The sequence below is a fragment of the Tachypleus tridentatus genome, chromosome 7, assembly GCF_004210375.1.
Source record: "Tachypleus tridentatus isolate NWPU-2018 chromosome 7, ASM421037v1, whole genome shotgun sequence".
NCBI classification, from domain to species: domain Eukaryota; kingdom Metazoa; phylum Arthropoda; class Merostomata; order Xiphosura; family Limulidae; genus Tachypleus; species Tachypleus tridentatus.
In genome coordinates, this window is record NC_134831.1 from 109,384,162 (window position 1) to 109,526,667 (window position 142,506).

Below are 142,506 nucleotides of genomic sequence, written 5' to 3' on the forward strand. Positions count from 1 at the left end.
GTAATGTTATTACAGGTTGATAATGAGTAATGTTATTACATGTTTGATAATGAGTAATGTTATTACAGGTTGATAATGAGTAATGTTATTACATGTTGATAATGAGTAATGTTATTACATACATGTTGATAATGAGTAATGTTATTACATGTTGATAATGAGTAATGTTATTACATGTTGATAATGAGTAATGTTATTACTTACATGTTGATAATGAGTAATGTTATTACATGTTGATAATGAGTAATGTTATTACATGTTGATAATGAGTAATGTTATTACATGTTGATAATGAGTAATGTTATTACATGTTGATAATGAGTAATGTTATTACAGGTTGATAATGAGTAATGTTATTACATGTTGATAATGAGTAATGTTACTACATGTTGATAATGAGTAATGTTATTACATGTTGATAATGAGTAATGTTATTACATGTTGATAATGAGTAATGTTATTACAGGTTGATAATGAGTAATGTTATTACATGTTGATAATGAGTAATGTTATTACATGTTGATAATGAGTAATGTTATTACAGGTTGATAATGAGTAATGTTATTACATGTTGATAATGAGTAATGTTATTACATGTTTGATAATGAGTAATGTTATTACATGTTGATAATGAGTAATGTTATTACATGTTGATAATGAGTAATGTTATTACATGTTGATAATGAGTAATGTTATTACATGTTGATAATGAGTAATGTTATTACATGTTGATAATGAGTAATGTTATTACATGTTGATAATGAGTAATGTTATTACAGGTTGATAATGAGTAATGTTATTACATGTTGATAATGAGTAATGTTATTACATGTTGATAATTAGTAATGTTATTACAGATGTTGATAATGAGTAATGTTATTACATGTGATAATGAGTAATGTTATTACAGGTTGATAATGAGTAATGTTATTTCTGTTTGATAATGAGTAATGTTATTACAGGTTGATAATGAGTAATGTTATTACATGTTGATAATGAGTAATGTTATTACATACATGTTGATAATGAGTAATGTTACTTCATGTTGATAATGAGTAATGTTATTACTTAGATGTTGATAATGAGTAATGTTATTACATGTTGATAATGAGTAATGTTATTACATGTTGATAATGAGTAATGTTATTACATGTTGATAATGAGTAATGTTATTACATGTTGATAATGAGTAATGTTATTACAGGTTGATAATGAGTAATGTTATTACAGGTTGATAATGAGTAATGTTATTACATGTTGATAATGAGTAATGTTATTACATGTTGATAATGAGTAATGTTATTACATGTTGATAATGAGTAATGTTATTACAGGTTGATAATGAGTAATGTTATTACTTACCTGTTGATAAAGAGTAATGTTACTACATGTTGATAATGAGTAATGTTATTACATGTTGATAATGAGTAATGTTATTACATGTTGATAATGAGTAATGTTATTACATGTTGATAATGAGTAATGTTATTACATGTTGATAATGAGTAATGTTATTACATGTTGATAATGAGTAATGTTATTACAGTTGTTGATAATGAGTAATGTTATTACAGGTTGATAATGAGTAATGTTATTACTTACATGTTGATAATGAGTAATGTTATTACATGTTGATAATGAGTAATGTTATTACTTACATGTTGATAATGAGTAATGTTATTACATGTTGATAATGAGTAATGTTATTACATGTTGATAATGAGTAATGTTATTACATGTTGATAATGAGTAATGTTATTACTTACATGTTGATAATGAGTAATGTTATTACAGGTTGATAATGAGTAATGTTATTACATGTTGATAATGAGTAATGTTATTACATGTTGATAATGAGTAATGTTATTACATGTTGATAATGAGTAATGTTATTACATGTTGATAATGTAATAATATTATTACATGTTGATAATGAGTAATGTTATTACATGTTGATAATGAGTAATGTTATTACAGGTTGATAATGAGTAATGTTATTACATGTTGATAATGAGTAATGTTATTACATGTTGATAATGAGTAATGTTACTACATGTTGATAATGAGTAATGTTATTACATGTTGATAATGAGTAATGTTATTACATGTTGATAATGAGTAATGTTATTACATGTTGATAATGAGTAATGTTATTACATGTTGATAATGAGTAATGTTATTACATGTTGATAATAGTAATGTTATTACATGTTGATAATGAGTAATGTTATTACATGTTGATAATGAGTAATGTTATTACATGTTGATAATGAGTAATGTTATTACATGTTGATAATGAGTAATATTACATGTTGATAATGAGTAATTTATTACATGTTGATAATGAGTAATGTTATTACATGTTGATAATGAGTAATGTTATTACAGGTTGATAATGAGTAATGTTATTACATGTTGATAATGAGTAATGTTATTATTACATGTTGATAATGAGTAATGTTATTACAGGTTGATAATGAGTAATATTATTACATGTTGATAATGAGTAATGTTATTACATGTTGATAATGAGTAATGTTATTACAGGTTGATAATGAGTAATGTTATTATTACATGTTGATAATGAGTAATGTTATACATACATGTTGATAATGAGTAATGTTATTACATGTTGATAATGAGTAATGTTATTACAGGTTGATAATGAGTAATGTTATTACATGTTGATAATGAGTAATGTTATTACATGTTGATAATGAGTAATGTTATTACATGTTGATAATGAGTAATGTTATTACAAGTTGATAATGAGTAATGTTATTACATGTTGATAATGAGTAATGTTATTACATGTTGATAATAAGTAATGTTATTACAGGTTGATAATGAGTAATGTTATTACATGTTGATAATGAGTAATGTCATTACAGGTTGATAATGAGTAATGTTATTACATGTTGATAATGAGTAATGTTATTACATGTTGATAATGAGTAATGTTATTACATGTTGATAATGAGTAATGTTATTACATGTTGATAATGAGTAATGTTATTACATGTTGATAATGAGTAATGTTATTACAGGTTGATAATGAGTAATGTTATTACAGTTTGATAATGAGTAATGTTATTACATGTTGATAATGAGTAATGTTATTACAGTTTGATAATGAGTAATGTTATTACATGTTGATAATGAGTAATGTTATTACATGTTGATAATAAGTAATGTTATTACAGGTTGATAAATAGTAATGTTATTACATGTTGATAATGAGTAATGTTATTACAGGTTGATAATGAGTAATGTTATTACATGTTGATAATGAGTAATGTTATTACATGTTGATAATGAGTAATGTTATTACAGGTTGATAATGAGTAATGTTATTACAGGTTGATAATGAGTAATGTTATTACATGTTGATAATGAGTAATGTTATTACATGTTGATAATGAGTAATGTTATTACATGTTGATAATGAGTAATGTTATTACAGGTTGATAATGAGTAATGTTATTACTTACATGTTGATAATGAGTAATGTTATTACATGTTGATAATGAGTAATGTTATTACAGGTTGATAATGAGTAATGTTATTACATGTTGATAATGAGTAATGTTATTACATGTTGATAATGAGTAATGTTATTACATGTTGATAATGAGTAATGTTATTACATGTTGATAATGAGTAATGTTATTACATGTTGATAATGAGTAATGTTATTACATGTTGATAATGAGTAATGTTATTACATGTTGATAATGAGTAATGTTATTACATGTTGATAATGAGTAATGTTATTACATGTTGATAATGAGTAATGTTATTACATGTTGATAATGAGTAATGTTATTACATGTTGATAATGAGTAATGTTATTACATGTTGATAATGAGTAATGTTATTACATGTTGATAATGAGTAATGTTATTACATGTTGATAATGAGTAATGTTATTACATGTTGATAATGAGTAATGTTATTACATGTTGATAATGAGTAATGTTATTACTTACATGTTGATAATGAGTAATGTTATTACATGTTGATAATGAGTAATGTTATTACATGTTGATAATGAGTAATGTTATTACAGGTTGATAATGAGTAATGTTATTACTTACATGTTGATAATGAGTAATGTTATTACATGTTGATAATGAGTAATGTTATTACATGTTGATAATGAGTAATGTTATTACAGGTTGATAATGAGTAATGTTATTACATGTTGATAATGAGTAATGTTATTGCGGTTTGATAATGAGTAATGTTATTACATGTTTATAATGAGTAATGTTATTACATATTGATAATGAGTAATGTTATTACAGGTTGATAATGAGTAATGTTATTACATGTTGATAATGAGTAATGTTATTACATGTTTGATAATGAGTAATGTTATTACATGTTTATAATGAGTAATGTTATTACATATTGATAATGAGTAATGTTATTACAGGTTGATAATGAGTAATGTTATTACATGTTGATAATGAGTAATGTTATTACAGTTTGATAATGAGTAATGTTATTACAAGTTGATAATGAGTAATGTTATTACAGGTTGATAATGAGTAATGTTATTACATGTTGATAATGAGTAATGTTATTACATGTTGATAATGAGTAATGTTATTACATGTTGATAATGAGTAATGTTATTACATGTTGATAATAAGTAATGTTATTACAGGTTGATAATGAGTAATGTTATTTCAGTTTGATAATGAGTAATGTTATTACAGGTTGATAATGAGTAATGTTATTACAGGTTGATAATGAGTAATGTTATTACATGTTGATAATGAGTAATGTTATTACATACATGTTGATAATGAGTAATGTTACTTCATGTTGATAATGAGTAATGTTTATTACATGTTGATAATGAGTAATGTTATTACTTACATGTTGATAATGAGTAATGTTATTACATGTTGATAATGAGTAATGTTATTACATGTTGATAATGAGTAATGTTATTACATGTTGATAATGAGTAATGTTATTACATGTTGATAATGAGTAATGTTATTACATGTTGATAATGAGTAATGTTATTACAGGTTGATAATGAGTAATGTTATTACATGTTGATAATGAGTAATGTTATTACAGGTTGATAATGAGTAATGTTATTACATGTTGATAATGAGTAATGTTATTACATGTTGATAATGAGTAATGTTATTACATGTTGATAATGAGTAATGTTATTACATGTTGATAATGAGTAATGTTATTACAGGTTGATAATGAGTAATGTTATTATGTTTACATGTTGATAATGAGTAATGTTATTACATGTTGATAATGAGTAATGTTATTACAGGTTGATAATGAGTAATGTTATTACATGTTGATAATGAGTAATGTTATTACAGGTTGATAATGAGTAATGTTATTACATGTTGATAATGAGTAATGTTATTACATGTTGATAATGAGTAATGTTATTACATGTTGATAATGAGTAATGTTATTACATGTTGATAATGAGTAATGTTATTATTACATGTTGATAATGAGTAATGTTATTACAGGTTGATAATGAGTAATGTTATTACATGTTGATAATGAGTAATGTTATTAGATGTTGATAATGAGTGATGTTATTACATGTTGATAATGAGTAATGTTATTACATGTTGATAATGAGTAATGTTATTACTTACATGTTGATAATGAGTAATGTTATTACAGGTTGATAATGAGTAATGTTATTACAGGTTGATAATGAGTAATGTTATTACATGTTGATAATGAGTAATGTTAATACATGTTGATAATGAGTAATGTTATTACATGTTGATAATGAGTAATATTATTACTTACAGGTTGATAATGAGTAATATTATTACATGTTGATAATGAGTAATGTTATTACATGTTGATAATGAGTAATGTTATTATTACATGTTGATAATGAGTTATGTTATTACATACATGTTGATAATGAGTAATGTTATTACATGTTGATAATGAGTAATGTTATTGCAGTTTGATAATGAGTAATGTTACTACATGTTGATAATGAGTAATGTTATTACATGTTGATAATGAGTAATGTTATTACATGTTGATAATGAGTAATGTTATTACATGTTGATAATGAGTAATGTTATTACATGTTGATAATGAGTAATGTTATTACATGTTGATAATGAGTAATGTTATTACATGTTGATAATGAGTAATGTTATTACTTACATGTTGATAATGAGTAATGTTATTACATGTTGATAATGAGTAATGTTATTACATGTTGATAATGAGTAATGTTATTACATGTTGATAATGAGTAATGTTATTATTACATGTTGATAATGAGTAATGTTATTACAGGTTGATAATGAGTAATGTTATTACATGTTGATAATGAGTAATGTTATTACATGTTGATAATGAGTAATGTTATTACAGGTTGATAATGAGTAATGTTATTACATGTTGATAATGAGTAATGTTATTTATTACATGTTGATAATGAGTAATGTTATTACATGTTGATAATGAGTAATGTTATTACAGGTTGATAATGAGTAATGTTATTACATGTTGATAATGAGTAATGTTATTACAGTTTGATAATGAGTAATGTTATTACATGTTGATAATGAGTAATGTTATTACATGTTGATAATGAGTAATGTTATTACATGTTGATAATGAGTAATGTTATTACATGTTGATAATGAGTAATGTTATTACAGGTTGATAATGAGTAATGTTATTACATGTTGATAATGAGTAATGTTATTACATGTTGATAATGAGTAATGTTATTACAGGTTGATAATGAGTAATGTTATTACATGTTTGATAATGAGTAATGTTATTACATGTTGATAATGAGTAATGTTATTACATGTTGATAATGAGTAATGTTATTACATGTTGATAATGAGTAATGTTATTACATGTTGATAATGAGTAATGTTATTACATGTTGATAATGAGTAATGTTATTACATGTTGATAATGAGTAATGTTATTACATGTTGATAATGAGTAATGTTATTACAGGTTGATAATGAGTAATGTTATTACATGTTGATAATGAGTAATGTTATTACATGTTGATAATGAGTAATGTTATTACAGGTTGATAATGAGTAATGTTATTACATGTTGATAATGAGTAATGTTATTACAGGTTGATAATGAGTAATGTTATTACATGTTGATAATGAGTAATGTTATTGCAGTTTGATAATGAGTAATGTTATTACAGGTTGATAATGAGTAATGTTATTACAGGTTGATAATGAGTAATGTTATTAGATGTTGATAATGAGTGATGTTGCTACATGTTGATAATGAGTAATGTTATTACATGTTGATAATGAGTAATGTTAATACATGTTGATAATGAGTAATGTTATTACATGTTGATAATGAGTAATGTTAATACATGTTGATAATGAGTAATGTTATTACAGGTTGATAATGAGTAATATTATTACATGTTGATAATGAGTAATGTTATTACATGTTGATAATGAGTAATGTTATTACAGGTTGATAATGAGTAATGTTATTACATGTTGATAATGAGTAATGTTATTACATGTTGATAATGAGTAATGTTATTGCAGTTTGATAATGAGTAATGTTATTACATGTTGATAATGAGTAATGTTATTACATGTTGATAATGAGTAATGTTATTACATGTTGATAATGAGTAATGTTATTACATGTTGATAATGAGTAATGTTATTACATGTTGATAATGAGTAATGTTATTACTTACATGTTGATAATGAGTAATGTTACAACATGTTGATAATGAGTAATGTTATTACAGGTTGATAATGAGTAATGTTATTACATGTTGATAATGAGTAATGTTATTATGTTGATAATGAGTAATGTTATTACATGTTGATAATGAGTAATGTTATTACAGGTTGATAATGAGTAATGTTATTACATGTTGATAATGAGTAATGTAATGTTGATAATGAGTAATGTTATTACGGTTTTGATAATGAGTAATGTTATTACAGGTTGATAATGAGTAATGTTATTACATGTTGATAATGAGTAATGTTATTACAGTTTGATAATGAGTAATGTTACTACAAGTTGATAATGAGTAATGTTATTACAGGTTGATAATGAGTAATGTTATTACATGTTGATAATGAGTAATGTTATTAGATGTTGTTTTTAGTAATGTTATTACAGATCGATAATGAGTAATGTTATTACATGTTGATAATAAGTAATGTTATTACAGGTTGATAATGAGTAATGTTATTTCAGTTTGATAATGAGTAATGTTATTACAGTTTGATAATGAGTAATGTTATTACATTTTGATAATGAGTAATGTTATTAGATGTTGTTTTTAGTAATGTTATTACAGATCGATAATGAGTAATGTTATTACATGTTGATAATAAGTAATGTTATTACAGGTTGATAATGAGTAATGTTATTTCAGTTTGATAATGAGTAATGTTATTACAGGTTGATAATGAGTAATGTTATTAGATGTTGATAATGAGTGATGTTGCTACATGTTGATAATGAGTAATGTTATTACATGTTGATAATGAGTAATGTTATTACATACATGTTGATAATGAGTAATGTTATTACTTACCTGTTGATAAAGAGTAATGTTATTACATGTTGATAATGAGTAATGTTATTACAGGTTGATAATGAGTAATGTTATTACAGGTTGATAATGAGTAATGTTATTACATGTTGATAATGAGTAATGTTATTGCAGTTTGATAATGAGTAATGTTATTACAGGTTGATAATGAGTAATGTTATTACATGTTGATAATGAGTAATGTTATTACAGGTTGATAATGAGTAATGTTATTACTTACATGTTGATAATGAGTAATGTTATTACATGTTGATAATGAGTAATGTTATTACAGGTTGATAATGAGTAATGTTATTACATGTTGATAATGAGTAATGTTATTACATGTTGATAATGAGTAATGTTATTACATGTTGATAATGAGTAATGTTATTACATGTTGATAATGAGTGATGTTGCTACATGTTGATAATGAGTAATGTTATTACATGTTGATAATGAGTAATGTTATTACATGTTGATAATGAGTAATGTTATTATTACATGTTGATAATGAGTAATGTTATTATTACAGGTTGATAATGAGTAATGTTATTACATGTTGATAATGAGTAATGTTATTACATGTTGATAATGAGTAATGTTATTACATGTTGATAATGAGTAATGTTATTACATGTTGATAATGAGTAATGTTATTATGTTACATGTTGATAATGAGATAATGTAATATTATTACAGGTTGATAATGAGTAATGTTATTTTTACAGGTTGATAATGAGTAATGTTATTACTTACATGTTGATAATGAGTAATGTTAATACATGTTGATAATGAGTAATGTTATTACATGTTGATAATGAGTAATATTATTACTTACAGGTTGATAATGAGTAATGTTACTACATGTTGATAATGAGTAATATTATTACATGTTGATAATGAGTAATGTTATTACAGGTTGATAATGACTAATGTTATTACTTACATGTTGATAATGAGTTATGTTATTACATACATGTTGATAATGAGTAATGTTATTACATGTTGATAATGAGTAATGTTATTGCAGTTTGATAATGAGTAATGTTACTACATGTTGATAATGAGTAATGTTATTGCAATTTGATAATGAGTAATGTTACTACATGTTGATAATGAGTAATGTTATTACATGTTGATAATGAGTAATGTTATTACTTACATGTTGATAATGAGTAATGTTATTACATGTTGATAATGAGTAATGTTATTACATGTTGATAATGAGTAATGTTATTACAGGTTGATAATGAGTAATGTTATTACATGTTGATAATGAGTAATGTTATTACATATTGATAATGAGCAATGTTATTACAGGTTGATAATGAGTAATGTTATTACATGTTGATAATGAGTAATGTTACTACAAGTTGATAATGAGTAATGTTATTAAAGGTTGATCACGAGTAATGTTATTTCAGGTTGATAATGAGAAATGTTATTACATGTTGATAATGAGTAATGTTATTACAGTTTCATAATGAGTAATGTTACTACAAGTTGATAATGAGTAATGTTATTACAGGTTGATAATGAGTAATGTTATTACATGTTGATAATGAGTAATGTTATTACAGGTTGATAATGAGTAATGTTATTACATGTTGATAATGAGTAATGTTATTACAGGTTGATAATGAGTAATGTTATTACATGTTGATAATGAGTAATGTTATTACATGTTGATAATGAGTAATGTTATTACAGGTTGATAATGAGTAATGTTATTACAGGTTGATAATGAGTAATGTTATTACTTACATGTTGATAATGAGTAATGTTATTACATGTTGATAATGAGTAATGTTATTACATGTTGATAATGAGTAATGTTATTTACAGGTTGATAATGAGTAATGTTACTACATGTTGATAATGAGTAATGTTATTACATGTTGATAATGAGTAATGTTATTACAGGTTGATAATGAGTAATGTTATTACTTACATGTTGATAATGAGTAATGTTATTACTTACATGTTGATAATGAGTAATGTTATTACATGTTGATAATGAGTAATGTTATTACAGTTTGATAATGAGTAATGTTATTACATGTTGATAATGAGTAATGTTATTGCGGTTTGATAATGAGTAATGTTATTACATGTTGATAATGAGTAATGTTATTACATGTTGATAATGAGTAATGTTATTACTTACATGTTGATAATGAGTAATGTTATTACATGTTGATAATGAGTAATGTTATTACATGTTGATAATGAGTAATGTTACTACATGTTGATAATGAGTAATGTTATTAAAGGTTGATCACGAGTAATGTTATTTCAGGTTGATAATGAGTAATGTTATTACATGTTGATAATGAGTAATGTTATTACAGTTTCATAATGAGTAATGTTACTACAAGTTGATAATGAGTAATGTTATTACAGGTTGATAATGAGTAATGTTATTACATGTTGATAATGAGTAATTTTATTAGATGTTGTTTTTAGTAATGTTATTACAGATCGATAATGAGTAATGTTATTACATGTTGATAATAAGTAATGTTATTACAGGTTGATAATGAGTAATGTTATTTCAGTTTGATAATGAGTAATGTTATTACAGTTTGATAATGAGTAATGTCATTACAGTTTGATAATGAGTAATGTTATTAGATGTTGTTTTTAGTAATGTTATTACAGATCGATAATGAGTAATGTTATTACATGTTGATGATAAGTAATGTTATTACAGGTTGATAATGAGTAATGTTATTTCAGTTTGATAATGAGTAATGTTATTACAGGTTGATAATGAGTAATGTTATTAGATGTTGATAATGAGTGATGTTGCTACATGTTGATAATGAGTAATGTTATTACAGTTTGATAATGAGTAATGTTATTACATGTTGATAATGAGTAATGTTATTACGTACATGTTGATAATGAGTAATGTTATTACTTACCTGTTGATAAAGAGTAATGTTACTACATGTTGATAATGAGTAATGTTATTACAGGTTGATAATGAGTAATGTTATTACAGGTTGATAATGAGTAATGTTATTACATGTTGATAATGAGTAATGTTATTACAGGTTGATAATGAGTAATGTTATTACAGGTTGATAATGAGTAATGTTATTAGATGTTGATAATGAGTAATGTTATTACAGGTTGATAATGAGTAATGTTATTACTTACATGTTGATAATGAGTAATGTTATTACAGGTTGATAATGAGTAATGTTATTACAGGTTGATAATGAGTAATGTTATTACAGTTTGATAATGAGTAATGGTATTACAGATTGATAATGAGTAATGTTATTACATGTTGATAATGAGTAATGTTATTACAGGTTGATAATGAGTAATGTTATTAGATGTTGATAATGAGTAATGTTATTACAGGTTGATAATGAGTAATGTTATTACTTACATGTTGATAATGAGTAATGTTATTACAGGTTGATAATGAGTAATGTTATTACTTACATGTTGATAATGAGTAATGTTATTACTTACCTGTTGATAAAGAGTAATGTTACTACATGTTGATAATGAGTAATGTTATTACATGTTGATAATGAGTAATGTTATTACAGTTTGATAATGAGTAATGTTATTACAGGTTGATAATGAGTAATGTTATTAGATGTTGATAATGAGTAATGTTATTACAGGTTGATAATGAGTAATGTTATTACTTACATGTTGATAATGAGTAATGTTATTACAGGTTGATAATGAGTAATGTTATTACTTACATGTTGATAATGAGTAATGTTATTACTTACCTGTTGATAAAGAGTAATGTTACTACATGTTGATAATGAGTAATGTTATTACAGGTTGATAATGAGTAATGTTATTACATGTTGATAATGAGTAATGTTATTGCAGTTTGATAATGAGTAATGTTATTACAGGTTGATAATGAGTAATGTTATTAGATGTTGATAATGAGTAATGTTATTACAGGTTGATAATGAGTAATGTTATTACTTACATGTTGATAATGAGTAATGTTATTACTTACATGTTGATAATGAGTAATGTTAATACATGTTGATAATGAGTAATGTTATTACATGTTGATAATGAGTAATATTATTACTTACAGGTTGATAATGAGTAATGTTACTACATGTTGATAATGAGCAATATTATTACATGTTGATAATGAGTAATGTTATTACAGGTTGATAATGAGTAATGTTATTACTTACATGTTGATAATGAGTAATGTTATTACTTACATGTTGATAATGAGTAATGTTATTACATGTTGATAATGAGTAATGTTACAACATGTTGATAATGAGTAATGTTATTACAGGTGGAAAATGAGTAATATTATTACTTACATGTTGATAATGAGTAATGTTATTACATGTTGATAATGAGTAATGTTATTACAGGTTGATAATGAGTAATGTTATTACATGTTGATAATGAGTAATGTTATTGCGGTTTGATAATGAGTAATGTTATTACATGTTTATAATGAGTAATGTTATTACATATTGATAATGAGCAATGTTATTACAGGTTGATAATGAGTAATGTTATTACATGTTGATAATGAGTAATGTTATTAAAGGTTGATAACGAGTAATGTTATTACAGGTTGATAATGAGTAATGTTATTACATGTTGATAATGAGTAAATCATAATGAGTAATGTTACTACAAATTGATAATGAGTAATGTTATTACATGTTGATAATGAGTAATGTTATTACTGGTTGATAATGAGTAATGTTATTTCAGTTTGATAATGAGTAATGTTATTACAGTTTGATAATGAGTAATGTTATTAGATGTTGTTTTTAGTAATGTTATTACAGATCGATAATGAGTAATGTTATTACATGTTGATAATGAGTAATGTTATTACAGGTTGATAATGAGTAATGTTATTTCAGTTTGATAATGAGTAATGTTATTACAGTTTGATAATGAGTAATGTTATTACAGTTTGATAATGAGTAATGTCATTACAGTTTGATAATGAGTAATGTTATTAGATGTTGTTTTTAGTAATGTTATTACAGATCGATAATGAGTAATGTTATTACATGTTGATAATAAGTAATGTTATTACAGGTTGATAATGAGTAATGTTATTTCAGTTTGATAATGAGTAATGTTATTACAGTTTGATAATGAGTAATGTTATTACAGTTTGATAATGAGTAATGTTATTACATGTTGATAATGAGTAATGTTATTACATGTTGATCATGAGTAATGTTATTACAGGTTGATAATGAGTAATGTTATTTCAGGTTGATAATGATAATGTTATTATTGGCTGATAAGGGACCAGTGATATTATAAATTGATTCTGAACAGAAGTAACACGGCTAGTTCATTGAGAGAAATTAACTGACATATTGAAATTTACTTAATAGAGACAGAGGGTTATTTGTAGCTCCACATTAGTTTGCTACATCCTGTTGAAGTTGGGAATATTAAGGATAATAGCAAGGAGACAGAATGCATTTGGGTTTCTATTAGTGGATATCAAGAGAAGAAACTTTAGTACGGATTTGTTAGAGGTCTCCAGATGAAACTGACGAAATTAAAAGAACTAAAATATATGGTCTAAGAACCTCAAATTACGCCTAGTTGAAACACTAAAGTACATAGACACCCGCAGTTTTAGTCCTATGTGTAGCAGTAGAGCAGGGGTTCCCAACCGGTGGGTCGCGACCTTTCAGGGAGTCGCGAAGCCTTGGCAGGGGGGTCGCAAAGCCTTGTTAGAAGTATCTTGGGATAACATTAATTTTATTTCATCAATTACATTTTCATGTTCTTAGTTTTTTTTTTTGTTTCGGTGCAAAGCAAAACGTGTGCTACGTTAGTTCAATGTCATTAGGTGATATTATGGGTGTATGTATGAGTGAATGTGTATGTGTCTGCAACTGTATGTATGTGTGTACTAGTGAGTAGCGAGTATGTGAGTACACGCGCATGTACATATGCTTGTGTGTCTGTTTAGCTGTGGTTAAGTGTGTGTGTGCTCGCTGTCGACACGTGAGTCACATGTCCGTTGCTAATTGGTGGATGACGCGATTGGCCAGGCTCCCTTCCCTCCCAATACTTACCCATCATTACTCTACCTTCACCCCCCACAAGTAGTCAGTGTAAGATCTACAGTTGCCAAAGCGTTCATTATTCAACATTTTTATTTTATTTTAACAAGGAGATAAGTAAGCAGTAGAGGTGAGTTGTGTCCATGGCTAAACGACGCAGATACTCAGAATGCTACCTCAACATTGGCTTCACCACTGTGCTCGCCAACCACGGCATCGAGAAATCACAGTGTGTTTTGAAACATCCAGAACACGCAAAGAAGGGTTTGGATTTCTTCAAACGGCATGAACGGTGTCTTAAAAGCCAAAGTGTCGATAGAAGTGGGTCGTTTCAGCAGCAGAGTGCAGCCGTAGTGGAAGCTTCATATGAGATTGCATTCGAAATTGCTAAACAAAAAAAGCCTCACACGATTGGAGAAACACTTCTTAAACCCTGCATGATGAAAGCAGTAAATCGTATTCTTGGAGAAGCCAGTGCAAAGAAGATGCAGCAAGTATCCCTGTCAAATAATACTATACAGAGGCGCATTTCTAAAATGTCTATGGATGTGAAGGAACAGGTTTTGACTGAAATCAAGGGTTCCCCTTTGTTCTCCTTTCAGCTCGACGAGCCAACAGATGTAAGTTCATGTTCTCAGTTGCTTGTCTTCGTGAGATACATTAATTCAGGTGACATCAAAGACGAATTCTTATTCTGCAGTGCACTTGAAACGACAACAAAAGCTGATGATGTCATGGAAAAAGTTTCAACTTTTTTTCAAGACGAAGATCTTCAATGGGAAAACGTGTACGGATGGGGCACCGGCTATGCTGGGATCGAAATCATGATTCCAGTCGAGAGTGAAGAAGCTAGCACCTCAAGCAACGGGCATCCACTGCATGATTCACCGATATGCTCTCGCCAGTAAGACTCTCCCTGCCTCTCTGCAGGAAGTGCTTGAATCTGTAATCAAAATTGTAAATTATGTGAAGACTCAAGCACCCAACACTCGCCTATTCAAAGAACTATGCAAAGACATGAATGTTGACCACGAAGTCCTTCTCTTCTACACAGCAGTACGTTGGTTGTCGAAAGGAAACGTTATTAATCGTGTCTTTGAAATGAAAGATGAAATAAAGCTGTTCCTGGAGACTCAAGAAAGGAAAGATCTTGTAGCTCACTTCGAAGATGAAGCATGGAATAAAAGGGTTGCGTACCTAGCCGACATTTTTGACCAGCTGAACAAGCTCAATTTGAAGCTTCAAGGAAGGGAAACACATGTTCTTCTTTTTCAAGGTAGTCTTCGAGCCTTTGTTTCCAAACTGCAGAACTGGCGTCGGAAAACCAATCTTGGAAACATCGCTATGTTTGAAAAACTTTGTGGAGTGACGGATGAGTCTCAAATCCAACTGGATCAGTTCCTCAAGGATGAGATTACCGAACATCTTCAGTCTCTAGAAAAGGAAGTCGAGCGTTACTTCCCTGAGCTATCACATGAACATGAGGCCCTGGTAAGGAACCCATTTTGTACTGAACTTGATGTATCCAGCATCCCAGATGATATCCAAGATGAATTTATGGATCTAAGGAACGACTCTTCAGCTCGTGATCTCTTCAAGGTGAAATCCGTGACTCAGTTCTGATGCGCTATGTATCAGTCATACTCCAAAGTCAGCATGATAGCTTTACGTGTCCTTGTTCCATTTGCTTCTATCTACTTGTGTAAGGCAGGATTTTCCACTCTTGTCAATATAAAAACAAAGAATAGGAACAGATTGGATGTTGGAGATGACATGAGACTGGCTCTAACAAACGCTCGGCCACGAATTTCAAAGCTTGCTGCTGAAATTAAACATCAAGCATCTCACTAGCTGGGTTGGATAGCTGTTCAAACCTATGTTAATATTATTTTAAGAAATATATGTTCTTTCTATGAATTCAGGTTGGACCAATGTGATTTAATTTGCTAATAAATAATTACAGTTAGTAATATGATCATGTGCTAAAGGAAGTCTTACTATTATTTCTATGATCATGTACTCTCAGGATAGCTGGTGCTCGATCAGTCTCATCCGGTAAAGCGTGCGGGCCTGGCCGTACCTTCCCGTAAAACGTATCTTTGAAAGTTCCAACTCATAGTTTACCGCAATCTAGCCCAACTCAGACCAATGATGACGACCAAGATACTGACCTAGATTCTACCCCCAATTTAAGATTTCCGCTTAAACTACCCCGTAGCCACCCAGGGTATTATTCTCGAGAATTGCTCTGGGAAACCTTCCTTAGAGATCCCCCCGTTTATTTGACAGACCTATGATGACGACCAAGATACTGACCTAGAATCTATCCTCAAATTAGGTTTTCCGCTTAAAATACCCCGTAGCCACCCAGGGTATATATCTCGAGATTTGCTCTGGAAAACCTTCGTTAGAGATTCCCCTGTTATTTAAGGCACGATTAGGGTAGACTATTCGGCGCCCTGACCGTGAAAGTGGGTTTTCTCGGGGCACTCCCGTTTCCCCCCACAGCAAAATTTTTGGGTATACCTATACCCAGGCCCTGAAAAGAGGTACGTCGTCCTATCCCGAACTTCTCCTGTATCTTTCTACACCCCTCCACTTTTTGTACCGCTCCTCCCTTTCTCCCTTTCTCCCATGACTTCGTTTGTCTCCTGACTTCGTTTGTCTTCTGAACTACCATATCTAACAGGCTCTAGAAATTACCCAATAATCCAGGTTCCTCATCGAGAGGTCTTGAACCCTCAATCATGCGTGGGGTTGAAGAGAAACAAAAGTTTCTGAGCGCCCCTGGTTTGCCTTAGGGCCTCCCTAAGGTCTTTAAAACCAAAACTACTGTCAAGTCTAAAATAAAAATTTAAATAAAATAAACATAATTTTTAAACATTTTTTAGATGTTTCTTTCCCTCTCCTTCACAGAAAATAAAAGAAAAATTAAGCTGGTGATAGTAAGCCCTAAGTAGGGGGTCACATGGGTTTCAAACTTTTAGGTAAGGGGTCGCGAGTGCCAAAAGGTTGGGAACCCCTGCACTAAAGTATACAAATAATCTCATTTAAACCTACGTGAAAAACTAATGTACACAGTCATCCGCACTATTAGGCCTATTGAAGCTTTAGAAAACGACCTTCGTAACTGATAAAATCCATATTTTATATATATATATGACGTAATAAAGAATAAATTAATAAAACATCATAATAACAGTTGAAAACTAAAATATTCTTATACTTACCTACAAAATAGGAAAACTCGTTGAAATATGCATTTGTAAAGTCATTGTTCAGTAGATTCAAAAGTTCGTAAAGAAAGCGAAACGAGACGTCATCGATTTGTTTGTTAAAAACTTTTTATTTGTCATAGTGTTTATGTTTATTTCTCGGGTTTAATGTTCTCTCGGTCACTGCTCATTGTTTTATAAAAAATAATGAAAGTTTCCCAGTGTATTAATTTTTATGTTGATTTTTACTTAACAATGACTTTAAATCTTATTAATATTTGTCAGTTTTTAGGGTTATCTGAATACGATGTTATAAGATTAAAGGTTGCTGTTTTTTTGTTTTTTTTTAATTTCGCGCAAAGCTACATAAGGGCTATCTGCGCTAGCTGTTCCTATTTTAGCAGTGTATGACTAGAGGGAAGGCAGCTAATCATCACTACCCACCGCCAACTCTTACCAACGAATAGTTGGATTGACTGTCACATTATAACGCCCCCACGGCTAAAAGGGCGAGCATATTTGGTGCGAACTCGCGACCCTCAGATTACGAGTCGAACGCCTTATACCATCGGGCCATGGTGGGTCTAAGATTAAACGTACAATGACGTTTCGAAATTTCATTACACCTTGAAGAATAAAACAAGATTTAATAAGTACATTTTAATAACCACATGCTTTATAGAAACGATTACCCAGGCTACCACAGAGGGCACTAGATGAATATTAAGTACATTTTAATAACCACATGCTTTATAGAAACGATTACCCAGGCTACCACAGAGGGCACTAGATGAATATTAAGTACATTTTAATAACCACATGCTTTATAGAAACGATTACCCAGGCTACCACAGAGGGCACTAGATGAATATTAAGTACATTTTAATAACCACATGCTTTATAGAAACGATTACCCAGGCTACCACAGAGGGCACTAGATGAATATTAAGTACATTTTAATAACCACATGCTTTATAGAAACGATTACCCAGGCTACCACAGAGGGCACTAGATGAATATTAAGTACATTTTAATAACCACATGCTTTATAGAAACGATTACCCAGGCTACCACAGAGGGCACTAGATGAATATTAAGTACATTTTAATAACCACATGCTTTATAGAAACGATTACCCAGGCTACCACAGAGGGCACTAGATGAATATTAAGTACATTTTAATAACCACATGCTTTATAGAAACGATTACCCAGGCTACCACAGAGGGCACTAGATGAATATTAAGTACATTTTAATAACCACATGCTTTATAGAAACGATTACCCAGGCTACCACAGAGGGCACTAGATGAATATTAAGTACATTTTAATAACCACATGCTTTATAGAAACGATTACCCAGGCTACCACAGAGGGCACCAGATGAATATTTTACCACTAAAAAACTCTTATGTCTCTTAACCGGATTCCTCTGTGTGGAAGACAACCTCGAAAATTGATAGTTTTTGAGTTGTTGGTTTCCGCCCTCAAGACCACGTTCTGTACCTTGTGGTAGTAACAAGGGGTGGCCTTACTTTAACTGGTGATCATATCTAAACAATGCCTATTTCTCCACGAGATCGTACACGTGAACTACTAACCCACGTTGTTCTACACGTGCTACTTGCCTTACATGTCCAACCTGTCAAGAAGTTCTTACTCATGGTTATGCCGAATTAATATACCTTTCTCCTCGTGATCTTACACGTGAGTCTCTTGCCACGTTATTGTACACGCGCACAGTAACAACACTGCCCAACTGAACACGAGGGTTTAAACGTGGTATTTTCTAATTAGTTTCCTTCTGCCCATTTGAAAAAGACTGCAATCTCAGCTGTCAGTCAGGGGCAGATGTAAAAATATTTTAACTTGTTTTTAGTTCATTAACTGGAACTTGATGCCTGGGCCTGGCATGGCCAGGTGGTTAAGGCACTCAACTCCTAATCCGAGGGTTGCAAGTTCGAATCTTCCTTACACCAAATATGCTTGCCCTTTTAACCGTGGTGGCGTTATAACGTTACGGTCAATCCCACTAAGTTGGTAAAAGAGTAGCTCAAGAGTTAGCGGTGGGTGGTGATGACTAGCTGCCTTCTCTCTAATCTTACGCTGCTAAATTAGGGACGGCTAGTGCAGATAGCCCTCGAGTAGCTTTGCGCGAAATTCAAATCAAACTTGTTACCAAAATGCGCTTTTCCATTTCGTGTCTAAAAATCCAAGTGTCCAAATTAATACATAAAATGTGTTGATAGTTGTCAAGTTAATTTTAATAAAACTTCATTCACTTGGGTTGGGGATCAAGACAATACACTTTACTACGGTCATATATTTCATTTTTGCGAATTCTAATTATTGTATTACTTCCTTGTTTCGACAGATGCCGCTACATTCGCTTTCTAATTTTTAACTTACCTTACAATATTTATCGTGAAATCGGTGGTCAGGGTTGATAATGTGTAAGTCACGAAAAGCTGTCATTTTCTTAGCTTAACTGTATCACACACATCTCGGCTAAATGAACAGGTGAAAAAATCTTAATCTACAGATGTAGATTTCCCTAATTTTGAAATGCTACTTAAAGGAAAGGCAGACACGAGGATTGTCGGCTGTATTTATTTGACTTTAAATCGAACACTGAGATAACCACGATAATAACGCAGTTGCAGCTAGAAGTATAAAGTCAGAAATGGACCCATCTGGTCCAGTTAGTGAATTCAAAAGTCCTCAGTCTAAGTTTATTGATTAGTACAGTGTAAATTTGAAAGAGCACTTGGTCTTTTTAAATAAATTGTAAAACTCAAACTTTGTTTTGGCCAGGCGTGATTTACTTGCTAGTGCACCTTAATAGTTCATTATAAAATTCATGGTTTGAGAATCGTGGAAAGAGCTCGCTCCGCTATGAGAATGTCGATCAATTTCCATTGTTCAGTTGGATGGCGGTGGGTCCTGTTGACTAGCTGTCCTTTCTGAACAGCTGTAGACATACAGCCCCCTAACCTCCAAAACGTTTCGATGAAACCTATAACTTTTTTAGACCAATAAAAAACTGAGTTGAACAATATTATTATTATTCTATTGGATACTTTGAGAACGATCTCAATTATGACATGAAACTCACGAGTTACAGTATACCTTAGATATATTTACATCTTATTAAAACACCTTGCACTGTAAAAAACAAATGAAAGTAAAAACATCTATAACGTAGATATAATTATATCTGAACAAAACACGTTACGTTACTATTACGATGTAATAGAGGATAAAATAAATATAAGATGTAGTAGAGAATAAAATAAAATACAAGATGTAATAGAGGATAAAATAAAATACAAGATGTAATAGAGGATAAAATAAATATAAGATGTAATAGAGAATAAAATAAATACAAGATGTAATAGAGGATAAAATAAATACAAGATGTAATAGAGGATAAAATAAATATAAGATGTAATAGAGAATAAAATAAATACAAGATGTAATAGAGGATAAAATAAATACAAGATGTAATAGAGGATAAAATAAATATAAGATGTAATAGAGAATAAAATAAAATACAAGATGTAATAGAGGATAAAATAAATACAAGATGTAATAGAGGATAAAATAAAATACAAGATGTAATAGAGAATAAAATAAATACAAGATGTAATAGAGGATAAAATAAATAAAAGATGTAATACAGGATAAAATAAATACAAGATGTAATAGAGGATAAAATAAATATAAGATGTAATAGAGAATAAAATAAAATACAAGATGTAATAGAGGATAAAATAAAATACAAGATGTAATAGAGGATAAAATAAATATAAGATGTAATAGAGAATAAAATAAATACAAGATGTAATAGAGGATAAAATAAATACAAGATGTAATAGAGGATAAAATAAATATAAGATGTAATAGAGAATAAAAAATAAAATACAAGATGTAATAGAGGATAAAATAAATACAAGATGTAATAGAGGATAAAATAAAATACAAGATGTAATAGAGGATAAAATAAATACAAGATGTAATAGAGGATAAAATAAATACAAGATGTAATAGAGGATAAAATAAATACAAGATGTAATAGAGGATAAAATAAATATAAGATGTAATAGAGAATAAAATAAAATACAAGATGTAATAGAGGATAAAATAAAATACAAGATGTAATAGAGGATAAAATAAATATAAGATGTAATAGAGAATAAAATAAATACAAGATGTAATAGAGGATAAAATAAATACAAGATGTAATAGAGGATAAAATAAATATAAGATGTAATAGAGAATAAAATAAAATACAAGATGTAATAGAGGATAAAATAAATACAAGATGTAATAGAGGATAAAATAAAATACAAGATGTAATAGAGAATAAAATAAATACAAGATGTAATAGAGGATAAAATAAATGTAAGATGTAATAGAGAATAAAATAAAAAAATACAAGATGTAATAGAGGATAAAATAAATACAAGATGTAATAGAGGATAAAATAAAATACAAGATGTAATAGAGGATAAAATAAATACAAGATGTAATAGAGGATAAAATAAATATAAGATGTAATAGAGAATAAAATAAAATACAAGATGTAATAGAGGATAAAATAAATACAAGATGTAATAGAGGATAAAATAAAATACAAGATGTAATAGAGGATAAAATAAATATAAGATGTAATAGAGAATAAAATAAAATACAAGATGTAATAGAGGATAAAATAAATACAAGATGTAATAGAGGATAAAATAAAACACAAGATGTAATAGAGGATAAAATAAAATACAAGATGTAATAGAGGATAAAATAAATACAAGATGTAATAGAGGATAAAATAAAATACAAGATGTAATAGAGGATAAAATAAATATAAGATGTAATAGAGGATAAAATAAATACAAGATGTAATAGAGGATAAAATAAATACAAGATGTAATAGAGAATAAAATATTACAAGATGTAATAGAGGATAAAATAAATATAAGATGTAATAGAGAATAAAATAAAATACAAGATGTAATAGAGGATAAAATAAATACAAGATGTAATAGAGGATAAAATAAATATAAGATGTAATAGAGAATAAAATAAAATACAAGATGTAATAGAGGATAAAATAAATACAAGATGTAATAGAGGATAAAATAAATACAAGATGTAATAGAGGATAAAATAAAATACAAGATGTAATAGAGAATAAAATAAATATAAGATGTAATAGAGGATAAAATAAATGTAAGATGTAATAGAGGATAAAATAAAATACAAGATGTAATAGAGGATAAAATAAATACAAGATATAATAGAGGATAAAATAAATATAAGATGTAATAGAGGATAAAATAAAATACAAGATGTAATAGAGGATAAAATAAATACAAGATGTAATAGAGGATAAAATAAATACAAGATGTAATAGAGGATAAAATAAAATACAAGATGTAATAGAGGATAAAATAAATATAAGATGTAATAGAGAATAAAATAAAATACAAGATGTAATAGAGGATAAAATAAATACAAGATGTAATAGAGGATAAAATAAATAAAAGATGTAATAGAGGATAAAATAAATATAAGATGTAATAGAGGATAAAATAAAATACAAGATGTAATAGAGGATAAAATAAATACAAGATGTAATAGAGGATAAAAATAAATACAAGATGTAATAGAGGATAAAATAAAATACAAGATGTAATAGAGGATAAAAAAAATACAAAAGATGTAATAGAGGATAAAATAAATACAAGATGTAATAGAGGATAAAATAAAATACAAGATGTAATAGAGGATAAAATACAAGATGTAATAGAGGATAAAATAAATACAAGATGTAATAGAGGATAAAATAAATACAAGATGTAATAGAGGATAAAATAAAATACAAGATGTAATAGAGGATAAAATAAAATACAAGATGTAATAGAGGATAAAATAAATACAAGATGTAATAGAGGATAAAATAAAATACAAGATGTAATAGAGGATAAAATAAAATACAAGATGTAATAGAGGATAAAATAAATACAAGATGTAATAGAGGATAAAATAAATACAAGATGTAATAGAGGATAAAATAAAATACAAGATGTAATAGAGGATAAAATAAATACAAGATGTAATAGAGGATAAAATAAATACAAGATGTAATAGAGGATAAAATAAATATACAAGATGTAATAGAGGATAAAATAAATATAAGATGTAATAGAGAATAAAAAAAATACAAGATGTAATAGAGGATAAAATAAATACAAGATGTAATAGAGGATAAAATAAAATACAAGATGTAATAGAGGATAAAAAAAAATACAAGATGTAATAGAGGGTAAAATAAATACAAGATGTAATAGAGAATAAAATAAAATACAAGATGTAATAGAGGATAAAATAAATACAAGATGTAATAGAGGATAAAATAAATATAAGATGTAATAGAGAATAAAATAAAATACAAGATGTAATAGAGGGTAAAATAAATACAAGATGTAATAGAGGATAAAATAAATAAAAGATGTAATAGAGGATAAAATAAATATAAGATGTAATAGAGGATAAAATAAAATACAAGATGTAATAGAGGATAAAATAAATACAAGATGTAATAGAGGATAAAATAAATACAAGATGTAATAGAGGATAAAATAAAATACAAGATGTAATAGAGGATAAAATAAATAAAAGATGTAAGAGGATAAAATAAATGTAAGATGTAATAGAGGATAAAATAAAATACAAGATGTAATAGAGGATAAAATAAATACAAGATGTAATAGAGGATAAAATAAATATAAGATGTAATAGAGGATAAAATAAATACAAGATGTAATAGAGAATAAAATAAAATACAAGATGTAATAGAGGATAAAATAAATACAAGATGTAATAGAGGATAAAATAAATACAAGATGTAATAGAGGATAAAATAAATACAAGATGTAATAGAGGATAAAATAAATACAAGATGTAATAGAGGATAAAATAAATATAAGATGTAATAGAGGATAAAATAAAATACAAGATGTAATAGAGGATAAAATAAATACAAGATGTAATAGAGGATAAAATAAATACAAGATGTAATAGAGGATAAAATAAAACACAAGATGTAATAGAGGATAAAATAAAATACAAGATGTAATAGAGGATAAAATAAATATAAGATGTAATAGAGAATAAAATAAAATACAAGATGTAATAGAGGATAAAATAAATACAAGATGTAATAGAGGATAAAATAAATAAAAGAATAATAGAGGATAAAATAAATACAAGATGTAATAGAGGATAAAATAAAATACAAGATGTAATAGAGGATAAAATAAATACAAGATGTAATAGAGGATAAAATAAATACAAGATGTAATAGAGGATAAAATAAAATACAAGATGTAATAGAGGAAAAAATAAATAAAAGATGTAATAGAGGATAAAATAAATATAAGATTAATAGAGGATAAAATAAAATACAAGATGTAATAGAGGATAAAATAAATACAAGATGTAATAGAGGATAAAAAAAAATACAAGATGTAATAGAGGATAAAATAAAATACAAGATGTAATAGAGGATAAAATAAATACAAGATGTAATAGAGGATAAAATAAATACAAGATGTAATAGAGGATAAAATAAAATACAAGATGTAATAGAGGATAAAATAAAAATAATGTAATAGAGGATAAAATAAATACAAGATGTAATAGAGGATAAAATAAATACAAGATGTAATAGAGGATAAAAAAATAAATACAAGATGTAATAGAGGATAAAATAAAATACAAGATGTAATAGAGGATAAAATAAATACAAGATGTAATAGAGGATAAAATAAATACAAGATGTAATAGAGGATAAAATAAATACAAGATGTAATAGAGGATAAAATAAATACAAGATGTAATAGAGGATAAAATAAATACAAGATGTAATAGAGGATAAAATAAATACAAGATGTAATAGAGGATAAAATAAAATACAAAGATGATAAAATAATAGAGGATAAAATAAATACAAGATGTAATAGAGGATAAAATAAATACAAGATGTAATAGAGGATAAAATAAATACAAGATGTAATAGAGGATAAAATAAATACAAGATGTAATAGAGGATAAAATAAAACAAGATGTAATAGAGGATAAAATAAATACAAGATGTAATAGAGGATAAAAATAAATACAAGATGTAATAGAGATAAAATAAATAAAATAAATATAAAGATGTAATAGAGGATAAAATAAATACAAGATGTAATAGAGGATAAAATAAAATACAAGATGTAATAGAGGATAAAATAAATACAAGATGTAATAGAGGATAAAATAAATACAAGATGTAATAGAGGATAAAAATAAAATAAATACAAGATGTAATAGAGGATAAAATAAATACAAGATGTAATAGAGGATAAAATAAATACAAGATGTAATAGAGGATAAAATAAATACAAGATGTAATAGAGGATAAAATAAAATACAAGATGTAATAGAGGATAAAATAAATACAAGATGTAATAGAGGATAAAATAAAATACAAGATGTAATAGAGGATAAAATAAATACAAGATGTAATAGAGGATAAAATAAATACAAGATGTAATAGAGGATAAAATAAATACAAGATGTAATAGAGGATAAAATAAAATACAAAGATGTAATAGAGGATAAAATAAAAAAATACAAGATGTAATAGAGGATAAAATAAAAATAAGAAGATGTAATAGAGGATAAAATAAATACAAGATGTAATAGAGGATAAAATAAATACAAGATGTAATAGAGGATAAAATAAAATACAAGATGTAATAGAGGATAAAATAAATACAAGATGTAATAGAGGATAAAATAAAATACAAGATGTAATAGAGGATAAAATAAATACAAGATGTAATAGAGGATAAAATAAATACAAGATGTAATAGAGGATAAAATAAATACAAGATGTAATAGAGGATAAAATAAAATACAAGATGTAATAGAGGATAAAATAAATACAAGATGTAATAGAGGATAAAATAAATACAAGATGTAATAGAGGATAAAAAAATAAAGATGTAATAGAGATGTAAATACAAGATGTAATAGAGGATAAAATAAATACAAGATGTAATAGAGGATAAAATAAATACAAATTGTAATAGAGGATAAAATAAATACAAGATGTAATAGAGGATAAAATAAATACAAGATGTAATAGAGGATAAAATAAAATACAAGATGTAATAGAGGATAAAATAAATATAAGATGTAATAGAGAATAAAATAAATATAAGATGTAATAGAGAATAAAATAAAATACAAATGTAATAGAGGATAAAATAAATACAAGATGTAATAGAGAATAAAATAAATACAAGATGTAATAGAGGATAAAATAAATACAAGATGTAATAGAGGATAAAATAAAATACAAGATGTAATAGAGGATAAAATAAATACAAGATGTAATAGAGGATAAAATAAATATAAGATGTAATAGAGAATAAAATAAAATACAAGATGTAATAGAGGATAAAATAAATACAAGATGTAATAGAGGATAAAATAAATACAAGATGTTATAGAGGATAAAATAAAATACAAGATGTAATAGAGGATAAAATAAAATACAAGATGTAATAGAGGATAAAATAAAATACAAGATGTAATAGAGGATAAAATAAATACAAGATATAATAGAGGATAAAATAAATATAAGATGTAATAGAGGATAAAATAAAATACAAGATGTAATAGAGGATAAAATAAATACAAGATGTAATAGAGGATAAAATAAAATACAAGATGTAATAGAGGATAAAATAAATATAAGATGTAATAGAGGATAAAATAAAATACAAGATGTAATAGAGGATAAAATAAATATAAGATGTAATAGAGGATAAAATAAATAAAAGATGTAATAGAGGATAAAATAAATATAAGATGTAATAGAGGATAAAAATAAAATGTAACAAGATGTAATAGAGGATAAAATAAATACAAGATGTAATAGAGGATAAAATAAATACAAGATGTAATAGAGGATAAAATAAAATACAAGATGTAATAGAGGAATAAAATAAATATAAGATGTAATAGAGGATAAAATAAATACAAGATGTAATAGAGGATAAAATAAAATACAAGATGTAATAGAGGATAAAATAAATACAAGATGTAATAGAGGATAAAATAAAATACAAGATGTAATAGAGGATAAAATAAAAATATAAGATGTAATAGAGGATAAAATAAAATACAAGATGTAATAGAGGATAAAATAAATACAAGATGTAATAGAGGATAAAATAAATAAAAGATGTAATAGAGGATAAAATAAATACAAGATGTAATAGAGGATAAAATAAAATACAAGATGTAATAGAGGATAAAATAAATACAAGATGTAATAGAGGATAAAATAAATACAAGATGTAATAGAGGATAAAATAAAATACAAGATGTAATAGAGAATAAAATAAATATAAGATGTAATAGAGGATAAAATAAATACAAGATGTAATAGAGGATAAAATAAAATACAAGATGTAATAGAGAATAAAATAAATATAAGATGTAATAGAGGATAAAATAAAATACAAGATGTAATAGAGGATAAAATAAATACAAGATGTAATAGAGGATAAAATAAATACAAGATGTAATAGAGGATAAAATAAAATACAAGATGTAATAGAGGATAAAATAAATATAAGATGTAATAGAGGATAAAATAAAATACAAGATGTAATAGAGGATAAAATAAATATAAGATGTAATAGAGGATAAAATAAAATACAAGATGTAATAGAGGATAAAATAAATATAAGATGTAATAGAGGATAAAATAAATGTAAGATGTAATAGAGGATAAAATAAAATACAAGATGTAATAGAGGATAAAATAAATATAAGATGTAATAGAGGATAAAATAAATAAAAGATGTAATAGAGGATAAAATAAATATAAGATGTAATAGAGGATAAAATAAAATACAAGATGTAATAGAGGATAAAATAAATACAAGATGTAATAGAGGATAAAATAAATACAAGATGTAATAGAGGATAAAATAAAAAAATACAAGATGTAATAGAGAATAAAATAAAAATACAAGATGTAATAGAGGATAAAATAAAAATACAAGATGTAATAGAGGATAAAATAAATACAAGATGTAATAGAGAATAAAATAAATACAAGATGTAATAGAGGATAAAATAAAATACAAGATGTAATAGAGGATAAAATAAATACAAGATGTAATAGAGGATAAAATAAAATACAAGATGTAATAGAGGATAAAATAAATATAAGATGTAATAGAGGATAAAATAAAATACAAGATGTAATAGAGGATAAAATAAATATAAGATGTAATAGAGAATAAAATAAAATACAAGATGTAATAGAGGATAAAATAAATACAAGATGTAATAGAGGATAAAATAAATACAAGATGTAATAGAGGATAAAATAAATACAAGATGATGTAATAGATGTAATAGAAATAAAATAAATACAAGATGTAATAGAGGATAAAATAAATACAAGATGTAATAGAGGATAAAATAAAATACAAGATGTAATAGAGGATAAAATAAATATAAGATGTAATAGAGGATAAAATAAAATACAAGATGTAATAGAGGATAAAATAAATACAAGATGTAATAGAGGATAAAATAATAAATACAAGATGTAATAGAGGATAAAATAAAATACAAGATGTAATAGAGGATAAAATAAATACAAGATGTAATAGAGGATAAAATAAAATAAATACAAGATGTAATAGAGGATAGAATAAAATAAATACAAGATGTAATAGAGATAAAATAAATATAAGATGTAATAATAAAAAAAATACAAGATGTAATAGAGGATAAAATAAATACAAGATGTAATAGAGGATAAAATAAAATACAAGATGTAATAGAGGGATAAAAAATAAAAAAATACAAAGATGTAATAGTAATAGAGGATAAAATAAAATACAAGATGTAATAGAGGATAAAATAAATATAAGATGTAATAGAGGATAAAATAAAAAAAACACAAGATGTAATAGAGGATAAAAAATAAATACAAGATGTAATAGAGGATAAAATAAAATATAAGATGATAAATAGAGGATAAAATAAAATACAAGATGTAATAGAGGATAAAATAAATACAAGATGTAATAGAGGATAAAATAAATACAAGATGTAATAGAGGATAAAATAAATACAAGATGTAATAGAGGATAAAATAAATACAAGATGTAATAGAGGATAAAATAAATACAAGATGTAATAGAGGATAAAATAAATACAAGATGTAATAGAGGATAAAATAAAATACAAGATGTAATAGAGGATAAAATAAATACAAGATGTAATAGAGGATAAAATACAAAATATAAGATGTAATAGAGGATAAAATAAAATACAAGATGTAATAGAGGATAAAATAAATACAAGATGTAATAGAGGATAAAATAAATACAAGATGTAATAGAGGATAAAATAAAATACAAGATGTAATAGAGAATAAAATAAATACAAGATGTAATAGAGAATAAAATAAAATACAAGATGTAATAGAGGATAAAATAAATACAAGATGTAATAGAGGATAAAATAAAATACAAAGATGTAATAGAGGATAAAATAAATATACAAGATGTAATAGAGGATAAAATAAATACAAGATGTAATAGAGGATAAAATAAAATACAAGATGTAATAGAGGATAAAATAAATACAAGATGTAATAGAGGATAAAATAAAATACAAGATGTAATAGAGGATAAAATAAAATACAAGATGTAATAGAGGATAAAATAAATACAAAGATGTAATAGAGGATAAAATAAATACAAAGATGTAATAGAGGATAAAATAAAATATAAGATGTAATAGAGGATAAAATAAAATACAAGATGTAATAGAGGATAAAATAAATACAAGATGTAATAGAGGATAAAATAAATACAAGATGTAATAGAGGATAAAATAAAATACAAGATGTAATAGAGGATAAAATAAATATAAGATGTAATAGAGGATAAAATAAAATACAAGATGTAATAGAGGATAAAATAAATACAAGATGTAATAGAGGATAAAATAAAATACAAGATGTAATAGAGGATAAAATAAATATAAGATGTAATAGAGAATAAAATAAAATACAAGATGTAATAGAGGATAAAATAAATACAAGATGTAATAGAGGATAAAATAAATATACAAGATGTAATAGAGGATAAAATAAATAAAAGATGTAATAGAGGATAAAATAAAATACAAGATGTAATAGAGGATAAAATAAATACAAGATGTAATAGAGGATAAAATAAATACAAGATGTAATAGAGGATAAAATAAAATACAAGATGTAATAGAGAATAAAATAAATATAAGATGTAATAGAGGATAAAATAAAATACAAGATGTAATAGAGGATAAAATAAATACAAGATGTAATAGAGGATAAAATAAATACAAGATGTAATAGAGGATAAAATAAAATACAAGATGTAATAGAGGATAAAATAAATATAAGATGTAATAGAGAATAAAATAAAATACAAGATGTAATAGAGGATAAAATAAATATAAGATGTAATAGAGGATAAAATAAATAAAAGATGTAATAGAGGATAAAATAAATATAAGATGTAATAGAGGATAAAATAAAATACAAAATGTAATAGAGGATAAAATAAATACAAGATGTAATAGAGGATAAAATAAATACAAGATGTAATAGAGGATAAAATAAAATACAAGATGTAATAGAGAATAAAATAAATATAAGATGTAATAGAGGATAAAATAAAATACAAGATGTAATAGAGAATAAAATAAATATAAGATGTAATAGAGGATAAAATAAATACAAGATGTAATAGAGGATAAAATAAAATACAAGATGTAATAGAGGATAAAATAAATATAAGATGTAATAGAGAATAAAATAAATATAAGATGTAATAGAGAATAAAATAAAATACAAATGTAATAGAGGATAAAATAAATACAAGATGTAATAGAGAATAAAATATTACAAGATGTAATAGAGGATAAAATAAATATAAGATGTAATAGAGAATAAAATAAAATACAAGATGTAATAGAGGATAAAATAAATACAAGATGTAATAGAGGATAAAATAAATACAAGATGTAATAGAGGATAAAATAAATACAAGATGTAATAGAGGATAAAATAAATACAAGATGTAATAGAGGATAAAATAAAATACAAGATGTAATAGAGGATAAAATAAAATACAAGATGTAATAGAGGATAAAATAAATACAAGATGTAATAGAGGATAAAATAAAATACAAGATGTAATAGAGGATAAAATAAATACAAGATGTAATAGAGGATAAAATAAATATAAGATGTAATAGAGGATAAAATAAAATACAAGATGTAATAGAGGATAAAATAAATACAAAGATGTATAGATGATAGAGGATAAAATAAAATACAAGATGTAATAGAGGATAAAATAAATATAAGATGTAATAGAGAATATAAAATAAAAATACAAGATGTAATAGAGGATAAAATAAAATATAAGATGTAATAGAGGATAAAATAAATAAAAGATGTAATAGAGGATAAAATAAATATAAGATGTAATAGAGGATAAAATAAAATACAAGATGTAATAGAGGATAAAATAAATACAAGATGTAATAGAGGATAAAATAAATACAAGATGTAATAGAGGATAAAATAAAATACAAGATGTAATAGAGGATAAAATAAATATAAGATGTAATAGAGGATAAAATAAATACAAGATGTAATAGAGGATAAAATAAAATACAAGATGTAATAGAGAATAAAATAAATACAAGATGTAATAGAGGATAAAATAAAATACAAGATGTAATAGTGGATAAAATAAATACAAGATGTAATAGAGGATAAAATAAATACAAGATGTAATAGAGGATAAAATAAAATACAAGATGTAATAGAGAATAAAATAAATATAAGATGTAATAGAGGATAAAATAAAATACAAGATGTAATAGAGGATAAAATAAATACAAGATGTAATAGAGGATAAAATAAATACAAGATGTAATAGAGGATAAAATAAATATAAGATGTAATAGAGGATAAAATAAATATAAGATGTAATAGAGGATAAAATAAATACAAGATGTAATAGAGGATAAAATAAATACAAGATATAATAGAGGATAAAATAAATATAAGATGTAATAGAGGATAAAATAAATACAAGATGTAATAGAGGATAAAATAAAATACAAGATGTAATAGAAATAAAATAAATATAAGATGTAATAGAGGATAAAATAAAATACAAGATGTAATAGAGGATAAAATAAATACAAGATGTAATAGAGGATAAAATAAATACAAGATGTAATAGAGGATAAAATAAAATACAAGATGTAATAGAGAATAAAATAAATATAAGATGTAATAGAGAATAAAATAAAATACAAGATGTAATAGAGGATAAAATAAATACAAGATGTAATAGAGGATAAAATAAAATACAAGATGTAATAGAGGATAAAATAAATACAAGATGTAATAGAGGATAAAATAAATACAAGATGTAATAGAGGATAAAATAAAATACAAGATGTAATAGAGGATAAAAATATAAAATACAAGATGTAATAGAGATAAAATAAACATAAGATAAAATAAATATAAGATGTAATAGAGGATAAAATAAAATACAAGATGTAATAGAGGATAAAATAAATACAAGATGTAATAGAGGATAAAATAAATAGAAGATGTAATAGAGGATAAAATAAAATATAAGATGTAATAGAGGATAAAATAAAATACAAGATGTAATAGAGGATAAAATAAATACAAGATGTAATAGAGGATAAAATAAATACAAGATGTAATAGAGGATAAAATAAAATACAAGATGTAATAGAGAATAAAATAAATATAAGATGTAATAGAGGATAAAATAAAATACAAGATGTAATAGAGGATAAAATAAATACAAGATGTAATAGAGGATAAAATAAAATACAAGATGTAATAGAGAATAAAAGAAATATAAGATGTAATAGAGAATAAAATAAAATACAAGATGTAATAGAGGATAAAATAAATAAAAGATGTAATAGAGGATAAAATAAATATAAGATGTAATAGAGGATAAAATAAATAAAAGATGTAATAGAGGATAAAATAAAATACAAGATGTAATAGAGGATAAAATAAATACAATATGTAATAGAGGATAAAATAAATACAAGATGTAATAGAGGATAAAATAAAATACAAGATGTAATAGAGAATAAAATAAATATAAGATGTAATAGAGGATAAAATAAAATACAAAGATGTAATAGAGGATAAAATAAATATAAGATGTAATAGAGGATTAAAATAAATACAAGATGTAATAGAGAATAAAATAAAATACAAGATGTAATAGAGGATAAAATAAATATAAGATGTAATAGAGGATAAAATAAAATACAAGATGTAATAGAGGATAAAATAAATACAAGATGTAATAGAGGATAAAATAAATATAAGATGTAATAGAGGATAAAATAAATACAAGATGTAATAGAGGATAAAATAAATACAAGATATAATAGAGGATAAAATAAATATAAGATGTAATAGAGGATAAAAAAATACAAGATGTAATAGAGGATAAAATAAAATACAAGATGTAATAGAGGATAAAATAAATACAAGATGTAATAGAGGATAAAATAAATATACAAGATGTAATAGAGGATAAAATAAAATACAAGATGTAATAGAGGATAAAATAAAATACAAGATGTAATAGAGGATAAAATAAATACAAGATGTAATAGAGGATAAAATAAAATACAAGATGTAATAGAGGATAAAATAAAATACAAGATGTAATAGAGGATAAAATAAATATAAGATGTAATAGAGGATAAAATAAAATACAAGATGTAATAGAGGATAAAATAAATACAAGATGTAATAGAGGATAAAATAAATACAAGATGTAATAGAGATATAAAATAAATATAAGATGTAATAGAGAATAAAATAAAATACAAGATGTAATAGAGGATAAAATAAATAAAAGATGTAAGAGGATAAAATAAATGTAAGATGTAATAGAGGATAAAATAAATACAAGATGTAATAGAGGATAAAATAAATACAAGATGTAATAGAGGATAAAATAAAATACAAGATGTAATAGGATAAAATAAATACAAGATGTAATAGAAAAAATAAAATACAAGATGTAATAGAGGATAAAATAAAATACAAGATGTAATAGAGGATAAAATAAATATAAGATGTAATAGAGGATAAAATAAAATACAAGATGTAATAGAGGATAAAATAAATACAAGATGTAATAGAGGATAAAATAAAATACAAGATGTAATAGAGGATAAAATAAAATACATAAGATGTAATAGAGGATAAAATAAATACAAGATGTAATAGAGGATAAAATAAAATACAAGATGTAATAGAGGATAAAATAAATACAAGATGTAATAGAGGATAAAATAAATACAAGATGTAATAGAGGATAAAATAAATACAAGATGTAATAGAAATAAAATAAAATACAAGATGTAATAGAGGATAAAATAAATACAAGATGTAATAGAGGATAAAATAAATACAAGATGTAATAGAGGATAAAATAAATATAAGATGTAATAGAGGATAAAATAAATACAAGATGTAATAGAGGATAAAATAAAATACAAGATGTAATAGAGAATAAAATAAATACAAGATGTAATAGAGGATAAAATAAATAAAGATGTAATAGAGGATAAAATAAATACAAGATGTAATAGAGGATAAAATAAATATAAGATGTAATAGAGATAGAATAAAAAATACAAAAATACAAGATGTAATAGAGGATAAAATAAATACAAGATGTAATAGAGGATAAAAATAAATAAATAAGATGTAATAGAGGATAAAATAAATACAAGATGTAATAGAGGATAAAATAAATACAAGATGTAATAGAGGATAAAATAAATATAAGATGTAATAGAGGATAAAATAAAATACAAGATGTAATGATGTAATAATAAAATAAATACAAGATGTAATAGAGGATAAAATAAAATACAAGATGTAATAGAGAATAAAATAAATACAAGATGTAATAGAGGATAAAATAAAATACAAGATGTAATAGAGGATAAAATAAAATACAAGATGTAATAGAGGATAAAATAAATACAAGATGTAATAGAGGATAAAATAAAATACAAGATGTAATAGAGGATAAAATAAATACAAGATGTAATAGAGGATAAAATAAATATAAGATGTAATAGAGATAAAATAAAATACAAGATGTAATAGAGGATAAAATAAATACAAGATGTAATAGAGGATAAAATAAAATACAAGATGTAATAGAGGATAAAATAAAATACAAGATGTAATAGAGGATAAAATAAAATAAGATGTAATAGAGGATAAAATAAATACAAGATGTAATAGAGGATAAAATAAAATACAAGATGTAATAGAGGATAAAATAAATACAAGATGTAATAGAGGATAAAAATAAAATACAAGATGTAATAGAGGATAAAATAAATACAAGATGTAATAGAGGATAAAATAAATACAAGATGTAATAGAGGATAAAATAAATACAGATGTAATAGAGGATAAAATAAAATACAAGATGTAATAGAGAAAATAAAATACAAGATGTAATAGAGGATAAAATAAATACAAGATGTAATAGAGGATAAAATAAAATACAAGATGTAATAGAGGATAAAATAAATACAAGATGTAATAGAGGATAAAATAAAATACAAGATGTAATAGAGATAAAATAAATATAAGATGTAATAGAGGATAAAATAAAAATACAAGATGTAATAGAGGATAAAATAAATACAAGATGTAATAGAGGATAAAATAAAATACAAGATGTAATAGAGGATAAAATAAAAATACAAGATGTAATAGAGAATAAAATAAAATACAAGATGTAATAGAGGATAAAATAAATACAAGATGTAATAGAGGATAAAATAAATACAAGATGTAATAGAGGATAAAATAAAATACAAGATGTAATAGAGGATAAAATAAATAAAAGATGTAATAGAGGATAAAATAAAATACAAGATGTAATAGAGGATAAAATAAATACAAGATGTAATAGAGGATAAAATAAATACAAGATGTAATAGAGGATAAAATAAATACAAGATGTAATAGAGGATAAAATAAATACAAGATGTAATAGAGGATAAAATAAATACAAGATGTAATAGAGGATAAAATAAAATACAAGATGTAATAGAGGATAAAATAAATATAAGATGTAATAGAGGATAAAATAAATACAAGATGTAATAGAGGATAAAATAAATACAAGATGTAATAGAGGATAAAATAAAATACAAGATGTAATAGAGGATAAAATAATAGAGGAAATACAAGATGTAATAGAGGATAAAATAAAATAAATACAAGATGTAATAGAGGATAAAATAAATACAAGATGTAATAGAGGATAAAATAAATACAAGATGTAATAGAGGATAAAATAAAATACAAGATGTAATAGAGGATAAAATAAATACAAGATGTAATAGAGGATAAAATAAATACAAGATGTAATAGAGGATAAAATAAAATACAAGATGTAATAGAGGATAAAATAAATACAAGATGTAATAGAGGATAAAATAAATACAAGATGTAATAGAGGATAAAATAAAATACAAGATGTAATAGAGGATAAAAAAAAATACAAGATGTAATAGAGGATAAAATAAATACAAGATGTAATAGAGGATAAAATAAATGTAAAGATGTAATAGAGGATAGAGAATAAAATAAAATACAAGATGTAATAGAGGATAAAATAAATACAAGATGTAATAGAGGATAAAATAAATACAAGATGTAATAGAGGATAAAAAAATAAAATACAAGATGTAATAGAGGATAAAATAAATACAAGATGTAATAGAGGATAAAATAAAATACAAGATGTAATAGAGGAAAAAAAAAAAATACAAGATGTAATAGAGGATAAAATAAATACAAGATGTAATAGAGGATAAAATAAATACAAGATGTAATAGAGGATAAAATAAAAAAATACAAGATGTAATAGAGGATAAAATAAAATACAAGATGTAATAGAGGATAAAATAAATACAAGATGTAATAGAGGATAAAATAAATACAAGATGTAATAGAGGATAAAATAAAATACAAGATGTAATAGAGGATAAAATAAATACAAGATGTAATAGAGGATAAAATAAATACAAGATGTAATAGAGGATAAAATAAATACAAGATGTAATAGAGGATAAAATAAATACAAGATGTAATAGAGGATAAAAAAATAAATACAAGATGTAATAGAGGATAAAATAAATACAAGATGTAATAGAGGATAAAATAAATACAAGATGTAATAGAGGATAAAATAAATACAAGATGTAATAGAGGATAAAATAAAATACAAGATGTAATAGAGGATAAAATAAATACAAGATGTAATAGAGGATAAAATAAATACAAGATGTAATAGAGGATAAAATAAATACAAGATGTAATAGAGGATAAAATAAATACAAGATGTAATAGAGGATAAAATAAAATACAAGATGTAATAGAGGATAAAATAAATATAATAAGATGTAATAGAGGATAAAATAAATACAAGATGTAATAGAGGATAAAATAAATACAAGATGTAATAGAGGATAAAATAAATACAAGATGTAATAGAGGATAAAATAAATACAAAGATGTAATAGAGGATAAAATAAATACAAGATGTAATAGAGGATAAAATAAATACAAGATGTAATAGAGGATAAAATAAAATACAAGATGTAATAGAGGATAAAATAAATACAAGATGTAATAGAGGATAAAATAAAATACAAGATGTAATAGAGGATAAAATAAATACAAGATGTAATAGAGGATAAAATAAATACAAGATGTAATAGAGGATAAAATAAAATACAAGATGTAATAGAGGATAAAATAAATACAAGATGTAATAGAGGATAAAATAAATACAAGATGTAATAGAGGATAAAATAAATACAAGATGTAATAGAGGATAAAATAAATACAAGATGTAATAGAGGATAAAATAAATACAAGATGTAATAGAGGATAAAATAAATACAAGATGTAATAGAGGATAAAATAAATACAAGATGTAATAGAGGATAAAATAAATACAAGATGTAATAGAGGATAAAATAAAATACAAGAAATAGAGGATAAAATAAATACAAGATGTAATAGAGGATAAAATAAAATACAAGATGTAATAGAGGATAAAATAAATACAAGATGTAATAGAGGATAAAATAAATACAAGATGTAATAGAATAAAACAAAATACAAGATGTAATAGAGGATAAAATAAATACAAGATGTAATAGAGGATAAAATAAAATACAAGATGTAATAGAGGATAAAATAAATACAAGATGTAATAGAGGATAAAATAAAATACAAGATGTAATAGAGGATAAAATAAATACAAGATGTAATAGAGGATAAAATAAATACAAGATGTAATAGAGGATAAAATACAAAATATAAGATGTAATAGAGGATAAAATAAAAAATACAAGATGTAATAGAGGATAAAATAAATACAAGATGTAATAGAGGATAAAATAAAATACAAGATGTAATAGAGGATAAAATAAATACAAGATGTAATAGAGGATAAAAAAATAAATACAAGATGTAATAGAGGATAAAATAAATACAAGATGTAATAGAGGATAAAATAAATACAAGATGTAATAGAGGATAAAATAAATACAAGATGTAATAGAGGATAAAAATAAATACAAGATGTAATAGAGGATAAAAAAATAAAATAATAAGATGTAATAGAGGATAAAATAAATACAAGATGTAATAGAGGATAAAATAAAATACAAGATGTAATAGAGGATAAAATAAATACAAGATGTAATAGAGGATAAAATAAAATACAAGATGTAATAGAGGATAAAATAAAATACAAGATGTAATAGAGGATAAAATAAATACAAGATGTAATAGAGGATAAAATAAATACAAGATGTAATAGAGGATAAAATAAATACAAGATGTAATAGAGGATAAAAAAATACAAAAATACAAGATGTAATAGAGGATAAAATAAATACAAGATGTAATAGAGGATAAAATAAATACAAGATGTAATAGAGGATAAAATAAAATACAAGATGTAATAGAGGATAAAATAAATACAAGATGTAATAGAGGATAAAAAAATAAATACAAAGATGTAATAGAGATGTAATAAAAAATAAATACAAGATGTAATAGAGGATAAAATAAATACAAGATGTAATAGAGGATAAAATAAATACAAGATGTAATAGAGGATAAAATAAATACAAGATGTAATAGAGGATAAAATAAAATACAAGATGTAATAGAGGATAAAATAAATACAAGATGTAATAGAGGATAAAATAAATACAAGATGTAATAGAGGATAAAATAAAATACAAGATGTAATAGAGGATAAAATAAATACAAGATGTAATAGAGGATAAAATAAATACAAGATGTTATAGAGGATAAAATAAAATACAAGATGTAATAGAGGATAAAATAAAATACAAGATGTAATAGAGGATAAAATAAAATACAAGATGTAATAGAGGATAAAATAAATACACAAGATGTAATAGAGGATAAAATAAATACAAGATGTAATAGAGGATAAAAATAAAATAAATACAAGATGTAATAGAGGATAAAATAAAATACAAGATGTAATAGAGGATAAAATAAATATAAATGTAATAAGATGTAATAGAGGATAAAATAAAATACAAGATGTAATAGAGGATAAAATAAAATACAAGATGTAATAGAGGATAAAATAAATACAAGATGTAATAGAGGATAAAATAAATACAAGATGTAATAGAGGATAAAATAAAAGATGTAATAAGATGTAATAGAGGATAAAATAAATACAAGATGTAATAGAGGATAAAATAAAACAAGATGTAAATAAAATAAATACAAGATGTAATAGAGGATAAAATAAAATACAAGATGTAATAGAGGATAAAATAAATACAAGATGTAATAGAGGATAAAATAAAATACAAGATGTAATAGAGGATAAATAAAATAAATACAAGATGTAATAGAGGATAAAATAAATACAAGATGTAATAGAGGATAAAATAAATACAAGATGTAATAGAGGATAAAATAAATACACAAGATGTAATAGAGGATAAAATAAATACAAGATGTAATAGAGGATAAAATAAATACAAGATGTAATAGAGGATAAAATAAATATAAGATGTAATAGAGGATAAAATAAAAATACAAGATGTAATAGAGGATAAAATAAATACAAGATGTAATAGAGGATAAAATAAAATACAAGATGTAATAGAGGATAAAATAAATACAAGATGTAATAGAGGATAAAAAATAAATACAAGATGTAATAGAGGATAAAATAAATACAAGATGTAATAGAGGATAAAATAAATACAAAGATGTAATAGAGTAATAAAAAAAAATACAAGATGTAATAGAGGATAAAATAAAATACAAGATAATAAATAAAATAAATACAAGATGTAATAGAGGATAAAATAAATACAAGATGTAATAGAGGATAAAATAAATACAAGATGTAATAGAGGATAAAATAAAATACAAGATGTAATAGAGGATAAAATAAAATAAATACAAGATGTAATAGAGGATAAAATAAATACAAGATGTAATAGAGGATAAAATAAAATACAAGATGTAATAGAGGATAAAATAAATACAAGATGTAATAGAGGATAAAATAAATACAAGATGTAATAGAGGATAAAATAAATACAAGATGTAATAGAGGATAAAATAAAATACAAGATGTAATAGAGGATAAAATAAATACAAATGATGTAAATACAAGATGATAGAAATAAAATAAAATATAAGATGTAATAGAGGATAAAATAAAATACAAGATGTAATAGAGGATAAAAAAAAAATACAAGATGTAATAGAGGATAAAATAAATACAAGATGTAATAGAGGATAAAATAAATACAAGATGTAATAGAGGATAAAATAAAAATAAATACAAGATGTAATAGAGGATAAAATAAATACAAGATGTAATAGAGGATAAAATAAATACAAGATGTAATAGAGGATAAAATAAAATACAAGATGTAATAGAGGATAAAAAAAATACAAGATGTAATAGAGGATAAAATAAATACAAGATGTAATAGAGGATAAAATAAATACAAGATGTAATAGAGGATAAAATAAAATACAAGATGTAATAGAGGATAAAATAAAATACAAGATGTAATAGAGGATAAAATAAAATACAAGATGTAATAGAGGATAAAATAAAATACAAGATGTAATAGAATAAAATAAAGATGTAATAGAGGATAAAATAAAATACAAGATGTAATAGAGGATAAAATAAAGGATAAAATAAATACAAGATGTAATAGAGGATAAAATAAAATACAAGATGTAATAGAGGATAAAATAAAATACAAGATGTAATAGAGGATAAAACAAGATGTAATAGGATAAAAAAAATACAAGATGTAATAGAGGATAAAATAAATACAAGATGTAATAGAGGATAAAATAAAATACAAGATGTAATAGAGGATAAAATAAATACAAGATGTAATAGAGGATAAAATAAATACAAGATGTAATAGAGGATAAAATAAATACAAGATGTAATAGAGGATAAAATAAATACAAGATGTAATAGAGGATAAAATAAAATACAAGATGTAATAGAGGATAAAATAAATACAAGATGTAATAGAGGATAAAATAAAAATACAAGATGTAATAGAGGATAAAATAAATACAAGATGTAATAGAGGATAAAATAAATACAAGATGTAATAGAGGATAAAATAAATACAAGATAATAGAGGATAATAAGATGTAATAGAGGATAAAATAAATACAAGATGTAATAGAGGATAAAATAAAATACAAGATGTAATAGAGGATAAAATAAATACAAGATGTAATAGAGGATAAAATAAATACAAGATGTAATAGAGGATAAAATAAATACAAGATGTAATAGAGGATATAAGATGTAAAGAAAAAATAAATACAAGATGTAATAGAGGATAAAATAAATACAAGATGTAATAGAGGATAAAAAAAAATACAAGATGTAATAGAGGATAAAATAAATATAAGATGTAATAGAGGATAAAATAAATACAAGATGTAATAGAGGATAAAATAAATACAAGATGTAATAGAGGATAAAATAAATACAAGATGTAATAGAGGATAAAATAAAATACAAGATGTAATAGAGATAAAATAAATACAAGATGTAATAGAGGATAAAATAAAATACAAGATGTAATAGAGGATAAAATAAATACAAGATGTAATAGAGGATAAAATAAATACAAGATGTAATAGAGGATAAAATAAAATACAAGATGTAATAGAGGATAAAAAAAAATACAAGATGTAATAGAGGATAAAATAAATACAAGATGTAATAGAGGATAAAATAAATACACAAGATGTAATAGAGGATAAAATAAATACAAGATGTAATAGAGGATAAAATAAAATACAAGATGTAATAGAGGATAAAATAAATACAAGATGTAATAGAGGATAAAATAAATACAAGATGTAATAGAGGATAAAATAAATACAAGATGTAATAGAGGATAAAATAAATATAAGATGTAATAGAGGATAAAATAAATACAAGATGTAATAGAGGATAAAATAAATACAAGATGTAATAGAGGATAAAATAAATACAAGATGTAATAGAGGATAAAATAAATACAAGATGTAATAGAGGATAAAATAGAAATACAAGATGTAATAGAGGATAAAATAAATACAAGATGTAATAGAGGATAAAATAAATACAAGATGTAATAGAGGATAAAATAAATATAAGATGTAATAGAGGATAAAATAAATACAAGATGTAATAGAGGATAAAATAAAAATACAAGATGTAATAGAGGATAAAATAAATATAAGATGTAATAGAGGATAAAATAAATACAAAAAGAGGATAAAAAAATACAAGATGTAATAGAGGATAAAATAAATACAAGATGTAATAGAGGATAAAATAAATAAAAGATGTAATAGAGGATAAAATAAATACAAGATGTAATAGAGGATAAAATAAAATACAAGATGTAATAGAGGATAAAATAAATACAAGATGTAATAGAGGATAAAATAAATACAAGATGTAATAGAGGATAAAATAAATACAAGATGTAATAGAGGATAAAATAAATACAAGATGTAATAGAGGATAAAATAAAATACAAAATGTAATAGTAATAGAGGATAAAATAAATACAAGATGTAATAGAGGATAAAATAAATACAAGATGTAATAGAGGATAAAATAAATACAAGATGTAATAGAGGATAAAATAAATACAAGATGTAATAGAGGATAAAATAAATATAAGATGTAATAGAGAATAAAATAAATACAAGATGTAATAGAGGATAAAATAAATACAAGATGTAATAGAGGATAAAATAAATACAAGATGTAATAGAGGATAAAATAAAATACAAGATGTAATAGAGGATAAAATAAATACAAGATGTAATAGAGGATAAAATAAAAATACAAGATGTAATAGAGGATAAAATAAATACAAGATGTAATAGAGGATAAAATAAAAATACAAGATGTAATAGAGGATAAAATAAATACAAGATGTAATAGAGGATAAAATAAATACAAGATGTAATAGAGGATAAAAAAATACAAAAAATACAAGATGTAATAGAGGATAAAATAAAATACAAGATGTAATAGAGGATAAAATAAAATACAAGATGTAATAGAGGATAAAATAAATACAAGATGTAATAGAGGATAAAATAAAATATAAGATGTAATAGAGGATAAAATAAAATACAAGATGTAATAGAGGATAAAATAAAATACAAGATGTAATAGAGGATAAAATAAAATACAAGATGTAATAGAGGATAAAATAAATATAAGATGTAATAGAGGATAAAATAAAATACAAGATGTAATAGAGGATAAAATAAATACAAGATGTAATAGAGGATAAAATAAATACAAGATGTAATAGAGGATAAAATAAATATAAGATGTAATAGAGGATAAAATAAAATACAAGATGTAATAGAGGATAAAATAAATACAAGATGTAATAGAGGATAAAATAAATACAAGATGTAATAGAGGATAAAAAAAAATACAAGATGTAATAGAGGATAAAATAAATATAAGATGTAATAGAGGATAAAATAAATACAAGATGTAATAGAGGATAAAATAAAATACAAGATGTAATAGAGAATAAAATAAATATAAGATGTAATAGAGGATAAAATAAAATACAAGATGTAATAGAGGATAAAATAAATACAAGATGTAATAGAGGATAAAATAAATACAAGATGTAATAGAGGATAAAATAAATACAAGATGTAATAGAGGATAAAATAAATATAAGATGTAATAGAGGATAAAATAAAATACAAGATGTAATAGAGGATACAAGATGTAAAAATAAATATAAGATGTAATAGAGAATAAAATAAAATACAAGATGTAATAGAGGATAAAATAAATATAAGATGTAATAGAGGATAAAATAAATGTAAGATGTAATAGAGGATAAAATAAATACAAGATGTAATAGAGGATAAAATAAATACAAGATATAATAGAGGATAAAATAAATATAAGATGTAATAGAGGATAAAATAAAATACAAGATGTAATAGAGGATAAAATAAAAAATACAAGATGTAATAGAGGATAAAATAAATATAAGATGTAATAGAGGATAAAATAAAATACAAGATGTAATAGAGGATAAAATAAATACAAGATGTAATAGAGGATAAAATAAAATACAAGATGTAATAGAGGATAAAATAAAATACAAGATGTAATAGAGAATAAAATAAATATAAGATGTAATAGAGAATAAAATAAAATACAAGATTAATAGAGGATAAAATAAATACAAGATGTAATAGAGGATAAAATAAAATACAAGATGTAATAGAGGATAAAATAAATATAAAGATGTAATAGAGGATAAAATAAAATGTAAGATGTAATAGAGGATAAAATAAAATACAAGATGTAATAGAGGATAAAATAAATACAAGATGTAATAGAGGATAAAATAAATATAAGATGTAATAGAGGATAAAATAAAATACAAGATGTAATAGAGGATAAAAAAATAAATACAAGATGTAATAGAGGATAAAATAAATACAAGATGTAATAGAGGATAAAATAAAATACAAGATGTAATAGAGGATAAAATAAAATACAAGATGTAATAGAGGATAAAATAAATACAAGATGTAATAGAGGATAAAATAAATACAAGATGTAATAGAGGATAAAATAAATACAAGATGTAATAGAGGATAAAATAAATACAAGATGTAATAGAGGATAAAATAAAATACAAGATGTAATAGAGAATAAAATAAATATAAGATGTAATAGAGAATAAAATAAAATACAAGATGTAATAGAGGATAAAATAAATAAAAGATGTAATAGAGGATAAAATAAATATAAGATGTAATAGAGGATAAAATAAATAAAAGATGTAATAGAGGATAAAATAAAATACAAGATGTAATAGAGGATAAAATAAATACAAGATGTAATAGAGGATAAAATAAATACAAGATGTAATAGAGGATAAAATAAAATACAAGATGTAATAGAGAATAAAATAAATATAAGATGTAATAGAGGATAAAATAAAATACAAGATGTAATAGAGGATAAAATAAATATAAGATGTAATAGAGGATTAAAATAAATACAAGATGTAATAGAGAATAAAATAAAATACAAGATGTAATAGAGGATAAAATAAATATATGATGTAATAGAGGATAAAATAATATACAAGATGTAATAGAGGATAAAATAAATACAAGATGTAATAGAGGATAAAATAAATATAAGATGTAATAGAGGATAAAATAAATACAAGATGTAATAGAGAATAAAATAAAATACAAGATGTAATAGAGGATAAAATAAATACAAGATGTAATAGAGTATAAAATAAATACAAGATGTAATAGAGGATAAAATAAAATACAAGATGTTATAGAGGATAAAATAAATACAAGATGTAATAGAGGATAAAATAAATACAAGATGTAATAGAGGATAAAATAAATACAATATGTAATAGAGGATAAAATACGTTTGAAATATTAAGACAACAATAACAATAACAGAAACTGAGTTTCGATGCCCGCGGTGGACATAGCGTTGTTATCTGTCCATTTAAGAACAAGTAAAGTAAATCACGCTAATAAAAATAATATAAAAATTTAGAAAGGAAAATAAAGAAGAAACAGAAATAATTACAAGTAATAGAAGAGAGCAGCTAAAGGTATTTATTTAACTTTCTAGTTGAGAAGTTAGGCACTGTCTGTAGGTTAGGGTCAGATTTATCAGTGTCTGTGACTTGTTGGCAATAAATTTCAACAAAAACAAACAGCTCACTGTCAACTTGTTTTAAAATAATATAGTAAAGAAAATCAAACATGTATACTGATGGTTATTATAATGTTAGCCATAGTGGCGTATTTGGGAAGGGGCTACAGGGGCTTAGCCCCAGTACACATTGTCTAATTGGAGCTCATTGATAATTTTATTCTATTAAAAATTCCATAGGATGTAGGGCCCACACAACCCTAAATCCGCCAATGGTTGGTTATCAGAATTGTATCCAAAGCTTTAAATCATTATATTTTTTGTTAAAATCCATACAGGCTGATTCACATACGTCAGAAGATACTTTGACAACATGAATTCTGTTACCGCAAAACAAACTTTGACAATTTCACTTCACATGGCCAGGTGGTTAGGGCTCTCGAGTCGTAATTTGAGGGTCGTGGATTCGAATCCCTGTTACAACATATGTGCTCGCCCTTCCAGCTATGGAGGCGTTATAATGTATATGGTCAATCCCACTATTCGTTTGTAAAAGAGGTGCCCAAAAGCTGTCGGTGGTTTATGATGGCTAGCTGCCTTACCTCTAGTCTTACTCTGCTAAATTAGGGAAGGCTAGCGGAGATAACCCTCGTGTAGCTTTGCGCGAAATTCAAAAACAAACAAACAAATAATTTCACTTCAGAGATCACCATTGTGAACACTTTACAGCTAATCACAAACACCCAGTCTAGATCTAACAAATTTATGTTTTACTAACTGACTTACATTTCTAACTGACTCAAACACGTATTTATAACACTCTCTACAAGTATTGAAAAATATTTATTAAATGAGATGTCATGACGACATAATACTCGAGAATAACCTAAAATGTACTTTATTAAATGAGATGTCATGACGACATAATACTCGAGAATAACCTAAAATGTACTATGATACTATAACACAAAAACCTTCAATTTACAAAAGTTGAACTATCTAATGTATGACTCGTAAAGTTACGTGTAAGCGTGCTTCCAATAAATTATCACTTACAAAAATAACAAATTTAACAATAGCGCTAAACGTAAACTGTCTATATGATAACACTTACATTAAACTTAAATAGTGGTGTATATTTTGACTCGAAGTCTATCTGTAGCGATTCGAGATCCTGTGTCGAACCTAGAAACGTTATTCGTTTTTGAAATATTATCCAGAGTATTGGCGGTGTGTTGTCTCAGGGTCAGTATTAGATATCCTTACTAGTTGTACAATAAATAGAAGAGAAAATAAATTATTATTAGAAACATCTGTAACTTTAAAGCTATTGGTACCTTATTTATACGTTGTCGTTTTATATGTTTGATACCTGACAGGTCAAGCCATATACACAATTCAGCATCTTACTAGAACTAGTTTAGAAGGCAATATCTGAAATTACTTAGATTTTAACCTTGATGGTTATAAATAAGTCTCGAAGCAAAATAAGACTTCTTTACAAGACCAACAAGACAGTGAGATTCAGTTAAGCCTAAAATAAAGACGCAGGTCTCTCGAAACCTGGCCTGGCATGGCCTAGCGCGTAAGGCGTGCGACTCGTAATCCGAGGGTCGCGGGTTTGAGCCCGCGTCGCGCCAAACATGCTCGCCCTCCCAGCCGTGGGGACGTTATAATGTGACGGTCAATCCCACTATTCGTTGGTAAAAGAGTAGCCCAAGAGTTGACGGTGGGTGGTGATGACTAGCTGCCTTCCCTCTAGTCTTACACTGCTAAATTAGGGACGGCTAGCACAGATAGTCCTCGAGTAGCTTTGTGCGAAATTCCAAAACAAACAAACTCTCGAAACCATTCTTAGAATACTGTTTTTTAAGTTAAGTATAGAAACAATAAGATGTTTCATTACATCATTTCTAGGATATGGTTTAAGGTTAAGCCTGAAAATAACATGTTTCATGACGTTGTTTCTAGGATATGGTTTAAGGTTAAGCCTAAAAATAACATGTTTCTGACGTTGTTTCTAGGATATGGTTTTAGGTTAAGCTTAAAAATAACAGATGTTTCATTACGTCATTCTTAAGATGTTTTAAAGTTAAGAGTGAAAAAGATGTTTCATGACGTCATTATGAAGATATTAGTTTTTAGCTTAACATAGAAGAACAAATAAACTAATTGTAAAGCCATTATTAGAATATTGGTTTTAAGGAAAACTGTTGAATGAGACCATTTACTGAATATTAATTTCAAGCTGACCATAAAAAAGAAACACATATTTCATTAATTTATTGTGCTAATATTAGCTTTTGATAGTTTAAAAAAAAAAAAAGTTTGTTTGTTTTAATTTCGCGCAAAGCTACTCGACGGTTATCTGCGCTAGCCGTCCCTAATTTAGAAGTATAAGACTAGAGGGAAGGCAGCTAGTCATCACCACCCACCGCCAACATTTGGACTACTTTTTTACCAACGGTTGATGAGATTGACTGTCACATTATAACGCCCCCACGGCGAAAAGGTCGAGCAAGTTTGGTGCGACGGGGATTCGAACCCGCGACCCTCGGATTACGAGTCGAACGCCTTAACCCACCTGGCCATGCTGGGCCGTTTACTGTAATAAAAGTCACTACTGTACTTGGGTCGGAAGCATCATCGAGACTTGAAGACATATCTCTGGAGACTGGTGGTAAATCCCACTTTGTACTATCTATTTCTAGTGATACGGTATATCTCTTAGATAAACCGTATTTTTATTTTGTACAAACGTTGAAGTCCAACATGGACGTAGTTGTAGGTGTCACAAATGTAAAGAACAATGATGGTAAGTGTTAGAAACATTAATAACATTAAGCATTAAGTTTAATTATGCAATACAAGCAAAATTGCACAACATTTCAGATACGCAGTGGTGAAGAGTTAGTGAATCATACAGGAACACAGTTTCTGATTGACAACTTGATCGGACGAAATTCAAAGTTTACCTTGGTGACAACAAAAATCAGAGATTTGGTAGTTGAACATATATAACCCTGCTTAATTAAGTACACTTCAGAGAGTGGCCGATGAAAGGTGAAGTCGCAGAAGACCAAGATAGTGTCTTACCTTCCTGAGGCAGAGGTAACTTTAGTCAGATGTAAGAATATACAAGTAACTTAAGTCACATGTAACAATATACAGGTAACTTAAGTCAGATGTAAGAATATTCAGATAACTTAAGTCAGATGTAACAATATACATGTAACTTAAGTCAGATGTAAGAATATACTGGTGACTTAATTCACACATCAGAATATACAGGAAACTTAAGCTAGAGATAAGAATATACAGGTAACTTAGGTCAGATGTATGAATACTCGGGTATCTTAAGTCAGAGATAAGAACTACTAATAACTTAAATCACGTGTAAGAATATAGTGGTAACTTAATTCACATGAAAGACAATAATGGTAACTTAACTTATATGTAAGACAATAATATATATTGGTAACTTAACTCATATCTAACACAATACTGGTAAGTTAAGTGAAATGTAAGAATATTCAGATAACTTAAATCAGATGTAACAATATACAGGTAACTTAATTCAGATGTAACAATATGCAGGTAACTTAAGACTGATGTCACAATATACAGTTAACTTAAGTCAGGAGTAACATATAGGTAACTTATATCAGTTGCAATAACATACAGGAGACTTAAGTCAGACCTAACAATATACAGGTAAATTAAGTCTTCAGGTAACAATATACAGGTAACTTAAGCCAGATGTAACAATATACAAGTAACTTAAGTAAGATGTAACAATATACAGGTAACTTAAGTCAGATGTAACAATATACAAGTAACTTAAGTAAGATGTAACAATATACAGGTAACAATATAAGGTAATTTATGTCAGATGTAACAATATACAGGTATTTTAAATCTGAAGGATACAATATACAGGTAACTTAAGCCTTAAGGTAACAATATACTTGTAACTTAAGTCTTAAGATAACAATATAAGGTAACTTATGTCAAATGTAACAGTATACTGGTATCTTAAGTCATATATACAAATTCAGGTAACTTAAGTCATATGTAACAATGAACAGGTATTTTAAGTCTTAAGGTAACAATATACAAGTAAATTAAGTCTTACGATAACAATATACAGGTAATTTAAGTCTTAAGGTAACAATATACAGGTGATATGAGTCTTAAATTAACAATATACAGGTACGTTATGTAAGATTTAACAATATGCAAGTATCTTAAGTCTTAAGGTAAGAATATACAGGTAATTTATGTTAGATGTAACAATATAAAGGTAACTTAAGTCAGGGGTAACATTTACAGGTAACTTATATCAGATGCAATAATATACAGGTGATTTATGTCAGACCTAACAATATACAGGTAACTTAAGTCAGATGTAACAATATAAAGGTAACTTAAGTCAGGGGTAACATTTACAGGTAACTTATATCAGATGCAATAATATACAGGTAACGTAAGTCAGATGTAACAATATACAGATAACCTAAGTCTTCATGTTACATTACACATTGAACCTGTCTTAAGGTAGCAATATATAGGCAACTTAAGTCTTAAAGTAACAATTTACATGTAACTTAAGTCTTAAAGTAACAATTTATAGGTAACTTAAGTCTTAAGATTACAATATACAGGTTATTTAAGTTTTAATGCAACAATAAAAGGTAACTCAAGTCAGATGTATCAATACAAATGTAACGTAAGTCTTAAGGTAACTATAGAGAAAACTTTAATCTTAAGGCAATAATATACATGTAACTTGAGTCAGAGGTAATACCGTGTTTACTCGCTTATAAGACGGGGATTTTTCCTCGAGATTTCGGGCTCAAATTGGGGGCCCCGTCTTATAGGCGAGGTCTACAGACATAGAAAATAAATTTAGTTCACTCAGAACTGTGCAGATATTTCAGACAGTGAAAATGGGGAAGTGAGCTATCTTGTTATTATTAGATCTGTGATTGAACACGGAGGAATGTGATCTCTACGATGATGTATTGTCCGAGGAGCAGTTTTATGAACTGTTTGGAGATAGCGACAACGAATAATTTGAAAGCTTTTGAATTTCATAACTTGCATACTGATTTGCTGTGTTCTATTAAAGTGCAGTTTGCGTAAACTCTTTTAATACTTTGAAGAAATGTGGTTTAAAAGTTAGCATAAACGTACTTTGATACTGAAATATGTTGTGATAAGTTTTGTGCGTTAGATTGTTCTTTGTTATGTGTTTTAAATATGAATATTTATCATACAGTAAATAAAATAGTTGATGAAATTCCATTAAACGCTTGAACACCGAGTTTGGATTTATTCATTTATTTTCACTTTTCTATCTCTTCTATTTTTCTCCTTCTAATCTGAAATCGAAATATCGTATACGAAACCCAAAATTAGGTTTCTAGTAATTTCCATTTTTTTCACTTTTCTCTCGTTACCTGTTTTCCTTCCTTCGTCTTATAAACGAGTCTAAACAGAATATCGACAATCTCTCAGGTGAAGTTGGGACTCGTCTTATAAGCGAATCGTCTTATAAACGAGTCTAAACAGAATATCGACAATCTCTCAGGTGAAGTTGGGACTCGTCTTATAAGCGAATCGTCTTATAAACGAATAAAAACGGTAATATACAGGAACTTATGACAGATGTAACAATACACAAGTAATTTAATCAGTGATGTCGAGAAAACCCACATGTAGAGAAATATATATGTGTAAAACGGCTCGTTTGGGTTGAGAAAATATTTTACATAGAAGAGTGAACAACGTTTCGACCTTCTTCGGTCATCGTCAAGTTCATAAAGAATGAGGTAACTGACCGGAAGCTGACCACATGTTTGGAAGGGGTTGTGTAACTGTGTGTCGGAATGTAGAGGGCGGTGTTAGATGTTTGAATATATAATTTTATTGTATTATATTTAATATCGGTATAAAGGCGTTCCTTTATATTGGTTTATTTTGGGTTTAAGTTGTTGTATAAGTAAGGTTTCTTTAATTTTGCGTTTGTTTATGTTTGTTTCTTTATTTAGTATTTGAGTGTTTTCTATGGTTATGTTGTGTTTATTTGACTTGCAGTGTTCGAAAACATGTGAAGGTGACTTTTTATGTTCTCTGAATCTGGTTTCCATTTTCTACTTGTTTCTCAATATAGAAGTCGTGGCAGTTATCACATTGTATTTTATAAATAATGTTGGTGTGGTGTTTGTCAGTGTAGTTTTTACATAGTATAGATCTCAGTTTTGTGCCTGGTTTTTGAATAAATTTGGTATTAACTGGATTGCCATATTTTGTTACTAGTTTTTGCCAAATGTTGGTTATTTGTCTGCCGATGTCAGGAATATATGGTATGCAACAGTGTATGGTTTCAAGATTTTTTGATTCGTGAGATATATTTACTTTAGTTGGTTGATTTTGCTTTTTGTCTAGGTGTGTGCGTATAATGTTTTCTACGGTTTGTGGAGGAAACTTATTGATGTTGATGAAGTATTGTTTTATTTTGTCTAATTCATCGTTAATTTTATCTGGTGAGCATAGTTTTATGGCTGTGTTTATTTGGTTTCTTAGTATGTTGTTTTTGTTTTGTTTCATGTGCTGAGTCCCAAGGAATGTATAGTCCAGTATGGGTTATTTTTCGGTGGATTTCTGTTTGAAATTGAATATCGGTTCTTGTAATTTTGAGGTTAAGAAATGATATTTGATTGCTTTCTTCCTGTTCACATGTGAAGCTAATGTTGGGATGTATAGAGCTAATGTGATTGAAAAATTAAGTGTTTTCTGTAGATCTGAATCCCACAACCATGTCATCTACATATCTGTACCAGTATAGTGGTGGATGTAATGCTGTGTTAATTGCTTGTGTTTCAACTTGTGTCAGAAAAATATTGGCTAGAACTGGTGATACTGGGTTGCCCATGCTTAGGTTATTTGTTTGTATATAGTTTTGGTTGTTGAACATGAAGTTTGTCTTTATCATGGTGAATTCTAGAAGGGTTACTAATTGGTTGCTGGGAATGTCTATAGTTGGGTTAGGGTCTCGGATACAGAGTTCTAAGGCTATCTTGCAGGCTTCAGTGGTTGGAACTTCTGTAAAGAGGGATATAACATCGAAACTGGTCATTAAGGCTTCATGATTAAGTTGATTTAGATTAGACTTGAAATTAAAAGTCTTTGATGAATGAGCTGGCTGATGTTACATATTTGGAGAATGCCCATGCTATGTATTTACCAAGATTGTAATTAAACTATTCATATGTGGACATTATTGGTCGTAATGGACAATCTGGTTTATGAGGTTTGGGGATGCCGTATATTTGCGGTGTGCGTGAGTCGGTTTTACGTAGGTAGGAATAAAGTGTTTGTGAAATTGTGTTGGCTTTTCTCATTTGTAGTAGCAATTTGTTCAGTTGCGTCTCGTGTGTCTTTGTTGGAGTTGTGTGTATTGGTTTAAATTTGTTCGTGTCTGATAGGATGTTATTCATTTTTTGGATGTATTCATTCGTGTTCATTATGACTATAGCGTTATCTTTATCTGCTTTTAGAATTTTTATGTTTTTGTTTTGTTTTAGGTTATTAATGGAATTAATGTCTCTTTTTGTAAGATTGTTTTTTAGCTTTCTGTTTTGTGAAATTATGTTGATGGTTTTGTGAGAAAATTCTTGGAAAAAATCGTTTAAGATGTTGTTTTTAGGTGTTTCTGGAAAATATAAATTTGTAATTTTACCTGGGAAGTTTGACTGTTGGATGTCAATAAAATTATCTAAGTTGTCTTCTTTCTGTTGGTTGTGTTTGGTTGTTTCCTTGTTTTTGTTCTCTGTAGAAAGTATCACAAGTCTCCTGGCTAGATCTTCTAAACTTGTTTTGATTTCTATGGTTGGAATGTACCTAGAAGCTAGTTCGAAGTTGAGTCCTTTGTTAAGTAGATGTATCTCGTCTGTGTTTAATTGTTGGTCGGATCTGTTAATTATGAGGTTAGTCAATGGTTGATCGTGTTGTTGATGTCTTTTCTGTTGTTTGCATCTTAGTTTTACCAGTTTTTTGTTGTGGCAGATCTTTTTGTCTCTGTCGTTCTTAGTATTGATTTGGTTTATGTTTCGTTGTATAAGTCCGTAAATCTCTGGTTTAATGCAGCATGCCAGTTGATGGTCTAGGTTCATTTTTTGTTTTTGTAAGTCATGTAGTTCTTTATATTTTGTGTTCAACATGGCTTTAAGTAGTTTTTCTGTAAATTTTGGATAATGTTTGTGTATTTATTAAAATTTTTTGAAAGTTTTACCTTTACAAAGTTAGGGTTAGTTGTTCCTTTCTAGATTGTTGAATAAAATAGATGTGATTTCTTCTATTGATAATTCTTTGGTTTAAATTTCTTAGTTTCTTAATGATCGTATGAGCGTGTACTGTTAATAGTGGTGTACGGTATGCTAGTTCAGACATAATGGTAACCAGGGGCGTAGATTTTTTACACCCGATGGGGGGGATGATTTTTGCAACCACTTATGTGGACTGTTCAATTTGCAAATTGGTAATCTCTGATTACGTGAACCTGAAAGCTGTAAACATGTAGTCACAGAGTAATCTTGTTGCCACGATACTTGCAGGTATACTTAGGCCTACTGACTGATACTTACGAACTATCGCTTAGATCGAAAAGCTTAGAAGCACGCCTATATTAAAGATGTACATTTCGGTTACTGAAAAAGCCTACATCTAGGCCTAATTATGTAATTCGATTGGTAAGGACACGAAAATCACAAAAACAAACACACAATTTGTAGGCCTGTGATGCAATAAAACAATTCAACAAACCAAACTGTAGGGAGGAATGATTGTATACACCATACCTCCCACCTAAAATGAAGGGAGGGTGTATTCCTCCCATCCCCCCCAGGAACTACGCCCCTGATGGTAACAGGTAAGTACAAATACAATAAGAAAACACAAAGACTTACACTTCTCGTACAATCTCTGTGATGAAATAATAATCAGTGATGTCGAAAAAACCCACTTGTAGAGAAATATGTATGTAAAATCGGCTCGTTTGGGTTGAGAAAATATTTTACGTAGAAAACCAGGCACAAAACAGAGGTCTATACTATGTAAAAACTACACTGACAAACACCACACCAACATTATTTATAAAATACAATGTGATAACTGCCACGACTTCTATATTGGAGAAACAAGTAGAAAAATGGAAACCAGATTCAAAGGACATAAAAAGTCACCTTCACACGTTTTCGAACACTGCAAGTCAAATAAACACAACATAACCATAGAAAACACTCAAATACTAAATAAAGAAACAAACATAAACAAACGCAAAATTAAAGAAGCCTTACTTATACATCAACTTAAACCCAAAATAAACCTATATAAAGGAACGCCTTTATACCTATATTAATATAATAAAATAAAATTATATATTCAAACATCTGACACCGCCCTCTACATTCCAACACTCAGTTACACAACCCCTTCCAAAGATGTGGTCAATTTCCGGTCAGTTACCTCTTTCTTTCTTTGTGAACCTGATAATGACCGAAGAAGGTCGAATCGTTGTTCGCTCCTATACGTAAAATATTTTCTCATCCCAAAAGAGCCGTTTTTGCATATATACAAGTAACTTAAGTCAAATATAACAACATACAGGTACCTTAAGTCAGATATAACAATATACAGGTAATTTAAGTCTTACAATAACAATATACATTTAACTTAAGTCAGATGCAATAATATATAGATAACTTAAGTCTTAATGTAACAATATAAGGTAACTTATGTCAGATGCAACAATATACAGATAACCTCAGTCAAATTTAACAATATAGGTAATTATGTCTTGAGTTAACAACATGAGGTAACTTATGTCAAATGTAACAATATACTGGTATCTTAAGTCATATATATATTCAGGTAACTTAAGTCATATGTAACAATGAACAGGTATTTTAAGTCTTAAGGTAACAATATACAGGTTACATGAGTTTTAAATTAACAATATACGGGTACGTTATGTAAGATTTAACAATATGCAAGTATCTCAAGTCTTAATGTAAGAATATACAGGTAATGTAAGTCAGATGTAACAATATACAGGTAACTTAAAATTGATGACACAATATACAGTTAACATAAGTCAGAGGTAACATTGTACAAGTAACGTATATCAGATGCAATAATATACATGTGACTTGAGTCAGACCTAACAATATACAGGTAAGTTAAGTCGTAAGGTAACAATATACAGGTAAATTAAATCGTAAGGTAACAATATACAGGTAACTTAAGTCAGATGTAATAATATACAAGTAACGTAAGTCAGATGTATTAAACTAGTATTAGATCATTTAAAGTATGAAATAGTTAGTACCTATATTTTAATACAAAACTAGCATTAGATCATCTAAAGTATGAAATAGTTAGTACATATATTTTAATACAAAACTAGCATTAGATCATCTAAAGTATGAAATAGTTAGTACATATATTTTAATACAAAACCAGCATTAGATGATCTAAAGTATGAAATAGTTAGTACCTATATTTTAATACAAAACTAGCATTAGATCATCTAAAGTATGAAATAGTTAGTACCTATATTTTAATACAAAACTAGCATTAGATCATCTAAAGTATGAAATAGTTAGTACCTATATCTTAATACAAAACTAGCATTAGATCATCTAACGTATGAAATAGTTAGTACCTATATTTTAATACAAAACTAGCATTAGATCATCTAACGTATGAAATAGTTAGTACCTATATTTTAATACAAAACTAGCATTAGATCATTTAAGTATGAAATAGTTAGTACCTATATTTTAATACAAAACTAGCATTAGATCATCTAAAGTATGAAATAGTTAGTACCTATAGTTTAATACAAAAGTAGCATTAGATCATCTAAAGTATGATATAGTCAGTATTTATATTTTAATACATTGTGAGTTAAGATTAATGGAGACAAGGAACTATTTCTGGTAACTTAATCCAACAATGTGATCAAAAGTAACTTGGATTTAGTTTTTTATATCATAATGTGATATTTTGATCATAAACTTGGATTTAGTTTTTTTCGTCATAATGTGATATTTTGATCATAAACAAACTTGTATTTAGTTTTTTATGTCATAATGTGATATTTTGATCATAAACAAACTTGGATTTAGTTTATATATCTTAATCACCAATCAAATCAAACACTAAAGTTCTGCTACTACTTTGGTTACTGAAATTGATTTAGCACGCAAAATTTTTGTTTTTATTTCAGATATCGACTTTTGTTTGTTGAATGAAGCTCCACATTTTGACCACCTGAGGCGATGACTCGAGTACAGTTTGATATTACTTTTATTGGATGTAACCACAGTAAACGATAGAGACACTATCATTTCTTTCATTGGATGTAACCACAGTAAACGATAAAGAAGCTATCATTACTTTTATTGGATGTAACCACAGTAAAAAATAAAGACATTATCATTACTTTAATTGGATGTAACCACAGTAAACGATAAAGACACTCTCATTACTTTCATTGGATGTAACCACAGTAAACGATAAAGACACTCTCATTACTTTCATTGGATGTAGCCACAGTAAACGATAGAGACAGTATCATTACTTTCATTGGATGTAACCACAGTAAACGATAGAGACAGAATTATTACTTTCATTGGATGTAACTGCAGTAAACGATAGAGACAGTATCATTACTTTCATTGGATGTAACCACAGTAAACGATAAAGACACTATCATTACTTTCATTGGATGTAACCACAGTAAACGATAGAGACAGAATTATTACTTTCATTGGATGTAACTGCAGTAAACGATAAAGACACTATCATTACTTTTGTTGGATGTAACCACAGTAAACGATAAAGACATTATCATTACTTTCATTGGATGTAACCATAGTAAACGATAAAGACACTATCATTACTTTCATTGGATGTTACCACAGTAAACGATAAAGACACTATCATTACTTTCATTGGATGTTACCACAGTAAACAATAGAGACACTATCATTACTTTCATTGGATGTAACCACAGTAAACCATAGAGACAGTACCATTACTTTCATTGGATGTAACCACAGTAAACGATAGAGACAGAATTATTACTTTCATTGGATGTAACTGCAGTAAACGATAAAGACACTGTCATTACTTTCATTGGATGTAACCACAGTAAACGATAAAGACACTATCATTACTTTCATTGGATGTAACCACAGTAAACGATAGAGACAGAATTATTACTTTCATTGGATGTAACTGCAGTAAACGATAAAGACACTATCATTACTTTTGTTGGATGTAACCACAGTAAACGATAAAGACATTATCATTACTTTCATTGGATGTAACCACAGTAAACGATAAAGACATTATCATTACTTTCATTGGATGTAACCATAGTAAACGATAAAGACATTATCATTACTTTCATTGGATGTAACCACAGTAAACGATAAAGACACTATCATTACTTTCATTGGATGTAACCACAGTAAACGATAAAGACATTATCATTACTTTCATTGGATGTAACCACAGTAAACGATAAAGACACTATCATTACTTTCATTGGATGTTACCACAGTAAACGATAGAGACACTATCATTACTTTCATTGGATGTAACCACAGTAAACCATAGAGACAGTACCATTACTTTCATTGGATGTAACCACAGTAAACGATAGAGACAGAATTATTACTTTCATTGGATGTAACTGCAGTAAACGATAAAGACACTATCAGTACTTTCATTGGATGTAACGACAGTAAACGATAAAGACACTATCAGTACTTTCATTGGATGTAACCACAGTAAACGATAAAGACACTATCAGTACTTTCATTGGATGTAACCACAGTAAACGATAAAGACACTATTATTAATTTCATTGGATGTAACTAGAGTAACGGATTAGTGTTTTAAAAAATCGTCCCTGAACGTCATTGAGTTACTCAAGTTACAACAACCACAGTAGGTTATTTTTTGCTGTGTAATTAAAGAGTGGAGTTGACATATTATAACTACGCATAATGATTATAATTCACATGTATAATTTGTATTATAATAACGCAAGTTTCGCTGTGTAGCTGAATACTGAAGAAACTTAATACTAAATTAGTTAATTTTATAAATATAAGTTTATTTAATTTTACTTTCAAATCACGTCTACAACGGTAGTCATATTTGGTTTTTAAACTTCTCTGTTATTGATACATAAAAAAACGATTTATTGTATTTTTTAAACTCAAGCTCTCTGACTAATTATTATAGTTATCATCTTTGGTTGTTCTGAAATCTCTCCTAGGATTGTTTATTTCGTATCTTCGGTCTTCAAATGCATGTGTAATTTGATACCCGAGTGCCTTGTTGTTTGTCTTTCACTTTCCAACGTTTTCTTTATACTTTCAACAGTGTCTGAATCTAATAATGGAATTATAACTTCTTCATATTCATTTGAAACTTCGGGTTCTCTTGTAGGTTCTTTACTAGTACTTGAGTTTAACAGAACCATCGAAGACGCGGTTGTTTTATCCTCTTTTTCCACACATGTCGTAGGACTTTCATGAGGTTGGGGCTTTATCCTTGGGGGGACCATAAAAATATTGTTTTTATCAGCAGCTTTGAGGGTTAATGAAGGTCTTCCTTTTCTTCCATAGAAACTTGTCATGTTATTGATTTGACAGACGCCTTCTGAATCAGTGATCGATTTTCCACGAGGATCCATAATTATCTGAAGACTCTCCACTTCACAGGAAATCCCTTTCTTATCAGGATTGGACGTTTCGCTTTTCTCATTGTCAGCCGCTTTCAACAGGTTAACTGGCATTAGACGTCTTATGTTCTTGTGCTTCTTACAGGCAATGTAAACTGCGGACAAAACTATAATAAAAATTACTGTTAATATATGGACACAAATCACTGGCAGAACCCAAACTTCTTTCTGTATTGCATGGACAAACCGGTTATCACTCACGAGTTCTGGAAACTCAGTACTCTTAACGTAGTGCGTTTCATTATCAACAGATTCAGCAACGTTTGATTCTAAGGTGGACTTTATGGTGGTGACGGGCGAAACGCTAAGTCTTTTTTCTTTTGAAACGGTAAGTTTCACCATGTTTGACATATCACCGATCCTGTTTCCATCAGTAATAACACGAACAGTAAAATATACCATCTCGCCCTCTTCATATCTAGTGAAGTCGATAGCAACGGACAGTGTTTGTTTACGGGACTCCTCAACACATTCTAAACTACCATCTTTAACCTGCTCATCCGTAACTCTGTTGGAACGTCCTACAACTTTCTGAATTTCTATAAAATCGTGACTCCAACTCATGTTAATTTGACATTCTGTAATATTAATATAAATATCAATACTTCAAGTTTTAAAATATTCTCTGCACTATTTCAAAATTAAAACTATATATTTTATTAGACAACTGAATCGACGACAAAATCAGAATTTCAATTAACACTAAATATTAAGAAACACGTATGATACTTAAGATGAATGCACACAGTGAGCATTCATTATGGTAGAAAAGGGTTTTACTGTTTAGTATTAAGAAACACAGGCCGGATTTCATGTATTTATGTCGATCTCAAGACAAACAACAACGTACAATACACAAACTACTGTATTTACGTTGACTTCAAAACAGACAACAACACACAAGACACAAACTACTGTGTTTACGTTGACTTCAAAACAGACAACAACGTACAAGACAAGAATTATTGTGTTTACTTCTAACTCAAGACAGACAACAACGTACAAGACACAAACTACTGTGTTTACGTTGACTTCAAAACAGACAACAACACACAAGACACAAACTACTGTGTTTACGTTGACTTCAAAACAGACAACAACGTACAAGACAAGAATTATTGTGCTTACTTCTACCTCAAGACAGACAACAATGTACAAGACACAAACTATTGTGTTTACTTCTACCTCAAGAAGACAACAATGTACAGGACACAAACTATTGTGTTTACTTCTACCTCAAGACAGACAACAACATACAAGACAAGAACTCTTGTGTTTACTTCTATCTCAAGACAGACAACAAGGTACAATAAACAAACTATTGTGTTTACTTCTACTTCAAGACGGACAACAATGTACAATACACAAACTATTGTGTTTACTTCTACCTCAAGACAGACCACAATGTACAATACACAAACTATTGTGTTTACTTCTACCTCAAGACAAACAACAATGTACAATACACAAACTATTGTGTTTACTTCTAATTCAAGACAGAAACAACGTACAATACAAAAACTATTGTGTTTACTTCTACCTCAAGACAGACAACAATGTAAATACAAAAACTATTGTGTTTACTTCTAATTCAAGACAGAAACAACGTACAATACACAAACTATTGTGTTTACTTCTACCTCAAGACAGACAACAATGTAAATACAGAAACTATTGTGTTTACTTCTACCTCAAGACAGACAACAATGTACAATACACAAACTATTGTGTTTACTTCAACTTCAAGACAGGCAACAATGTACAATACAAAAATTTTTGTGTTTACTTCTACCTAAAGACAGACAACAACGTACAATACACAAACTATTGTGTTTACTTCTACATCAAGACAGACAACAATGTACAAGACACAAACCATTGTGTTTACTTCTACCACAAGACAGACAACAATGTACAATACACAAACTATTGTGTTTACTTCTACCTCAAGACAGACAACAATGTACAATACACAAACTATTGTGTTTACTTCAACTTCAAGACAGACAACAATGTACAATACACAAACTATTGTGTTTACTTCTACCTCAAGACAGACAACAATGTACAATACACAAACTATTGTGTTTACTTCTACCTCAAGACAAACAACAATGTACAATACACAAACTATTGTGTTTACTTCTATCTCAAGACAGACAACAATGTAAAATACACAAACTATTGTGTTTACTTCAACTTCAAGACAGACAACAACGTACAATACACAAACTATTGTGTTTACTTCTACCTCAAGACAGACAACAACGTACAATACACAAACTATTGTGTTTACTTCAACTTCAAGACAGACAACAATGTACAATACACAAACTATTGTGTTCACTTCTACCTCAAGACAGACAACAACGTACAATACACAAACTCTTGTGTTTACTTCTACATCAAGACAGACAACAATGTACAAGACACAATCTATTGTGCTTAGAACGATCTCAGTTACCATCATAAAAGATATTGTACACAGTTTTTGTAACTAAATAGTCTCAACTAATGTTTTAGGACTATAAGAAAGGATAGTTATTTCTTTGTACTAAATTCATACCGCTTGTTTTTGCAGCGTTTCTGGATGGTGAAGTCCATCTAAATGTAATACACTGTTCCTCTCCACAAAGCCAGTGTTTGATAATAGTAAAATCATTAACCTTGTCAGGTGGGTTCATTGTACCAGTTCTCGTGTAACAATTTTTAAATACACCTCCACTTGCAGTCCTATTAAACTTTTCCAGAATCTGTAGAGCTGATTGTCCTCCTAGTGATTTGATATCATTGAAAATTTAAGTGAAATAACAAGGTATCACAAAACAGATATCACAGTACAAATTATCTTAGAAATTCAAGTACATTTTCAACAATGTAAAATTATATTACGAACCGAAGTAGTAGATTATTGGAACCAAATTACGTTACGAACTGAGTTAGTAGATTATCAGAACCAAATTACATTACAAACCGAAGTAGTAGATTATTAGAACCAAATTACATTACGAACTGAAGTAGTAGATTATTAGAAACAAATTACATTACAAACCGAAGTAGTACATTATCAGAACCAAATCACATTACAAACCGAAGTAGTAGATTATTAGGACCAACTCACATTACAAACCGAAATAGTAGATTATCAGAACCAAATTACATTACGAACTGAAGTAGTAGATTATTGGAACCAAACTACGTTACGAACTGAGGTAGTAGATTATCAGAACCAAATTACATTACAAACCGAAGTAGTAGATTATTAGAACCAAATTACATTACGAACTGAAGTAGTAGATTATTAGAAACAAATTACATTACAAACCGAAGTAGTAGATTATTAGAAACAAATTACATTACAAACTGAAGTAGTAGATTATTAGAAACAAATTACATTACGAACTGAAGTAGTAGATTATTAGAAACAAATTACGTTACAAACTGAAGTAGTAGATTATTAGAAACAAATTACGTTACAAACTGAAGTAGTAGATTATTAGAACCAAATTACATTACGAACTGAAGTAGTAGATTATTAGAACCAAATTACATTATAAACCGAAGTAGTAGATCATTAGAACCAAATTACATTACGAACTGAAGTAGTAGATTATCAGAACCAAATTACGTTACAAACTGAAGCAGTAGATTATTAGAACCAAATTACATTACGAACTGAAGTAGTAGATTATTAGAACCAAATTACATTATGAACTGAAGTAGTAGATTATTAGAACCAAATTACGTTACGAACTGAGGTACTATTTTATATCACTTAGCGTTACAAACAGAATGAACTACTGTCACCTGTCATATTATATTTAAATATATATCCCTCCGAATGTCATACCTTTGTATATCTTTGCTCTACCATCATTTTGAACATGCGTCTCAACACTGTATCTTCCAATTCCATTGAAACCAAGAAATAATCCATCGAACAAGCCTGGTTCTGTAATCCATAGAAATATTGATGTTGAAGACCCTTATCTCCTGTTTTGTAGTTTTTATTTAATATAATTTTCCATACCAGTTTTGATTATGTCTGATATAATTACTGGTCGAATCTTGAGAAATGTAATGCAATTATTAACAGCAAAATTACCCAACTGATGAGGGAATACATTATGATCTGTATAAGTAGGATCTTAGGAAATGTACATCTCACTAGTTATACTGATTACAGGACTTATTCAATACATCTCACTAGTTATACTGATTACAGGACTTATTCAGTACATCTCACTAGTTATACTGATTACGGGACTTATTCAGTACATCTCACTAGTTATACTGATTACAGGACTTATTCAGTACATCTCACTAGTTATACTGATTACAGGACTTATTCAGTACATCTCACTAGTTATACTGATTACAGGACTTATTCAGTACATCTCACTAGTTATACTGATTACGGACTTATTCAGTACATCTCACTAGTTATACTGATTACGGGACTTATTCAGTACATCTCACTAGTTATACTGATTACAGGACTTATTCAGTACATCTCACTAGTTATACTGATTACTGGGACTTATTCAGTACATCTCACTAGTTATACTGATTACAGGACTTATTCAGTACATCTCACTAGTTATACTGATTACAGGACTTATTCAGTACATCTCACTAGTTATACTGATTACAGGACTTATTCAGTACATCTCACTAGTTATACTGATTACAGGACTTATTCAGTACATCTCACTAGTTATACTGATTACGGGACTTATTCAGTACATCTCACTAGTTATACTGATTACAGGACTTATTCAGTACATCTCACTAGTTATACTGATTACAGGACTTATTCAGTACATCTCACTAGTTATACTGATTACAGGACTTATTCAGTACATCTCACTAGTTATACTGATTACAGGACTTATTCAGTACATACTCACTAGTTATACTGATTACAGGACTTATTCAGTACATCTCACTAGTTATACTGATTACAGGACTTATTCAGTACATCTCACTAGTTATACTGATTACAGGACTTATTCAGTACATCTCACTAGTTATACTGATTACAGGACTTATTCAGTACATCTCACTACAGGACTTATTCAGTACATTAGTTATACTGATTACAGGACTTATTCAGTACATCTCACTAGTTATACTGATTACAGGACTTATTACAGTACATCCCACTAGTTATACTGATTACAGGACTTATTCAGTACATCTCACTAGTTATACTGATTACAGGACTTATTCAGTACATCTCACTAGTTATACTGATTACAGGACTTATTCAGTACATCTCACTAGTTATACTGATTACGGACTTATTCAGTACATCTCACTAGTTATACTGATTACAGGACTTATTCAGTACATCTCACTAGTTATACTGATTACAGGACTTATTCAGTACATCTCACTAGTTATACTGATTACGGGACTTATTCACAGGTACATCTCACTAGTTATACTGATTACAGGACTTATTCAGTACATCTCACTAGTTATACTGATTACAGGACTTATTCAGTACATCTCACTAGTTTTACTGATTACAGGACTTATTCAGTACATATCACTAGTTATACTGATTACAGGACTTATTCAGTACATCTCACTAGTTATACTGATTACAGGACTTATTCAGTACATCTCACTAGTTATACTGATTACGGGACTTATTCAGTACATCTCACTAGTTATACTGATTACAGGACTTATTCAGTACATCTCACTAGTTATACTGATTACAGGACTTATTCAGTACATCTCACTAGTTATACTGATTACAGGACTTATTCAGTACATCTCACTAGTTATACTGATTACAGGACTTATTCAGTACATCTCACTAGTTATACTGATTACAGGACTTATTCAGTACATATCACTAGTTATACTGATTACAGGACTTATTCAGTACATCTCACTAGTTATACTGATTACAGGACTTATTCAGTACATCTCACTAGTTATACTGATTACGGGACTTATTCAGTACATCTCACTAGTTATACTGATTACAGGACTTATTCAGTACATCTCACTAGTTATTATACTGATTACAGGACTTATTCAGTACATCTCACTAGTTATACTGATTACAGGACTTATTACAGTACATCCCACTAGTTATACTGATTACAGGACTTATTCAGTACATCTCACTAGTTATACTGATTACAGGACTTATTCAGTACATCTCACTAGTTATACTGATTACAGGACTTATTCAGTACATCTCACTAGTTATACTGATTACAGGGACTTATTCAGTACATCTCACTAGTTATACTGATTACAGGACTTATTCAGTACATCTCACTAGTTATACTGATTACAGGACTTATTCAGTACATCTCACTAGTTATACTGATTACAGGACTTATTCAGTACATCTCACTAGTTATACTGATTACAGGACTTATTCAGTACATCTCACTAGTTATACTGATTACGGGACTTATTCAGTACATCTCACTAGTTATACTGATTACGGGACTTATTCAGTACATCTCACTAGTTATACTGATTACAGGACTTATTCAGTACATCTCACTAGTTATACTGATTCAGGACTTATTCAGTACATCTCACTAGTTATACTGATTACAGGACTTATTCAGTACATCTCACTAGTTATACTGATTACAGGACTTATTCAGTACATCTCACTAGTTATACTGATTACAGGACTAGTTATACTATTCAGTACATCTCACTAGTTATACTGATTACAGGACTTATTCAGTACATCTCACTAGTTATACTGATTACAGGACTTATTCAGTACATCTCACTAGTTATACTGATTACAGGACTTATTCAGTACATCTCACTAGTTATACTGATTACAGGACTTATTCAGTACATCTCACTAGTTATACTGATTACAGGACTTATTCAGTACATATCTCACTAGTTATACTGATTACAGGACTTATTCAGTACATCTCACTAGTTATACTGATTACAGGACTTATTCAGTACATCTCACTAGTTATACTGATTACGGGACTTATTCAGTACATCTCACTAGTTATACTGATTACAGGACTTATTCAGTACATCTCACTAGTTATACTGATTACAGGACTTATTCAGTACATCTCACTAGTTATACTGATTACAGGACTTATTCAGTACATATCACTAGTTATACTGATTACAGGACTTATTCAGTACATCTCACTAGTTATACTGATTACAGGACTTATTCAGTACATCTCACTAGTTATACTGATTACGGGACTTATTCAGTACATCTCACTAGTTATACTGATTACAGGACTTATTCAGTACATCTCACTAGTTATACTGATTACAGGACAGTACATCTCACTAGTTATACTGATTACAGGACTTATTCAGTACATCCCACTAGTTATACTGATTACAGGACTTATTCAGTACATCTCACTAGTTATACTGATTACAGGACTTATTCAGTACATCTCACTAGTTATACTGATTACAGGACTTATTCAGTACATCTCACTAGTTATACTGATTACAGGACTTATTCAGTACATCTCACTAGTTATACTGATTACAGGACTTATTCAGTACATCTCACTAGTTATACTGATTACGGGACGTATTCAGTACATCTCACTAGTTATACTGATTACAGGACTTATTCAGTACATCTCACTAGTTATACTGATTACAGGACTTATTCAGTACATCCCACTAGTTATACTGATTACGGGACTTATTCAGTACATCTCACTAGTTATACTGATTACAGGACTTATTCAGTACATCTCCCTAGTTATACTGATTACAGGACTTATTCAGTACATCTCACTAGTTATACTGATTACGGGACTTATTCAGTACATCTCACTAGTTATACTGATTACAGGACTTATTCAGTACATCTCACTAGTTATACTGATTACAGGACTTATTCAGTACATCTCACTAGTTATACTGATTACAGGACTTATTCAGTACATCTCACTAGTTATTATACTGATTACAGGACTTATTCAGTACATCCCACTAGTTATACTGATTACAGGACTTATTCAGTACATCTCACTAGTTATACTGATTACGGGACTTATTCAGTACATCTCACTAGTTATACTGATTACAGGACTTATTCAGTACATCTCCCTAGTTATACTGATTACAGGACTTATTCAGTACATCTCACTAGTTATTATACTGATTACAGGACTTATTCAGTACATCCCACTAGTTATACTGATTACAGGACTTATTCAGTACATCTCACTAGTTATACTGATTACAGGACTTATTCAGTACATCTCACTAGTTATACTGATTACAGGACTTATTCAGTACATCTCACTAGTTATTATACTGATTACAGGACTTATTCAGTACATCCCACTAGTTATACTGATTACAGGACTTATTCAGTACATCTCACTAGTTATACTGATTACAGGACTTATTCAGTACATCTCACTAGTTATACTGATTACAGGACTTATTCAGTACATCTCCCTAGTTATACTGATTACAGGACTTATTCAGTACATCTCACTAGTTATTATACTGATTACAGGACTTATTCAGTACATCCCACTAGTTATACTGATTACGGGACTTATTCAGTACATCTCACTAGTTATACTGATTACGGGACTTATTCAGTACATCCCACTAGTTATACTGATTACGGGACGTATTCAGTACATCTCACTAGTTATTATACTGATTACAGGACTTATTCAGTACATCTCACTAGTTATACTGATTACAGGACTTATTCAGTACATCCCACTAGTTATACTGATTACGGGACTTATTCAGTACATCTCACTAGTTATACTGATTACAGGACTTATTCAGTACATCTCCCTAGTTATACTGATTACAGGACTTATTCAGTACATCTCACTAGTTTTACTGATTACAGGACTTATTCAGTACATCTCACTAGTTATACTGATTACAGGACTTATTCAGTACATCTCACTAGTTATACTGATTACAGGACTTATTCAGTACATCTCACTAGTTATATTGATTACAGGACTTATTCAGTACATCCCACTAGTTATACTGATTACAGGACTTATTCAGTACATCTCACTAGTTATACTGATTACAGGACTTATTCAGTACATCTCACTAGTTATACTGATTACGGGACTTATTCAGTACATCTCACTAGTTATACTGATTACAGGACTTATTCAGTACATCTCACTAGTTATACTGATTACAGGACTTATTCAGTACATCTCACTAGTTATACTGATTACAGGACTTATTCAGTACATCTCACTAGTTATACTGATTACAGGACTTATTCAGTACATCTCACTAGTTATACTGATTACAGGACTTATTCAGTACATCTCACTAGTTATACTGATTACAGGACTTATTCAGTACATCTCACTAGTTATACTGATTACAGGACTTATTCAGTACATCTCACTAGTTATACTGATTACAGGACTTATTCAGTACATCTCACTAGTTATACTGATTACAGGACTTATTCAGTACATCTCACTAGTTATACTGATTACGGGACTTATTCAGTACATCTCACTAGTTATACTGATTACAGGACTTATTCAGTACATCTCACTAGTTATACTGATTACGGGACTTATTCAGTACATCTCACTAGTTATACTGATTACGGGACTTATTCAGTACATCTCACTAGTTATACTGATTACGGGACTTATTCAGTACATCTCACTAGTTATACTGATTACGGACTTATTCAGTTTTTTCTTTTAAGAAGGACTGAATCAGAATAGTGTTACAACGAATAATGGTTGAATTAGTTTTTATCTAAGTAAAACAAGACATAAGTAAAAACAATATTAAAAATACTGATATTTTAGTCCCTCACTAGTACAGCGATATGTCTACGGATTTAGAACGCTAAAATCAGAGATTCGATTTCCCTCGGTGGGCTCAGGAGATAGCCCGATGTGGCTTTGCTATAAGAAAACACACACAAATACACAACACATTTTACGATGTATAGAAACAGATTATTGGTCATTAATCTAACCCTTCAACAATAATTAGGTTAGTGGTTATTTATCATACCCTTCACTGATAATTAGATTAGTGGATATTTATCTAATCTTTCACTGGTAATTAGATTAATGGTCATTCGTCTAACCTTCCGTTGATGAAAAATTACATTATTATTTTAAAAACGTACGATTAGTTTCTTCCATTGGAATCGAAACTGTTGATCCGTTAGGGGTTGTTACGGTAGCATCTACTGTCGCCCCAGTGACAGGAAGGTTGCCCTTGGCGACCCGGGCTTTTATCACGATGTTGCTGTGTTTTTTCCTCACTTCATATTCTGTCCACGACTCCACAGTGACCGTTTCACTTTGGAAACTTCGAAGGTGAGATGTAACAATCATCAATACAGTGGCTGTTTCGGGTTGTTTGTTAAGCTTTAGATTGACGGTCCACAAGCCTGACTAAAAAATACAATAACAATTCATGTTTGACGAACAACGACAGTGGTTTATAGCAAGCACATTCACGAGACTTCACCACTATTATTAATAAGGGAATAAGTTGAAATAAAAATAACACTTTTTTAACAGAAAAAAAGACGGGAAAACTCAGATATATCATCCTACCTACATGTATAATCCATTATCCATCACTTGATACAATATTCATTAATAATATGTATAATCCATTATCCATCACTTGATACAATATTCATTAATAATATGTATAATCCATTATCCATCGCTTGATACAATGTTCATTAATAATATGTATAATCCATTACCTAACACTTGATACAATGTTCATTAATAATATGTATAATCCATTACCCAACACTTGATACATTATTCATTAATAATATGTATAATCCATTACCCATCACTTGATACATTATTCATTAATAATATGTATAATCCATTACCCATCACTTGATACAATGTTCATTAATAATATGTATAATCCATTATCCATCACTTGATACATTATTCATTAATAATATGTATAATCCATTACCCAACACTTGATACAATGTTTATTAATAATATGTATAATACATTACCCGACACTTGATACAATGTTCATTAATAATATGCATAATCCATTACCCATCACTTGATACATTATTCATTAATAATATGTATAATCCATTACCCATCACTAGATGCAATGTTCATTAATAATATGTATAATCCATTATCCATCACTTGATACAATATTCATTAATAATATGTATAATCCATTATCCATCGCTTGATACAATGTTCATTAATAATATGTATAATCCATTACCTAACACTTGATACAATGTTCATTAATAATATGTATAATCCATTACCCAACACTTGATACATTATTCATTAATAATATGTATAATCCATTACCCATCACTTGATACATTATTCATTAATAATATGTATAATCCATTACCCATCACTTGATACAATGTTCATTAATAATATGTATAATCCATTATCCATCACTTGATACATTATTCATTAATAATATGTATAATCCATTACCCAACACTTGATACAATGTTTATTAATAATATGTATAATACATTACCCGACACTTGATACAATGTTCATTAATAATATGCATAATCCATTACCCATCACTTGATACATTATTCATTAATAATATGTATAATCCATTACCCATCACTAGATGCAATGTTCATTAATAATATGTATAATCCATTATCCATCACTTGATACATTATTCATTAATAATATGTATAATCCATTACCCAACACTTGATACAATGTTTATTAATAATATGTATAATACATTACCCGACACTTGATACAATGTTTATTAATGATATGTATAATACATTACCCGACACTTGATACAATGTTTATTAATAATATGTATAATACATTACCTGACACTTGATACAATGTTTATTAATAATATGTATAATACATTATCCATCACTTGATACAATGTTCATTAATAATATGTATAATCCATTACCCATCACTTGATACATTATTCATTAATAATATGTATAATCCATTACCCATCACTTGTTACAATGTTCATTAATAATATGCATAATCCATTACCCAACACTTGATACAATGCTTATTAATAATATGTATAATCCATTACCCAACACTTGATACAATGTTCATTAATAATATGCATAATCCATTATCCATCACTCGATACAATATTCATTAATAATATGTATAATCCATTACCCATCACTTGATACAATATTCATTGATACTATGTGTAATACATTACCCATCACTTGATACCATGTTCATTAATAATATGTATAATCCATTACCCATCACTTGATACAATGTTCATTAATAATATGTATAATCCATTATCCATCAGTTGATACAATGTTCATTAATAATATGTATAATCCATTACCCATCACTTGATACATTATTCATTAATAATATGTATAGTCCATTACCCATCACTTGATACATTATTCATTAATAATATGTATCATCCATTACCCATCACTTGATACATTATTCATTAATAATATGTATAATCCATTACCCAACACTTGATACAATGTTTATTAATAATATGTATAATACATTACCCGACACTTGATACAATGTTTATTAATGATATGTATAATCCATTACCCAACACTTGATACAATGTTCATTAATAATATGCATAATCCATTATCCATCACTCGATACAATATTCATTAATAATATGTATAATCCATTACCCATCACTTGATACAATATTCATTGATACTATGTGTAATACATTACCCATCACTTGATACAATGTTCATTAATAATATGTATAATCCATTATCCATCACTTGATACAATGTTCATTAATAATATGTATAATCCATTACCCATCACTTAATACATTATTCATTAATAATATGTATAATCCATTACCCATCACTTGATACAATATTCATTGATAATATGTATAATACATTACCCATCACTTGATACAATGTTCATTAATAATATGTATAATCCATTACCCATCATTTGATACAATTTTCATTAATAATATGTATAATTCATTATCCATCCCTTGATATAATGTTTATTAATAATATGTATAATCCATTACCCAACACTTGATACAATGTTCATTAATAATATGCATAATCCATTATCCATCACTCTATACAATATTCATTAATAATATGTATAATCCATTACCCATCACTTGATACAATATTCATTGATACTATGTGTAATACATTACCCATCACTTGATACAATGTTCATTAATAATATGTATAATCCATTATCCATCAGTTGATACAATGTTCATTAATAATATGTATAATCCATTACCCATCACTTGATACATTATTCATTAATAATATGTATAGTCCATTACCCATCACTTGATACATTATTCATTAATAATATGTATCATCCATTACCCATCACTTGATACATTATTCATTAATAATATGTATCATCCATTACCCATCACTTGATACAATGTTCATTAATAATATGTATAATCCATTATTCATCAGTTGATACAATGTTCATTAATAATATGTATAATCCATTACCCATCACTTGATACATTATTCATTAATAATATGTATAATCCATTACCCATCACTTGATACATTATTCATTAATAATATGTATCATCCATTACCCATCACTTGATACATTATTCATTAATAATATGTATCATCCATTACCCGACACTTGATACAATGTTTATTAATAATATGTATAATCCATTATCCATCACTTGATACAATGTTCATTAATAATATGGATAATCCATTACCCATCACTTGTTACAATGTTCATTAATAATATGCATAATCCATTACCCAACACTTGACACAATGTTTATTAATAATATGTATAATCCATTACCCAACACTTGATACAATGTTCATTAATAATATGCATAATCCATTATCCATCACTCGATACAATATTGATTAATAATATGTATAATCCATTACCCATCACTTGATACAATATTCATTGATACTATGTGTAATACATTACCCATCACTTGATACAATGTTCATTAATAATATGCATAATCCATTATCCATCACTCGATACAATATTCATTAATAATATGTATAATCCATTACCCATCACTTGATACAATATTCATTGATACTATGTGTAATACATTACCCATCAATTGATACAATGTTCATTAATAATATGTATAATCCATTATCCATCACTTGATACAATGTTCATTAATAATATGTATAATCCATTACCCATCACTTGATACATTATTCATTAATAATATGTATAATCCATTACCCATCACTTGATACAATATTCATTGATAATATGTATAATACATTACCCATCACTTGATACAATGTTCATTAATAATATGTATAATCCATTACCCATCATTTGATACAATTTTCATTAATAATATGTATAATTCATTATCCATCCCTTGATATAATGTTTATTAATAATATGTATAATCCATTACCCAACACTTGATACAATGTTCATTAATAATATGCATAATCCATTATCCATCACTCTATACAATATTCATTAATAATATGTATAATCCATTACCCATCACTTGATACAATATTCATTGATACTATGTGTAATACATTACCCATCACTTGATACAATGTTCATTAATAATATGCATAATCCATTATCCATCACTCGATACAATATTCATTAATAATATGTATCATCCATTACCCATCACTTGATACATTATTCATTAATAATATGTATCATCCATTACCCGACACTTGATACAATGTTTATTAATAATATGTATAATCCATTATCCATCACTTGATACAATGTTCATTAATAATATGGATAATCCATTACCCATCACTTGTTACAATGTTCATTAATAATATGCATAATCCATTACCCAACACTTGACACAATGTTTATAATAATATGTATAATCCATTACCCAACACTTGATACAATGTTCATTAATAATATGCATAATCCATTATCCATCACTCGATACAATATTCATTAATAATATGTATAATCCATTACCCATCACTTGATACAATATTCATTGATACTATGTGTAATACATTACCCATCACTTGATACAATGTTCATTAATAATATGCATAATCCATTATCCATCACTCGATACAATATTCATTAATAATATGTATAATCCATTACCCATCACTTGATACAATATTCATTGATACTATGTGTAATACATTACCCATCACTTGATACAATGTTCATTAATAAGATGTATAATCCATTATCCATCACTTGATACAATGTTCATTAATAATATGTATAATCCATTACCCATCACTTGATACATTATTCATTAATAATATGTATAATCCATTACCCATCACTTGATACAATATTCATTGATAATATGTATAATACATTACCCATCACTTGATACAATGTTCATTAATAATATGTATAATCCATTACCCATCATTTGATACAATTTTCATTAATAATATGTATAATTCATTATCCATCCCTTGATATAATGTTTATTAATAATATGTATAATCCATTACCCAACACTTGATACAATGTTCATTAATAATATGCATAATCCATTATCCATCACTCTATACAATATTCATTAATAATATGTATAATCCATTACCCATCACTTGATACAATATTCATTGATACTATGTGTAATACATTACCCATCACTTGATACAATGTTCATTAATAATATGCATAATCCATTATCCATCACTCGATACAATATTCATTAATAATATGTATAATCCATTACCCATCACTTGATACAATATTCATTGATACTATGTGTAATACATTACCCATCACTTGATACAATGTTCATTAATAATATGTATAATCCATTATCCATCACTTGATACAATGTTCATTAATATGTATAATCCATTACCCATCACTAGATACAATGTTCATTAATAATATGTATAATCCATTACCCATCACTTGATACATTATTCATTAATAGTATGTATAATCCATTACCCATCACTTGATACATTATTCATTAATAATATGTATAATCCATTACCCAACACTTGATACAATGTTTATTAATAATATGTATAATACATTACCCAACACTTGATACAATGTTTATTAGTAATATTTATTATCCATTACACAACAACTTCGAGAAATACTTATTACACAGATACACTATCCATTACACAACAACTTGGAGAAATACTTATTACACAGATACACAATCCATTACACAACAACTTTGAGAAATACTTATTACACAGATACACGATCCATTATTCAACAACTTTGAGAAATACTTATTACAGAGATACGTGATCCATTATTCAACAACCTCAAAGAACACTTATTAAACTGATATAACCAATAACTTCAAACAATATATTTTCTTTGTTAAACTTGTTTTTTCTAGGTTGTGTTTGTTAACAGTTTGTATAATTACTGTGATAACGATCTGGTTATGTTAGTGAACCATTCAATAAAGTGTGTTCATTTTTTATTAATGTTTCATGTGGTATTTATTGTGTGTGTTACATTTAGTAGGCTCTTTAAAGTACCTGTCTAGTTTGGGCGAATTATATGGTTAGAAAACGATTTTATGCAGTTTTCAATATAATTGTTTCTTCTAAGAATTTTTGTGTTGAAGCCCAATGCTGATAATGGATTTCCCATGATAAGTCCAAGTGGTTGAAAGAAGTCCAGTTATAACAATTCGGTGATGTATTCTTGTCTTATTGCATTTTATTTTTGGATCTTGTAAAGTAGTTATATTAGTTATGTAGTTACATTAATTATGTAGTTACATTAGTTATGCAGTTACATTTGTTATGTAGTTATATTAGTTATGTAGTTACATTAGTTATGTAGTTATATTAGTTATGTAGTTACATTAATTATGTAGTTACATTAGTTATGCAGTTACATTAGTTATGCAGTTACATTAGTTATGCAGTTACATTTGTTATGTAGTTATATTAGTTATGTAGTTACATTTGTTATGTAGTTATATTAGTTATGTAGTTATATTAGTTATGTAGTTACATTTGTTATGTAGTTACATTTGTTATGTAGTTATATTACCTCATGACGGGGAGTTTGAAGAATAGATTTATATCGTCAAAGCTTCAGATAGTGATATTACTGTCTAACCTACTCAAGTGTGAGATAGCTATTCTGAAAACAAAACCTCCTGAAGTCTGCTTGAAGAATTGTCTAGAAATATGGTTAAATGGTTATAAACAGATATAACTAAACGTAAAGTTATCAAGTTTTATGAAATTTTGAGGGACCGTAGATTTTTTGTGTGTGATTGGTTTGTAACAATATAGAAAAATACAAGTTTAAACCTAGTCTTTCTTTCAAAAGTAATTTTAGTACTTTACTTGCTTTCTACTATATTATTGTGACGTTGTTCGTTCTGCGGCGAGTTTTTTAAATTAATTGGTGAAAATAATATAATGTCGCGTGCACGTGACGGAAAAAATTCCTTTATTCTCTTTTTCAACGTTTGTTTAAAGCTAAACACTTTCACACTGCCGTAAGTTATTGTAAGCCTTAATTACAAAATGACATTAACTAAAGTAGAACAAATAAACTTACTTGCATAAAGTTACCGAGATAACTATAACTTTGACTAATTCACCTAACGACGCTTTATTGAATGTCTTACTTACAATCTACAAACTAATACATTAGACAAAATCGATGTCACACTCTTCGAACCTTCTATCTATTACTCCCCTTTTATTTGAACATGCATATTTGAACATCATGTTACCTTCTTACCTATTATTCTTAGTGTGTTTTATGCATAGAATGATTACATTCCACTAATTTATTTCAAGGTTATGATTTTGGTTTGGTCTGGTTGCAGCAAAGGTGCAGATGGAACAAAAATGATGTTTTCCTAACATTAATAATAAGAATCTTAAAAATGGATCCCATCAGTGGCTCGAGCTATTCATCTTAAACCTGGTCAGGAGATTTTACTATTAAACCATTCATGTTGTGAGTGTAGGTCAAGTAATATGTTTTGGGTTTCTATTCATTATAATATAATACTATTATTCCAATTCTTATAAATCAAGAATGGTATAGATTATATTTTGTTGATTCATATTTAAACTAGTTCATTACGGATGATTAGATAGGTGGTCACAATGAAAATCATAGAATATCCTCTTATTTGAAGTTCCTGTTGAACTCATTTGTCCTTCCTTAGAAAAATATAGAAAAAAGAACTGAGAAAAATGTGATTTGATGAATACAGTAGAGAACATTATACATGTGTCATGTTAGATCAGTCGAGAACATTATACATGTGTCATGTTAGATCAGTCGAGAACATTATACATGTGTCATGTTAGATCAGTCGAGAACATTATACATGTGTCATGTTAGATCAGTCGAGAACATTATACATGTGTCATGTTAAATCAGTCGAGACCATTATACATGTGCCATGTTAGATCAGTCGAGAACATTATACATGTGTCATGTTAGATCAGTCAAGACCATTATACATGTGTCATGTTAAATCAGTCGAGACCATTATACATGTGTCATGTTAGATCAGTCGAGAACATTATACATGTGTCATGTTAGATCAGTCGAGACCATTATACATGTGTCATGTTAGATCAGTCGAGACCATTATACATGTGTCATGTTAGATCAGTCGAGAACATTATACATGTGTCATGTTAGATCAGTCGAGAACATTATACGTGTCATGTTAGATCAGTCGAGAACATTATACATGTGCCATGTTAGATCATAATGTGTTTGAAGATTTTCCATGGTTTATTAAGATATTATACAAATTGTTTTTCATGACAGATCTTGTTAGCCAAACTTGCATGAATTTATTGATTTAAGTTTCTGGAGTACAGGTTTCCGCTTTAAGTCTCCCACATTTGATGAGTTCATAATGTGTTAGAAAACCTGATTTCTAATTCCTGTTAATGTCATCGGTATACTGTTTCGTTATTCCGAATAAAAGAACACATGATAATTTATTTTGCTTTTCAAATCAATTCAAAACAATTATCTGGACATTCACCATAATATCGATTATAAGTCCATTAAAGGAACGTTCACATAAATATGTTTTGAAACATAATTATAATAAAAATTGGAAACTTTAAATGTGGTGGAGTAATATGACGTTTTGTTACGCTAGAAAAAATACGAAAATTACAATAAACAAAAATAATTGTACTGTTAAATATCAACATATAGATACGAAGCTAAATGAAATAATTGTACTGTTAAATATCAACATATAGATACAAAGCTAAATGAAATAATTGTACTGTTAAATATCAACATATAGATACGAAGCTAAATGAAATAATTGTACTGTTAAATATCAACATATAGATACGAAGCTAAATGAAATAATTGTACTGTGAAATATCAACATATAGATACGAAGCTAAATGAAATAATTGTACTGTTAAATATCAACATATAGATACGAAGCTAAATGAAATAATTGTACTGTGAAATATCAACATATAGATACAAAGCTAAATGAAATAATTGTACTGTTAAATATCAACATATAGATACGAAGCTAAATGAAATAATTGTACTGTGAAATATCAACATATAGATACGAAGCTAAATGAAATAATTGTACTGTTAAATATCAACATATAGATACGAAGCTGAATGAAATAATTGTACTGTTAAATATCAACATATCGATACGAAGCTAAATGAAATAATTGTACTGTTAAATATCAACATATAGATACGAAGCTAAATGAAATAATTGTACTGTGAAATATCAACATATAGATACGAAGCTAAATGAAATAATTGTACTGTTAAATATCAACATATAGATACGAAGCTAAATGAAATAATTGTACTGTTAAATATCAACAATAGATACGAAGCTGAATGAAATAATTGTACTGCGAAATATCAACATATCGATACGAAGCTAAATTAAATAATTGTACTGTTAAATATCAACATATCGATACGAAGCTAAATGAAATAATTGTACTGTTAAATATCAACATATAGATACGAAGCTGAATGAAATAATTGTACTGCGAAATATCAACATATCGATACGAAGCTAAATGAAATAATTGTACTGTTAAATATCAACATATAGATACGAAGCTGAATGAAATAATTGTACTGCGAAATATCAACATATCGATACGAAGCTAAATTAAATAATTGTACTGTTAAATATCAACATATCGATACGAAGCTAAATGAAATAATTGTACTGTTAAATATCAACATATAGATACGAAGCTAAATGAAATAATTGTACTATTAAATATCAACATATAGATACGAAGCTAAATGCTAAAGATGTAATCACACGATATTATCTATACCTTAACAACGTCCCCTCTGATGACGATGACATATTCATAAGATGTCTCCCTCATAGCAACACGCACTCTGGCACTCATGACATATCACATGTCACTCATCTCCTAGCATCACGCTCTCAAGAGATTAATGTGTATTCATTTGATAACCTCCCCTCCTAGGAATGTGCTCTTAGGAATGTCCCAATGTTATTACAGGTAAACTTCAGTTTTGTCTGTTAGTTGTACTAAATGTCCCAATGTTATTGCAGGTAATCTTCAGTTTCGTAGGTTAGTTGTATTAAATGTCCCAGTGCTTACAGGTAAACTTCAGTTCTGTCTGTTAGTTGTACTAAATGACCCAGTGTTATTACATGTAAACTTTAGTTTATCTGTTAGTTGTACCAAATATCCTGGTGTTGTTACAGATAAGCTTCAGTTTTGTCTGTTAGTTGTACTAAATATCCTGGTGTTGTTACAGGTAAACTTTAGTTTTTCTGTTAATTGTACTAAATATTCTGGTGTTGTTACAGGTAAACTTCAGTTTTGTCTGTTGGTTGTACTAAATGTCCCAGTGTTGTTACAGGTGAACTTCAGTTTTGTCTGTTAGTTGTACTAAATGTCCCAGTGTTGTTACAGGTAAGCTTCAGTTTTGTCTGTTAGTTGTACTAAATGTCCCAGTGTTGTTACAGGTAAAGTTCAGTTTTGTCTGTTAGTTGTACTAAATATCCTGATGTTGTTACATGTAAACTTCAGTTTTTCTGTTAGTTGTACTAAATATCCTGGTGTTGGTACATGTAAACTTCAGTTTTTCTGTTAGTTGTACTAAATATCCTGGTGTTGTTAGATGTAAACTTTAGTCTTGTTTGTTAGTTGTCTATACGTTACTTTCTGTGGTATACATTGTAGTTGTTTGAGACTTTTATTCTCTGGATAGTGTTATTTCATACAGGTATAGCTCATTGTGTAGTTTAGTGCTTAACATTCAACAAACGACTCTACTCTGTTACTTAATACAAAACCAGCAGAAGGAAATAACAATTCCTTTATTAATATTGTATACAACACAGTCGAAAAATGTGTTGAGGTTGTGACGTTTATATCGAATATGATATGAAAATAAAACTCTAAAGAACATGGTTATTTTAATGTTAACAAGAGAGAGGACCATCGTTTTTTAACCACATGATAATAGGTCACATTGTTAACGATCGAAGTTTTATTTACCTGGGCTAGAGAGAACTTGAATAATACCATATTCTCTTCTTCTCTGACTGTACACTGTCTGCTGGTCAAGTTGTAACGGGTTAAGTCTGGACCTACTATGTCTGCCATTAGGTTTGACACTCTGGTGGTGATGAAGGTAAACATGGTATTATGGCCAATGGAATCATCGATAAGGATTGGGAAGGATGTGATATTATATCCCACTGGTGATTTAACGCTGGATAACTAAAGCAGAAAAATTGTTATATTTAACACATCTATAAGATATATGGAACAGGTAAGTCTTAGCAACTTAATAAATAAGTTTATTTTTAGGATATCAAATCCTTTACACCATGTCTAGTTAATTATAAAGGTCAGAGGTCAATAGTTCATAGGAAAGATAACAGATGTTATATAATAGAAACTAAAGCGATTTGGAGAGAAATTATTTGTTTGGTAAATCACTCCTGCTTTACTATAGGTTCGCCTGTCTGTACTTATTGTTTTCAGTACTGTAGAATACGAATCAGACATTCCAGTTTTCTAACTGGTTCTAGTGTCTAGACTTTCCTTTTTCAACACTGGAGATTATGAACGGCGTTTCTAACTAGAACTATGAGAGATAAAATAACAGTCAAATTATTTTTACATCGTGTGCCAAAATAGGATGTCATAAATGAAAGCCACGAATTTACTAAGTAGATTCTTGTTATAAGAGCAATGGTCTGGCCTTACTTAATAATACCACTAAAGAAAAAATATCTTAATATAGTGGTGAAGCAGAGATCTACTGGTGAAACAGAGGTCTACTGGTGAAGCAGAGATCTACTGGTGAAGCAGAGGTCTACTGGTGAAGCAGAGATCTACTGGTGAAGCAGAAGTCTACTGGTGAAGCAGAGATCTACTGGTGAAGCAGAGGTCTACTGGTGAAACAGAGATCTACTGGTGAAGCAGAGATCTACTGGTGAAGCAGAGGTCTACTGGTGAAACAGAGATCTACTGGTGAAGAAGAGGTCTACTGGTGAAACAGAGATCTACTGGTGAAGAAGAGATCTACTGGTGAAGCAGAGGTCTACTGGTGAAACAGAGATCTACTGGTGAAGAAGAGGTCTACTGGTGAAGCAGAGATCTACTGGTGAAGCAGAGATCTACTGGTGAAGCAGAGGTCTACTGGTGAAGCAGAGATCTACTGGTGAAGCAGAGGTCTACTGGTGAAGCAGAGGTCTACTGGTGAAACAGAGATCTACTGGTGAAGAAGAGATCTACTGGTGAAGCAGAGGTCTACTGGTGAAGCAGAGATCTACTGGTGAAGAAGAGGTCTACTGGTGAAGCAGAGATCTACTGGTGAAGCAGAGATCTACTGGTGAAGCAGAGGTCTACTGGTGAAGCAGAGATCTACTGGTGAAGCAGAGGTCTACTGGTGAAGCAGAGATCTACTGGTGAAGCAGAGGTCTACTGGTGAAGCAGAGGTCTACTGGTAAAGCAGAGATCTACTGGTGAAACAGAGATCTACTGGTGAAGAAGAGATCTACTGGTGAAGCAGAGGTCTACTGGTGAAACAGAGGTCTACTGGTGAAGCAGAGATCTACTGGTGAAGCAGAGGTCTACTGGTGAAACAGAGGTCTACTGGTGAAACAGAGATCTACTGGTGAAGAAGAGGTCTACTGGTAAAGCAGAGATCTACTGGTGAAGCAGAGGTCTACTGGTGAAGCAGAGATCTACTGGTGAAACAGAGATCTACTGGTGAAGCAGAGGTCTACTGGTGAAGCAGAGATCTACTGGTGAAGCAGAGGTCTACTGGTAAAGCAGAGATCTACTGGTGAAACAGAGATCTACTGGTGAAGAAGAGATCTACTGGTGAAGCAGAGGTCTACTGGTGAAACAGAGATCTACTGGTGAAGAAGAGGTCTACTGGTAAAGCAGAGATCTACTGGTGAAACAGAGATCTACTGGTGAAGCAGAGATCTACTGGTGAAGAAGAGGTCTACTGGTGAAGAAGAGGTCTACTGGTAAAGCAGAGGTCTACTGGTGAAGAAGAGGTCTACTGGTAAAGCAGAGGTCTACTGGTGAAGAAGAGGTCTACTGGTGAAGAAGAGGTCTACTGGTGAAGCAGAGATCTACTGGTGAAGCAGAGATCTACTGGTGAAGCAGAGATCTACTGGTGAAGAAGAGGTCTACTGGTGAAACAGAGATCTACTGGTGAAGAAGAGATCTACTGGTGAAGCAGAGGTCTACTGGTGAAACAGAGATCTACTGGTGAAGCAGAGATCTACTGGTGAAGCAGAGATCTACTGGTGAAGAAGAGGTCTACTGGTAGAGCAGAGATCTACTGGTGAAGCAGAGGTCTACTGGTGAAGCAGAGATCTACTGGTGAAGCAGAGATCTACTGGTGAAGCAGAGGTCTACTGGTGAAGCAGAGGTCTACTGGTGAAGCAGAGGTCTACTGGTGAAGCAGAGATCTACTGGTGAAGCAGAGATCTACTGGTGAAGCAGAGATCTACTGGTGAAGCAGAGGTCTACTGGTGAAGCAGAGGTATACTGGTAAAGCAGAGATCTACTGGTGAAACAGAGATCTACTGGTGAAGAAGAGATCTACTGGTGAAGCAGAGGTCTACTGGTGAAACAGAGATCTACTGGTGAAGCAGAGGTCTACTGGTGAAGCAGATGTCTATTGTTTTAAGCAAAATAAATTTAATTATTTCGTTTATAGGCACACACATTACAAATGGACAGCTGGTTAGGGCGCTCTACTCGCAATCGGAGAGTCGTGGGTTCGAATCCCCGTCACACCAAACACGCTCGCCCTTTCAGACGTGAAAACGTTATAGTGTAATACTTAACCTCATTATTGATTGGTAAAATAGTACCCAAGCGTTGGCGGTGGGTTGAGATAATTAGCTGCCTTCCCTCTAGTCTTAGGTTGCTAAATTAGGGCCGACTAGCTCGGAAGCCCTTGCGTAGATTTCGCAAAATTTAACAATCAAAAACAAACACAGAAATCACTAGTCCAGGTAAAGTTTTCATCTCCACACTTAAGAAACAACATTGACGGACTGAAAAGGGTTAAGTGTAGTGTTTCTAAGATCACCTCAGAGTGTATATGGTTACTATGGTTATTCGAAGACAGTAGTGGTTCCTGGGATTATACCAGAGACAGTATAATGCTACTATCGTTATTCATGGATATAGTGGTTCCTGTGATTATCCCAGATAGTATATATGTTTACTATGGTTATTCAGGAACAGTAATGGTTCCTTTGATTATCCCAGACAGTGTATATGGTTATTATGATTAGTCTGGGACAGTACTGGTTCCTTTGATTATCCCAGATAGTGTATATGGTTAGTATTATTAGTGAGGGACAGTAGTGGCTCCTGTGATTATCCAATAGAGGGTATATGGTTACTATGATTAGTCAGGGACAGTAGTGGTTCCTTTGATTATCCCAGATAGTGTATATGGTTATGGTTACTATGATTAGTCAGGGACAGTACTGGTTCTCATGATTATCCAATAGAGGGTATATGGTTACTATGATTAGTCAGGACGGTAGTGGTTCCTCTGATTATCCCAGATAGTGAATATAGTTACTATGATTAGTCAGGGACAGTACTGGTTCCTGTGATCATCCAATAGAGGGTATATGGTTACTATGATTAGTCAGGGACAGTAGTGGTTCCTTTGATTATCCCAGATAGTGTATATGGTTAGTATTATTAGTGAGGGACAGTAGTGGCTCCTGTGATTATCCAATAGAGGGTATATGGTTACTATGATTAGTCAGGGACAGTAGTGGTTCCTTTGATTATCCCAGATAGTGTATATGGTTATGGTTACTATGATTAGTCAGGGACAGTACTGGTTCTCATGATTATCCAATAGAAGGTATATGGTTACTATGATTAGTTAGGACGGTAGTGGTTCCTTTGATTATCCCAGATAGTGTATATGGTTACTATGATTAGTCAGGGACAGTACTGGTTCCTGTGATTATCCAATAGAGGGTATATGGTTACTATGAATAGTCAGAGACAGTAGTGGTTCCTTTGATTATCCCAGATAGTGTATATGGTTAGTATTATTAGTGAGGGACAGTAGTGGCTCCTGTGATTACCCCACAGAATGTATCGTCGTGGCGATCCCTTGAGGTCGAGGATTATGGTCCTTTAAGCTCATACATGGGTCTGGAGATGGTTAATGAGGCTGGCATTGTTTCCTCACTTCAGAGGGAGAGAGAGGTTTCAATAGTAGCTGGCATTGTTTCCTCACTTCAAAGGGAGGGAGAGATTTCAGCAGTAGCTGACATTGTTGTCTCACTTCAGAGGGAGAGATAGGTTTCAGTAGTAGCTAGCATTGTTTCCTCACTTCAGAGGGAGAGATAGGTTTCAGTAGTAGCTACCATTGTTTCCTCACTTCAGAGGGAAAGAAAGGTTTCAATAGTAGCTGGCATTGTTTCCTCACTTCAGAGGGAGAGAGAGGTTTCAGCAGTAGCTGGCATTGTTTCCTCACTTCAGAGGGAAAGAAAGGTTTCAATAGTAGCTGGCATTGTTTCCTCACTTTAGAGAGAGAGAGAGGTTTCAATAGTAGCTGGCATTGTTTCCTCACTTCAGAGGTAGAGAGAGGTTTCAATAGTAGCTGGCATTGTTTCCTCACTTCAGAGGGAGGGAGAGGTTTCAGCAGTAGCTGGCATTGTTTCCTCACTTCAGAGGGAGAGAGAGGTTTCAATAGTAGCTAGCATTGTTTCCTCACTTCAGAGGGAGGGAGAGGTTTCAGCAGTAGCTGGCATTGTTTCCTCACTTCAGAGGGAGGGAGAGGTTTCAATAGTAGCTTGCATTGTTTCCTCACTTCAGAGAGAGAGTTTCAGTTTCAGTAATAGCTGGCTTTGTTTCCTCACTTCAGAGAGAGAGGTTTCAGTAGTAGCTGGCATTGTTTCTTCTTCTCTCGCTTCTCATCAAAATGTTGTCTTCTTGATAACTCAAATAATTCTGCTTCCTGATGGATAAGAGATCTCCAAGTGGTTCGGTTGTGAGCTAGAGTTTCCCAATTGTTAACATCAATGTTGAAGCTCTTGAGTGTTGTCGTCAGGCCATCCTTGAACCGTTTCTTTCGTCCTCCTCAAATTTGTTTCCCATTTTTCAGTTGACCATACAAATGTTGTTCGGGAGTCGGCTGTCATCCATTCGGAACATGTGGCCTGTCCATCGGAGGCGGCTGCTGATGATGGTGGCTTCATTGCTGCTGACCTTTGCTTCTTCGAGGACGCTTAGGCTGTTTTTGTATTCCTCCCTTTTGATCTTCAAAATACTCAGGAGGCACCTTTAGTGGAAATATTCCAGCTGGTTTAGGTGTCAACGTGGTACCCATGTTTCAGAACCGTACTGGAGGGTGGAGATGACAACTATCTTGTATACGAGCATCTTGGTGACTGTCCTAATGTCTCGATCCTGAAAAAGTCGTGTTTCTAGACGTCTAAAGGCAGCTCCTATACATTTCAGACAATACTAGATTTCGCAGTCGATGTCTGCAGAGGAAAAGAGATGGCTTCCCAAATAGCGAAAACTGATGACTTTTTCTAGGAGTTGGTCTTGTAGCACAGCAGGCGATACTGGGTTGATCGTCTCGGGTGCTGGTTGATGGAGAATCTGGGTCTTGGTCAAGTTGATAGAGAGTCCCATTTTTTGGTAGGCAAAGTCAAAAGCGTTAAGAATGCCCTGAAGCCCCTGTTCGCCGAGAGATGACACCTGATTGTCGTCAGCATACTGCAGATCGATCACAGAGGTCATTGATGTTCGGTTCTTGGTCTTGAGGCGGCTAGGCCTAAAGAACTTTTTATCTGTCCGGTATTCGATCTCGATGCCTGGTTGTAATCTTGGCTCTATGAGATACGTGATGACAGAGATGAAAATGGTGAAGTTTGTTGCAACGACACCGCTTTGCTTCACTTCAGAGTTGACAGGAAAAGATTCTGTTAAGCCTCCATCAGTTTTAACCATTACCATCATTTCGTCATGGAGAGAGCACAGGATGGTGATGAACTTTGCAGAAAATCCACTGGAAACAAGAATCTTCCACAATAATCCACAGGGACACGCTGTCAAAGGCCTTAGTAAGATCGGTGAAGGCCATATACATAGAGAGGGCTTCTGCTCTTCTCGACATTTCTCTTGAAGTTGACGGGCAGAGAAAATCACATCTGTCGTCCCTTTTGTTGGTCGGAAACAACTCCGGGTTTTTGTCATGATATTCTCAGCGAGAGGCTTCAGTCAATCGTTGAAAATCTTTGCTAAACATTTACCAGCAATGGATAGAAGTGAGACGCCTCTGTTGTTTCCACAGTCCTTCTTCTTGTAGATGGAGACCATCAGGGCATCTCTTAGGTCTGAAGAAATGGTCTCGGTTTCTCAGATCTTGGTGGTTAGCTGGTGGAACTCTTGTTGGATCAGAGGTTCCCCTTTCTTGAAGATTTGATGTTGTCGATTCCTACAGCAATGTTGTCCTTCATTTTTATAACAGCGTTATTTAAGTAACTGAAGTACATACCAACATGTTAGAGCTAGTGTTATTTAAGTAAATGAAGTACATACCAACATGCTAGAGCTAGTGTTATTTAAATAACTAAAGTACATACCAACATGTTAGAGCTAGTGTCATTTAAGTAACTAAAGTACATACCAACATGTTAGAGCTAGTGTCATTTAAGTAACTGAAGTACATACCAACATGCTAGAGCTAGTGTTATTTAAATTACTAAAGTACATGCCAACATGTTAGAGCTAGTGTTATTTAAGTAACTGAAGTACATACCAACATGTTAGAGCTAGTGTTATTTAAATAACTAAAGTACATGCCAACATGTTAGAGCTAGTGTTATTTAAGTAACTGAAGTACATACCAACATGTTAGAGCTAGCGTTATTTAAGTAACTGAAGTAGATATCAACATGTTAGAGCTAGTGTTATTTAAGTAACTGAAGTACACACCAACATGCTAAAGCTAGTGTTATTTAAATAACTGAAGTACATACCAACATGTTAGAGCTAGTGTCATTTAAGTAACTAAAGTACATACCAACATGTTAGAGCTAGTGTCATTTAAGTAACTGAAGTACATACCAACATGCTAGAGCTAGTGTTATTTAAATAACTAAAGTACATGCCAACATGTTAGAGCTAGTGTTATTTAAGTAACTGAAGTACACACCAACATGTTAGAGCTAGTGTTATTTAAATAACTGAAGTACATACCAACATGTTAGAGCTAGTGTTATTTAAGTAACAGAAGTACATACCAGCATGCTAGAGCTAGTGTTATTTAAGTAACTGAAGTACATACCAACATGTTAGTGCTAGTGTTATTTAAGTAACTGAAGTACATACCAACATGTTAGTGCTAGTGTTATTTAAGTAACTGAAGTACATACCAACATGTTAGAGCTAGTGTTATTTAAGTAACAGAAGTACATACCAACACTTCAGATAGATCCAGATCAGATTTGATCGTCTTCACTGTGTAAAAGAAAGCCTTGTCCAACTCACTTGAATGAGCATTAGGTATGTAATAAGATGTTCCTCCTGTGTCTCTAGACATAGCCTCTAACTTCTCCGAGGCGCTAACTCCCAAAGCAACAGTGTCTATAACTACCCCAGCCCTCTTAACCGCTGGCCAAATATCTTTGACACACGGACCCTGGCATGGTTTGTTTTCCTCTCCATCCGACACCAGAATAAAACTTGCACCTTCCGTTATATTTCCCAGCACCTGAAAGTACCGATAAGTTTATGTGTGTTAAGATTTCTGTAATCCTTTTCTTGATTGAAGGATGAAAATATTAATAATCTATAGGAATTGATCAATATATTGATCAATATAACTAAAGTATGGAATAAAGACAACATTTCTGTAACAACATTGTTAACATCTAGAATTGCTTTCATTCGCCTGAGCCAATACCCGGTGCGCCAGGTGTGGAGGTTAACATAATGTAACTAAATGACCTCGTTTAGAGACATGTGTCAACAGACGGCTTCTTATCATGACTGCCCAAAGTATCAACACGAGCTACATATACGCACCCAAAGACAACAATCAACAAACAGTCAGGTAATACTAACAACAACTTTCCTACACTTCCCAAACAGCCAGAATATCAAATGATTCAAATCGGAGTACCCTCACTTGGTACAACCAATCAAACCTCATATGCAGCTATACTATAAAACAACAAAAGAATGAACAACTACCTATAGAAAATTACACCACCAGCAGACCGAGAAAAGTAGATGAATGGTTATTCGAACGGTTAGTTCCATTCGTAGCTGACGCCGTGATGATCTGTTTTTCTGGATCCGACCTAATTGTCTCTCAACTCTACAAATAAATTTATAGCTGACGTCGTGATGATCTGTTTTTCTGGATCCGTCCAAATTGTCTCTCAACTCTACAAATAAATTTGTAGCTGACGTCGTGATAAACTGTTTTTCTGGATCCGTCCAAATTGTCTCTCAACTCTACAAATAAATTCGTAGCTGACGTCGTGATGATCTGTTTTTCTGGATCCGCCCAAACTGTCTCTCAACTCTACAAATAAATTTGTAGCTGACGCCGTGATGATCTGTTTTTCTGGATCCGTCCAAATTGTCTCTCAACTGTACAAAAAATTTGTAGCTGACGTCGTGATGATCTGTTTTTCTGGATCCGTCCAAATTGTCTCTCAACTGCACAAAAAATTTGTAGCTGACGTCGTGATGATCTGTTTCCGTCCAAACTGTCTCTCAACTCTACAAATAAATTTGTAGCTGACGTCGTGATGATCTGTTTTTCTGGATCCGTCTAAACTATCTCTCAACTGTACAAAGAAATTCGTAGCTGACGTCGTGATGATCTGTTTTTCTGGATCCGTCCAAATTGTCTCTCAACTGTACAAAAAATTTGTAGCTGACGTCGTGATGATCTGTTTTTCTGGATCCGTCCAAATTGTCTCTCAACTGCACAAAAAATTTGTAGCTGACGTCGTGATGATCTGTTTCCGTCCAAACTGTCTCTCAACTCTACAAATAAATTTGTAGCTGACGTCGTGATGATCTGTTTTTCTGGATCCGTCTAAACTATCTCTCAACTGTACAAAGAAATTCGTAGCTGACGTCGTGATGATCTGTTTTTCTGGATCCGTCCAAATTGTCTCTCAACTGTACAAAGATATGAGCAGCAGATTTCTCTCTAGATCTATAAAATCGCGAATCTGTCTTGATGGGAGAATACATCTACCGGCGACACTCTAGAGCCATGTTCCGATAAGGTTAACTTGTTTCTATACTACGTTTTAATATTCAGGGAAACTTGACCCACAAAAAATATCTAATATTTGATTCATGCGGTAACTTCAACATAAACATCGTATCTCTCAACGGAACACTTGTCAAACCCAACCATGACTTTAGTTTACCATGAACATCGTATCTCTCAACGGAACACTTGTCAAACCCAACCATGACTTTAGTTTACCATGAACATCGTATCTCTCAACGGAACACTTGTCAAACCCAACCATGACTTTAGTTTACCATGAACATCGTATCTCTCAACGGAACACTTGTCAAACCCAACCATGACTTCAGTTTACCATGAACATCGTATCTCTCAACGGAACACTTGTCAAACCCAACCATGACTTTAGTTTACCATGAACATCGTATCTCTCAACGGAACACTTGTCAAACCCAACCATGACTTTAGTTTACCATGAACATCGTATCTCTCAACGGAACACTTGTCAAACCCAACCATGACTTTAGTTTACCATGAACATCGTATCTCTCAACGGAACACTTGTCAAACCCAACCATGACTTTAGTTTACCATGAACATCGTATCTCTCAACGGAACACTTGTCAAACCCAACCATGACTTTAGTTTACCATGAACATCGTATCTCTCAACGGAACACTTGTCAAACCCAACCATGACTTTAGTTTACCATGAACATCGTATCTCTCAACGGAACACTTGTCAAACCCAACCATGACTTTAGTTTACCATGAACATCGTATCTCTCAACGGAACACTTGTCAAACCCAACCATGACTTTAGTTTACCATGAACATCGTATCTCTCAACGGAACACTTGTCAAACCCAACCATGACTTTAGTTTACCATGAACATCGTATCTCTCAACGGAACACTTGTCAAACCCAACCATGACTTTAGTTTACCATGAACATCGTATCTCTCAACGGAACACTTGTCAAACCCAACCATGACTTTAGTTTACCATGAACATCGTATCTCTCAACGGAACACTTGTCAAACCCAACCATGACTTTAGTTTACCATGAACATCGTATCTCTCAACGGAACACTTGTCAAACCCAACCATGACTTTAGTTTACCATGAACATCGTATCTCTCAACGGAACACTTGTCAAACCCAACCATGACTTTAGTTTACCATGAACATCGTATCTCTCAACGGAACACTTGTCAAACCCAACCATGACTTTAGTTTACCATGAACATCGTATCTCTCAACGGAACACTTGTCAAACCCAACCATGACTTTAGTTTACCATGAACATCGTATCTCTCAACGGAACACTTGTCAAACCCAACCATGACTTTAGTTTACCATGAACATCGTATCTCTCAACGGAACACTTGTCAAACCCAACCATGACTTTAGTTTACCATGAACATCGTATCTCTCAACGGAACACTTGTCAAACCCAACCATGACTTTAGTTTACCATGAACATCGTATCTCTCAACGGAACACTTGTCAAACCCAACCATGACTTTAGTTTACCATGAACATCGTATCTCTCAACGGAACACTTGTCAAACCCAACCATGACTTTAGTTTACCATGAACATCGTATCTCTCAACGGAACACTTGTCAAACCCAACCATGACTTTAGTTTACCATGAACATCGTATCTCTCAACGGAACACTTGTCAAACCCAACCATGACTTTAGTTTACCATGAACATCGTATCTCTCAACGGAACACTTGTCAAACCCAACCATGACTTTAGTTTACCATGAACATCGTATCTCTCAACGGAACACTTGTCAAACCCAACCATGACTTTAGTTTACCATGAACATCGTATCTCTCAACGGAACACTTGTCAAACCCAACCATGACTTTAGTTTACCATGAACATCGTATCTCTCAACGGAACACTTGTCAAACCCAACCATGACTTTAGTTTACCATGAACATCGTATCTCTCAACGGAACACTTGTCAAACCCAACCATGACTTTAGTTTACCATGAACATCGTATCTCTCAACGGAACACTTGTCAAACCCAACCATGACTTTAGTTTACCATGAACATCGTATCTCTCAACGGAACACTTGTCAAACCCAACCATGACTTTAGTTTACCATAAACATCGTATCTCTCAACGGAACACTTGTCAAACCCAACCATGACTTTAGTTTACCATGAACATCGTATCTCTCAACGGAACACTTGTCAAACCCAACCATGACTTTAGTTTACCATGAACATCGTATCTCTCAACGGAACACTTGTCAAACCCAACCATGACTTTAGTTTACCATGAACATCGTATCTCTCAACGGAACACTTGTCAAACCCAACCATGACTTTAGTTTACCATGAACATCGTATCTCTCAACGGAACACTTGTCAAACCCAACCATGACTTTAGTTTACCATGAACATCGTATCTCTCAACGGAACACTTGTCAAACCCAACCATGACTTTAGTTTACCATGAACATCGTATCTCTCAACGGAACACTTGTCAAACCCAACCATGACTTTAGTTTACCATGAACATCGTATCTCTCAACGGAACACTTGTCAAACCCAACCATGACTTTAGTTTACCATGAACATCGTATCTCTCAACGGAACACTTGTCAAACCCAACCATGACTTTAGTTTACCATGAACATCGTATCTCTCAACGGAACACTTGTCAAACCCAACCATGACTTTAGTTTACCATGAACATCGTATCTCTCAACGGAACACTTGTCAAACCCAACCATGACTTTAGTTTACCATGAACATCGTATCTCTCAACGGAACACTTGTCAAACCCAACCATGACTTTAGTTTACCATGAACATCGTATCTCTCAACGGAACACTTGTCAAACCCAACCATGACTTTAGTTTACCATGAACATCGTATCTCTCAACGGAACACTTGTCAAACCCAACCATGACTTTAGTTTACCATGAACATCGTATCTCTCAACGGAACACTTGTCAAACCCAACCATGACTTTAGTTTACCATGAACATCGTATCTCTCAACGGAACACTTGTCAAACCCAACCATGACTTTAGTTTACCATGAACATCGTATCTCTCAACGGAACACTTGTCAAACCCAACCATGACTTTAGTTTACCATGAACATCGTATCTCTCAACGGAACACTTGTCAAACCCAACCATGACTTTAGTTTACCATGAACATCGTATCTCTCAACGGAACACTTGTCAAACCCAACCATGACTTTAGTTTACCATGAACATCGTATCTCTCAACGGAACACTTGTCAAACCCAACCATGACTTTAGTTTACCATGAACATCGTATCTCTCAACGGAACACTTGTCAAACCCAACCATGACTTTAGTTTACCATGAACATCGTATCTCTCAACGGAACACTTGTCAAACCCAACCATGACTTTAGTTTACCATGAACATCGTATCTCTCAACGGAACACTTGTCAAACCCAACCATGACTTTAGTTTACCATGAACATCGTATCTCTCAACGGAACACTTGTCAAACCCAACCATGACTTTAGTTTACCATGAACATCGTATCTCTCAACGGAACACTTGTCAAACCCAACCATGACTTTAGTTTACCATGAACATCGTATCTCTCAACGGAACACTTGTCAAACCCAACCATGACTTTAGTTTACCATGAACATCGTATCTCTCAACGGAACACTTGTCAAACCCAACCATGACTTTAGTTTACCATGAACATCGTATCTCTCAACGGAACACTTGTCAAACCCAACCATGACTTTAGTTTACCATGAACATCGTATCTCTCAACGGAACACTTGTCAAACCCAACCATGACTTTAGTTTACCATGAACATCGTATCTCTCAACGGAACACTTGTCAAACCCAACCATGACTTTAGTTTACCATGAACATCGTATCTCTCAACGGAACACTTGTCAAACCCAACCATGACTTTAGTTTACCATGAACATCGTATCTCTCAACGGAACACTTGTCAAACCCAACCATGACTTTAGTTTACCATGAACATCGTATCTCTCAACGGAACACTTGTCAAACCCAACCATGACTTTAGTTTACCATGAACATCGTATCTCTCAACGGAACACTTGTCAAACCCAACCATGACTTTAGTTTACCATGAACATCGTATCTCTCAACGGAACACTTGTCAAACCCAACCATGACTTTAGTTTACCATGAACATCGTATCTCTCAACGGAACACTTGTCAAACCCAACCATGACTTTAGTTTACCATGAACATCGTATCTCTCAACGGAACACTTGTCAAACCCAACCATGACTTTAGTTTACCATGAACATCGTATCTCTCAACGGAACACTTGTCAAACCCAACCATGACTTTAGTTTACCATGAACATCGTATCTCTCAACGGAACACTTGTCAAACCCAACCATGACTTTAGTTTACCATGAACATCGTATCTCTCAACGGAACACTTGTCAAACCCAACCATGACTTTAGTTTACCATGAACATCGTATCTCTCAACGGAACACTTGTCAAACCCAACCATGACTTTAGTTTACCATGAACATCGTATCTCTCAACGGAACACTTGTCAAACCCAACCATGACTTTAGTTTACCATGAACATCGTATCTCTCAACGGAACACTTGTCAAACCCAACCATGACTTTAGTTTACCATGAACATCGTATCTCTCAACGGAACACTTGTCAAACCCAACCATGACTTTATGTTTACCATGAACATCGTATCTCTCAACGGAACACTTGTCAAACCCAACCATGACTTTAGTTTACCATGAACATCGTATCTCTCAACGGAACACTTGTCAAACCCAACCATGACTTTAGTTTACCATGAACATCGTATCTCTCAACGGAACACTTGTCAAACCCAACCATGACTTTAGTTTACCATGAACATCGTATCTCTCAACGGAACACTTGTCAAACCCAACCATGACTTTAGTTTACCATGAACATCGTATCTCTCAACGGAACACTTGTCAAACCCAACCATGACTTTAGTTTACCATGAACATCGTATCTCTCAACGGAACACTTGTCAAACCCAACCATGACTTTAGTTTACCATGAACATCGTATCTCTCAACGGAACACTTGTCAAACCCAACCATGACTTTAGTTTACCATGAACATCGTATCTCTCAACGGAACACTTGTCAAACCCAACCATGACTTTAGTTTACCATGAACATCGTATCTCTCAACGGAACACTTGTCAAACCCAACCATGACTTTAGTTTACCATGAACATCGTATCTCTCAACGGAACACTTGTCAAACCCAACCATGACTTTAGTTTACCATGAACATCGTATCTCTCAACGGAACACTTGTCAAACCCAACCATGACTTTAGTTTACCATGAACATCGTATCTCTCAACGGAACACTTGTCAAACCCAACCATGACTTTAGTTTACCATGAACATCGTATCTCTCAACGGAACACTTGTCAAACCCAACCATGACTTTAGTTTACCATGAACATCGTATCTCTCAACGGAACACTTGTCAAACCCAACCATGACTTTAGTTTACCATGAACATCGTATCTCTCAACGGAACACTTGTCAAACCCAACCATGACTTTAGTTTACCATGAACATCGTATCTCTCAACGGAACACTTGTCAAACCCAACCATGACTTTAGTTTACCATGAACATCGTATCTCTCAACGGAACACTTGTCAAACCCAACCATGACTTTAGTTTACCATGAACATCGTATCTCTCAACGGAACACTTGTCAAACCCAACCATGACTTTAGTTTACCATGAACATCGTATCTCTCAACGGAACACTTGTCAAACCCAACCATGACTTTAGTTTACCATGAACATCGTATCTCTCAACGGAACACTTGTCAAACCCAACCATGACTTTAGTTTACCATGAACATCGTATCTCTCAACGGAACACTTGTCAAACCCAACCATGACTTTAGTTTACCATGAACATCGTATCTCTCAACGGAACACTTGTCAAACCCAACCATGACTTTGAACAGTTTACCATGAACATCGTATCTCTCAACGGAACACTTGTCAAACCCAACCATGACTTTAGTTTACCATGAACATCGTATCTCTCAACGGAACACTTGTCAAACCCAACCATGACTTTAGTTTACCATGAACATCGTATCTCTCAACGGAACACTTGTCAAACCCAACCATGACTTTAGTTTACCATGAACATCGTATCTCTCAACGGAACACTTGTCAAACCCAACCATGACTTTAGTTTACCATGAACATCGTATCTCTCAACGGAACACTTGTCAAACCCAACCATGACTTACCATACATCATTATCTCAACGGAACACTTGTCAAACCCAACCATGACTTTAGTTTACCATGAACATCTCTCAACGGAACACTTGTCAAACCCAACCATGACTTTAGTTTACCATGAACATCGTATCTCTCAACGGAACACTTGTCAAACCCAACCATGACTTTAGTTTACCATGAACATCGTATCTCTCAACGGAACACTTGTCAAACCCAACCATGACTTTAGTTTACCATGAACATCGTATCTCTCAACGGAACACTTGTCAAACCCAACCATGACTTTAGTTTACCATGAACATCGTATCTCTCAACGGAACACTTGTCAAACCCAACCATGACTTTAGTTTACCATGAACATCGTATCTCTCAACGGAACACTTGTCAAACCCAACCATGACTTTAGTTTACCATGCCACAATGTCAATGACATCGCACACCCAAACACTGCACTTGTTTGAAAAACCAAGCATCAACACAGACTTTCACAACATCACACAGTTCTAGAGCAATGGAATAATTATATATGATATCACACACAACAACAACCGATCAATCTCTTTGTACGCAAGAGCGAGACATGCACCAAACGTCATCTCGTTACAAACTCTGCTCGCAAAACGAATTATTTTAATAGGCGACCTGAACTCAAAACACAAGATGGAACACCAGATATTTTAGACTAAGTGTTTTTGATACCAAATATCTTGAACCACATCGATAATTTTCATGTCACGAAGCACATAGGAGGGGACCACCTCCCAATTTCATTCACTCTAATCACGCAAAACAAACAACTCAGTTATTCTCCCCATCAGGTATATGACTGTACAAACAACTTAGTTATTTTCTCCATCAGGTTTATGATTGTACAAACAACTCAGTTACTCTCTCCATCAGGTATATTATTGTACAAACAACTCAGTTATTCTCTCCATCAGGTATATTATTGTACAAACAACTCAGTTATTCTCTCCGTCAGGTATATGATTGTACAAACAACTCTGTTATTTTCTCCAGCAGTTATATGATTGTATAAACAACTCAGTTATACTCTCCATCAGGTATATGATTGTACTAAATGTAATGGGAGAAATTGTCATAAATTCTTAATGAAACCTCCATATTGATGTCGCAGAATATTAACAGCACAGAAACCAGACAACTTCACGCGATCAGTAAACAACTGTTCTTCAAAAAGCAAAATAACAGGAAAAATTTCTGCCACTCGAAGACAAATCAGAAATAAACCTGACAGATTCTGGAAACAATTTTAAGTCAAGCCATCTTACAGAACGTACATAACATCAAATAGGAAAACGCAGGCAACAGGGAACAAAGAAAAGAATAACGTCTTGTGTGGAAAAAAATTCACTACACCGAATTCACCAACATTTAACAAAGTCAAGAAGAGCTCGTAATTAACTGAATTCGGCAACATATTTATACCAAACCTTCTGACTCACACATGTTTACACCAAACCTTCTGACTCACACACATTACTCACACATGTTTACACCAAGCCTTCTGACTCACACACATTACTCACACATGTTTATACCAAACCTTCTGACTCACACACATTACTCACACATGTTTACACCAAACCTTCTGACTCACACACATTACTCACACATGTTTACACCAAACCTTCTTACTCACACACATTACTCACACATGTTTACACCAACCCTTCTGACTCACACACATTACTCACACATGTTTACACCAAATCTTCTGACTCACACACATTACTCACACATGTTTACACCAAACCTTCTGACTCACACACATTACTCGTTTACACCAAGCCTTCTGACTCACACACGTTACTCACACATGTTTACACCAAACCTTCTGACTCACACACATTACTCGTTTACACCAAGCCTTCTGACTCACACACATTACTCACACATGTTTACACCAAACCTTCTGACTCACACACATTACTCACACATGTTTACACCAAGCCTTCTGACTCACACACATTACTCACACATGTTTATACCAAGCCTTCTGACTCACACACATTACTCACACATGTTTACACCAAACCTTCTGACTCACACACATTACTAACACATGTTCACACCAAACCTTGTGACTCACACACATTACTCACACATGTTTACACCAAACATTCTGACTCACACACATTACTCACACATGTTTACACCAAACCTTCTGACTCACACACATTACTCACACATGTTTACACCAAACCTTCTGACTCACATACATTACTCACACATGTTTACACCAAACCTTCTGACTCACACACATTACTCACACATGTTTGCACCAATTATTCTGATCACACACATTACTCACACATGTTTTCACCAAACCTTCTGACTCATACACATTACTCACACATGTTTACACCAAGCCTTCTGACTCACATACATTACTCACACATGTTTACACCAAACCTTCTGACTCACACACATTACTCACACATGTTTACACCAAGCCTTCTGATCACACATTACTCACACATGTTTACACCAAACCTTCTGACTCACACACATTACTCACACATGTTTACACCAAACCTTCTGACTCATACACATTACTCACACATGTTTACACCAAGCCTTCTGACTCACACACATTACTCCCACATGTTTACACCAAGCCTTCTGACTCACATACATTACTCACACATGTTTACACCAAACCTACTGACTCACACACATTACTCACACATGTTTACACCAAGCCTTCTGACTCACACACATTACTCACACATGTTTACACCAAACCTTTTGACTTACACACATTACTCATACATGTTACACCAAACCTTCTGACTCATACACATTACTCACACATGTTTACACCAAACCTTCTGACTCATACACATTACTCACACATGTTTACTCCAAACCTTCTGACTCATACACATTACTCACACATGTTTACACCAAGCCTTCTGACTCACACACATTACTCCCACATGTTTACACCAAGCCTTCTGACTCTCACACATTACTCACACATGTTTACACCAAACCTTCTGACTCACACACATTACTCATACATGTTTACACCAAACCTTCTGACTCATACACATTACTCACACATGTTTACACCAAACTATTCTGACTCACACACATTACTCACACATGTTTACATCAAATCTTCTGACTCACACACATTACTCACACATGTTTACACCAAACCTTCTGACTCATACACATTACTCACACATGTTTACACCAGGCCTTCTGACTCACACCAGTTATCCCACGTGTTTTACCCAAGGTATTCTGATCACACACATTACTCACACATGTTTACACCAAACCTTCTGACTTACACACATTACTCATACATGTTTACACCAAACCTTCTGACTCATACACATTACTCACACATGTTTACACCAAACCTTCTGACTCACATACATTACTCACACATGTTTACACCAAACCTTCTGACTCACACACATTACTCACACATGTTTACACCAAGCCTTCTGACTCACACACATTACTCACACATGTTTTTACCAAACCTTCTGACTCATACACATTACTCACACATGTTTACACCAAGCCTTCTGACTCACATACATTACTCACACATGTTTACACCAAACCTTCTGACTCACACACATTACTCACACATGTTTACACCAAGCCTTCTGACTCACACACATTACTCACACATGTTTACACCAAATCTTCTGACTCACACACATTACTCACACATGTTTAGACCAAACCTTCTGACTCACACACTTTACTCACACATGTTTACACCAGACCTTTTGATTCACACACATTACTCACACATGTTTACACCAAACCTTCTGACTCATACACATTACTCACACATGTTTACTCCAAGCCTTCTGACTCACACACATTACTCCCACATGTTTACACCAAGTCTTCTGACTCACATACATTACTCACACATGTTTACACCAAACCTACTGACTCACACACATTACTCACACATGTTTACACCAAGCCTTCTGACTCACACACATTACACACATGTTTACACCAAGCCTTCTGACTCACACACATTACTTAATAACCATATAGCACTAATTGGAGTTAAACTGTTTAAATAATAACTGGTGAAGACAAAAATTATCATCCGAGCAATTAAAAAGTTACTGGACAGCTTTCTAAAATATCTAATGACCCTTGACACATGGACACTACCCCAAGATTGGAAAACAGCAGTAATTAGCATAATAGCCAAATTCAACAATAACGTCCAGGATCTTTCTAACTATCAACCAATTGATTTTCTAAACAATTTCAGCAAACTACAGTGGAGCGCCGTTAAGCCGTGGTATTTGGGGGGTCAACCTGCTTAACCGCGGCTTAAGTGCTCCGCGGCTTAAACCTTTGTGACTGAAAAGCAGAAGTCGCCAACAGCTCCGCCGAGGAGCCTCATCCGGGCCATTGCGTGATCATTACATCGGATTATCGAATTAAAAATAATACTTTAATTATTGATCACTTTTTTCACGGACTTACCGCGGATTAACTTTAATGTATGGAGAGGTGTGATTCGGTAACAATGGCGGCCTCCATAAAGCTGACATAGAGAGCGGATAAGGTAGATTAACGGTCGATTTCTATTGTAATATATTTTATTTATTTCCCAAATTAAAGCAAATCCTTTTTAAATATCCCCTTGAAGTTATAAAGCCAGGATTAAATTCGTAAGCCGCGTTTTTACACGTTCTTAAATTAGCGGTGAGCCGCGATAATCCTCGCTCACATCGTTCATAACACTTGCTACAGCGGCTGAAGCGATTTCGCGGTTTACTGGTCCACGGCTTAATGGCACTCCACTGTATTGGATAGTGATCACGACTAGACTGCTATTCCATCTAGAGAAAGAAAGCAACTTATCTAATACATGAAACACGACTAGATGCAATAAACAAAACAGCTGACCACCTAGTAACACATGAAACACGACTAGATGCAATAAACAAAACAGCTGACCACCACCTAGTAACACATGAAACACGACTAGATGCAATAAACAAAACAGCTGACTACCTAGTAACACATGAAACACGACTAGATGCAATAAACAAAACAGCTGACCACCTAGTAACCGAACCTATATTTCTAGCCTACAACCGAACATATGTTACATTTCTAGATGTTAAACGATTCGATTCTGTTTGGTATGATGCCATTTTATATAAATTATCAGATTAATAACACAACCATTAATATTAACATACAGACTACCATACAGCCCTAAGGATAACATACAGACTACCACACACCCTAAGGATAACATACAGACTACCACTATACACTCATCTTTCATATCTCGCCAACTTTGATGACATTTCGAACATCAAGGACAGAAGAATGCAACACAAAAAATGTGTTAATATAAACTTACTAACTCAAGAACTCTCCAGTCTTGCAACACTCAAACTCACATGTACCGTCTGATTACCACAACAAACCCTAAACCACAATAATCATACAAGTTCGTAACCCCATTAGTAATTTAACCAATATATATTTTTACAGCTAAAGCACTACTCTGATAGAGTGTTCGGCGTTCGAATAGTAAATGTGGTTTTCCTCGGGCACTCCAGTTCCCTAACCCTAACCCTCATCAAATTTGTGGCATGGGATCTAATAATCCCAATCGACCTGAAGGACCATAAGTCCAAAACCCACCGTTGATTTTGTCATAGAAGTCGCGGCTTGTCACTATTACATCATCCCTAGTTATATACTATTAATACAGTTTTAAACATTTCTGTAGCGCATTACTACATCCTCCCTAGTTATATACTATTAATACAGTTTTAAACATTTCTGTAGCGCATTACTACATCCTCCCTAGTTATATACTATTAATACAGTTTTAAACATTTCTGTAGCTTACTATTACATCCTCCCTAGTTATATACTATTCATACAGTTTTAAACATTTCTGTAGCATACTACCACATCACCTAAGTTATATATTATTGACTTAGTTTTAAACATTTTTCTTGCTCAATACTACATCACTCCCAGTTATATATGAACAATGTAGCCAGTTTTAAATACTTCTGTAGCTCACTAGTACACAACCCCTTGTTAAATATAAACAATATAGCTATTTTGAAACATTCCTGTAGCTAACTACTACATAACCCCAGGTATATATTATCAACACTGATTACACATTTCTGTTTATATTAACAACTTTAAACAGATCACTACAACATCATGTGCTGTTACATATTATCACCTGGGTTAGTTTTAAACATTTCTGTTTATATTAACAACTTTAAACAGATCACTACAACATCATGTGCTGTTACATATTATCACCTGGGTTAGTTTTAAACATTTCTGTATGTCACTACAACATCATGTGCTGTTATATATTATCACCTGGGTTAGTTTTAAACATTTCTGTATATCACTACAACATCATGTGCTGTTATATATTATCAGCTGGGTTAGTTTTAAACATTTCTGTAGCTCGCTACAACATCATGTGCTGTTATATATTATCACCTGGGTTAGTTTTAAACATTTCTGTAGATCACTACAACATCATGTGCTGTTATATATTATCACCTGGGTTAGTTTTAAACATTTCTGTAGATCACTACAACATCATGTGCTGTTATATATTATCACCTGGGTTAGTTTTAAACATTTCTTTCGCTATCTACTAAACCATCATTGGTATACTTTATCAACTTAGTTTCAAACTTTTCTGTAGCTCACTGCTGTATCATCAACAGTTATATATTATTAACTTAGTTAGTTTGACACATTTCTCTAGCTGACTACCACATCATCCCCAGTTACATATTCTCAACTTATTTTTCTGAAGCTCACTATTACATCACCCCAATTATTAATTATGAACTTAGTTAGTTTTAAACATTTTTATAAGTCACTACTACATCATTCCCAGTTATATATTATGAACTTAGTGAAACATTTCTGTGGCTCATTGCTACATCACCCCTGTTATATGTATCAACCTAGTTTAAATAATTTCTGTAGTTCTTTACTACATCACCTCAATTACATGCTATCAGCTCAGTTAATGTAAACATTTCTGTAGCTCACCTGTATCTCATCGCCAGTTATATATTAATAACTTAGTTAGTTTTCAATTCTTTTGTAGCTCACTACTACATCACTCTTACATATTATAAACTGTGTTTTAACGATACCTAAAGCTCAATACCACATCAACACCAGTTGTATATTAAGATATTTGTTACATATTATCAACTGTGTTTTAACGATACCTAAAGCTCAATACTACATCAACACCAGTTGTATATTGAGATATTTGTTACATATTATCAACTGTGTTTTAACGATACCTAAAGCTCAATACTACATCAACACCAGTTGTATATTAAGATATTTGTTACATATTATCAACTGTGTTTTAACGATATCTAAAGCTCAATACTACAATTAGTTACATATTATCAACTGTGTTTTAACGATACCTAAAGCTCAATACTACATCAACACCAGTTGTATATTAAGATATTTGTTACATATTATCAACTGTGTTTTAACGATACCTAAAGCTCAATACCACATCAACACCAGTTGTATATTAAGATATTTGTTACATATTATCAACTGTGTTTTAACGATACCTAAAGCTCAATACTACATCAACACCAGTTGTATATTGAGATATTTGTTACATATTATCAACTGTGTTTTAACGATACCTAAAGCTCAATACTACATCAACACCAGTTGTATATTAAGATATTTGTTACATATTATCAACTGTGTTTTAACGATATCTAAAGCTCAATACTACATCAACACCAGTTGTATATTAAGATATTAGTTACATATTATCAACTGTGTTTTAACGATACTCAATACTACATCAACACCAGTTGTATATTAAGATATTTGTTACATATTATCAACTGTGTTTTAACGATACCTAAAGCTCAATACTACATCAACACCAGTTGTATATTAAGATATTTGTTACATATTATCAACTGTGTTTTAACGATATCTAAAGCTCAATACTACATCAACACCAGTTGTATGTTAAGACATTTGTTAGTTTTAAACATTTCTGTGTGCCACTACTATATCACAATTGATACTATTTTAACAACTTGGGTAGTTATATACATTTCTGTTGTTCACTACTACATCACTCCCAGTTATATATTATCAACTCAGTTCTAAAGATTTCTTCAGCTCAGTGCTATGTAACCTCCACTTATATATTAACAACGTAGTTAGTTTTAAGGATTTCTCTTCTTCACTGCTACACCATCTTCACTTACGTATTATCAGCTTAGTTATTTTTAAACATTTCTGCAGATCAATACTACATGACCCCCTGTTATATATTAACAACAAAGTTAGTGTTAAATATTTCAGTAGTTCACAACTAACCCACCCTAGTTATATATTAAAAACGTAGTTAGGGTTAAATATTTATGTAGCTTACTACTACGTCATTCCCAGTTATATATTACCAACTTCGTTACTTTGAAACATTTCTGTAGCTCACTAGGACATCATCCTAAGTTACGTATTAACAACTTACTTAGTTTTAAGCATTTCTGTAGCTCTCTACTACATCACCACCAGTTATATATGAACACTTTGGTTAGTTTTAAACATTTTTGTAGCTTACTACTACATTATGATCAGTTATATATTATAACTTGGGTAAGATTTAGACATTTCTGTAGCTCACTTACTACATTATGATCAGTTATATATTATAACTTGGGTAAGATTTAAACATTTCTGTAGCTCACTACTACATTATGATCAGTTATATATTATAACTTGGGTAAGATTTAAACATTTCTGTAGCTCACTACTACATTATAATCAGTTATATATTATAACTTGGGTGAGATTTAAACATTCCTGTAGCTCACTACTACATTATGATCAGTTATATATTATAACTTGGGTGAGATTTAAACATTGCTGTAGCTCACTACTACATTATGATCAGTTATATATTATAACTTGGGTGAAATTTAAACATTTCTGTAGCTCACTACTACATTATGATCAGTTATATATTATAACTTGGGTAAGATTTAAACATTTCTGTAGCTCACTATTACATTATGATCAGTTATATATTATAACTTGGGTAAGATTTAAACATTTCTGTAGCTCACTACTACATTATGATCAGTTACATATTATAACTTGGGTAAGATTTAAACATTTCTGTAGCTCACTACTACATTATGATCAGTTAGATATTATAACTTGGGTGAAATTTAAACATTTCTGTAGCTCACTACTACATTATGATCAGTTATATATTATAACTTGGGTAAGATTTAAACATTTCTGTAGCTCACTACTACATTATGATCAGTTATATATTATAACTTGGGTAAGATTTAAACATTTCTGTAGCTCACTACTACATTATAATCAGTTATATATTATAACTTGGGTGAGATTTAAACATTCCTGTAGCTCACTACTACATTATGATAAGTTATATATTATAACTTGGGTAAGATTTAAACATTTCTGTAACTCACTACTACATTATGATCAGTTATATATTATAACTTGGGTAAGATTTAAATATTTCTGTAGCTCACTACTGCATTATGATCAGTTATATATTATAACTTGGGTGAGATTTAAACATTGCTGTAGCTCACTACTACATTATGATCAGTTATATATTATAACTTGGGTAAGATTTAAACATTTCTGTAGCTCACTACTACATTATGATCAGTTATATATTATAACTTGGGTGAAATTTAAACATTTCTGTAGCTCACTACTACATTATGATCAGTTATATATTATAACTTGGGTAAGATTTAAACATTTCTGTAGCTCACTATTACATTATGATCAGTTATATATTATAACTTGGGTAAGATTTAAACATTTCTGTAGCTCACTACTACATTATGATCAGTTACATATTATAACTTGGGTAAGATTTAAACATTTCTGTAGCTCACTACTACATTATGATCAGTTAGATATTATAACTTGGGTGAAATTTAAACATTTCTGTAGCTCACTACTACATTATGATCAGTTATATATTATAACTTGGGTGAAATTTAAACATTTCTGTAGCTCACTACTACATTATGATCAGTTATATATTATAACTTGGGTAAGATTTAAACATTTCTGTAGCTCACTACTACATTATGATCAGTTATATATTATAACTTGGGTAAGATTTAAACATTTCTGTAGCTCACTACTACATTATGATCAGTTATATATTATAACTTGGGTAAGATTTAAACATTTCTGTAGCTCACTACTACATTATGATCAGTTATATATTATAACTTGGGGAGATTTATTGCTGTAGCTCACTACTACATTATGATCAGTTATATATTATAACTTGGGTAGATTTAAACATTTCTGTAGCTCACTACTACATTATGATCAGTTATATATTATAAATTGGGTGAAATTTAAACATTTCTGTAGCTCACTATTACATTATGATCAGTTATATATTATAACTTGGGTAAGATTTAAACATTTCTGTAGCTCACTACTACATTATGATCAGTTATATATTATAACTTGGGTAAGATTTAAACATTTCTGTAGCTCACTACTACATTATGATCAGTTATATATTATAACTTGGGTGAAATTTAAACATTTCTGTAGCTCACTACTACATTATGATCAGTTATATATTATAACTTGGGTAAGATTTAAACATTTCTGTAGCTCACTACTACATTATGATCAGTTATATATTATAACTTGGGTGAGATTTAAACATTTCTGTAGCTCACTACTACATTATGATCAGTTAGATATTATAACTTGGGTGAAATTTAAACATTTCTGTAGCTCACTACTACATTATGATCAGTTATATATTATAACTTGGGTGAGATTTAAACATTTCTGTAGCTCACTACTACATTATGATCAGTTATATATTAGGACTTGTGTGAGATTTAAACATTTCTGTAGCTCACTACTACATTATGATCAGTTATATATTAGAACTTGGGTGAGATTTAAACATTTCTGTGCTCACTACTACATTATGATCAGTTATATATTATGAACTTAGTTAGTTTTGAACATTTCTGCAGCCTACGAGTAGCTTCTTCATTGTTACAGATTATAAAAATCAGTTAATGTCGAGCTTTTCTCTTGCTCAGCACTGTCGTCATCAGTAGTTGTAGGTTCTCAACTCAGTTCCTTTTAATTTTTTTCTAGTCCATATGGTTTTCAATCCTATATTTAAACATATTTATAGCTCACCACCTATTGCTATTGGTCCTCAAGCCAATTACCTTTAAAGCTTTCTGTAGCCCATCACCTATCGCTGTTGGTCCTTTTGCTTCTTTGGGCATCTTCTCAATGATGTCGCCCTCGTTTTCCCTGGTTTTCTTCGTTAATTCCAACTCTATCTTTGCGTTCAATCCAAAACTCACAATTCCAATAAACGTTCCCTCTTCCAGTTTCCGGATAAACCTTGCAGCGCTTTCTCGTAGTTTAATCATCGGGTTCCTCTAAACATCAAAATATAATTATGGAGGACAGTTTTGTACTTGAATAAATAAAAGTTCAAAGAATGTGAAAGAATTACGTGTGCTATGTTTGTCTGAAGTTAAGCACAAAGCCATACAATAAACTATGTGCTATGTTTGTCTGAAGTTAAGTACAAAGCCATACAATAAACTATGTGCTATGTTTGTCTGAAGTTAAGCACAAAGCCATACAATAAACTATGTGCTATGTTTGTCTGAAGTTAAGCACAAAGCCATACAATAAACTATCTGTCTTCTGGTCACCACGGTTTCTAGCGTTGTTAGCCCACCGTGCCACTGGAGCCATCTGTTAGCAGATGAAAAAAAATTAATTTGTTTAAATATTTGGTGAACTGTATCATGAGTTAAACTGTTTGTAGGCTAAACTATCAGTTTACTACTGTTTATAGACTAAACTATCAGTTTACTACTGTTTATAGACTAGACTATCAGTTTAATTTTTCTGCAGTACGATGTGATTTAACTTTAATATGTTGACACAAAGATGGACCCCGGGTTTCAGTTTATTCACCATTAAACAAATTAATCATTCATTTCTTACTCAAAGCAATCTACCTACAACTGATCTTAGTTGATAACAATATTTTCGGTCGTAATCCCAATAACAACTCACGAAATTTGATCAGCTCACTAATACATTTAAGGGAGATTTATATTCACATGTTAGACAGAGAACGCAAAATAATCCTCTTAGCAATAATTATATAATAAAAACCAGATAACATGAGTATCACATATTTGAAAATCTGAATGATATGGTTAATGAAATTAACATTAAAAGAAAAAAATAAATTAATTACGAAACATGGAGAAATAAGTGACAACAAGAAGAAATGAGATGGCCCTTACGTGCATACTGCCGGAAGTGTCAAGAATAAGTACACATCGTGGAGACTTGTCTGCTTGGACAACACGGAATGTGGGAGTTTCAAAATATTTTAGTCTGAAAAAAATTGTTTATTAATTTAACAGAAAAAAGAGATTGTTCTACACTGATAGACTTAACACAGGAAGACTAGAAACTAATATTAGGATATTTATAATTATCTCTTTACACTTTGCTCCATGTTAAAATTCTCCCCAGTTTATCACTAGAGAGCGTTGTTTAATATAACCATAATTGTGTACTTAGTAAGACTGGGTTGTGACTCCGTAAGGTCGTAAAAACCAATTCCTTTATTTTCACTGCAGTAGCCGTTGTAAGTAGATGTCACCTAAGTACAAGAAGAATGCATAATTATGAAACAAATAGACCAGTGATAAGTGTCAAAATGTGCTGTATCACAAAATATAAAGAGTTTTAGTTAAAACTTTTGTTTTTAAACTATTAATAGATCCGCCGTAAGAAGATAGAGTAAACACTATTTTACTACATTTTGGTTTTCAATGTTAGAGTAGAAACTTGTAAATAAAATGGTGTTACTACACTGTCTTTCGTTGGAACTACTAGGATTGTGACAGAATTGTAATATTATTGTTGTAATGTTATAGTACTAACTTTAACTACACTGTCTTTCGTTGGTAACTACTAGGATTGTGACATAATCGTAATATTATTGTTGTAATGTTATAGTACTAACTTTAACTACACTGTCTTTCGTTGGAACTACTAGGATTGTGACAGTATTGTAATATTATTGTTGTAATGTTATAGTACTAACTTTAACTACACTGTCTTTCGTTGGAACTACAAGGATTGTGACAGTATTGTAATATTATCGTTATAATGTTATAGTACTAACTTTAACTACACTGTCTTTCGTTGGAACTACAAGGATTGTGACAGAATTGTAATATTATCGTTATAATGTTATAGTACTAACTTTAATTACACTGTCTTTCGTTGGAACTACTAGGATTATGACAGTATTGTAATATTATCGTTATAATGTTATAGTACTAACTTTAACTACACTGTCTTTCGTTGGAACTACAAGGATTGTGACAGAATTGTAATATTATCGTTATAATGTTATAGTACTAACTTTAATTACACTGTCTTTCGTTGGAACTACTAGGATTATGACAGTATTGTAATATTATTGTTGTAATGTTATAGTACTAACTTTAACTACACTGTCTTTCGTTGGAACTACTAGGATTGTGACAGTATTGTAATATTATCGTTATAATGTTATAGAACTAACTTTAACGACACTGTCTTTCGTTGGAACTACTAGGATTATGACAGTATTGTAACATTATTGTTGTAATGTTATAGTACTAACTTTAACTACACTGTATTTCGTTGGAACTACTAGGATTGTGACAGAATTGTAATATTATCGTTATAATGTTATAGTACTAACTTTAACTACACTGTCTTTCGTTGGAACTACTAGGATTGTGACAGAATTGTAATATTATTGTTGTAATGTTATAGAACTAACTTTAACTACACTGTCTTTCGTTGGAACTACTAGGATTATGACAGTATTGTAATATTATTGTTGTAATGTTATAGTACTAACTTTAACTACACTGTCTTTCGTTGGAACTACTAGGATTGTGACAGAATTGTAATATTATTGTTGTAATGTTATAGAACTAACTTTAACTACACTGTCTTTGGTTGGAACTACTAGGATTGTGACAGAATTGTAATATTATTGTTGTAATGTTATAGTACTAAGTTTAACTACACTGTCTTTCGTTGGAACTACTAGGATTGTGACAGAATTGTATTATTATTGTTGTAATGTTATAGTACTAACTTTAACTACACTGTCTTTCGTTGGAACTACTAGGATTGTGACAGTATTGTAATATTATTGTTGTAATGTTATAGTACTAACTTTAACTACACTGTCTTTCGTTGGAACTACAAGGATTGTGACAGAATTGTAATATTATTGTTGTAATGTTATAGAACTAACTTTAACTACACTGTCTTTTGTTGGAACTACAAGGATTGTGACAGAATTGTAATATTATCGTTATAATGTTATAGTACAAACTTTAACTACACTGTCTTTTGTTGGAACTACTAGGATTGTGACAGAATTGTAATATTATTGTTGTAATGTTATAGTACTAACTTTAACTACATTGTCTTCGTTGGAACTACTAGGATTGTGACAGTATTATAATATTATTGTCATAATGTTATTGTGCTAGCTTTAACTGTACTATTAACGTAACTCTGTTTCTTCTGAAAACTCACATGTTGTTACATTATTACTCTCGTCATAGTTTATAAAAATCATTTTCCAAAGTTACACCCAATTATCTGATAGCGTTTTGTGCACTGAATTTTACTCATATTACTTCGCATTAATTCAAATAGCTACTTTTAATTAAAGTTTGTTAATAATACGTTCTTTGCTTAGCAAATGTTTGTCTAAAGACGTTTCTTAATAGATGTACGTAAATCAACCTTTTCTCCACTTGTCAACATTATTCAACATGATATCAGTGATAAATTCATACCAATCCTCGTCTCTTATTTTCACAACTCCCTTTACTGTACGTTATCCACTGGTGGAACAGAACATCTGTAAAACATCAGTAATCAAATGTTGGGTTAGAACATCCCTTAACATTGATATTAATGCTTTAAATAACATTCTTAAGTAACAGATAAAGTAAAGGAATGAGTACACCCCACATGATGAACCTTTAAACTTGTAGAACGTACACCACCCTCCAACAAAACATGATCCTTTAAACTAGTAGAACGTACACTACCCTCCAACAAAACATGATCCTTTAAACTAGTAGAACGTACACCACCTTCCAACAAAACATGATCCTTTAAACTAGTAGAACGTACACCACCTTCCAACAAAACACTGATCCTTTAAACTAGTATAACGTACACCACCCTCCAACAAAACATGATCCTCTAAACTAGTAGAATGTACACCACCCTCCAACAAAACATGATCCTTTAAACTAGTATAACGTACACCACCCTCCAACAAAACATGATCCTCTAAACTAGTAGAATGTACACCACCCTCCAACAAAACATGATCCTTTAAACTAGTAGAACGAACACCACCCTCCAACAAAACATGATCCTTTAAACTAGTATAACGTACACCACCCTCCAAAAAACACTGATCCTTTAACCTAGTAGAACGTACACCACCCTCCAACAAAACATGATCCTTTAAACTAGTAGAACGTACACCACCCTCCAACAAAACATGATCCTTTAAACTAGTAGAACGTACACCACCCTCCAACAAAACACTGATCCTTTAACCTAGTAGAACGTACACCACCCTCCAACAAAACACTGATCCTTTAACCTAGTAGAACGTACACCACCCTCCAACAAAACATGATCCTTTAATCTAGTAGAACGTACACCACCCTCCAACAAAACACTGATCCTTTAACCTAGTAGAACGTACACCACCCTCCAACAAAACATGATCCTCTAAACTAGTAGAACGTACACCACCCTCCAACAAAACATGATCCTTTAAACTAGTAGAACGAACACCACCCTCCAACAAAACATGATCCTTTAAACTAGTATAACGTACACCACCCTCCAAAAAACACTGATCCTTTAACCTAGTAGAACGTACACCACCCTCCAACAAAACATGATCCTCTAAACTAGTAGAACGTACACCACCCTCCAACAAAACATGATCCTTTAAACTAGTAGAACGTACACCACCCTCCAACAAAACACTGATCCTTTAACCTAGTAGAACGTACACCACCCTCCAACAAAACATGATCCTCTAAACTAGTAGAACGTACACCACCCTCCAACAAAACATGATCTTTTAAACTAGTAGAACGTACACCACCCTCCAACAAAACATGATCCTCTAAACTAGTAGAACGTACACCACCCTCCAACAAAACATGATCCTTTAAACTAGTAGAACGTACACCACCTTCCAACAAAACATGATCATTTAACCTAGTAGAACGTACACCACCCTCCAACAAAACATGATCATTTAAACTAGTAGAACGTACACCACCCTCCAACAAAACATGATCCTTTGAACTAGTAGAACGTACACCACCCTCCAACAAAACATGATCCTTTAATCTAGTAGAACGTACTCCACCCTCCAACAAAACATGATCCTTTAAACTAGTAGAACGTACACTACCCTCCAACAAAACATGATCCTTTAAACTAGTAGAACGTACACCACCCTCCAACAAAACACTGATCCTTTAAACTAGTAGAACGTACACCACCATCTAACAAAACATGATCCTTTAAACTAGTAGAACGTACACCACCCTCCAACAAAACATGATCATTTAAACTAGTAGAACGTACACCACCCTCCAACAAAACATGATCCTTTGAACTAGTAGAACGTACACCACCCTCCAACAAAACATGATCCTTTAATCTAGTAGAACGTACACCACCCTCCAACAAAACATGATCCTTTAAACTAGTAGAACGTACACTACCCTCCAACAAAACATGATCCTTTAAACTAGTAGAACGTACACCACCCTCCAACAAAACACTGATCCTTTAAACTAGTAGAACGTACACCACCATCCAACAAAACACTGATCCCATATATCAGTAAAACGTACATAACCCTCCAGCAGAACATGATCCCATATACCAATAAAACATACACCACTATCCAGCAGAACATATCCCATAGGCAAGTAAAACATACACTGTCTCCAACGAAATAAGAACCTTTAGAGCAGTAATATCTACATCAATAGAACATACACTTATTGTTCAGTAAAACATGAAATATTACGTAAATGATTCGTTATTTAACTTAATCAGGTAAGTAGCATTAATGAAGTACAAAAGAGTACTACATTAATGAAACGATTACAGTACAACTTGTTTCTCTTAAACATGCTGTCAAACTGAACCTTTATTCTAATACAGTTACGACAGAAAGTGTTCGTACCCCTACGTCCCGAGTAGTTTTTTGCTCATAACTTAAAATGTATCACGATTAGGCTAATAGAAGTATGTTGTATAATAAATATTATACTAACACACATCTACATAATTTTTATGTGAATTAAACGACAATTAAACTGTTTATAAACAAATAACCAAAAATAGGAGGAGCAGAAAGTGTTCGTACAGTTCAGAACGTGTGAAAAAAACTGATATTCCTGTGAAAAGTTTGTTTAGTTTGGCGAATAAACTACATTATATCATTCCAGAACTAGATATTGGGTTCATAATTATTGGAATTTAGCCAGCAAAAAATGTACTTCCGGCTAGTTAGCACCGTCTCCGTCACTATCTGCTTGGTCATCATGGTGAACAGGAAACAACTAACTGTCAAGTGATTTAAAAAACCGAATTATTGTAAAACACAAGTATCGTGTGTCTCTTTCCGGTATTGCTACACAGCTAAATGTGCCGAAATCTATTGTTCAAAGCATAATTGCCAAGTTCAAGCTTACAGAATCAACTGCTAACCTCCCTCGTTCCGGACGCCCCACCAAACTTCCAGAGAGAACCAACAGGAAGGTTCTCAGAGGAGTTAGTAGGAACCATCGTTTAACACGTAATGACACACAGAAACTGGTAAGGGAAACTGGGGTTGAAGTAAGCACCTCTACAGTTACGAACATGTTATGCTTTTCTAGGTTCGAAGCATGCCGTCCTCGTAGAACTCCATATTTTGTGCCTATATCATTTAGAAGCACAATTGAGGTATGCAATAAAGCATGTAAATAAACCCTTTACTTATTGAAACAGTATTCTTTGGTCAAACAAGACTAAAATCGAGCTTTTCGGCCAAAATGATGTTCGCTATATTCTCCGTAAGAAGAGGGCACGAAATCTTCCAAAGAACACCGTCTTTACAGTTAAACACGGAAGTGGCTCCATCATGCTATGGGGTTCCTTCAGCTCTTCTGGTGAATCATGAAAAAAGAAGAGTACGTTGATATATTTCGTACTTATATCAAGAATGATGCTCAGAACTTGTGGCTTGGGCATCGTTAGATCTTCCAGCACGACAATAACCTTAAACACACATCAAAATATGTGCAATCATGGTTGCAGAGGAACCATATAAGCGTTCTGGAGTGGCCATCGCAGTCACCCGATCTCAAACCAATTGAAAACGTTTGGCATGAGTTGAAGACCAGGGTTCATCAGCGTCATCCGAGAAACTTGCAAGAGTTGGAGGTTTTCTGTAAAGAAGAATGGAAGAAAATACCAGTCGAGTACTGTCAAACGATCATGGAGGGATATGAGGAAAGATTGCGCCAAGTAATTCACCTGAAAGGCTACACAACTGACCATTAAAGTAGACACACGAACACTTTCTGCCCCCCCCATGTTTGGTTATTTATTTATAAACAGTTTATTTGTTGTTCAATTTATATAAAAAATTATGTAGATGTGTCTTAGTATATTATTTATAATATACTATACTTTTATTATCCTAATCATGATACGTTTTAAGTTATGAGGAAAAACTACTCACGACGCAGGGGTACGAACACTTTCTGTCATAACTGTAGATCTGAAGCAGGTTACAAAGTTTATCCTGAAACCAAATAATTAAGCTTGGTTACTTGATTTATCCAGATAGTTAGGCTTCAAAAGAAAATCTGTTGGTAAGAAGATAAAAAGTCCTTGCTGGCCACATTTTCCTGAACCGACTGTATAAGGTGCACTGTTATAAAAGACATTTGGTGGTCCGATTCTGATGTCTGCTCTGGAATACCACCTGCTGCTGATCACTTTATGGGGACGATCTGTCCAGTTGTGGCTAGAAGACGGAACTACAACAACGACCTCTCGCAAATAAAACTTTCCGCTGGTAGCATCGAATAAAATTTTTGATGTTTCAGAGAGGAGATCCTAAGAAGAAGATTTGGAATAACATAATAACTATGGCTTTACATTATTACTAATATAATGATATTGTACTTGTAGTATTAATTAACATAATAACTATGGCTTTACATTATTACTAATATAATGATATTCTACTTGTAGTATTACTTAACATAATAACTATGGCTTTACATTATTACTAATATAATGATATTCTACTTGTAGTATTACTTAACATAATAACTGTGTCTTTACATTATTACTAATATAATGATATTCTATTTGTAGTATTACTTAACATAATAACTATGGCTTTACATTATTACTAATATAATGATATTCTACTTGTAGTATTACTTAACATAATAACTATGGCTTTACATTATTACTAATATAATGATATTCTACTTGTAGTATTACTTAACATAATAACTATGGCTTTACATTACTACTGATATAATGATATTCTACTTGTAGTATTACTTAACATAATAACTATGGCTTTACATTATTACTAATATAATGATATTCCACATGTAGTATTACTTAACATAATATCTATGGCTTTACATTACTACTGATATAATGATATTCTACTTGTAGTATTACCTAACATAATAACTGTGTCTTTACATTATTATTAATATAATGATATTCTATTTGTAGTATTACTTAACATAATAACTATGGCTTTACATTATTACTAATATAATGATATTCTACTTGTAGTATTACTTAACATAATAACTATGGCTTTACATTATTACTAATATAATGATATTCTACTTGTAGTATTACTTAACATAATAACTATGGCTTTACATTACTACTGATATAATGATATTCTACTTGTAGTATTACTTAACATAATAACTATGGCTTTACATTATTACTAATATAATGATATTCTACTTGTAGTATTACTTAACATAATAACTGTGTCTTTACATTATTATTAATATAATGATATTCTATTTGTAGTATTACTTAACATAATAACTATGGCTTTACATTATTACTAATATAATGATATTCTACTTGTAGTATTACTTAACATAATAACTGTGTCTTTACATTATTACTAATATAATGATATTCTACTTGTAGTATTACTTAACATAATAACTATGGCTTTACATTATTACTAATATAATGATATTCTACTTGTAGTATTACTTAACATAATAACTATGGCTTTACATTATTACTAATATAATGATATTCTACTTGTAGTATTACTTAACATAATAACTATGGCTTTACTTTATTACTAATATAATGATTTTCTACTTGTAGTATAACTTAACATAATAACTATGGCTTTACATTATTACTAATATAATGATATTCTACTTGTAGTATTACTTAACATAATAACTATGGCTTTACATTATTATTAATATAATGATATTCTACTTGTAGTATTACTTAACATAATAAATGTGTCCTTACATTATTACTAATATAATGATATTCTACTTGTAGTATTACTTAACATAATAACTATGGCTTTACATTACTACTAATATAATGATATTCTACTTGTAGTATTACTTAACATAATAACTGTGTCTTTACATTATTATTAATATAATGATATTCTATTTGTAGTATTACTTAACATAATAACTATGGCTTTACATTATTACTAATATAATGATATTCTACTTGTAGTATTACTTAACATAATAACTGTGTCTTTACATTATTACTAATATAATGATATTCTACTTGTAGTATTACTTAACATAATAACTATGGCTTTACATTATTACTAATATAATGATATTCTACTTGTAGTATTACTTAACATAATAACTATGGCTTTACATTATTACTAATATAATGATATTCTACTTGTAGTATTACTTAACATAATAACTGTGTCTTTACATTATTACTAATATAATGATATTCTACTTGTAGTATTACTTAACATAATAACTGTGTCTTTACATTATTACTAATATAATGATATTCTACTTGTAGTATTACTTAACATAATAACTGTGTCTTTACATTATTACTAATATAATGATATTCTATTTGTAGTATTACTTAACATAATAACTGTGTCTTTACATTATTACTAATATAATGATATTCTACTTGTAGTATTACTTAACATAATAACTGTGTCTTTACATTATTACTAATATAATGATATTCTACTTGTAGTATTACTTAACATAATAACTGTGTCTTTACATTATTACTAATATAATGATATTCTACTTGTAGTATTACTTAACATAATAACTGTGTCTTTACATTATTACTAATATAATGATATTCTACTTGTAGTATTACTTAACATAATAACTGTGTCTTTACATTATTACTAATATAATGATATTCTACTTGTAGTATTACTTAACATAATAACTGTGTCTTTACATTATTATTAATATAATGATATTCTACTTGTAGTATTACTTAACATAATAAATGTGTCTTTACATTATTATTAATATAATGATATTCTACTTGTAGTATTACTTAACATAATAAATGTGTCTTTACATTATTATTAATATAATGATATTCTATTTGTAGTATTACTTAACATAATAACTATGGCTTTACATTATTACTAATATAATGATATTCTACTTGTAGTATTACTTAACATAATAACTGTGTCTTTACATTATTACAATATAATGATATTCTACTTGTAGTATTACTTAACATAATAACTATGGCTTTACATTATTACTAATATAATGATATTCTACTTGTAGTATTACTTAACATAATAACTATGGCTTTACATTATTACTAATATAATGATATTCTACTTGTAGTATTACTAAACATAATAACTATGGCTTTACATTATTACTAATATAATGATATTCTACTTGTAGTATTACTTAACATAATAACTATGGCTTTACATTATTACTAATATAATGATATTCTACTTGTAGTATTACTTAACATAATAACTGTGTCTTTACATTATTACTAATATAATGATATTCTACTTGTAGTATTACTTAACATAATAACTGTGTCTTTACATTATTACTAATATAATGATATTCTACTTGTAGTATTACTTAACATAATAACTGTGTCTTTACATTATTACTAATATAATGATATTCTACTTGTAGTATTACTTAACATAATAACTATGGCTTTACATTATTACTAATATAATGATATTCTACTTGTAGTATTACTTAAAATAATAACTATGGCTTTACATTATTACTAATATAATGATATTCTACTTGTAGTATTACTTAACATAATAACTATGGCTTTACATTATTACTAATATAATGATATTCTATTTGTAGTATTACTTAACATAATAACTGTATCTTTACATTATTACTAATATAATGATATTCTACTTGTAGTATTACTTAACATAATAACTGTATCTTTACATTATTACTAATATAATGATATTCTACTTGTAGTATTACTTAACATAATAACTATGTCTTTACATTATTACTAATATAATGATATTCTACTTGTAGTATTACTTAACATAATAACTGTGTCTTTACATTATTACTAATATAATGATATTCAACTTGTAGTATTAACTAACATAATAACTGTGTCTTTACATTATTATTAATATAATGATATTCTATTTGTAGTATTACTTAACATAATAACTATGGCTTTACATTATTACTAATATAATGATATTCTACTTGTAGTATTACTTAACATAATAACTATGTCTTTACATTATTACTAATATAATGATATTCTACTTGTAGTATTACTTAACATAATAACTGTGTCTTTACATTATTACTAATATAATGATATTCTACTTGTAGTATTACTTAACATAATAACTGTGTCTTTACATTATTACTAATATAATGATATTCTACTTGTAGTATTACTTAACATAATAACTGTGTCTTTACATTATTACTAATATAATGATATTCTACTTGTAGTATTACTTAACATAATAACTGTGTCTTTACATTATTACTAATATAATGATATTCTACTTGTAGTATTACTTAACATAATAACTGTGTCTTTACATTATTACTAATATAATGATATTCTACTTGTAGTATTACTTAACATAATAACTATGTCTTTACATTATTACTAATATAATGATATTCTACTTGTAGTATTACTTAACATAATAACTATGGCTTTACATTATTACTAATATAATGATATTCTACTTGTAGTATTACTTAACATAATAACTATGGTCTTTACATTATTACTAATATAATGATATTCTACTTGTAGTATTACTTAACATAATAACTGTGTCTTTACATTATTACTAATATAATGATATTCTACTTGTAGTATTACTTAACATAATAACTGTGTCTTTACATTATTACTAATATAATGATATTCTACTTGTAGTATTACTTAACATAATAACTGTGTCTTTACATTATTACTAATATAATGATATTCTACTTGTAGTATTACTTAACATAATAACTGTGTCTTTACATTATTACTAATATAATGATATTCTACTTGTAGTATTACTTAACATAATAACTATGTCTTTACATTATTACTAATATAATGATATTCTACTTGTAGTATTACTTAACATAATAACTATGTCTTTACATTATTACTAATATAATGATATTCTACTTGTAGTATTACTTAACATAATAACTGTGTCTTTACATTATTACTAATATAATGATATTCTACTTGTAGTATTACTTAACATAATAACTATGGCTTTACATTATTACTAATATAATGATATTCTACTTGTAGTATTACTTAACATAATAACTATGGCTTTACATTATTACTAATATAATGATATTCTACTTGTAGTATTACTTAACATAATAACTATGGCTTTACATTATTACTAATATAATGATATTCTACTTGTAGTATTACTTAACATAATAACTATGGCTTTACATTATTACTAATATAATGATATTCTACTTGTAGTATTACTTAACATAATAACTATGGCTTTACATTATTACTAATATAATGATATTCTACTTGTAGTATTACTTAACATAATAACTATGGCTTTACATTATTACTAATATAATGATATTCTACTTGTAGTATTACTTAACATAATAACTATGGCTTTACATTATTACTAATATAATGATATTCTACTTGTAGTATTACTTAACATAATAACTGTGTCTTTACATTATTACTAATATAATGATATTCTACTTGTAGTATTACTTAACATAATAACTGTATCTTTACATTATTACTAATATAATGATATTCTACTTGTAGTATTACTTAACATAATAACTATGTCTTTACATTATTACTAATATAATGATATTCTACTTGTAGTATTACTTAACATAATAACTGTGTCTTTACATTATTACTAATATAATGATATTCTACTTGTAGTATTACTTAACATAATAACTGTGTCTTTACATTATTACTAATATAATGATATTCTACTTGTAGTATTACTTAACATAATAACTATGGCTTTACATTATTACTAATATAATGATATTCTACTTGTAGTATTACTTAACATAATAACTATGGCTTTACATTATTACTAATATAATGATATTCTACTTGTAGTATTACTTAACATAATAACTATGGCTTTACATTATTACTAATATAATGATATTCTACTTGTAGTATTACTTAACATAATAACTATGGCTTTACATTATTACTAATATAATGATATTCTACTTGTAGTATTACTTAACATAATAACTATGGCTTTACATTATTACTAATATAATGATATTCTACTTGTAGTATTACTTAACATAATAACTATGGCTTTACATTATTACTAATATAATGATATTCTACTTGTAGTATTACTTAACATAATAACTGTGTCTTTACATTATTACTAATATAATGATATTCTACTTGTAGTATTACTTAACATAATAACTATGGCTTTACATTATTACTAATATAATGATATTCTACTTGTAGTATTACTTAACATAATAACTATGGCTTTACATTATTACTAATATAATGATATTCTACTTGTAGTATTACTTAACATAATAACTATGGCTTTACATTATTACTAATATAATGATATTCTACTTGTAGTATTACTTAACATAATAACTATGGCTTTACATTATTACTAATATAATGATATTCTACTTGTAGTATTACTTAACATAATAACTATGGCTTTACATTATTACTAATATAATGATATTCTACTTGTAGTATTACTTAACATAATAACTATGTCTTTACATTATTACTAATATAATGATATTCTACTTGTAGTATTACTTAACATAATAACTGTGTCTTTACATTATTACTAATATAATGATATTCTACTTGTAGTATTACTTAACATAATAACTATGGCTTTACATTATTACTAATATAATGATATTCTACTTGTAGTATTACTTAACATAATAACTATGGCTTTACATTATTACTAATATAATGATATTCTACTTGTAGTATTACTTAACATAATAACTATGGCTTTACATTATTACTAATATAATGATATTCTACTTGTAGTATTACTTAACATAATAACTATGGCTTTACATTATTACTAATATAATGATATTCTACTTGTAGTATTACTTAACATAATAACTATGGCTTTACATTATTACTAATATAATGATATTCTACTTGTAGTATTACTTAACATAATAACTGTGTCTTTACATTATTACTAATATAATGATATTCTACTTGTAGTATTACTTAACATAATAACTGTGTCTTTACATTATTACTAATATAATGATATTCTACTTGTAGTATTACTTAACATAATAACTATGGCTTTACATTATTACTAATATAATGATATTCTACTTGTAGTATTACTTAACATAATAACTATGGCTTTACATTATTACTAATATAATGATATTCTACTTGTAGTATTACTTAACATAATAACTATGTCTTTACATTATTACTAATATAATGATATTCTACTTGTAGTATTACTTAACATAATAACTATGGCTTTACATTATTACTAATATAATGATATTCTACTTGTAGTATTACTTAACATAATAACTATGGCTTTACATTATTACTAATATAATGATATTCTACTTGTAGTATTACTTAACATAATAACTATGTCTTTACATTATTACTAATATAATGATATTCTACTTGTAGTATTACTTAACATAATAACTATGGCTTTACATTATTACTAATATAATGATATTCTACTTGTAGTATTACTTAACATAATAACTATGGCTTTACATTATTACTAATATAATGATATTCTACTTGTAGTATTACTTAACATAATAACTGTGTCTTTACATTATTACTAATATAATGATATTCTACTTGTAGTATTACTTAACATAATAACTGTGTCTTTACATTATTACTAATATAATGATATTCTACTTGTAGTATTACTTAACATAATAACTATGTCTTTACATTATTACTAATATAATGATATTCTACTTGTAGTATTACTTAACATAATAACTGTGTCTTTACATTATTACTAATATAATGATATTCTACTTGTAGTATTACTTAACATAATAACTGTGTCTTTACATTATTACTAATATAATGATATTCTACTTGTAGTATTACTTAACATAATAACTATGTCTTTACATTATTACTAATATAATGATATTCTACTTGTAGTATTACTTAACATAATAACTGTGTCTTTACATTATTACTAATATAATGATATTCTACTTGTAGTATTACTTAACATAATAACTGTGTCTTTACATTATTACTAATATAATGATATTCTACTTGTAGTATTACTTAACATAATAACTATGGCTTTACATTATTACTAATATAATGATATTCTACTTGTAGTATTACTTAACATAATAACTGTGTCTTTACATTATTACTAATATAATGATATTCTACTTGTAGTATTACTTAACATAATAACTGTGTCTTTACATTATTACTAATATAATGATATTCTACTTGTAGTATTACTTAACATAATAACTATGGCTTTACATTATTACTAATATAATGATATTCTACTTGTAGTATTACTTAACATAATAACTGTGTCTTTACATTATTACTAATATAATGATATTCTACTTGTAGTATTACTTAACATAATAACTATGGCTTTACATTATTACTAATATAATGATATTCTACTTGTAGTATTACTTAACATAATAACTATGGCTTTACATTATTACTAATATAATGATATTCTACTTGTAGTATTACTTAACATAATAACTGTGTCTTTACATTATTACTAATATAATGATATTCTACTTGTAGTATTACTTAACATAATAACTGTGTCTTTACATTATTACTAATATAATGATATTCTACTTGTAGTATTACTTAACATAATAACTGTGTCTTTACATTATTACTAATATAATGATATTCTACTTGTAGTATTACTTAACATAATAACTGTGTCTTTACATTATTACTAATATAATGATATTCTACTTGTAGTATTACTTAACATAATAACTGTGTCTTTACATTATTACTAATATAATGATATTCTACTTGTAGTATTACTTAATATAATAACTGTGGCTTTACATTATTAGTAATATAATGATATTCTACTTGTAGTATTACTTAACATAATAACTGTGTCTTTACATTATTACTAATATAATGATATTCTACTTGTAGTATTACTTAACATAATAACTGTGTCTTTACATTATTACTAATATAATGATATTCTACTTGTAGTATTACTTAACATAATAACTATGGCTTTACATTATTACTAATATAATGATATTCTACTTGTAGTATTACTTAACATAATAACTGTGTCTTTACATTATTACTAATATAATGATATTCTACTTGTAGTATTACTTAACATAATAACTGTGTCTTTACATTATTACTAATATAATGATATTCTACTTGTAGTATTACTTAACATAATAACTGTGTCTTTACATTATTACTAATATAATGATATTCTACTTGTAGTATTACTTAACATAATAACTGTGTCTTTACATTATTACTAATATAATGATATTCTACTTGTAGTATTACTTAACATAATAACTGTGTCTTTACATTATTACTAATATAATGATATTCTACTTGTAGTATTACTTAACATAATAACTGTGTCTTTACATTATTACTAATATAATGATATTCTACTTGTAGTATTACTTAACATAATAACTGTGTCTTTACATTATTACTAATATAATGATATTCTACTTGTAGTATTACTTAACATAATAACTGTGTCTTTACATTATTACTAATATAATGATATTCTACTTGTAGTATTACTTAACATAATAACTGTGTCTTTACATTATTACTAATATAATGATATTCTACTTGTAGTATTACTTAACATAATAACTGTGTCTTTACATTATTACTAATATAATGATATTCTACTTGTAGTATTACTTAACATAATAACTGTGTCTTTACATTATTACTAATATAATGATATTCTACTTGTAGTATTACTTAACATAATAACTGTGTCTTTACATTATTACTAATATAATGATATTCTACTTGTAGTATTACTTAATATAATAACTGTGGCTTTACATTATTAGTAATATAATGATATTCTACTTGTAGTATTACTTAACATAATAACTATGTCTTTACATTATTACTAATATAATGATATTCTACTTGTAGTATTACTTAACATAATAACTGTGTCTTTACATTATTACTAATATAATGATATTCTACTTGTAGTATTACTTAACATAATAACTGTGTCTTTACATTATTACTAATATAATGATATTCTACTTGTAGTATTACTTAACATAATAACTGTGTCTTTACATTATTACTAATATAATGATATTCTACTTGTAGTATTACTTAACATAATAACTGTGTCTTTACATTATTACTAATATAATGATATTCTACTTGTAGTATTACTTAACATAATAACTGTGTCTTTACATTATTACTAATATAATGATATTCTACTTGTAGTATTACTTAACATAATAACTGTGTCTTTACATTATTACTAATATAATGATATTCTACTTGTAGTATTACTTAACATAATAACTGTGTCTTTACATTATTACTAATATAATGATATTCTACTTGTAGTATTACTTAACATAATAACTGTGTCTTTACATTATTACTAATATAATGATATTCTACTTGTAGTATTACTTAACATAATAACTGTGTCTTTACATTATTACTAATATAATGATATTCTACTTGTAGTATTACTTAACATAATAACTGTGTCTTTACATTATTACTAATATAATGATATTCTACTTGTAGTATTACTTAACATAATAACTGTGTCTTTACATTATTACTAATATAATGATATTCTACTTGTAGTATTACTTAACATAATAACTGTGTCTTTACATTATTACTAATATAATGATATTCTACTTGTAGTATTACTTAACATAATAACTGTGTCTTTACATTATTACTAATATAATGATATTCTACTTGTAGTATTACTTAACATAATAACTGTGTCTTTACATTATTACTAATATAATGATATTCTACTTGTAGTATTACTTAACATAATAACTATGTCTTTACATTATTACTAATATAATGATATTCTACTTGTAGTATTACTTAACATAATAACTGTGTCTTTACATTATTACTAATATAATGATATTCTACTTGTAGTATTACTTAACATAATAACTGTGTCTTTACATTATTACTAATATAATGATATTCTACTTGTAGTATTACTTAACATAATAACTGTGTCTTTACATTATTACTAATATAATGATATTCTACTTGTAGTATTACTTAACATAATAACTGTGTTCTTTACATTATTACTAATATAATGATATTCTACTTGTAGTATTACTTAACATAATAACTATGTCTTTACATTATTACTAATATAATGATATTCTACTTGTAGTATTACTTAACATAATAACTATGTCTTTACATTATTACTAATATAATGATATTCTACTTGTAGTATTACTTAACATAATAACTATGGCTTTACATTATTACTAATATAATGATATTCTACTTGTAGTATTACTTAACATAATAACTATGGCTTTACATTATTACTAATATAATGATATTCTACTTGTAGTATTACTTAACATAATAACTATGGCTTTACATTATTACTAATATAATGATATTCTACTTGTAGTATTACTTAACATAATAACTATGGCTTTACATTATTACTAATATAATGATATTCTACTTGTAGTATTACTTAACATAATAACTATGGCTTTACATTATTACTAATATAATGATATTCTACTTGTAGTATTACTTAACATAATAACTATGGCTTTACATTATTACTAATATAATGATATTCTACTTGTAGTATTACTTAACATAATAACTATGGCTTTACATTATTACTAATATAATGATATTCTACTTGTAGTATTACTTAACATAATAACTATGTGTCTTTACATTATTACTAATATAATGATATTCTACTTGTAGTATTACTTAACATAATAACTATGGCTTTACATTATTACTAATATAATGATATTCTACTTGTAGTATTACTTAACATAATAACTATGGCTTTACATTATTACTAATATAATGATATTCTACTTGTAGTATTACTTAACATAATAACTATGGCTTTACATTATTACTAATATAATGATATTCTACTTGTAGTATTACTTAACATAATAACTATGGCTTTACATTATTACTAATATAATGATATTCTACTTGTAGTATTACTTAACATAATAACTATGGCTTTACATTATTACTAATATAATGATATTCTACTTGTAGTATTACTTAACATAATAACTATGGCTTTACATTATTACTAATATAATGATATTCTACTTGTAGTATTACTTAACATAATAACTATGGCTTTACATTATTACTAATATAATGATATTCTACTTGTAGTATTACTTAACATAATAACTATGGCTTTACATTATTACTAATATAATGATATTCTACTTGTAGTATTACTTAACATAATAACTGTGTCTTTACATTATTACTAATATAATGATATTCTACTTGTAGTATTACTTAACATAATAACTGTGTCTTTACATTATTACTAATATAATGATATTCTACTTGTAGTATTACTTAACATAATAACTGTGTCTTTACATTATTACTAATATAATGATATTCTACTTGTAGTATTACTTAACATAATAACTGTGTCTTTACATTATTACTAATATAATGATATTCTACTTGTAGTATTACTTAACATAATAACTATGTCTTTACATTATTACTAATATAATGATATTCTACTTGTAGTATTACTTAACATAATAACTGTGTCTTTACATTATTACTAATATAATGATATTCTACTTGTAGTATTACTTAACATAATAACTATGGCTTTACATTATTACTAATATAATGATATTCTACTTGTAGTATTACTTAACATAATAACTGTGTCTTTACATTATTACTAATATAATGATATTCTACTTGTAGTATTACTTAACATAATAACTATGTCTTTACATTATTACTAATATAATGATATTCTACTTGTAGTATTACTTAACATAATAACTATGTCTTTACATTATTACTAATATAATGATATTCTACTTGTAGTATTACTTAACATAATAACTGTGTCTTTACATTATTACTAATATAATGATATTCTACTTGTAGTATTACTTAACATAATAACTGTGTCTTTACATTATTACTAATATAATGATATTCTACTTGTAGTATTACTTAACATAATAACTGTGTCTTTACATTATTACTAATATAATGATATTCTACTTGTAGTATTACTTAACATAATAACTGTGTCTTTACATTATTACTAATATAATGATATTCTACTTGTAGTATTACTTAACATAATAACTGTGTCTTTACATTATTACTAATATAATGATATTCTACTTGTAGTATTACTTAACATAATAACTATGTCTTTACATTATTACTAATATAATGATATTCTACTTGTAGTATTACTTAACATAATAACTATGTGTCTTTACATTATTACTAATATAATGATATTCTACTTGTAGTATTACTTAACATAATAACTGTGTCTTTACATTATTACTAATATAATGATATTCTACTTGTAGTATTACTTAACATAATAACTGTGTCTTTACATTATTACTAATATAATGATATTCTACTTGTAGTATTACTTAACATAATAACTGTGTCTTTACATTATTACTAATATAATGATATTCTACTTGTAGTATTACTTAACATAATAACTGTGTCTTTACATTATTACTAATATAATGATATTCTACTTGTAGTATTACTTAACATAATAACTATGGCTTTACATTATTACTAATATAATGATATTCTACTTGTAGTATTACTTAACATAATAACTGTGTCTTTACATTATTACTAATATAATGATATTCTACTTGTAGTATTACTTAACATAATAACTATGTCTTTACATTATTACTAATATAATGATATTCTACTTGTAGTATTACTTAACATAATAACTATGTCTTTACATTATTACTAATATAATGATATTCTACTTGTAGTATTACTTAACATAATAACTATGGCTTTACATTATTACTAATATAATGATATTCTACTTGTAGTATTACTTAACATAATAACTATGGCTTTACATTATTACTAATATAATGATATTCTACTTGTAGTATTACTTAACATAATAACTGTCTTTACATTATTACTAATATAATGATATTCTACTTGTAGTATTACTTAACATAATAACTGTGTCTTTACATTATTATTAATATAATGATATTCTACTTGTAGTATTACTTAACATAATAACTATGTCTTTACATTATTACTAATATAATGATATTCTACTTGTAGTATTACTTAACATAATAACTGTGGCTTTACATTATTACTAATATAATGATATTCTACTTGTAGTATTACTTAACATAATAACTGTGTCTTTACATTATTACTAATATAATGATATTCTACTTGTAGTATTACTTAACATAATAACTACTTGTGGCTTTACATTATTACTAATATAATGATATTCTACTTGTAGTATTACTTAACATAATAACTATGGCTTTACATTATTACTAATATAATGATATTCTACTTGTAGTATTACTTAACATAATAACTATGGCTTTACATTATTACTAATATAATGATATTCTACTTGTAGTATTACTTAACATAATAACTATGTCTTTACATTATTACTAATATAATGATATTCTACTTGTAGTATTACTTAACATAATAACTATGTCTTTACATTATTACTAATATAATGATATTCTACTTGTAGTATTACTTAACATAATAACTATGGCTTTACATTATTACTAATATAATGATATTCTACTTGTAGTATTACTTAACATAATAACTATGGCTTTACATTATTACTAATATAATGATATTCTACTTGTAGTATTACTTAACATAATAACTGTGTCTTTACATTATTACTAATATAATGATATTCTACTTGTAGTATTACTTAACATAATAACTATGTCTTTACATTATTACTAATATAATGATATTCTACTTGTAGTATTACTTAACATAATAACTGTGTCTTTACATTATTACTAATATAATGATATTCTACTTGTAGTATTACTTAACATAATAACTGTGTCTTTACATTATTACTAATATAATGATATTCTACTTGTAGTATTACTTAACATAATAACTATGTCTTTACATTATTACTAATATAATGATATTCTACTTGTAGTATTACTTAACATAATAACTGTGTCTTTACATTATTACTAATATAATGATATTCTACTTGTAGTATTACTTAACATAATAACTATGGCTTTACATTATTACTAATATAATGATATTCTACTTGTAGTATTACTTAACATAATAACTGTGTCTTTACATTATTACTAATATAATGATATTCTACTTGTAGTATTACTTAACATAATAACTGTGTCTTTACATTATTACTAATATAATGATATTCTACTTGTAGTATTACTTAACATAATAACTGTGTCTTTACATTATTACTAATATAATGATATTCTACTTGTAGTATTACTTAACATAATAACTGTGTCTTTACATTATTACTAATATAATGATATTCTACTTGTAGTATTACTTAACATAATAACTGTGTCTTTACATTATTACTAATATAATGATATTCTACTTGTAGTATTACTTAACATAATAACTGTGTCTTTACATTATTACTAATATAATGATATTCTACTTGTAGTATTACTTAACATAATAACTATGTCTTTACATTATTACTAATATAATGATATTCTACTTGTAGTATTACTTAACATAATAACTGTGTCTTTACATTATTACTAATATAATGATATTCTACTTGTAGTATTACTTAACATAATAACTGTGTCTTTACATTATTACTAATATAATGATATTCTACTTGTAGTATTACTTAACATAATAACTGTGTCTTTACATTATTACTAATATAATGATATTCTACTTGTAGTATTACTTAACATAATAACTGTGTCTTTACATTATTACTAATATAATGATATTCTACTTGTAGTATTACTTAACATAATAACTGTGTCTTTACATTATTACTAATATAATGATATTCTACTTGTAGTATTACTTAACATAATAACTGTGTCTTTACATTATTACTAATATAATGATATTCTACTTGTAGTATTACTTAACATAATAACTGTGTCTTTACATTATTACTAATATAATGATATTCTACTTGTAGTATTACTTAACATAATAACTGTGTCTTTACATTATTACTAATATAATGATATTCTACTTGTAGTATTACTTAACATAATAACTGTGTCTTTACATTATTACTAATATAATGATATTCTACTTGTAGTATTACTTAACATAATAACTGTGTCTTTACATTATTACTAATATAATGATATTCTACTTGTAGTATTACTTAACATAATAACTGTGTCTTTACATTATTACTAATATAATGATATTCTACTTGTAGTATTACTTAACATAATAACTGTGTCTTTACATTATTACTAATATAATGATATTCTACTTGTAGTATTACTTAACATAATAACTGTGTCTTTACATTATTACTAATATAATGATATTCTACTTGTAGTATTACTTAACATAATAACTGTGTCTTTACATTATTACTAATATAATGATATTCTACTTGTAGTATTACTTAACATAATAACTGTGTCTTTACATTATTACTAATATAATGATATTCTACTTGTAGTATTACTTAACATAATAACTATGGCTTTACATTATTACTAATATAATGATATTCTACTTGTAGTATTACTTAACATAATAACTGTGTCTTTACATTATTACTAATATAATGATATTCTACTTGTAGTATTACTTAACATAATAACTGTGTCTTTACATTATTACTAATATAATGATATTCTACTTGTAGTATTACTTAACATAATAACTATGTCTTTACATTATTACTAATATAATGATATTCTACTTGTAGTATTACTTAACATAATAACTATGGCTTTACATTATTACTAATATAATGATATTCTACTTGTAGTATTACTTAACATAATAACTATGGCTTTACATTATTACTAATATAATGATATTCTACTTGTAGTATTACTTAACATAATAACTGTGGCTTTACATTATTACTAATATAATGATATTCTACTTGTAGTATTACTTAACATAATAACTATGGCTTTACATTATTACTAATATAATGATATTCTACTTGTAGTATTACTTAACATAATAACTATGGCTTTACATTATTACTAATATAATGATATTCTACTTGTAGTATTACTTAACATAATAACTATGGCTTTACATTATTACTAATATAATGATATTCTACTTGTAGTATTACTTAACATAATAACTATGGCTTTACATTATTACTAATATAATGATATTCTACTTGTAGTATTACTTAACATAATAACTGTGTCTTTACATTATTACTAATATAATGATATTCTACTTGTAGTATTACTTAACATAATAACTATGGCTTTACATTATTACTAATATAATGATATTCTACTTGTAGTATTACTTAACATAATAACTATGTCTTTACATTATTACTAATATAATGATATTCTACTTGTAGTATTACTTAACATAATAACTGTGTCTTTACATTATTACTAATATAATGATATTCTACTTGTAGTATTACTTAACATAATAACTATGGCTTTACATTATTACTAATATAATGATATTCTACTTGTAGTATTACTTAACATAATAACTATGGCTTTACATTATTACTAATATAATGATATTCTACTTGTAGTATTACTTAACATAATAACTATGGCTTTACATTATTACTAATATAATGATATTCTACTTGTAGTATTACTTAACATAATAACTATGGCTTTACATTATTACTAATATAATGATATTCTACTTGTAGTATTACTTAACATAATAACTATGGCTTTACATTATTACTAATATAATGATATTCTACTTGTAGTATTACTTAACATAATAACTGTGTCTTTACATTATTACTAATATAATGATATTCTACTTGTAGTATTACTTAACATAATAACTGTGTCTTTACATTATTACTAATATAATGATATTCTACTTGTAGTATTACTTAACATAATAACTGTGTCTTTACATTATTACTAATATAATGATATTCTACTTGTAGTATTACTTAACATAATAACTGTGTCTTTACATTATTACTAATATAATGATATTCTACTTGTAGTATTACTTAACATAATAACTGTGTCTTTACATTATTACTAATATAATGATATTCTACTTGTAGTATTACTTAACATAATAACTATGTCTTTACATTATTACTAATATAATGATATTCTACTTGTAGTATTACTTAACATAATAACTGTGTCTTTACATTATTACTAATATAATGATATTCTACTTGTAGTATTACTTAACATAATAACTGTGTCTTTACATTATTACTAATATAATGATATTCTACTTGTAGTATTACTTAACATAATAACTATGGCTTTACATTATTACTAATATAATGATATTCTACTTGTAGTATTACTTAACATAATAACTGTGTCTTTACATTATTACTAATATAATGATATTCTACTTGTAGTATTACTTAACATAATAACTATGTCTTTACATTATTACTAATATAATGATATTCTACTTGTAGTATTACTTAACATAATAACTATGTCTTTACATTATTACTAATATAATGATATTCTACTTGTAGTATTACTTAACATAATAACTGTGTCTTTACATTATTACTAATATAATGATATTCTACTTGTAGTATTACTTAACATAATAACTGTGTCTTTACATTATTACTAATATAATGATATTCTACTTGTAGTATTACTTAACATAATAACTGTGTCTTTACATTATTACTAATATAATGATATTCTACTTGTAGTATTACTTAACATAATAACTGTGTCTTTACATTATTACTAATATAATGATATTCTACTTGTAGTATTACTTAACATAATAACTGTGTCTTTACATTATTACTAATATAATGATATTCTACTTGTAGTATTACTTAACATAATAACTGTGTCTTTACATTATTACTAATATAATGATATTCTACTTGTAGTATTACTTAACATAATAACTGTGTCTTTACATTATTACTAATATAATGATATTCTACTTGTAGTATTACTTAACATAATAACTGTGTCTTTACATTATTACTAATATAATGATATTCTACTTGTAGTATTACTTAACATAATAACTGTGTCTTTACATTATTACTAATATAATGATATTCTACTTGTAGTATTACTTAACATAATAACTGTGGCTTTACATTATTACTAATATAATGATATTCTACTTGTAGTATTACTTAACATAATAACTGTGTCTTTACATTATTACTAATATAATGATATTCTACTTGTAGTATTACTTAACATAATAACTGTGTCTTTACATTATTACTAATATAATGATATTCTACTTGTAGTATTACTTAACATAATAACTGTGTTCTTTACATTATTACTAATATAATGATATTCTACTTGTAGTATTACTTAACATAATAACTGTGTCTTTACATTATTACTAATATAATGATATTCTACTTGTAGTATTACTTAACATAATAACTGTGTCTTTACATTATTACTAATATAATGATATTCTACTTGTAGTATTACTTAACATAATAACTGTGTCTTTACATTATTACTAATATAATGATATTCTACTTGTAGTATTACTTAACATAATAACTGTGGCTTTACATTATTACTAATATAATGATATTCTACTTGTAGTATTACTTAACATAATAACTGTGTCTTTACATTATTACTAATATAATGATATTCTACTTGTAGTATTACTTAACATAATAACTGTGTCTTTACATTATTACTAATATAATGATATTCTACTTGTAGTATTACTTAACATAATAACTGTGTCTTTACATTATTACTAATATAATGATATTCTACTTGTAGTATTACTTAACATAATAACTGTGGCTTTACATTATTACTAATATAATGATATTCTACTTGTAGTATTACTTAACATAATAACTGTGTCTTTACATTATTACTAATATAATGATATTCTACTTGTAGTATTACTTAACATAATAACTGTGTCTTTACATTATTACTAATATAATGATATTCTACTTGTAGTATTACTTAACATAATAACTGTGTCTTTACATTATTACTAATATAATGATATTCTACTTGTAGTATTACTTAACATAATAACTGTGTCTTTACATTATTACTAATATAATGATATTCTACTTGTAGTATTACTTAACATAATAACTATGGCTTTACATTATTACTAATATAATGATATTCTACTTGTAGTATTACTTAACATAATAACTGTGTCTTTACATTATTACTAATATAATGATATTCTACTTGTAGTATTACTTAACATAATAACTGTGTCTTTACATTATTACTAATATAATGATATTCTACTTGTAGTATTACTTAACATAATAACTATGTCTTTACATTATTACTAATATAATGATATTCTACTTGTAGTATTACTTAACATAATAACTGTGGCTTTACATTATTACTAATATAATGATATTCTACTTGTAGTATTACTTAACATAATAACTGTGTCTTTACATTATTACTAATATAATGATATTCTACTTGTAGTATTACTTAACATAATAACTGTGTCTTTACATTATTACTAATATAATGATATTCTACTTGTAGTATTACTTAACATAATAACTATGGCTTTACATTATTACTAATATAATGATATTCTACTTGTAGTATTACTTAACATAATAACTATGGCTTTACATTATTACTAATATAATGATATTCTACTTGTAGTATTACTTAACATAATAACTGTGTCTTTACATTATTACTAATATAATGATATTCTACTTGTAGTATTACTTAACATAATAACTGTGTCTTTACATTATTACTAATATAATGATATTCTACTTGTAGTATTACTTAACATAATAACTGTGTTCTTTACATTATTACTAATATAATGATATTCTACTTGTAGTATTACTTAACATAATAACTGTGTCTTTACATTATTACTAATATAATGATATTCTACTTGTAGTATTACTTAACATAATAACTGTGTCTTTACATTATTACTAATATAATGATATTCTACTTGTAGTATTACTTAACATAATAACTGTGTCTTTACATTATTACTAATATAATGATATTCTACTTGTAGTATTACTTAACATAATAACTATGGCTTTACATTATTACTAATATAATGATATTCTACTTGTAGTATTACTTAACATAATAACTATGTCTTTACATTATTACTAATATAATGATATTCTACTTGTAGTATTACTTAACATAATAACTATGGCTTTACATTATTACTAATATAATGATATTCTACTTGTAGTATTACTTAACATAATAACTATGGCTTTACATTATTACTAATATAATGATATTCTACTTGTAGTATTACTTAACATAATAACTATGGCTTTACATTATTACTAATATAATGATATTCTACTTGTAGTATTACTTAACATAATAACTATGGCTTTACATTATTACTAATATAATGATATTCTACTTGTAGTATTACTTAACATAATAACTATGGCTTTACATTATTACTAATATAATGATATTCTACTTGTAGTATTACTTAACATAATAACTATGGCTTTACATTATTACTAATATAATGATATTCTACTTGTAGTATTACTTAACATAATAACTGTGTCTTTACATTATTACTAATATAATGATATTCTACTTGTAGTATTACTTAACATAATAACTATGGCTTTACATTATTACTAATATAATGATATTCTACTTGTAGTATTACTTAACATAATAACTGTGTCTTTACATTATTACTAATATAATGATATTCTACTTGTAGTATTACTTAACATAATAACTATGGCTTTACATTATTACTAATATAATGATATTCTACTTGTAGTATTACTTAACATAATAACTATGGCTTTACATTATTACTAATATAATGATATTCTACTTGTAGTATTACTTAACATAATAACTGTGGTCTTTACATTATTACTAATATAATGATATTCTACTTGTAGTATTACTTAACATAATAACTGTGGCTTTACATTATTACTAATATAATGATATTCTACTTGTAGTATTACTTAACATAATAACTGTGTCTTTACATTATTACTAATATAATGATATTCTACTTGTAGTATTACTTAACATAATAACTGTGTCTTTACATTATTACTAATATAATGATATTCTACTTGTAGTATTACTTAACATAATAACTGTGTCTTTACATTATTACTAATATAATGATATTCTACTTGTAGTATTACTTAACATAATAACTGTGTCTTTACATTATTACTAATATAATGATATTCTACTTGTAGTATTACTTAACATAATAACTATGTCTTTACATTATTACTAATATAATGATATTCTACTTGTAGTATTACTTAACATAATAACTGTGTTTTTACATTATTACTAATATAATGATATTGTACTTGTAGTATTACTTAACATAATAACTGTGTCTTTACATTATTACTAATATAATGATATTCTACTTGTAGTATTACTTAACATAATAACTATGTCTTTACATTATTACTAATATAATGATATTCTACTTGTAGTATTACTTAACATAATAACTATGGCTTTACATTATTACTAATATAATGATATTCTACTTGTAGTATTACTTAACATAATAACTATGTCTTTACATTATTACTAATATAATGATATTCTACTTGTAGTATTACTTAACATAATAACTATGGCTTTACATTATTACTAATATAATGATATTCTACTTGTAGTATTACTTAACATAATAACTGTGTCTTTACATTATTACTAATATAATGATATTCTACTTGTAGTATTACTTAACATAATAACTATGGCTTTACATTATTACTAATATAATGATATTCTACTTGTAGTATTACTTAACATAATAACTATGTCTTTACATTATTACTAATATAATGATATTCTACTTGTAGTATTACTTAACATAATAACTATGGCTTTACATTATTACTAATATAATGATATTCTACTTGTAGTATTACTTAACATAATAACTATGGCTTTACATTATTACTAATATAATGATATTCTACTTGTAGTATTACTTAACATAATAACTATGGCTTTACATTATTACTAATATAATGATATTCTACTTGTAGTATTACTTAACATAATAACTATGGCTTTACATTATTACTAATATAATGATATTCTACTTGTAGTATTACTTAACATAATAACTGTGTCTTTACATTATTACTAATATAATGATATTCTACTTGTAGTATTACTTAACATAATAACTGTGTCTTTACATTATTACTAATATAATGATATTCTACTTGTAGTATTACTTAACATAATAACTGTGTCTTTACATTATTACTAATATAATGATATTCTACTTGTAGTATTACTTAACATAATAACTGTGTCTTTACATTATTACTAATATAATGATATTCTACTTGTAGTATTACTTAACATAATAACTGTGTCTTTACATTATTACTAATATAATGATATTCTACTTGTAGTATTACTTAACATAATAACTGTGTCTTTACATTATTACTAATATAATGATATTCTACTTGTAGTATTACTTAACATAATAACTGTGTCTTTACATTATTACTAATATAATGATATTCTACTTGTAGTATTACTTAACATAATAACTGTGTCTTTACATTATTACTAATATAATGATATTCTACTTGTAGTATTACTTAACATAATAACTGTGTCTTTACATTATTACTAATATAATGATATTCTACTTGTAGTATTACTTAACATAATAACTGTGTCTTTACATTATTACTAATATAATGATATTCTACTTGTAGTATTACTTAACATAATAACTGTGTTCTTTACATTATTACTAATATAATGATATTCTACTTGTAGTATTACTTAACATAATAACTGTGTCTTTACATTATTACTAATATAATGATATTCTACTTGTAGTATTACTTAACATAATAACTGTGGCTTTACATTATTACTAATATAATGATATTCTACTTGTAGTATTACTTAACATAATAACTGTGTCTTTACATTATTACTAATATAATGATATTCTACTTGTAGTATTACTTAACATAATAACTGTGTCTTTACATTATTACTAATATAATGATATTCTACTTGTAGTATTACTTAACATAATAACTATGGCTTTACATTATTACTAATATAATGATATTCTACTTGTAGTATTACTTAACATAATAACTATGGCTTTACATTATTACTAATATAATGATATTCTACTTGTAGTATTACTTAACATAATAACTATGTCTTTACATTATTACTAATATAATGATATTCTACTTGTAGTATTACTTAACATAATAACTGTGTCTTTACATTATTACTAATATAATGATATTCTACTTGTAGTATTACTTAACATAATAACTGTGTCTTTACATTATTACTAATATAATGATATTCTACTTGTAGTATTACTTAACATAATAACTGTGTCTTTACATTATTACTAATATAATGATATTCTACTTGTAGTATTACTTAACATAATAACTGTGTCTTTACATTATTACTAATATAATGATATTCTACTTGTAGTATTACTTAACATAATAACTATGTCTTTACATTATTACTAATATAATGATATTCTACTTGTAGTATTACTTAACATAATAACTGTGTCTTTACATTATTACTAATATAATGATATTCTACTTGTAGTATTACTTAACATAATAACTGTGTCTTTACATTATTACTAATATAATGATATTCTACTTGTAGTATTACTTAACATAATAACTATGTCTTTACATTATTACTAATATAATGATATTCTACTTGTAGTATTACTTAACATAATAACTATGTCTTTACATTATTACTAATATAATGATATTCTACTTGTAGTATTACTTAACATAATAACTGTGTCTTTACATTATTACTAATATAATGATATTCTACTTGTAGTATTACTTAACATAATAACTGTGTCTTTACATTATTACTAATATAATGATATTCTACTTGTAGTATTACTTAACATAATAACTGTGTCTTTACATTATTACTAATATAATGATATTCTACTTGTAGTATTACTTAACATAATAACTGTGTCTTTACATTATTACTAATATAATGATATTCTACTTGTAGTATTACTTAACATAATAA

General features: G+C 28.6%; 1 protein-coding gene across 1 annotated transcript; it reads right to left on the reverse strand.

The window, feature by feature from the left end:
- Positions 1-60,562: 60,562 nt before the first annotated feature.
- Positions 60,563-117,638, reverse strand: LOC143256385 (calcium-activated chloride channel regulator 1-like). Its single transcript, XM_076513564.1, has 11 exons — positions 117,355-117,638; positions 113,275-113,339; positions 110,974-111,059; positions 110,695-110,788; positions 109,588-109,806; positions 90,175-90,468; positions 82,728-82,952; positions 71,370-71,640; positions 65,067-65,168; positions 63,783-63,989; positions 60,563-61,794 (listed from the first exon to the last, which is right to left on the reverse strand). Exons 4-11 carry the CDS (start codon positions 110,698-110,700, stop codon positions 60,755-60,757), a joined length of 2,364 nt encoding a protein of 787 aa, XP_076369679.1. The 5' UTR covers positions 110,701-110,788; positions 110,974-111,059; positions 113,275-113,339; positions 117,355-117,638; the 3' UTR covers positions 60,563-60,754.
- Positions 117,639-142,506: the final 24,868 nt, after the last annotated feature.

Bases quoted from the DNA above. Each gene is read 5' to 3' on its own strand.
- LOC143256385 (XM_076513564.1), bottom strand. The intron at 90,469-109,587 runs GTAATTGGCTTG...CGGTACTTTCAG, and splicing joins GGCTACAGAAAGCTTTAAAG to GTGCTGGGAAATATAACGGA. The intron at 71,641-82,727 runs GTAAATAAAACT...TGTATTTTTTAG, and splicing joins TCAAGTTCTCTCTAGCCCAG to TCAGGCTTGTGGACCGTCAA.